A 128152-nucleotide genomic window follows, 5' to 3' on the forward strand; every position below is an offset into this window, starting at 1 on the left:
CTGTCGTTCTATCCGTCTGTCTGTCTGTCTATCCATCTGTCTGTCCATCTGTCTGTCTGTCTCTTTCTCTCTCTCTGTCTGTCTGTCTGACTATCTGTTGATCTGTCTGCCTGTTTGTCTGTCTGTCGTTCTGTTTATCTGTCTGTCTGTCTATTTCTCTCTGTCTGTCTGTTTATCTGTCTGCCTGTTTATCTGTCGTTCTATCGGTCTGTATGTCTTTCTTTCTGTCTGTCGTTCTGTCTATGTGTTTATCTGTCTGCCTGCCTGTCTCTCTCTCTCTCTCTCTCTCTCTCTCTCTCTGTATCGTTTTGACTATCATTCTAATGTTCTGTCTACCTATTTGTCTGTCTGTCTGTCTGTCTTTCTATCTGTCTATAAATTTATTGTTCTGTCCATCTGTCTGGATAAAATGATTATAAATATAACAATGCAATTATGAATTTATGAAAATTATGAATTTTGATGTTTTGATCTGTACTTAATTTTGTGTTTTGATATATTAGAGTGCTTCAGAATTCTTATCAGGCAAGACTGAGAGGGGCTTTAAAGATTTGGTTTAATTATTTTTTCCCAGTTTTATTGAGTCACATGAAAGTTGGGGAATGTATTCTCAAGGGCAGCATTTGCTCAATACCATTCTCTTAAAAATCTATTGAAATTACTTTCCTGCCATTTGTTGCTCAACTCGCTGTGTTGTGGATAAGTTAGTCACTGTTGTGTCTGGGCCCCACAGTGGAGCTCTGGGCAGAGGGTCTGTGTTTGCTCACTCAGCCTGTGGGAGCCCATGAAATCCCTCCCCTCTGGAACACAGCCACAGTTGCCCAGCAACAACCTTACACAACAGGAAACAGACTTGGGGATTCCGTCACTGTGCCGAGTCAAAGAGAGCATTCACTGGAGACAGGAAGCCCCAAGGTACAGCAGGGGGCAGTTCTATAACCAAGGCCATGTCATGTAAATACCACCTCAAATTGCTGTTGCTGTTTCTACTTTAAGCACTTTATATGTTCATCAGCTTACTTTTAAATGTGGTCTGGATTTTATGACATGGACTCATAAGGCACATCATAAAAAGGCTAAAATAACACATTTGATTACAATCCCATTGTGAATCAAAAAACAACATGCTTTTCTTATTCTACATTATCGTCTTCACATAGTTTTAGCCTGTCTATAGCATGGTCACATTTAACACATGAGACATATTTTCAGTTACTCATTGAGCCCTAGTCATCTTAAATCCAACTTCTGCATCCAAACCTGGTTTGATCTGTTTTATCTATTAAGGGAAAAGGGGGAAAAAAAGAAAATCTGGAACCTTGAGGTCTTTTCCAGAAGACCACCATCAAATCAGCGTCATTCCCAGTATATTCACCCACAAGTATGATGATAAGCCCTGCCAGCCAGACATAGCAGTGACTTGTAAGAAGAGGTGAGTAGACCTATGACATCAATGACTCCCCCTTTCTTGACCAATCACGGCACAGACGGTTTGGGTGCACATGGGGATTGAATGTGGTTTTGGTTTATTTTAACAACTTTTAAACGCTGACACATCATTAGTGATGCACATGCATATTATGATTCATGCCATTGTTATGAGTGTGCCGTCTTTTTTTAAACATCTCCAAGACAGACGATTCAACATCTGTGGCATTAGTTATGGACTCCTGTTACATAGTCCCAAATGTCTTTGCTGTCTGTGGCGTGCCATGCGTTGATACATATATTGCGTTATAGCACATTGCCGCCCATGTATCCTGTTTGGAAACATAATTTGTCATTTGTGTATTCTTGAAAACCTTATAGAGTAAACAGCAGTGCATCATGCTGACACACGAGCCAAGCTAACTGCATTATCACTCATTGTATTATCATTATCATTAGCGTTAGTAGTTCTTGAAGTCATAAAGCTATACTGCCACTCCTGTACATAGCAGTTAATATGGCGTAGGAATATAAATGAGAAATTTATGACAAAATTGTATTGTCCCAGTGTTGTAGTGTGAGTTAACCGGCTGACCAGCCTTTGTGGGCGTCTAAGCAATTATTCATCTGCTGTCTGGAATACTCCATTCTGACTGGTCAATCTCACCATCCAGTGGTCTGATATTCACTGTCGCCATGGCAATGCTGTATCCCGCACACCTCTCATCCAGGTAACTCAAACTGGCAGTACTTTCAGCTTGATTCCTCAATCCTGGAGTGCAAAGCCGCCACGCTGCCGATTCTAAAGATTTCATTGGCCGTTATTCCTTTCTTAAACGCTAACCTTAACCTCAGTAAAAGAAATTACTGTTTTGATCTCTCATCTATGATTTTTCTGAGCTAAGCCTGTGAAATCTGAACTTTTCTTGACAGGTAACAGCATGAATTGACCAATGAAATCGGCTGGTGGGCGGGGTTTGCACCACGGGTTCTTGTATGCATCTGGAGGCATCTAAAGCCTTTGGCTGTGTCTGAAATCACTTCACACCCTAATATAATGCATTTTTTGAAGGCACAGCCATTTGTAGCAGTTTCCAAAATAATAGTGCACATTATTGAATGCACTCATTCGGTTCTATAATGCACCGCAATAACAAGTGTGCAACCCATGTACACTTGGCTAGTACCCAAGCACTGTGAACATTGTGCTGAATTGTCATTTCTTTTTGGAGGATGGCATTCAAATGACCTTGTATGACCTCAGAATGAATTTTAGTAAAATTGTTCCAGTGTTCATCTTTTGATTGGCCAATTGTTGAGAATTTTCTTATCAGACGCTTTAAGGTAATTCACGGGTACAGTGTAAAAATGTATTTTTCAAACTTGATTACTGGAGTACATTTTAAAAGAAAAAGCTATTTCAGTCTGTTTCAAAAAGCCACATTTAATTTAATGGTACTTACCATTTCTATGTAATTATTTGTGACATTTACCAGCAGTGTCTTAGTGAAAAATGGATTTCAAATTAAATCCTTCAGCCAAATTTTTACAGTGTAAAATTATAAAACGATTCAAAGCTTAAATCAATATTTCATGTCCATGTATTCATTTATTTATTTGCTGAGTGGCCATGAAATAAGAGGATTTAGCTACAGTTTAATAATGCTGATGTAAGTTAGATCTAAATCTAGTAACATAGACAACAAAAAGTCTTTGTAGAGACTATAAAATACACCAGCTTTTTGGCATATACTGCAAAGCTGAAGTGAACAAAATATCCGGAACTGTCCGGCTGGTGCTTAAAAACCCCTACCCTCAACAACGGGCAGACAGAGTGGAAAAACTACAGGCCAACTGACGTAGAACTAGGCGCACGTCAATCAGCACAGTTAGCGCTATTTATTACCTTCAGCCTGGAAGCTGTGTTTACTGCGGCACGCAGCTTGCTTTCACATAGCTGGGGAGGATAGGGAGGCCCTGCCCACATCCCCTCAAGCCCACTTAGGGCCCCTAACCAGTGGGTGAGAGCTTTCCATGAGGTCAAACAAATACATTTGACCCACAGAACAGCAGGAGAGAGAGGACTGTAAGAGAGGGTAATGGCACAATTACCATGTTCCCATGATGAAAGAAACAGCTAGTGTTTCATAAATGCACTAATTCCTGATGCAATTATATATCATCCTGTGCGTGTGGGGTGAAGGCTATTTGGCTCCCTTTTGTTACTCGACCTGGGTGAATTCTTAGTGGCGGCAAACACTATGCAGCTACTTCAAAACATGCCCATGTCATTAGAGAGCTTGCAAAATGCTCAGCCTCTTAAAAAAAGCCTAGACCATACTGTATTTGCAGATGCAATTATTTGTGCAAAGATTAAAACTACAGACTTTCATTAACATACATTAAACTTATATGACGTTTAGGGTTAGGGTTAATAGCATGTAAATCTTTTTCACGCATGAATACTGAAAAAATGCAAATAGTATGTATTACTATTATAGGATATGTTACTCTTTACAATGGGGTGCAAATTAAAAAGCATGTTTTAGTACAATAGTAAGTACAGGTAATATTGTGTAGTGCAGTATGAGAACCCTTTATGTTGATACAAACATTAGCCAACATTTCTTGGCTTTAAATAAGTCCTGCATGATTCCCGATGACGCAGCAAATCGCGCCCCATTGGAAAGATGTCAAAACCGAAATCATAGTTGCCCGAGCTGCCAACAGCATCTTGTGATTTTCAGATCCCATTTCCCTGCACTGTGATGTCCTAAAAAAACAACCAGAGCTGTTAGTCTGTTTATTCAATCACTATCAACGCACTGCTGTTGCTATGCGATGAGCCTCACAGAGACGCTGTTTGTGTCTATTGATGGGACAATAGAAATTATTAACATGATAATGGATTCTTTAACTGCCTTCATTTTCAAAACGGCCACATTGGTTTTCCCTCTATTTCCAGTAGACGCACATGTGCACACAGGATCTTTCACCTTGCTTTTTAGCTATAGATCTTAGTCAGGGTAACGCCATTCATTTTTGACAGGAATGAAAACTATGCTGTGAGGGATAGAATTACAATTAATTTCAATGGATTTTTGTTTAACAACATACCAATTGTTAAGCTGATGAAATGTCTTTCAGTAGACAAAACTCCATGAAACAGTTTTAAAAGTTGTGAAAATTACGTGATCTAGGACCTTTGTACTGTGTAAAGACTGCAAGTCTATCCCTTCACAGCCATTTTCATTCGTGTTAAATTCAATATGGCGTCTAACCTGACTAAGGTCTATACCTCATTAGCAATTCCTGATTTGTAAGTGAATCGTTCATTTTAATCGATTCTTCTAAATGAACCTGTTGAACATCTGCACAAAACTGGTCCAAAAACAATCGGACTGAATGAAAATAACGAATCAGACTGAATCGGTAATACGTGCGGAGCTACATCCAACTTGCAATAATTATTTGGTTAGCACTAACTTGTTAAACTGAGAGCTGTTTCTTTTGATGTAATGCACCTGAAAACCAATGAAAAAAAAGTAGGAAAAGTAGGTTTACTAAGAGAAATGTTGACAAAACCTTAAATATATGACTATAAAACACAATTGGTTTTAATGAATAAGTATTGTATTAGCCTAAAACATGCCCAAAACATTTTAGTATTATGTTTTTTTTATTGTAAATGCAAGTGACTTTTGATTCTAAATTAGCTAAATCATGGCTGCAACTGGGACATAGGTCTATGAAGTGGCAATAAACACCTTTTTTAATATAACCTAATAAACAAAAACATAATAAACAAACCGTAATATGTACCTGCACATGGCTCTACTGGAACGAATGGAATATCCAATGTCAGGATGTCAACCGCTGAATCATTATTTGAACCGGTTCTTTAAAACAAACTGTTCAAAAGAACCGATTCGCAGAAATGAGTTGGACTTCCCTTGACTAGCAGACGCGCATGCGCACACGCCGGCTCATTTGCCTTGCGTTTCAACGGCTCCACATCTGGAAATGTTGAGAGGAGAGAATCCCTCTCTTCATGTGCTGTTGAGCTTGAGACGTGGTGCCTGCGTCACTCCATAGAGGGGCGGGGCTTCTCGGAGGTGTTTCCCGGCTTTATATAGATACAGAGACCTTTCCATCGCAAAGCAGTGCGTCACCAGAACCCCTGGAAACTAACATGCAAGTCCAGAATAGAAAATATAACGAGTTAGATGAACTGATTTAAAATAACAGAATTCATTTTTGCGTTGTTATTGCATGCGCTTTTGAAGTGTTGTATCTTGAATCATTTGAGCTTTCAAATAATTTAGACCGTTTTCTCGTGACTGGAGTACACCTTTATTGCGGTAGAAGTGAACATTTTTATCACAGATATCTGGAGTCATCATTATATTGGGAAATAAAACGCTTATCGGACACTGTTGTGCGTTTTGGAAAAGTGCGTTGAACTTGGTGTGAGTTCACTCTACACTTCGCAAGCATGAAATCGGCAGAGGAAGGTAACGTATAAGAAGATCGAATGCATCTACTCACACTGTGTCATATTTCACTCGAACGTGTTTCTGTATCATTATTAGGCTTAATATTATTGAACCGTCATATTAATGGAGCACGTTTGCTTATGAGTTACCTGTCGAGATTGAACAAAAAAATCAATAACTGCTATCGTGCACTCACCATTAACTGTTACTAAGGGAGACTGGGGAGTGTTATAACACAGTTGGTCTCTAACGCGATGTCGTATTATGCCATATCTCTCAAACTTTGACATGACGTTCCTATATTTGTCTGCTACAAATTAAAGTAATTTGGAAATCTACAGCATGTCCCTAATGTCAAATACAAAGAGTGCTGTTGTAACCAACCTCACTAAAGAGGTGAGTTCTAATAGTAGGTGGGGTGGGTAAGACTGACAGAGAAAAGATTTAATTTCTCTGCATGGATTTATTGTGGTAATAAAATTTACTGCACTTCTTTTTTTCTCAAAATAATTGTTAGCATCTCGGATCACTACCCCTATCTAAATTATATTTAGAGCAAATAAATGAATAAAACAAGTATAAAAAATAGAATATCAATTCTCAACCTATATTGTCACAATCTTTGTGTGTCCATAATAGGACTTTTGGAAAGTTGTATTACAACCCTCCCCATGCATGATTTGATGTATCTCACCCCTCACTTCTGATTGGTTGTTGGTGGTTACAGCTCACCCTGTGCTACTGCTCTATTGTGTACAATTATTGTTAATGTTTATTCTTTTTTTATTTTTAGTCTAGTGAAATTGAAGTTATTTCTTATTTAATCAAAGGACTGAATGAGTTTTCCTGAGTTTAAGAGACTGCAGAAGGGAGTGGTGGGCCTGACGAAGATAAATAAGTAGAGACGTTATTTAGATTGTGGGTTTTTGCATCCCTCTCTTTGCAGCAAATGTGTATTTCACCAGATAACTTAGATTATAGTTCATAATGACAGCTCTACCAAAACAAAACCAGTTCTCATGTTTTCGAATATTTTCATTTAAGATGATTTCCTGGTCTTAACTTGTTTAAGATAGTATTCCAGTCTGGGCAAGGTTGTTTAGCTGGTCTACAAACTTGACCTGCTGAATATACCTAAAACCCCTTTAAATCCAGTCAACAGACCAGCATAACAAGGCTGAGAGACCAGCAAACCTGCTTAAGCTGATTTAAGGTGTTTTATTTCAGCAGGGTTACTAATGTTCTTTTAGTAATCAGTAATTTAGTACTTTTATTTATTTTTTAAGCTATCAGAATCACATAGTGTATACTTACGGCTTGCTTACAAAAATCTAATATGTAGTTGTTAACTTGATTCAAAAACGATACATACATTAGGGATACATTAGCATGCTATCAGTATCCAGGGTGCTTTGTTGCGCTGTGGTCACATTTTCAAGTATCCGTGTTTTTAATCGTCCTCTAAAGTAGCGAGAAATCGTTGCAAATTTTATTGCAAGCAGAGCCAGTAGTGACTGTGCGCCAGTTTGGGCTAACTTACATTACATATATTTCCACCAGGTTGGACTGACTGACTACAGTGACTCACTCAACTCAACTGCTTTTTTTTTCCCTTTTTGCACTGAGTACACCACACACACACACACACACAAAAAAAATAATTAAAAAAATTCTGTTATCAAAAAAAAATGTCTTAATGGGATAGTAGATGGACAGACTCAAAAACTTGAATAGGCCAGATGATGTATTACTACTGCTTTTTAAAATGTTTTAGAAGTCTTTGGATAAGCTACGGGTTCTAAAATTGCTAAAGTGGTCAATGATTCATCTTGTACTCTCCAGAAAGCATTCGATTTTTTAAAAAAATTATTATTTTCTAGTCAAGACATTTTGTATTAGTCATGTTGCACGTCAAATGTTGTGTTGTTCTCTAATCTCAATATATACATTGCATAGAAGCAAATGTTTGCCCCTGTTTTTCGACAGAGATTGCTTATGAGTATTGGTTTTCCATCTGGTTTTGTCCTCAGGAAGATATTTTTAACACTTTGTTATTTTTGGCCTGGTATTTGTGTATCACTCACCTTGCTTCCTCTGCAGAGGTTGTGGCTTTTAACCACTAATTTTTTTTTTTTTTTTTTGACTCACAGCTATTACTAATAAAGAGTAGAGTGTCTTTTTATAATGCCACTGTTTTATACCAATCAAATGGCAGTTCTTAAATAAAAAGAGCTATTTATTAGAGGTAGATGATTGTAAAAGCAGCAGTCTCTTCAAAATATTCACACAGCAGTCTAATGCATGTTCTTCAAGAAATATTTTCTGCACTTACTGTGTGCTCTTTTATCTCTATAGCTTATTTTTAGTTGCAGTACCTCATGAAAATCTGATTGCACCTTACAGATGCATATGGTTACGGCCAAAACACCAGCATTTCACTTCCTCTGAGCAACCCCTGCCCAGCCTCCCAGTACCACAACCTCCAGACCAGCCCTTCATTGTCAATATCTATCAGTCAGCCATCCTCGTTCTCCCCTCAAGATGACATGAGCTCAGTGGGCTACTTCCAAACATCTGGTCCCCGGTCCAATGGAGCTCCCACATTGGAGAGTCCACGCATTGAGATAACGGCTTACGGGCAGTTCCCCGAGGATGAAGTAGAGGAGAACAGCGTTCCCGTGGCCAAGCGAGTCAATTCCATAGTGACATTAACATTGCCAAGTGTCGACGGTTATCGTGATCCCACCTGTCTCAGCCCGGCAAGCAGCGTGTCCTCTCGTAGCTGCCATTCGGATGCGTCGTCATACGAATCTGGCTTCTCGTACAACTACGACAACTCACCGCAGAACTCGCCCTGGCAGTCTCCCTGCGTCTCCCCGAAAGGTTCCTCATCGCTGCAGTCCTGCACCCTCGGAGCTTCTCCGCGCCATTCACCATCCGGTTCCCCCCGTGCCAGTATCACAGACGACAGCTGGATGGGCACCAGAGGCTCGCGACCAAATTCCCCTTGTGGCGGTAAACGGAAGTACAGCTTTAATGGTGGCCAATCACACAAGTACCATCCATACTCGCCGAATCAATCCCCGGGGCCATCGCCACAAACTTCGCCCCGTCTCAGCGTGACTGAGGACACCTGGCTGCCCAATACCAATCAGTACACCAACTCTGCCATTGTCGCCGCCATTAATGCCCTCACCACAGATGGATTAACAGATCTTGGGGAGGGGATCCCTTTGAAGTCCCGCAAGACCAGTCTGGAGCACAGTGCCTCCATGAACCTGAAAGTAGAACCAGGTGGAGAGGAGACAGGATCCCTGGAGCTTTGCCAGGAGGACTTCTCAGCACGCTTGCCCTTCAAAAAAGAGACCTACTGTAGTGGCTTCTTGGATGTACCCCAACACCCATACTGGTCCAAGCCGAAGCCTTACATCAGGTTGGTTGCGCATAAAAATTTCTTTCATATTCATGGCCAAATAGTTTGCTATTTTGTCTGTGCTAACCAAAGTTCTCTCTTTCTCCTTGCCTCATTATTGGACTCTCTCTCTTATTCTCAAAGTCCATCGTTGCCTGCTCTTGATTGGCAGTTGCCTTCCAGTTCAGGGCCGTACAGCCTACAGATTGATGTCCAACCCAAGTCCCATCACCGTGCTCATTATGAGACTGAAGGCAGCAGAGGGGCCGTGAAAGCACTAGCGGGAGGGCATCCAATTGTCCAGGTATAAGTTCATAATCTCTCAAAAGCAGTAGGCTCTGTCAAAGGCATAGTTCACTCTGTCATGATTTACTCACCCTCATGTTGTTCCAAACCTGTACAACTTACTTTTTTCTCTGGAATGTTTCAGCTGGTTTTAGGTAGGAAGATGCAGGAACTGATTAGTTAGATTACAAAAGTCTTGAGGTTGATCTCTGCATGAAAAAAAAAAAACTGTGGTATAAAATGTATTATGTTATATACACTACATTTGAAAAGTTCGATATGTAAAACATTTTAGGGAAAGATTTTAACACTTTTGATAGAAGTTTCTTATGCTCACCATGGCTGCATTTATTTGAAAAAACAAACAAAATACAGTAAAAACAGTACTACTGTGAAATATTACAATTTAAATTTAAATGTATTCCTGTGATGGCAAAGCTGAATTATAAGCAGCCATTACTCCAGTCTTCAGTGCCATATGATCCTTTAGAAATCTTTCTAATATGCTGATTTGGTGCTCAAGAAATATTTCTTATTATTATCAATGTTGAAAACAGTTGTGCCACTTAATATGTTTTAATGAATTGAATGTTCAAAATATCAGCATTTATTTGAAATGGTAAATATGTTTATAATGTTACACAAGATTTCTGTTTAATCAATTAAAAAAATCTTGCTGACCCCAAACCTTGAACAGTAGTGTATGTATGCACTTTAAAACTATAGCTGCCATTCATTGTGTAAATTGTCAGAAAATCGTCTTATTTTTAACTATTTATTTATAGTCAACATCCTGCAACATCCTCTCCATGTGCTTTGGTGGTATATTTTTGCTCTCTCATTGTTTTTGTTTTTGTTCATGTAAGGGAACTTCCTTTTATTTGTTTTCTCTAAAGTCATAGTGACACACTGTGATTTAAACCCATGTATTGTTCGTTATGCTACCAGTTCAGGAAATGTCAGTGAAGTACTTCTGATATTTCACAAGACTGCAGTGTCTTGGTGTCAGTCCGTTCTGCCCGTCAGTGAGTCACACACCTCATTTGCCTTCGTAGCTGAATCATGGGTATTCACTGCACGAGTTGGTTGCAGATGCTCCCTAATGGATAACAGAATTCCTTAAGACGGGAGTCGTGGTTTTATCTGAAAAAACATCAGTGTGGTTGGACGTGACTCTTGGGGTATGCGAACCACAGTCTCCACGACCACTTTATTTACTAAAATCGCAGTTAAAGGTGAACTCAACATTTCAGAATACATCCGTGGCTGCTGGGTACTTCAATTCAAAATAACGAGGTGCTAATGATTGTGAACACGTGGCTCAGTGCGACTCCCGTCTGAAAAAACAAGGTCCTCTCACCCCTTGCGTTTTTTTCAGATTCATTGCCGTTTCCGGCCTAGTGCACAGACTGCCTTTTGTTTAGCTGAAGGTCCTCGTACTGCACTGACATCATGTGCAATAGCATCGTGTGGAGGCGTCCAGTCTTTGCTGCACACAGTTTTGGCAGGCAAGCGAAGGGGAGTGTTCGAAGGAGCCTCAAACAAGCTTGTCCCATTCTGTAAACCGTCAGATTAGAGAGTGCTCGCAGCTGCACAGGTTCTTCTTTTAGTGTACACCACCTCCCTTCATGCTCTGTCACCACTGTCGTCGTCCTCTGAGGATCTCACTCGGTGTGCAAGTTCTTTTGTGGCTTTCCTTCAAGTACTTTTGTCAGACTTTTGTATTTCAATTGGAAGTTCTTCTCACAAAAACCAAATTGACTAGTTTCTCTAACTTTCTTGTTCTTGTTATATGTAAATCTTTAATAAATCTTTCATTTTGTCATATATGGAGCTTGTGAGTGGAACCCACATATACATACTTTTAAGACCTCCAGTCTATTTTTAAGGCCTCCATTGTTTTGTTTTGATTGACTAGAGGGGTTCAAGCCTTAACTGGAGGGTCAGGCTTCCCAACCCCCAATAATTTGCACCCTGATCTCAGTGAATTAGTCATATTTTCAGTATTTTAAGCACCACCTTGTATGTGTTCCCTACTATGTGAGTCACTATATCCTCATATTTAGTCTTAGAGCTCCCTTCTTCCCTCTTTCTGTCTCTCCAGTTGGGGTTTGGTGGTTTCTGATGATCAGGATTTTTGTACCCAGGCTGCTAGAGCCCTGTCTCTCTTTTTCACTCTCCCCCTGCTTGGGTTCCTGGTGGTTTCTGTCAGATTTTTTGTATCCTGGATGCAGTTTGACCACATGTGCCGTCGGATTGACGGTAGATGTGAGTGTGTAGCCTCTGAAGTAAGCCTGCCGCACCACAGCTATGTGCTTCCACGTCTGCGCTTAAGTCTCTCGGGAAGTTAACTTCTCAAAGAACAGCTCTGTCAACAAAAATCACCGCCATAACTGGAAGAAGTGACGAAATCCCTAAATATAGGTTGGTTTGTAAGGGCAGTGCTTCCACATTTCTAATATTCAGACTGGTTTTATTTCGTAGGCCTACTGTGACTGTGATGATCTTTATGACTTTTTTGTTGAGTACTATTAGTAGAGTTTTTATCTGGTTAAGTCTTTTTATGACTTATTTTATCGTAATAATGGATCTCATTCACTAATAATTGTGTACTCAACTTGTGTTCTTACTTAAGTGTTCAAAAGGACATAAATTTGTTATTACCCTTAATTATACACTCTTTTTTGATAGACCCTGACTCCATCTAATTGGCTGCATTCATATTGCAATGCTAATGCATATATACACCAATGAGCCAAAACATTATGACCACCTGCCTAATATGCTGTTGGTTCTCTGCATGCTGCCAAAACAGCGCTGACCCACCGAGGCATGGACTCAACAAGACACCTAAAGGTGTCCTGTGGTATCTAACGTTAGCAGCAGATCCTTCAAGTCCTATAGTTAGCGACGAGGAGAAGCCATGGATCGATCTTTTTTGGTCCAGCACATCCCACAAATTCTTAATTGACCCTTCGCTACAGCAATCTGCCACGACTCATTAAAGAGCCACAAAACATTTTTTATTGTTCAAATTTCTTAAAAAATTACACAGTTTGAAAGCTGGGAGTTTGTTTAATATTATAAGTAACCTGCTCTGTCTTGTCTGTCGACGTGTTGTCAATGTCCTCTTTGTCCGCAATGTATTTTTCACTCTTTGTGGCGTGACAGTGCATTGGCTTGTCGGACAAAGCAACAGTAACTAAGGGGGGCAGGTCTTTGCGAAGGGTCAACTGGATTGAGATGGAATTTGTAAGCCAGGGCAACACCTTGATCTCTTCATCTTGTTCGTCAAACCATTCCTGAACAATGTGGGACAGGGTGCATTATCCTACCTGGTCTGCAACAATGTTTAGCTAGGTGCCAAATTTACATCCACATGAATGGCTAGACCCAGGGTTTCACAGTAGAACATTGTCCAGAGCATCATAGTCATCTTGAGTCATCCCACAGTGCATCCTGGTGCCATCACTTCCCCAGGAAAATGGCACACAAGTACATGGTCATCCATGTAATGGAAAAGAAAACGGGACTTAAAGGGATAGTTCACCCAAAAATGAAAATTTGATGTAGGTGTAGATGTAGGTGACTTTGTTTCTTCAGTAGAACACAAATGATGATTTTTAACTCCAACCGCTGCCGTCTGTCAGTCAAATAATGCTAGTGGATGTGAACTTCTACCATAAGAGTAAATAAAACTTGCATAGACAAGTCCAATTTAAACCCTGCGGTTCGTGACGACACATTGATGTCCTAAGACACGAAACGATCGGTTTGTGCGAGAAACCGAAAAGTATTTATATCATTTTTTACCTCTAATACACCACTATGTCCAACTGCGTTCAGCACTCATTTAGTAAGGTCTGACAGCGGAAGTGATGTCTTGCACTCGTTGAAGTATATGCGCGAGACATCACTTCCGTAGTCGGAGTGCGATCAGACCTCACTAACAGAGTGCTGAACGCAGTTCAGACATAGACATAGTGGTGTATTAGAGGTAAAAAAAATGATATAAATAATGTTCGGATTCTCGCAAAAAACGATCATTTCGTGTCTTAGGACATCGATGTGTCGTCACGAGCCGCAGGGTTTAATTTGGACTTGTCTATGCAAGTTTTATTTACTCTTATAGTAGAAGTTCCCATCCACTAGCATTATTTGACTGACAGACGGCAACAGTTGGAGTTAAAAATCATCATTTGTGTTCTACTGAAGAAACAAAGTCACCTACATCTTGGATGCGCTGGGGGTAAGCAGATAAACATCAAATTTTCATTTCTGGGTGAACTAACCCTATAACGCACCAGGCGTTTCTTCCCCTGCTCAAGGGTCCAGTTCTGACACGAGCGAGCCTATTGTAGGCACTTTTGATGGTGGTGGACAGGGGTCATCATATGCACTCTGATTGGTCTGTGGCTATGCAGCCTGATACGCAGCGATGCACTGTGTTGTGACGTATTCCTCCCATAACCATCATTAAACTTTTGAGTGACTTGTGCCACAGTATACCTTCTGTTGGCTCAGAACAAATGGAATGCCCTTCATTGCCCTCATGCATCGATGAGCCTTGGAGCCCAATACCCTGTTACTGGTTTGTGGTTTGTCTCTCCTCGGACCACTGTTGGTAAATTCTTACCACTGCTGTCGTTTCAGAGATACTCTGACCTAGTCGCCTTGCCATAACAATTTGGCCCTTGTATATGTATGTATGTATGTATGTATGTATGTATGTGTATATATATATATATATATATATATATATATATATATATATATATATATATATATATATATATATATATATATATATATATATATATATATATATATATATATATATATATATATATATTTATACTACTTTTATATCTTATCTTTTGCAGATTTGTGTAAATATGGCCACAGAAGTCTTTGAATTGTTTGGGCATATGTGGGTTTTAGATGGTTCTAGATTGTACCTTCAGTTTAGAAAAAGAAAAAAATCTGTGAACTTATATTTATGAATCAGGATTTCAATATTTTAAAGTGGCAAATGCATACATATGCTCTGTTAGTGAATAAGTCCAATGAGAAGAACAGTTGGTCTTGCTCAATATCACATGAGACATAACCTTTTCCAGTAAGAATTTGCTCACTGGACCTGGCCAGTAACTCCTCAACGGAGCCTGTGTTGTAGATCTACTATTTTTTTCTTAAACTGTTTCCCTCATCTGCCACAGATGTGCCACGGAGGTTGAGAGCTTGAGTGGGTGAGAACTGACCCACAGCACTTGGAGGTGCGGACATACGGCTCTGAACTCCGTGCCATGGGCGGAAAGAGTCTTGGCATTCCTCTAGTGGGTGATAATGTAATGAAGTGAGGGGAGGGTTCTGGGAGTGGGATCTCTCTGGCCTCTTTCTTTCTAGCCTGCATACTCCCAACTGCCTGAATAAACACAAATGCCAGGCTCAAACATATCTACTTAAATAAATATACAGACTGGTCCAGGACTTTCACCACAGATGCTGACCACCCTCTTTGAGGATCTCCATACATCAGCTGTTTAGACCCAATGTGCTTGAGCTTTGAATATGAACCGTCAAATTCAAAATCTTACTTTATATTTATGTCAGCGAATTATGATTTGTTTGAACTTTTTTGTGGTTTTTCTTGTAGAACTTTTTTTCAGCTTCTACAATCAGTCTCTCTTAGTCTACAGTATATTTGCTAAACAACATTCATTACCATTCAAAAGTTTGCGGTCTGTAAGATTTTTTTTATGTTTTTCAAAGAAATTTCTTATGCTCACTAAAGCTGCAATTATTTGATCAAAAATACAGTACAAACTGTGAAATATTATTACCATTCCAAGTAATTGTTTCTATTTTAATATATTTCAACATAGTCTTCGGTGTCAAGTGATCCCTCAGAAATGGTTCTAATATGCTGATTTGCTGCTCAAGAAACATTTCATATTATTACAAACAGTTGTGCTGCTTAACATTTTTGTGGAAACTGATACATTTTATTTATTACATTGGATTCTTTGAGGAATAAAGTTTAGAATAAGAGCATTGATTTGAAATAGAAACATTTTGTAACTTTATAAATGTCTGCTGTCACTTTTGATCAATTTATTGCATTTATGTTGAGTAAAAGTATTAATTTCTTTAAAAAACATTAACAAAAATCTTACTGACCCTAAACTGAATGGTAGTGTACATGAGGAGCAGGTTTTTGGTCCAATGAGATTTTAATGTGAGCGGGACTACCTGCCACAATGCCACAGAAATAAAAATAAAGTGACAAAATATAGCATCACATGTTAATTAGAACATGGAAGCAATTAAGCATTGTGTCCTAATCAAGTGTGACAAAAAAAGGTGTACAACAGGACATTTTGTCAATTATTTGGTTTGTATTTATGCAGGGGCATGCTGGGTAGCTCCACCCACTTTATCTCATTGGTCCAAAATCCCACTTTAGATTTAAACCTCATATATCTTGTAATTGCTTTTTTTTTTAGAAATGGGTTACCAATAAATTCATATTTGTATCTTTCAGCTTCACGGCTACATGGAGAGTGAGCCTTTGACCCTACAGCTGTTCATTGGGACGGCAGACGACCGTCTTCTCCGGCCTCACGCCTTCTACCAGGTCCACCGTATAACCGGGAAGACGGTGTCCACACCAAGCCACGAGGTCATGCAGTCCAACACCAAAGTTCTTGAGATTCCTCTACTGCCCGAGAGCAACATGAGGGCCATGTGAGTATGAGTGCATATCTCAGAAAGGCATTAAGAAAAAGAAAAAAATGCAGAGAAACATACAAGCCCGGTGGGGGAAATGTTTGTACCACATAATTCTGTGTATCCACATGCATCCTGTGCATATTTCCTGCAATAAACAACACTGAAAAAACTCCCTGTTGTGAAGGCAGTTGCTAAGGAGAAGTGTGTTTTTGTGTGCGCACGCTTTCTACAGAGTCCCGGTGCCGTGGGTTTCCCTTGTATGAGCTCAAGGGCTTGTGTTACAGGAGGCCTCTGGTCGCGTGGTGCCTGTAATGGTGCGCTGGGGTCTGTTCTGCATGCCAGGCGGTAGCGGTTTTACTAGCTCAGCATTTTCTCCTCACTCTATAATGGATGTAACACTTAACTTATACAAAAAAAACCACACACCCCTCTGGATCCTGTTTCAGAGCTTTCTGAGTAGTGTTCCCTTTTTGTCACGTTTCTGTAGTAAATCCAAAAAATGGTTATGCCCCTGTGTCAGTGCAGTTTAACCAATTTTAAACTCTTTAGTATTTCATTTCATATTTTCTTTTGATTGGAGAGAAAATTATATTTTTGCTTTGTATATAAAGTTCGGTTTGGACGCATAATGCTGAAAATGTGAGGCTGGAAACTCAAACACAGGCTTCACACTTTTTAAAGCAGTTTTTTCAAAAGGAATGACAAATGTAATTCAACAAAAAATCGGGATGACAACTAGAACAGAGTGTGCTCGTCCTCACCACGTACACATGGGAATGTTAATATCTGATGTTCCAGTATCTGTACTGCATTGACAGATCACTTATACTCAGTAATTGTTTCTCCAGTTTTTCAGACTTTCTGTTTTTGCCAAAAAGTAAGCTTTAAGGATATTTCACACAGATGAATCTTAAATAAAGGGCCCTACATGTTTCTTCAATGAGATGCAAAACTAAAAGGCTTTTAAAAAAGTATTTATACATGTTGGCTTTCTGGTCTAGTTGGAGAATTTGTACTTTTAATGGAGAAAGTAAACTTTTCATGGATTTTTAACAACATCCCTGCCATGTCAGGAGCAGAAATTGGAAGAGATGAGAGAGAGAGGGCATGTATTTACGCAGTGCAGAATAAGGGCCAGGCGTAATTTTGGCAGAAATTGTACAAAAAATTCAGGCAATAAATTAAACGTTTACTCTGTTCCGAGAAAATGTTTATTAAACAGCTGTCTAACGTTATTAACCACACATTTTTGTACTTCTGAAAGGATTTGTTGAGTCTATTCCTCAAACATTAACGTTCTTTTTGTGCCACAGAATCGACTGCGCTGGAATTCTTAAGCTGCGTAACTCAGACATCGAGCTGCGGAAGGGCGAGACAGACATCGGACGGAAGAACACGCGTGTGAGGATGGTGTTCCGTGTCCACATCAACCAACCTAATGGGAGGACGGTGTCCTTACAGGTGGCATCTAACCCCATTGAGTGCTGTGAGTCATGCCACTAAATCTCACTAATTATTTTTTTTTTTTTATTGCGCTTTTTTTTATCCAATGTGACTAACATTGCAATCAATCAAGGTATAATTTTTTCAGTTAAAGGGATAGTTCACCCAAAAATGAAAATTCTGTCATCATTTATTCACCCTCAAGTTGTTCCAAACCTGTATGAATTTCTTTCTCCATACTTTTTTCAATTTACTGTTTGGTTACCCATAATCTTCAAAATATCTTCTTTTGTGTTCAGAAGAAGAAAGAAATTTATACAGGTTTGGAACAACTTGAGGGTGAGTAAATGATGACAGAATTTTCATTTTTGGATGAACTATCCCTTTAATACATTCCCAGGGAATCAAACCCATGATCTTGCAAGCACTATTCTCTACTGACAAGAATGCTGTAATTAGATGGATTGAATCAATAAATCAAAGACAGATTTTGCTCATTATATAAATCATAAATTATGTTTTTTTTTTCTCCTAATAATTGCTAGGGCCGATCAATTGCTATGAGGTAAATGAGAAATATCACTTGAAAATGAGCACAGCTCATAAAATGTGATTTACAATTTCAGAATGTTTTAGAAAGTGCAGACTGAACTACAGTAGTGTAAATAGTTTGCAATGTTCATGTAAACATGGCATATATGATATGATATGATATGATATGATATATGATATGATATGATATGATATGATATATGATATATCATATCATATCATAATATATACACTACCATTTAACATTTTGAGTCAGTAATTTTTAAAGAAATTAATACTTTTATTTAGCAAGGATGCATTAAATTGATCAAAAGTGACAGTAAAGACATTTATAATATTTTGAAAGATTTATATTTCAAAAAAATGTTGTTCTTTTGAACTTGTTTAGGGAAATGATTTCTGAAGGATCATGTGAGAATGAAGACTGGAGTAATGATGCTAAAAAATCAGCTTTGCCACCACAGGAATAAATTATATTGTTTAATATATATTAAAATAGAAAATTTATTTTAAATGTAAATATTTCACAATATTATAGTTTTTACTGTGTTTTTGATCAAATTAATGCAACCCTGTTGAGCACAAGATATTTATATTTTATAGTTATACTGAGATGTAGCTCTTTACCCTACTGTTTTAAAAAGTACAGCTGTAAATATGTAGAGATTTGACTGGTTTTACACATTTACATCTCTTTCCTCATATTCTTTCTGTCTCTTTGTCCTTCTTGCAGCTCAGCGCTCAGCACAGGAGCTGCCCCTCGTGGATAAACAGAGCATGGAAAGCTGTGCCGCCTCAGGGGGGGAACAGATGCTTCTCAGCGGGCACAACTTCCAGCCTGACTCCAAGGTGGTGTTTGTGGAGAGAGCACAAGGTAGGGAACACACTTGGAGCTGTGATTTTGTGTGTGTGTGTGTGTGTGTGTGTGTGTGTGTGTGTGTGTGTGTGTGTGTGTGTGTGTGTGTGTGTGTGTGCGTGTGTGTGTGTGTGGGTGTGTTCCTGCGTGCATGTGTGTATGCACGCATGTGTGTGACCAATAGGAATTGTTTTGAAATGGCCTCTCTATTGGGAGGTTTTTGAAGATAAATCTGTAGGGACAAAGGCTGAATCCCAATCCGCATACTTCCCATAAGTACAAGGAAATACGTAAGGTGCTGACAATGGTAAATAACATAGTTTTAAGTATGATGTAAACCTGTACATGAGTATTGGTTTATAATTAGGCCCACAAGGAATCTAAGGAAGCAAATCTCCCACCCCTTGCATGTTAATTAAATATTTTTGCTTGTTGATTATGCTTTACTTACCAGTACATGTCTAGTACACTTATTTCCTGCCTAAAAACAAAACCAGATTCTATCTGGGCCTGGTTATAATATTATGTTTCAATTCATTGCAAGCCAGTCCTCTTGCTTAGTGCTAGAGGATCTGGACAATATTAGGCCAAAAAGCATGTGTGGGTGCCATCTGGCCACTTTTGGCTTACCTTTTTCAATGCACCAGGAATTGGGATGGATACTAATCATGCATGGCATACCAATCATTTTGTTGTTGGATATGCAAAGTCATTATTGCTCTTGTATAAAATATAATTTGATTTTAAGCAGGTGTGAAGGTGCACAAAATATGCCTAAATATGGTTCCACAAAAATATTATGATTTTAAAATACTGTTTTCAACAGTGATAATAAGAAGAAATGATTTTTGAGCACCAAATCAGCATAATAGAATGATTTCTGAAGGATCATGTGACACTGAAGACTGGAGTAAAAACTGGACTGAAAATTCAGCTTTGCCATCACAGGAAAGAATTACTTTTACATTTGAAAAGCAAATTGCAAAAACTTTCCAAAACCCGTTTGGATGAACACTTGATCCCCTCCCAGAAGTATCCCATTGGTTTGGCCAATATTGTGTTGTGCTGCTCAAACAAGCACATTTCAATTATTTTGATGCCACTAGTGGTGCAGAAATAGTCCAGTGGAAATAAAAGGATCCGATATGAATATCTACCTCCCTGGGTTTGATGCGGTAGTTTATCTCTCTGTTATACTCATGGGGGTCAATGTTTATTCATAAGAGCTTTTATGCTGTGACGGACCCCTTAGAAACAGTCCAGTATATGTGTAAAATTCCTGCTTTGTCCTTAAACTACTGTCTTCAGTAGTCTGTATGTGTGTGTATGCTTTCTCCAGATAGAAAAACCCTCCTACCACTCCCTCCATCCCTCCTTCTTCCCCTCTCTGCCGTCAAAATATCTCTCCCTATGCCAGAGTGCCACATGTGGAGCACATTAATGCGCTGTATTTTTAACCCAACAGATTTACATTTCCAGAACTTTCCATTGCCTGTGCTGCCCAGGAATGGAGCCCAAATAGAGAGAGTGTGCAGTCTGGGCTGTCCCTTGTGTCTGGGCGTTTGTTTTGATTTTTTTGTCTGTCTTTATTCAGGTCTCTCTCTCTGTTTTTCCATATGGAAAATAGAAGCAGTAGCCCTTGACTGTTGATACCTGAGATTTACAAACAGTCATTTCCTTGATGAGTTTGTCAAAAAAAAAAAAAAAAAATGAAAAAAAGACAGGAGGTACAGACAAGGCCAAGGCCGAGTAGTGTAAACACACTGGATATTTGGCGATCCGCAGCACAAAGCTGAAGGAAATGGCCTCATTGTTTTACCTGTGAAGAGGGGAACTCTGGGAAATGAAGCTGCTGAAATGTGTTATAGTAGAACAATATTAATCCTCTCTGTATTCTAATAGCCACTAATTTATAAATATATTTATTCTTAGATAATTGTATACATTAAATATTTAATATAATTATATTATGATTTTTATTTAATTTTTAGTAACACTTTACAATAAGGTTCCATTTGTTACAAAATTAATATGTTCTATCTGTTTACATTATTGTACAAATGTATTGCTCATTATTAGTTAACATTAGCTAATGGGACCTTATTGTAAATATATGCATATATATATGTATGCATGCTTTTATTTTTATTTATAGTTGGATGGATGGATGGATGGATGGATGGATGGATGGATGGATGGATGGATAAGGTATATATAAATTATTGCTCATTATTAGTTAACATATATATAATATATATATATATATATATATATATATATATATATATGCTTTTATTTTTATTTATAGTTGGATGGATGGATGGATGGATGGATGGATAAGGTATATATAAATTATTGCTCATTATTAGTTAACATATATATATATATATATATATATATATATATATATATATATATATATATATATATATATATATATATATGCTTTTATTTTTATTTGTAGATGGATGGAAAAGGTTGTTGTGGATTAACTAATGAATGAATATTTGTTTTAGTTACAGCCTCAATAACATGCTGTCAAACCAAGAGACATTTTTGGTTTGTGCACATATTTGCGTGGGTGTTTATGTAAAGGAGAGAGAGATAGAGAGGGCATGTGTGTGCTTGCCGACAGAAGGGTGTGTGCTCTTGTTTTTGAGAAGGGTTTCCCCGTGTCTGGCATCCACTGTGGATTCTTGGGCACTCCTCACATGGAAACACCCCTGAGCCAGCCCACCATTGGCATCAACAGCCCTTTCTCTCTCTCTCTCTCTCTCTCTCTCTCTCTCTCCATCTCTCTCCATCTCTCTTTATTTCTCTGTCCAGTTTGCTAAAGACAAATCTTTTCCACTATCATTTTTCATGAGCTCAGTCACATGCTCCTGCCTCATTGCCTTATAACTTATTCCCCTGTATTTGCATTTACCATCATCTATAAAACTGGGGAACATTCAGTTTTTAGGGAGGGAATGAGGTGGTTCAGGCTCTAGATTGATTTTTAGATAGGATTTCCTCATGTGTTAAGGCATTCATATTAGTGTTCTGGTATCATAATTTTTAAAGGGATAGTTCACCCATAAAATTTTGTCATTATTTACTAACCCTCATATTTTTCCAAACCTGACTTCTTACTTCAGACACAAAAGGCCATTTTTTCAGAAAAAATATCCATATAATACAAGTGTATTAGGATCCAAAATGAAATATAAACCATTGAAAAGGTCCAAAAAAATTGTGTAATATAAATTTGAAGCCATACAATAGCGACTCTGTGAGGGATGGACCAAAATCTAGAAGAGTGGCCAAGATATACTTCAACAATCCACCATTGTGTTCCTTGGAAGAAAGAAAGTCATACTTGTTGGGAAGGACATGAGGATAAATAAATTATAACAGAACATTGTTCCTTTAAAGCATATTAGATTAATATTTTTGTTGATCAACATCACAACTGTCAATGAAAAGGTGTTGAAATGAATCTGCGGTCTGTAGCGCTGTGCAGTCTCTCTCTGTGGGTTCAATCTCGAAGGGAAGGGTTGTTTTTGTTATGAGTGAAGAGGGGGCTCCCACAACGTGACTCACACACAGGGAATCCCTCTGTCTCTCTCTCCTTCTTTCTGACCATTGCTTCCTCTCAGCTGCAACGTGACTTCATGGACTCTTTTCCCATCTGTGCTTGGACCGTATCTTAAATGGAAAGATATAGACAGTAACTAATATGCTAAAGGAGAGGAAAAATGGAAACCGAGAGAAAGAAAGAAGTTTAGGGAAATCATCAAAACTGATTGGTAATACACTACTGAAGAAGTAAAACTGAATACTCGAATGGAGTTATTTCTGAATAGAATAGAATAGAATAGAATAGAATAGAATAGAATAGAATAGAATAGAATAGAATAGAATAGAATAGAAATGCTTTTCAGACTTTGAATGTCAGTTTGACAAAGGCTTCTCTGAAAGTTGAAGGCTATTTAGGATTTAACAGTATGTAATTTGATTACTGCAGATCGAAGAGAGATTTTAAGAATGTTAATGAAAGCTATGCAGGCCCGGTTCTATGCAAGCAAGAGCACCGTCAATTGATACTGTAATAATATATTGGTGAAACAATTTTGGCAAACGCTCATATTTGTGTTTGCGCTCTGGAGAACGTCAAATGTATCTATTTACAACGTGTTTTTGCAGTGGCGAGCAATGTAGCTAATCTCAGACATAAGCCGTTTTTTCACTGTCGGGCCGAACGGTTCTTTTTGCTTTTTGCGTTCCATTCCATGCTGATCCGGGCCAGCTGATACGGTTTCATTTTCCTCTGTGGGGCTGATAACAGCCGCTCTTTGAAATGTAATACAAAAGCGTCAGCCACTGCGTTATGGAGGATGATTAGATATTTCTTTTAATTTTATTATTCATTTGTGTTTACTTCGCTCAAATAGAGCGCTTAGCCAGCTACAGAGAAACTGGTGCAACCATGCTGAGAATTCCGGGTCGAGAATGGTTTGTAATCGTGCTGTGCCGTACCAGGCTCAAGTGGAAAAACAACTGGAACTGTTCCCTACCATTCTAAGAACCGTTCAACCTGACAGTGGAATGCGGCAATAGTTCTTGATCTCTTGAACGCAATGGCCAATCAGAGGTGTTTAAGTTAGTCAGAATCTACTCAATTCAAAACTCAGCACTGAGTTTTTATTCAGTGCTGAGTTATGCAGGTTCACGAAACCTCTCATTAACAAAGTGTAGACATGACGTAAGTAAGAGATTTTTTGTGCTTTGTTGGCAGCTTCATTGATTATAACGGAACTTTGTGAAATCTCTATGAACTGACGAAGTAACAGCATTTTAATGATTGTAAAGGGAGCAGTCTTGGCTCGCTTTTAAGGCTACAGCCTATATATTGGTAAAGCACTTGAATAAAACAATTGTTTTTCACACTGTTAAGAGGACCGATGTGCTGCAAAGTTTCAAAAGTGAGCACCCTCAATAATTAGAGAAGCACCCTCAGTGATTTGATTCTGGAACCGGGCCTGAAACTATGTGGTTGTTAAGGTGTTTTGTTTTAACTGCTTGGCAGTTGCTAAATTGCTTGCATGCTTGATGGATGGATGGATGGATGGATGGATGGATGGATGGATGGATGGATGGATGGATGGATGGATGGATGGATGGATGGATGGATGGGTGGGTGGGTGGGTGGGTAGATTAGACACATTGCTAAGGCGTTGTTAGGTAGCTGCTAAAGCACTTGCTAAATATTTACTAAGGTCAGTGTTGGGTTAGTTACTTCAAAAAAGTAATTACTAATTACATCATCAATGTTGTATTTAAAATACTTTTCTAATTTGTCTGAAAAGTACTTTAATTACTCAATAAGTAATTAGTAATCACTAATTAAATATGAGTCAAACATGGAATAGTTTAGCCTTTTATAGCTTTTTAAAACATTTTAGCTTTATTAAAACATACTAAATACTAAATACTTAAACATTTTTTTTTAGTTGCAAATAGGGATGTCACGATACCAAAAACACAATACTCGATACCAAAGTCTATACCACGGTAAAAATATTTAAAGATGCAAATAAAACAATGCTATATATTTATTGAGGTAATGTTGGGTCTAATAGTAAAAATACCACAGAAATTGAATAATCAAATGTAAAATAACTCTGCATAGTCATAACTGTATAAATTAAATATAGATTAATCCTTATTAAAGCTTTCTTTTGTTGTTTGATTATCATTTATAATACAGACAGCCAATAGTAGACAGTAGCATGTCTACGAAAATCTGACACTCGCGAGAGGCAGATATGCGTGTGCGCTTTGGTTGAGAGAGCACTGACTGAAGACCGTCTCTCAGAGAGCATGCGAGTAGTTTTTTTCTCCCTAAGACATAGCTTATGTTTTACCGTAATGTTCTTGCCTACCTGTGTCAAAAAAGTGAAGTAATTGGAATATTTCCATTTCCATCTTCATACAGCGACACAGCCAACTGGTGCGAAGTTGCAAACTCACACGCATCTGCACTACAGCTAACGATTTTAAAGTGGCAGTGTTCACTTTTACCTTTAGATTTTAAATTTTACAGTATGTAACGCAAGTACATTATAAGTAACTGTAATTAAATTACCTAAAAATGAACAGTAATCCCTTACTTTACTTTTTCAGTGGATAAGTAATTTAATTACAGTAACGCCTTACACCCGACACTGACAAAGGTGTTCTAGCTGGTTGCTATGGCATAATAGATAAATCAAACCAATAGAACCGAATAGAATAATAAGATTTAACAATTAATGAAGTCTTTAATGAAGTAGCTGCTTAGCTCATGATCGCTTGTCATTAAAACTTCTGTGCATAAGTGTGCTGCAAGTTGCTTTGTATAAATGTGTCTGCTGAAATGAACTGGGCACCATCCACATCAGAGTCATCTGTGATTAATATGTGTATGTTACTAATTTGAGTTCACTTGTCTAGTCTAGACATAATCAGACACCTCAGAGAAGACTTCGTTTTGGCACACACTGATGACTAAAGATAAGACATCTCCTTTTCTTTTTCTGTAGACGTGGACAGAGAGGAAGAGGGAGAGAGAAGAATTGCTCAACTTTAAGTTCTTTAAGTTGGCATCCTCAGATGCATATCAGGTTAATATTGTTGGAGAGCTCACGGTGTCAGTGGTGGAGCAGCTTGTTGACTTTGTATGCAAATTTGTAACAACAGAACTTAATGATGTTTTTGTTATCTTTATTTGACACTGGCCAGGGCTGTGATCTATGGTGGTTCCTCTTCGAATCGAAAATTTTTCCATTGACTGGAAAAGGGCAATGTGTTTGTGTATGAGTGCTTGGCCCAGATGTGTTACAGTTAATATGTGTGTGTGGGTGTGTTACGGAACAGTGGGGATTCCTAACAGAAGGGAAAATAGAGTGCAAAAAAAGAGCGAAAGAAAGAGGCAGACACAAAGAAACTCCCTCATGAGAGAGGAGCGTTTTCACATCTGGACTCACTGGACTTCACTGCCTGCTCAGCTGCAAAACCACTTAAAATTCTTTCCCCCCCTCTTTCTATGTGCATTGGTGTTTGAGTGCATATGATAATGCCTTCAGAGGTTGCATGGTCACATGCCAATGCTTTGACCTGGAGCATCTTATTCTTACCCGTTAGATTGAGTTATCCAGGTATAGACCTGTGTGTATGAGTCAGTTTTCATTAGAACAGTTCATTAAGGTAGATCTGTCTGCACTCATGGGTGGTTCCAGACAGCTCAGGTGAATATCTTTATTCTCGGCTTTAGTCCATAAAAATCTTAATTCTTGGTGCTTAATCATATGGTGAACAGACAGATGGTAGTTTATACACATTTTAAATGCATCACCCATTCTGTATGTGTTAAGACTTGGTTCTTAATAACTCCAGATTTCCACTAAAGCTGTCAAAACTGCAACAAAAGAAATTAAAATTTGCAAAAATCATTTAAAATCCACTTGCAGAATCTTTGTGTGTGTCCATATGTGGTATCATCAGATATCTTGTGCGCTGCATGTAACAGTCTGAGAAATGACATACTGTAATCTGGTGACTGATGGCATTGGTCGTGTCTGTTGGTTCTGTGTGAATTAGCCATAACTCACTCATGAGTTAGTGGTTTGAATTATCGTTCACTGCTCACCACTACTGAGTAACAACTGACTCCTTTACTGAACCCTGAATCAGTGATTTTGAATAAAACTGTTGAAGCAACAATTAACTGATTCACTCATTAAGGCAGCCATTCACCATTAATGGCATAACAATGTAACTTGCAGATATATATTATGATAATTAACTCAGCAAACTGCTATTTTTAAACAATCTTCTTAAACAAACCCTCTATGGTACGGTGTTGCCTCCAGGCAACATAGTCTATTTTAGTTTGTTTTTAATAAAATAAGACACCAATTTATTGATCAAACTTATCTCAGGGCAGAATAACTCAAATTCTACTCAATGAAAGTGCAAAAAAGACCACAGGGGTCCATTTTTGTGTCCTGTTTCAGCACTAGTGCATGTCACATGGCTCCATATTTTCTCCAATGAAAAGTATTTTTTACTTATTTGTATCCATTTAATCACCCACAAAAAATATGAATCACCTTCACTGACAAGTAAAGAAGTATTTTCAAGAACTTTACATTATATATCCTCAAATGTTTTAGAGAAAATAACAAAAAACTGTGTTGCCTCAAGGCAACATAATGGAATTGCAAAAGGCCACACAGGCATAATAGGTTTGAATACAAATGTATTATATTTGTAAGGAAAACAGTTAGAATTATCTAAATATATTTGCATTTTCACATGATTTTGTAATGTAATTATAGTATGTGAATTACTATTCTTATATCTACATATATTATGATCTGCACACTTTCTATAGCACTTCATAAAGGTATAAAACACAGGTAGTACTGCCAGTTGGTGAGGGTGAGGATGAGGGGTCATATTGTAATGAGGAAGATGAGGTCATAGTGACAATCCATCAGGGAGAGAGTGAGGGTGAGGGTGAGAGAGAAGATGGAGATGAGGATGAAGATGAATATGATAACTTGATATGATAACATAAAGATATGATGCTTTGGTAATACTTGTGTTCCACTATGGTACAATGTTGCCCGAGGGCAACAGCTGGATATAAAATGTTACTTTTTATTAAATATGAAACTTTTAATACATTAAAAACTGGTTAAATTTGTGTCTAGATAAAGAAATTGATGTTTTCAATAAATATATTTCTTTTTTCTATGTGAAAATTCCAAATGTTTCAATTTGTCCATTGTGGTTCAATGTTGCCTTGAGGCAACAAACTTTAAAAAAAAAAATTAAAAATGTATGAAAATGTTTATTGATATTGGTAAACTGTCCAATTTTAAGCAGGAAAAACAACACAAATAATTTTTTCCTCATTGATATCATATAGCGTACCATAGAGGGTTAATTCAAAAGGGCTTTCCACACTGTCATCGCCGTTCTAAACCGCATTTTCTAAACCCAAGTAAAGGAACATTTCACACTTATAATTTAAAAGCGGGGTTCGAAACTCTGAGGTTATGAAACCCTGCTCCAAACTATAAAGTTCATGTAACTTAAACCATCATAGTCATATACTCCTTTTCAAAGCACACAGTAAGAAATTTTAAAGAAATCATGTTGTTTTGTTTTGTTTTACCATCTTATCATCCTTCTGGCAAAAAACCTCTATATTAGCAATAGTAATAGTGCTGCTTACCCTCACAAACATCACTAATAATGTTGTTAGTTGCAAGTGGTTTCTATGGGTCTTCTGTGTGAGATGAGTTTGTTCTAGAGAAGCTTCGTGAATGAAAATCTCATGTGGGTGTCCGCCTTTCACACTTCAGAACAATAACCTCCGTGTGAAGGAGCCCTGAGGTTTGGCTCGTCCTCAACAACCCTCGGCAACAATGGCGCACTCTCACAAACAAACCAATCGTGGTCGCAAGCCTCAGGGAATCCCTGCATTGTCTCCTCATTAAGGAGCAACAAAAAAAATAATATTATACATTTATAAACAGACCATCCACAACAATGGCCTGGCAGAATTTGACAGCTTTTATTGTCTTTCATTTAAACGCAACGAAAATGGATATTTTTCAAGCACATTGTAGCGTTTTAACGTGGCATAGAAGAGCAGCGCTACTCGCTTGAAGACTCCACAGCTGCTGTTCATTAGCACGTTCTGGAAAACTGGCTCGCTTGAGCATCTGCAATTAGGGTCATCCCAGCCTGAGCTCCCCTTTCTCTCTCGTGCCATACTCTGATCCCTTTTGCCCAGAGGAGGAGGGGGAGTCGCTCTCCACTGCAGGAGGACAAGGGAGTCTATTCACAACGCTGTGGCGAGCAGGTCTGCATTGCCGCATCTGTGTGTGTTTACAGTACAAGAGTCTGAGGGAGGCTTTTGGACGTGCACTACCACCACCCAGATCCCTGACTGCCTACTACCCCGACCGCCTCGGGCACTAAGATTTCTTTTTTGTGGCCCTCCCTAATCAACAACACAACAGGGCTTTTGATTCTGAACTGGGCTTAGGGGGAGTTTGACAAGTGCAAGCTGATCCAGAAACTTGGCTTCTGAAGTTAGCTTTTGATTAGTATTCTGCTCTTTTAGAGGTACTTGCTAAGACCTAATACTTAAAAAGATAGTGCACCTAAAAATCATGATGTGCTCACCCTCATGTCGTTGCAAATCTGTATGAATGTCTTTCTTCTGTGAAACATAAAAGAAGATATTTCATACAGTGAAAGTCAGTGGTGTCCAGTGTTGTTTTAGAAGTTCATCATGGACCCAAACAGTGAAGCATTCTTCAAAATATCTATGAAGAAAGTCATACAGGATTGGAATGACATGAGGGTGAGTAAATGATGAAACAATTTTTATTTTTGTGTGAACTTTCCCTTTAAAGTCCCCCTGAAATTAAAATTTAATGTTAGCCTTAAGGTTATGAATGAGCTGGTGTGTTCCAAAACAATGTCAAAATTCGTTTTTAGGAGATATAAGCATTCAAAACGTACATGGATCATGTATTTTCATGACATCACTGCAGACTTCAGCATCTCATCAAATCTTGTGTCCAATCAAATGCTCTCTAGAATCTGAAGCCCCCCCCCACACTATAAACAAATGCTGAATTGGCTGAAATCGGTCATTAGTTCGAACATTTGTTAGTTTCTATATTGTGAATGGCACAGTTCACTATAAAGGATATGGAACGATTCAGACAAATTATGCTTTCCATTGACGCAATGAAGTCTGTTTTCGCGTTAGTGTCATGTGAGCCACCGCAGCGCGAGCACAGTCTCCTCCGGTCCAGAGACACGAGGGCAATCAGCCGCAATCAATCGTACATTCGAGTCGGCACAGACCACAAAACGTTTGGACACATTTGAATTCTACAATCAATGCTATATTTTAAAGCAGTATGGAGGAGAAACGGTTAGAGGTTAGCTGTGAACTAGGCAAAACGCTATTGACTATTTCGAAAAAGGGGAGGAGCTTCCGGATATATCCCACCCGGTCTTCCTGTTTCATTGGAAATTACGTCAACACAGTGAATAATGCCAAGGCACTTCAGTGGGCCTTTAAGTATTACATTTCGATGTGTAGATCATTGTGAATCCTGGGGGTTTCTAAGCGATCAGACATTTTTCACCTAGTGAGCAAAAAATTGTGTGATTGAAGGCTATACTAGTTACCAGAATATCTTGAGCTCCTTTCACACAGAGAATCCAGAATATACTCTGATAATGTGTCCCAGGATTTGTCCCGGGCACACTACCAGTGATTTTCTGGAATCACATCCCGTAAAGACACGTGACATCAGGATGTGACATGTAATGTCTCCACAGCGTCTTAAGTTTGCTTATGATCTACGATTTCTCTCTCTAGAAACCACGTTCGACCATTTTTTTCTGATTCGATCATAAACTAGCGCATCACGTTCTGTTCCACTAAGCTGGCGAATGATCTTAGCTTCAGCGCCATGACTACAATGCACCCCTTACGGCATTGGTCCTGACGTTTGTTCACACAGGGCGCGTTTCGGGACTAATCCCGGCAATGTTACTAGGTCCCCATCCTGGGATCAATCCCGGGATCAATCAATCCTGGGACGTGTTTGCTTTCACACAGCAATTTTATGGCAATTTTCTGGGATCAACACTCTGTGTGAAAGAGGCTATAGAGACATGGGGTGGGCTTGGATCAGTAATCAACCACATAGCAATGTGCTGAAAACCACTCAGAACACATGGGCAATTGCGTAGCAACACCCTGGCAAGCATCTGTTAAATCCTAGCACAACGTTTTATACATACAAACACCACATGTAAAATCTCGTTAAAGTTTGATATTTGAAATATGTCAGGTTGACCTTGGCTCCCAAGTAAAGTAGTTCAGGATTTTTATTAGTAATGGTCTTGTTTGCTTCTCTCTGAGCAAGTAGTCTGATATGGCGTGGTCAAGGCAAGGCTCAGTCTTAGGCAAGAGGACTTTCTGAGCACCTCATCAAGATGAAGTACACCGTGTCCTCATCAGTTCTTTGGCGTAGTGAGAGTGGGCAGGTATTCCACTCACATGACTCAATCAGAGTGGAGATGAGAGCTCTTATGACCACAGGCTCCACAGTCCTGCACTAGTACTTAAGGATGTCCCACAGGGGGAAAGGCTCAGAGAAAAGGTTTCACCTCTGCAGAGATGAGGAGAGTAAGAGAACAAAAGCACAAAATTTTAGTTTTCAGAAGTGTGCTCGCAAGTGCCCCCTTTGCTGCTGATATGCACCCTCGATGCACACTTTTGTCGAGCCCACACTGAAGAATGCTCCTCAGCAGACTTCTTCACGACAGTCAAAGCGGTGTTACGTCATGAAATTGCGGTCTTTTGGAAGATTGCGAGTGTTCAGGGTGCCATTTGGGACAGAGCCAATAAAGAGAGATAGAGAATGTTTTTTACAAAGAGCGAGGGCTGCAATGAATCAATAATAATTGTCATATATAATACAATAATAATCATGATCTTAACAAATATAAGGATGGATTATTATGGAAATGGCAGTGGAGTTTATTATTAATTAATTATATTTTTCACTGAGCTTATTGCAGTGCATTCTGGGATTGTTTTCTGTGTGAAAGCCATGGCATGCTGCCTTACTAATTGAATGAAATTGAAATTGATTAATCAGTTGATCTAATAATAAAAGTAAATATTAACATTGTAATATTTTTATACTTGTTTTTACAGTTATTTAAACCATTCTTTTGCTTTTTAGACAATTTCTTGCATACAGTATCTAGCACAAAATGATATAAACTTGAATTTGCACATACATAGACTTATTTTTCTAAAATAGTCATTTCTAGCAGACATACAAAAAACTGAGGTTGAGAGAAAAGTCTAGAGTAGATATCTGAAAAAAAAAAAATGACATTATGCTGGTGTACCGCAGATCTTGCTCTCTCCCCCATCCATTATTCAGGGCTCCATCCAAGTGGTGACGTCATATACAAGAGTTTGTATTAGGGATGAAATAGTATCACTGATGGAGACAGACAGTGATTTTGGTCACTTTGGCTCTCTCAAGTCATTTTCTGTTTATTTTTTTTGGAAACATAATTTCAGTTCATCTTTCTAGATTTATTTTGTTATTTCTTAAAAGTAGCGTATATGTCAATTAGGAAAAATGGAATTATAAAGTTTATGTGAACACTGTCTGTATATGTGCCACTTTGATGTGGAGTAAAATCACTGTAGATGGACGAATTTAACCATAATATAGTTAGTAACTTCATGAAACTGATCTGAGAAAGAGCAGAAACAAAAGAGAGAGCGAAGGAGACAGTGGCAATGGAGGTTCCCTCTAGCATCGCATTACCTTCCAGCAGTAATGACAGACCGTTCCACCACATCACAGACCGCAGCACGACTAGCCAGGGATGCCCTCACTGTCTGCCCATGAAAACTAGACCCCACTGTCTAAGCTTTCTTTTAAAATGCAATCAAAATAGTCTCAGCATTCCATCTTTAAAGTCTGAATAATATGTCTGGAATAGTTTGAGAACCTCCAATGGAAAATTTCCCCCGATGCCAGATTCATCGCAATCAGACGTTACTACAGTATTGTTAGCGCGCCTCTAAATCTGATGCTAGATCATCCATTCGTTGCATATGCTGTTGAGTAACGTTATGAGAACTTGACAAGTCATTTGTCTTAAAATTTGACAAGCAATTTGTCCGACTTGAAGCTCGAGACCTCATATAAATATTTCACCGAGGTGAGAACAATACATTTGATCTTTCTCAGTGGTATAAATAAAGCACTCAATGTCTAGGAATACAGTCTTCAGGGTCTACTGGAGCATATTTGTCATAGAAAATTATCATGGAAAACCAATACAGCCTTTTCCACCGCATTCTGTTTAAACCCTGGAGCATCATCAATGTGAAATGTATGATAGCAATATGCAATTATGTAAAAATATGGCAGCAGACAAGCCAATGGAATGTTTAAAAAGATGCGTTGTCTATTGTTCGAAATAATATTAGAAGAATTTCCTTTCTTCGGCTTTCTTTCTTTACTTTTATGCTTTCTTAGACACAATGATGCTTTGTTTTCATGTGTGCGTCTGTGGTTTGCCCTAGCGGGTCGCTGCTGTGACCAAACTACCCTGCGGTTTTCTCCTGCTTTTACGGTCTGAGTAAAAACGTCTTTTCAGTGATGTCTTAACTAAAAATAGCAAACGAGACCTTAATATGTCTTTTGTTCCCATACAATTGTGTGGGAAAGCCTGTTTGCGTTGACAAACCGGAGGCTGAAAATAGTTAAATAAAACTTTTTATAATGAGGAGAGATTGGAGATCGAGAGAAAGGACAGATGAGAGTCTATGACGCGTAAGCGCGCCTCACGCTCTTTAGCCAAACAGCCGCTGCTCATTATCTGAAGCAGAGTTTACCAGGCCTTTTATTGGACCCTTCAGACACTATTTGTCATGAGTTGCGAGATTCCACAAGGGGCTGATGTAAGCGACTGGTCCCCCCATAGCAAAAGCACGTCACACGCACACACTTCTTGGCTCTGCTAAGATCATTAGGATTGCATCAGCCCCCCATCTGCCCAAGCGGGTCAGAGGCAGACAGGACATGATGTAATCTCAAGGCTGACTGCAGTATAGCGATTGCTCTTGAAAGACTTTTGGGATTTCTGCCTCTTTAATGTTATACTGAGGTTGACTACGGCAGCGGGTCTCAACTGGTCTTGCCTCAGGACCCAGATGTCGAGTGGTGACTCAACACTCAACAGTACCAAAATCATATTTTCTTTATTAATATGAACAAGAACTACTTAAGCAAAAAAAAAAAAATGGTAACACTTTACCAAAAGCCTTTATGTATAATGCATTATAATGCATTTTATCCTTTCATAAATAATTGTAACCAAACTTAAAAGGCCATATAATATTTGTAGATTCCTTTGAAATTGGTTGGTTGTCATGTGTTTTAATGTGTTATACTTTCTAAAGGTGTGTTCAATTAATAGATAAGTTTTTTAATATATTATAATTGTGGTTACAGTTATTTGTGAGAAAATACAATGCATTATACGGTGCATTAAAAGGCATAAAAATACTTTTATAATGCATTATATATAAAAACTTTAAGTAAATTGTTAACAAATAGGTTATGAGAGACTGAAAAAATTCACAATAACAACTAAATAAATTTAATAAAAGCTTTTTTCCATCCCTCTAAAATCTGAAAAGTCTATTTATTTAACTATACTAAATGCATGGTTATATGGTTCATAATATAATATACTGTACAACCCTATGTTCATGGAAAAAGTTCAATTCAATCATCCTCTATAACGCAATAAATTCAATTTTTTGCTTTGATCAGACTTCCATCACAGTTTGATATGTTGATTTTAATATCAAAATTTCTCTTGTTTTCTGAATTGAAGCTCACTCTGTGGTGTATTTCTTCACATATGTGAGGTGAATGTTAATAATATGCTATAAATTTCAGCTCTTTTTAATTTATTTTTTGCAGATGGCCATCACATATGGGAAATGGAGGCCAAAGTCAACAGAGAATCCTCCAAATCTGTAAGTCTTTACACAACATTTTTAAACTTAAGCAGCAAGATGATCTCCTGAGAATTTTATACATAAAATGATACAAGTATATACATTATTATACAACAAAAAGAGTTTAAAACTAAGAAATGTTTGTTGTATCATTGTGTTTGAGGTAAACAGGTTGTTTTTTGTGTGTAAAGCGGATATAATGTATGTGTGGAGCCCTACTCTCTTCTCTCGGGAGGAAACACACACACACACACACACACGCAAACCTGCTCCTTGTTTTCTCTGTGGAAGATTCTTTCTGCGAGAGCTCAGGGACCACAGTTTAGACTCTGGGATTAGACTGTGTTTGTGTGTGAACCCTGCACCTGCTCCCCTCACCACACACACTTGTAAGGTAGCATATGTCTGTCCATAGAGCTCAGACTGTTGGATAAAACCCATTCTAAAACTCTTAACTGTCAGTATTTTATCCAGCTAAGAAACTCAGAGCTCTGGAATGTGATAGAATGTTTTAATCAAAGCTTTAAAGGAAAAACGCACCAGCTATTTACCATTTTATTTGTAGATTCTCATAAAGAGAATGTATAATTGTGTAGTGACTCTTTAATTGCTTCTCGGCAGAACTTTCAAGTGCGAGTTTGGGTTCCGCTATCAAAAAAATGAGCTAGCTAAAATTCCTTAATTTATGGCAAAATTTTAGTTGCTTCTGTCTGAGCTCATGTGTTCGTAATAAAATGAAGAGAGCTCTATGGCTGTCATATATTTTTTTAGGATGAATTAATGTTTGTTTCTTCCGTGCCTGAGCCAAAAGCTCCCTGAAAGCTAGTCTTTGTCTGGTGTCTCTTGGTTCATAACTTTATGAGAGCCTCCACGCCTGGTTTCAATGCTTAGAGAGTGAATGGAGACCATCTGTTTGAATGGAGCATTAATGTATTAGACAATTTTTTTACAAGGACGCCTTTGATTTCTGCCCCTCCCTGCCCGGCCGTGTGTGTATATGTATATTTATTTAATGTGAACCATTTTCTCACACAGTCTGAACCACATGGCTCTTTTAGTTTGGTAAGCTGGCTTGTGTCAGCTGTCTTTTTTTTTTTCCACATTTTTTGAGCTTTTTTTGGGTAGCTTTGTCTTTTCACAAATCGGCAAATCCAAAATATAAAGCATGGTTTCTTTAAAGGATTAGTCCACTTTTAAATAAACTTTTCCTGATAATTTACTCACCCCCATGTCATCCAAGATGTCCATGTCTTTCTTTCTTCAGTCGAAAAGAAATTAAAGTTTTTGATGAAAACATTCCAGGATTATTCTCCATATAGTGGACTTCAATGGGCACCAAACAGTTGAAGGTCAAAATTAGGTTCACTGCAGCTTCAAATTGTTCTACACTGTCCCAGATGAGAAATAAGGGTCTTATCTAGTGAAACCATCACTCATTTTCTGAAAAAAATGGAAAATTATATAAGTTTTAACCATAAATGCTCATCTTGAACTAGCTCTCTTCTTCTTCTCTATTAGAATTCCAGCAGTGTAGACACTTCTTAGTGTATTACTGCCCTCCACAGGTCAAAATTTGAACTAATTTTTATATGCAATATGCTAGTTCAATATTATATAACAATTAGTTCAAACTTTGACCTGTGGAGGGCAGTAATACGCTTAGCAGAGTCTACACCACCGGATTTCTAATAGAGAAGAAGAAGAGAGCTAGTTCAAGATGAGCATTTATGGTTAAAACTTATATAATTTTCCATTTTTTTTAAGAAAATGAGCGATGGTTTCACTAGATAAGACCCTTATTTCTCATCTGGGATCGTGTAGACCAATTTGAAGCTGCAGTGAACCTAATTTTGACCTTCATCTGTTTGGTGCCCATTGAAGTCCACTATATGGAGAATAATCCTGGAATGTTTTCATCAAAAACTTTAATTTCTTTTCAACTGAAGAAAGAAAGACATGGACATCTTGGATGACATGGGGGTGAGTAAATTATCAGGAAAAGTTTATTTAAAAGTGGACTAATCCTTTAATGTTACATTACTTCATCATATAAACACCAACATTTGAAATAGTTTCTAGAATAGGGTGTTTGTAAATAAGGGGCGGCGCTTGAATTCGACAAGCTTCGGAAAATTAAAGCGGAACTCAGTAAGATTTGTGAAGCTCCCCCTACAGGTTCCTTCAGTGAATCAGTCGCAAATACTCTAAGCGCAGCTCTGGACTACAACGACTACAGCGCTCACCAGCGCAGTAGTTTTGTAAATACAGTACAAGAAATCTCGATGGAAAATCTTCGAAATTGTCTTATAAAGTCATAATATATACATAGTTTTTGAATTACCGTAAAGCATTTTGTCACTCTCGCGTGAACGTGAACATGAGGCGAGATTGTGTCGGGTCGGCAAAGCTCAACTTGCAAGTGCTGTTTTCTGGCGTAGACGTGCCAGAGGGTGTTAGTGCTCGACTCAAACACACCACTACAAGTCAATTTAACAAACAATTAGAAAACTATTTATGAAGGTAAAAAAAAGTTACTTAGTTCTGCTTTAAATAGAGGAAAATTACATTATTGTTCATATTATTATTATTTATTATTTTCTCAGATCTCTTAAATAATAACACTGTACGTTCAATAAGGTCAACCAAATAACTATAGTATCTTATCATTCTTGCAAATTAGCATTCATTGTCTCAATTCTGATATATAATCACCAGTTTCCACCTTCCAATCCTTTTTGATAGTTTATTTCCTCAAAAATGTATACTAACAATCAAAAATTTAGGGTTGGTAAGATTTTTTTGTTTTTGAAAGTCTTTTATACTCATTTATTTGAGAAAAATAAAGTAAAAGCAATAATATTGCGAAATACCATTAAAGTTTAAAATAACTGTTTTATATTTTAATATATTTTACAATGTAATTTATTCCTATGATGGTAAAGCTGAATTTTCAACATCATTACTCCAGTCTTCAGTGTCACATGATCCTTCAGAAATCATTCTACTATGTTGCTGCTAATGAAACATTTCTTATTATTATCACAGTTGTGCTTTTTCAGGATTCTTTAATGAATAGAAAGAGTACAGCATTTATTTGAATGTATTTGCTGTCACTTTTGATCAATTTTGTGCTACCTTTCTCAATAAAGTTATTAATTTCTTTAAAAAAAAAAAAATCATACTGACCCCAAACTTTTGAACACTAGTGTACATGCCCATTAACTGGACCAGCTTTATTAAAGCATGATTTTAAGCTAAAGAAAGAAAATATATGATACAATTTTAAGATTTTATTACTGTTTTGATACATGTTATTGAAATTGATACATGTTATTGTCATCTCAACAAACAGTTTTGGAGATTTCAGTCTTTCTCAAGTACGAACTGAATGCCTTTTACCTTCATACAAGATTACTGCTTGGGGGAGTAACCAAGATTAGGCTGCCACGTGACCTGAATTGCCTTAATTTTTTTTTTTCAATGAAGAATATGTTTTTCACTCAGAAATACATCACATTACAAAAGTAAAATGGGTTGTCAATGACAATTCATGTTAAATTTATAGATAAATGGGTGTGTTGTTGGCGTTTTAACACTTTTAAGTACATTTTTACTGAAGTAAATCTGAATTTTTAGAGTTGGAGTTTGCTGTAGGCCAAGCAGCCCGAGCACAGCTGCAGATCAGACTAATAGATGAAATTCTCTCAAACACATTGTGCTTGGTCTGGCATTGCTCTGCAGCTAAGGCGATGTGCTAATATAAATAGTCTGGGAGCTCACCTGCACATGGTTCTAAAACCTGCAAGAAGACTGATGACTTCCTCTCTGGCTACTGTACAGCACTTCCATCAATTTCTTCTCAGCCACACAGGGTTCATCTCAGGGTGGAGGAAAAGAGGTTGGGGGGAGATAGACAGTTTGACACTCCCAGCACCTTTCTCATACTGTAGTTATAATCGCAGACGGCTCAGCGGTCAAAAGTTCAGTGGTGTCTGGAGACAGAGAGGGGAGACGCGCAGGGGAAATAAACTGTCTGGACGGAGTCCCCGGACACTCTCTCATTCAGGGTGAGAAGCGCAAAAAATAACACCGTCTGCTGCATGTAGTTTGGTTTGTCTGAACCTCATCTGCCCCGAGCTCACAAAGCCACAATCACTGTGCGGCTGTTGGACGCTGCTCATGGTGTGAGGTTGAATAACGGATATGGAGCTGTTAAGGTTTTTGGTATCTAGAAATCTAGTTTCTTTTCCATTAAAATGCCTGATGAAACTATTCCAAGTGATTATAGGTGAAGTGTTAAAATACTTTTTTTTTTTTTTCTCCACTTGTTATTCAACAGAGCTAGAAGTAACCCAGACAGTAGCTTTTTGGTGTTATAAAAACATGTTTTGTTGTTGTCGTTGTTGTTGTTGTTGAGGATCCTGACCAGCCCAACACTGCAACATCAATGGACTGAAATTGTTCATATTTTGAATTTCAGGTGGCTTTGCTTGTGGAAGTCCCATCATATCGGAACCAAAGAATATCCAACCCAGTTCAAGTGAATTTCTATGTGTGCAATGGCAAAAGGAAGAGAAGCCAGTACCAGCGTTTCACATACCTGCCCACAAACGGTAAAAAAAACAAAAAAAACAGCCTCTTTCCCCTTTAATTCACTCACACTTCTTTTTCCAATCTCTGACTGAATTAATTCAGAAGAAGTTCTGAAGCCTTTTTTAGTGGATGGAATTGTGGCTACTTTTTTTCTTTGTTAAAAGCATTTCCATAAAATTTGTTCTTTTCCATACCTGCTCCGGGAGCAGTGGAAGGGCAGTGGCAGGGTGGGGTCCAGTATGTGAATGCTATTATTCAAATCCAGACTGGTTGCCAGGTGAAATAGAAAAAATCACTTGACATCTGAAAAGTCCTAACCACCGCTAATTCCCTCAGGCCCAGTGTGCGTAACCAGTGGGTGGTTCAAAGGCTTGAGTCAGACCCAGCTTGTCCCAGCCCTGTCTCCTGAAGTGTGGGCACGGCAACTGCAGGCCGTCCCACTCACACTGCAGTACTGTCTTTTTTTAGACTGGATGCTGTAAAGATGTTGCACAGTCTGTCCAGCACATTTTATGAATAATTGTCTTTTAGAGCAGAGGTTTTCAGGCCAAAGACCCCAAAAATAATCATTATTTATTTTTTTTTTGGTAACACTTTACTTGAAGGGGTGTGCATAAGACTGACATGACACCTTCATAATCTTGACATGACACGTGTCATGAATATGAAGGAGTTTTTATGCATGTTTATGACAACTGTCATTAAGTGTCATTCGCTCAATTATGTCATTTTTAATGCAAAGATGACATTGTTTGAGATGTCTTTGTTACGACAACTTGACATAAACCAACACATCATAACCTGTCAGTGTCTTTGTCATGACAACTTGACATTAGCAAAACATCATAAGCTGTCATAAACATGACATAGCAGATTAATTATCAAACTTAAAAAAACTACTTAGCTTTATGGGTTAACATTACATTACATTATTTTGGTAACATTTCAGTATAGGGAACACATATATAAACGATTAACTATGACTTTTCCCTCAATAAACTCTTAATTTACTGCTTATTATAGTTAATTGTTAGGTTTAGGTATTGGGTAGGATTAAGAATGTAGAATAAGGTCATGCAGAATAAGGCATTAATATGTGCTTTATAAGTACTAATAAATAGCCAATATTTTAGCCATTTGAATGCTAATAGTAATAAGCAACTAGTTAAAAGACCCTAAAATAAAGTGTTACCATTATTTTATAACAGTGTCATCTTTTTTACGAAATTTGAAATAGTCTATTATCTGACCTTCTGTTGGAGGAAACTTAAAAAACAACAACAACAAAAAAAAAAAAAACATGAAATGAAAAATAGTCATGACACTGTTATAAAATTATTTTTCAGAGTTTTGTCACTTAATGACATTTTAATGACAAGTTCAATTTGTACCACTGTACTTGTGCTCAAGATACATATTTATGACACTATTATAATGGCCTCATGACAGCCAATGTCAAAACCAACGACATGACAGTTTAATGTAATGTTAACCCATAAAGCTAAATGATGTCAAGTTGTCATGACAAAGACACTGACAGGTTATGATGTATTGGTTTATGTCAAGTTGTCATAACTCGGACATCTCAAACAATGTAATCTTTGCATTTAAAATGACATAATTGAGCGAATGACACTTAATGACAGTTGTCATAAACATTCATGAAACCTCCTTCATATTCATGACATGTGTCATGTCATGATTAGGAAGGTGTCATGTCAGTCTTATGCACACCCCTTCAAGTAAAGTGTTACCATTTTTTTAACTATAATTGCATAATTTTTTTTAATTATTCTTGATGTGCAAGTCATATACTTGTACATTAAATATTAAATGCATTACTTAATGCATTTTAATGTGGGAGGAACAATGGAACATCTTTTTAGGGTCGAAGTCATCAGGCCAAGGGCAAGAACCCCTAAAATAATAGTTTGTTGTTATTTTTTTTAACTGTACCTAGAGGTGCATCTTTTTAAAACAACTGATGTGTAGATTCATATACTTGTACATACAATTTTAATTTATGTTCCTAAATTGTATTTTATGCATTTAATTGTGGGAGGAACAATGAAACATTTAGCTAAACTTTAGCTAAAGTGAACATTTTAACACAAAAATTTTACTATAATTGCTGGACCATTGCAGACTCCTGTTTGTTTATATATATATATATATATATATATATATATATATATATATATATATAATATTATAAAATTATAATATATAATTATAATATTATAATATATATATATATATATATATATATATATATATATATATATATATATATAATTCATTAAGTATTAAGATAACCCTGATGAGGAGGAGATTTTTTTAGACATCCATTTATCTAATTCTATTTTAAAGAAAAAATTACAACCCTGTGTTTGTGCATTTAATTTCATATTAATTAAGAATGACAAATGGCTCTTCACGAGTATAGCGAGTCTATAAGCTTCAGTGGGAAGTGGTAAAAATCTGAATCATCTGAGATGGCTTTTGGGGTTAAAAATGAGGCGGAGTGACAGATATCTGCCTGCCTGTATAGTCATGTGCTAGAAGCCTCATTTCCCCTTTCAGGGCTTAAAATAGGTGTCTAGGCTCTATTTTAAACCTGCGGTTGATCTGGGCGGCTTAGATAGTTCCCCTTTTCTCTGTATTGTTGATAGAATGCAAAATAAAACTTCAGGGCTTCTGTAGAGGCATGTTGGTGTGAGGGATGTCTCATCGCAGAAGAAAAATAAACTGCCGCTGACAGTCTGTTGAGAAATGCAGCCAGAAGTTAAAAGGTGAAATGTAACGTCATGAGGATGAAGAGTTTGACAACAGCAGATGAATTCTCCCCAGTAGCTCAACATCTGTTTGCCAGAATCAAATGCACCAAGTAATACCAATGAGGTAGTTTTTAGTTGTAGTCATTGTCAGGCTATTTAATGAAACACAAAGACATGGATGATTTTGTGAAACTGCACGAAAATGCATTTCCTTTTGAAACAGAAAGGCTCATATTTGCTAGTCAGATGAAGATGGTGTTGGGGAGGGACATTCTCATTCTAGAAATCATCTGATAAGGCAAAAATAGGTCATACATATTTTTGGGCTTTTTTCCTGGAAGAAAAAGAATAAAATTTGAAAATGAACTTGGTATAAGTCTGGTATAAGTTAATTTTGTCATAAGCATATAGATGGCCTCAGAAGCTAAACGACATGAACTGAAAGTATACTATACAGTACTCCATTTTTTTTCTTTAAAATGTTTTTAAAGGCACCTTTGCTACTGTGTATATGTTAAAAATGGGCAGCCTCACTGCTAGATTGAACTCCATGCACTCGATATGTAGGATCTGCTGATCTGTTTCTAATCCAGTCTCAGTCCAATTCTTAGCAATTTGGCTCTTTTAAACCTGAGATCCAATCTTAAAATGACACTGAAAAAAAAATGCTGGTTTTTTTTGTAAAGCAGTGAATGTGAAACTACTGTAGCAGTAAAATATTTCATAATGCACGCTTATATGGTATTAGCACTGGGTGCAGATCCAAAAAAAATAGCCCTTTTATTTTCGAAAGCAGCTGGAAGGCTCTTGTGGTGATGATTCATCCCTTTTTTCCCTCTTTCTTTAAATATTTTCAGTTGGGCGGGAGCGCGTAGCCTCAGACACATAGTCTCATTGATGAGAATGTTTGTTTCGCTGTGGGTATCCTAGCCACAAACCCACTCACTCGCGCTAGCTCGCATAAAGTCACATGAACCCGGAACGTGTGTTTATTCGTTTTTCTCCTTTCCCCCGTTTTCTTCATCTGATCTTTCTCTTTGCTCTCTTTTCCCCTTCGCCTCCCCAGTTCCAACCATAAAAACAGAGCCGCGCGACGACTACGACCTCCCCCAGGTATGTGCGCCACTCCATCCTGTTGGGTTGGCGCTGCATCCGAAGCCCTACTACAGCCCCCCGGCGATGACCCCTATGATGCCCTCAGAACTAAGGCCCTGTGTGGCAGGCTCATTCGCATCGAGCCCTCAGAGACTCGCGGCAAAGCCCACCTCCCTGTCCTGCTCGTCCTCCCCTAGCACCAGCCCCAAACTACAGGATCTTTCCCCACCTCACATCTCCACTAAGTGCCTATCAGCGGGATCGAACTTGGGCCCCCAGTCTCCTACGATCCCACACGTCTCCACCATCCAGCCCACACCCGGACGCTACCCACAGTCCATCCTCTACCCAACAGGCAGCGCCGCATCCTCTCCAGGGTCCCATCCTTCCACCCCAAACTCCGCACCAGAACTCCCCTTCACTCCCAGCCACAGTCTGACCCAATCACAGGCCACCAGTGAGGCCTCTGTGTTAGCGGCTCAGATAACCAAAGGACCGGTGAGGAGCGGGTCCTCCCCCCTCCTACAGGAGGAGGAAGACGCCCCCGCCATGCTAGCTGTCAGCATCAAGCAGGAACCACAGGAACTGGATCAAATGTACCTAGATGATGGTAAGTGACAGCACAATATTCAAGCGAAATTTAGTGACCGTATGCATCGTAGTCTGGTGATGTAATGCCCAACAGATGTTTCTAATTGCTTGATGTTTTTGCCTGAGTGCTCCCTCACAAAATTAAGACTGTTAAGATCCAGCGCTAACCGTACTGCCACAACGACAGCGGCCCTGTTCCATGATGTTTAATATATCGAGAAAGCAAGTTAAATTAACTGGAAAGTTAATGAATGACTTCATCGGTTTCCCTTCAACTTTTGTGTTAAATTTTAAGCATCTGTGGAAGAAACATTCAACAGATGGAAGAATTTTAATATTAGATCTGTCTATTAAATCATAAAAGCTAATAGATAATGGTTTTCTAGTCGTATAGCCAGACCTTTGACTAAATGGCGAAAGGTCTGATCTACATCAGAGCTTATTCTGGCCCAGAACTGCCAACTTAGACGGAAAGAGACTGTCTGAATGACATATAATACAACAAATCACAGTTTAACAATAATAGGCCGCTATGGAAAGAATAAATAAAACAACAGCCTCTGAGAACAGTTTTACCAAATTGGTGAAAAATGTGTATGGATTTTTTTTTTTTTTTTTTTCACAGACAAAAATCAAACAAATATAGAAAAGGAATACACTAACATTCAAAAGTTTGGGGTCAGTAAAAATTTTAAATGTTTTTGAAAAAGGCTTTATTCACACCAAAGCTGCATTTACTTTATTTGATCAAAAATACAGTAAAAACAGTAATATTGTGAAATATTACTACAATTTAAAATAATTTTTTTATAAAATATTTTAAAATGTAATTATGTCATGTAAATAGAGATAAAAATCTCTATTTCTATATCTCTATAATATTTTATCTGAATTTGTATCTCTATTGCCATGATCTAACAAAGACTTCTTACATTTAAATCCTACTTTGAGTGCATTGGACTACTATTTTTTTTAATAGAATATCCCTTATCCAAAATACACCAATAAGTACAACATGATACCCAAGTAGCACCCTTTGCATACTTTGCTTTTATTTATCCTGGCAAACTTTGGCAAATCCAGTGTACATTTCATTCTTATAAACACAACTTTTTTTTTTTCCAGGCCGTCTGATAAAAAAAAAACCCTTTGTGCCCTGACTCCGGAAAGTTGTGTAAAGTCAGCCAATCAGATTAGAGCTTGCCAGATTGAGAAAGTACCGTCCAGTTTTGTGTGTAATATGCATCAGGCGGTCTCTGGCCGTTCCATGGGTGTATAGACATTGAGACTAATGGCTCTCTAGTGTATTTGCAGAGACCCAAACCTTAGTGGTTATGAAAAGATCTGCTGAAACATCACATGGTGCTTCAAGCCTAACAGGAGGCCACTTTTCAGCACTGTCATTTAGTTTGTATCATGCTGATGCACAAATAGTCTGGACACCATCCACCCCGCAGCTTTTCAACACTATAGAACATGTGACAGGTCATCAGTATTTCTCAAACCCTGTGTTCTCCGAAGTCTTCCTATAGGGCTTCCTTACTTCTGTTCTAAGAACGCTAATGCATAAAACTCCTATATGCTAATTGAGTGAAGGAATTTGTCTTAAATCATTCTTTAGACAACAAACATCATGCTAGCAATCTAAGATCCTTCCTTGGAGTTTAAGATGTCGGATAGCGGATTACAGATGCCATAGTGGTTTCCTTAGGTTCCAGGCGAGGCTTAAGTCTTCATACATTCAAGCAGTTGAAATATAGTCCATACCACGCAAACTAAGCGGAAACATGAACAGTTATGCATGGAGTAAGAGCGGGATTTTTTATGGGTTTGCTTGTCAAAATTATTACCTGTCATTTCTCCCCTGGCAAAATATAACACGTTTTAGCGAGCACTAACACGGCTCCCTGTGTCATTATAAGTTCGGATTTCATTTCTTCTAGATTGCCGCTTTAATGGACTCTGTCAGGTGTGGCATTCAGGGAGCTTGTCAACTACTCTCATTAATTTGATTTGAAACAGAGGCACTTTTCTACAAGCACAAAGCCATTGTCCGTCATGCACGGCTGTCAACATATCTAGTATTGAGGTTTTCTGAGGCTTTAGTTGTCTTATTATCATTGAAGATGTTCTTCTTATTATATACAGTACTTTAATAGGTTGTCGGTGTGATGAAGGTACTTTTAAACTTCACAACCAACCACTTATCCAATACTTCAGTCTTCATTAACTGTTCACTCTTTCCTCTGATACGGTCCTTCTGTTGTTTTCCTTTGCTTCTTTGAGGAGGGGTTACAAAACCTTTTACTCATGGAAACTCTTACAAAAGCTGGCTGCGAGCCTGGCTCCTGGCCTTCACCAGCCGTAAGCTTTGAGGGGCCTCACTGCAATAAAGCACACTGACTTGGCCGCTGCCGACGCAAGCCTGTGGCTTGAGCGCTGCCAGGAAGAGTGATCCAGCTCGGCCCGAGCCAAAGCAGTAGATCCTGCCGTAAAGGAGGGGGTCACTACGGGAACCGCTCCATACCACGTGACCCACGAGCTGGGTTCCCCATAAGAAACCACAACAAACTTTCCAATTCAGCCTGTGGGGCTGTTAAGAAATGTATGTAGGAGTGGTGAGCAGTTTGAACATTCAAAGTGTTGAGCAAGTACAGTGAGGACTTGTGAAATATATATGCAAGATGGCGAATTTAGAATAACACAATTCACTGTTCATTTATGACTATAAATAATAGAAGTGTTTCCCATAAAGTGATAAGCATTATAAACTTTAGCCCTGTTTATGAGTTGTTAAGGAGTCTTGACCAGTTCTTGTGTAATAGTTCACCCAAAAAAAATGAAAACTCATCATCATGTTGTTCCAAACCTGTATGACTTATTTCTTTTGTGGAGCACAAAATAAGATGGTTTAAATAATGTTTGAACTTTACAATGACAGTCAATGTGGTCCAAAACAACACTGGACCAATTTGACTCAATGTATGGACCCGTCACCTGAGAAGTTTTTCCACAAAAGTAAATGACAGAATTTTCATTTTTGGGCAAACTATCACTTTAAAGAATGTAATTTGTTGGGTGCTTACATAAGAGTTTAAATAGAAGAGATTGGCTAGACATTGGTAGACACCTCCAAGTCGATGACTAATGGTATTGTAATTTTGCTAAAATTGTAGCAAAGGCCAAATACATCTTGTGGTCTGGTACGTGGTCAGGCTAACATAGTTTTTGAGGAAGATATACCCTCGTGAGTCAATTATAAGACCAGTTATTGCGTAGATGAAAAATCCCTGTGTGATTGTGATCCTGACCCGAGGTCTGTTTTTCTTGTCTTCTGCTGATTAAAACAATTAGGACTACTGGGAGTTTTGGCGCTTGTGGACCCCTTTAATGAGGCTAACAGTGCTGGTGGGATAATTGTTTGGTAGTTCCTTGTTCCCCCATTGTTTCCTGAAGGTAGAGAGCGGGCCAGGTCTCTGGGCTCTATCACACGGATCCAGCTGCTGCTTATCCTGGTCCAGCAGGAAGCAGGTTCTTGGATTACCTCACATCCACATATTCACTTCCCAGTCGTAGTCACAACAGCAGTCCCAGAGATACAAGACCTTTAAATTAGAGTTCAAGAGGTTTATATGTCAAAATAAATAGTACACATACAAATAAAATCTAAAGAATATATATATTTATTTGTTTATGATCTAATGGAAGTCCTTCATTTGTTAATTTAATCAGAAAGATATGTTGCTAATTGGTTGCTAAACAGGTCAATGGCTGTAATCGGGAAGAATTCTGAACCTTTTATTAAAATGTCGGAACCACTAAATGGAATGGAATGTGGAATGGACATCGGATGGATGGCTCATCATGACACACTTTCCTCAGTGGATCTGATTTGAATTGTTTAATTTTGAGTATATTTAGACATTTACATTTATGCACTTGGCAGACACTTTTATCTAAATCAAATTACATTGTTGAAGCTACATTTTATTAGTTCAGGCCAGTGTTATTTTACTATTGTCCAGGTATTATTATAGTTTTTATTAGTATTTTGAATTAGCTTTTATTTTTGTATTTTCAGTTTTCTATTAACTATTTTATTATTAACTATATAATTTAGTTTTTTTGGATCAGTTTATTTCCAGTTAGTAGTTTTCGTTCTTCAACTTATTGTCATTTAGCTTAAGTTTTTCATCTAATATTTGTTTTATTTTATTTCAGGTTTATTTCGACAAAGCATTCCCTGGTAATCAAATCCATGATCTTGGCATTGCTAGCACCTACTGTTTGAGCTATTGTTTTAAAAATACTCTACTGTTTTAGCATGTTATTGAACTGGAAATGGCATCTAACGCCCAGATTTCTTTTTCCGCATAGAGGGCTAATAAAAACCTGGCTGGCTAATGCATCGATTCATGAACACCCTCTCCGTCGCACTCTGTACTCTGTTCATGCATCATTTTCACTCTGATTCATTTATCACGTGCTGAAATACCTCTTGACTCATGCTAAGCTTATCGGGTTATGAGACTTAAGGGTAAGTCTTGGCTATTCTTTGCCAACTCAAACAGCACCAGGCTGAAATCAAAAACACTTGTTAGTTTGGTATGAAGCCCTAAGTAGCATCTCATATTGCAGCTTTATTATAGTGTATCCAGTCACTTATCACTTGCAGTCCTTTCATTAGACTCCTCATTCGAAATGTGGCAGCAAATTGAGATGTATCCTATGGCAACTGCCAACAGTTTTCTTTTCAAGCCAACAGTGTACAAAAGCAGCATCGCAGTACATGAGTCACTAGCTGCTATCCTTAGCCAAAACCCCAAACCAAAATTGTTGACCAACAGAGACTTGAAAACAATCAAAGTTTCCTTGGTCTTCTCAAAATGTTAGTGCATGTGTCAACACCTACTGAGGCCGTCTTTATTTACCGTGAGCACTCTGAACAAGATGAAACCTCTTCAAATGTAAGTTGTCATCTTGGCTCAAAATAACAGCATCCTTTGAGTCTCTCTGCACTCAACATAAATATCTTTTTTTTGTTTTGGATATGTTCACGTTTCTCTTTTGTACTGTCTTCTGTGGCTTGTTCTCCCAAGCATAAGTTCGTAAGAAATCTCTGTGTCCTGTTATTCACGCCAAGGAGTCACACAGTTCAAATGGATTTGGATGATCAGGTCAATGTAAGGTGAAACCTCAAGGGAGCTGTAAACAGGCAAAGTTATGCTGCTTGCACTGAATCTGGTGCAATTCGAACACGTGGCGAATGCCGAAAGTGTTTGTAGACGCTTCGTCGTCACAGAAAAGGTTTTTAGACCAAGACAAAATAGGTCATGGCTAGTTAGAACTCAAAGTAACGCTTTAGTTTAGGGTCCAATTCTCAATATTAACAGATTGCGTATTAGCATGCATATTACTAGGATATTGGCTGTTTATTAGTACTTACAAAGTGACCTTATTCTGCATGACCATATTCTACATCCCTTAATCCTACCCAATAAATAAATGTAACAACTGCCTTACAAACTATTAATAAGCAGTAATTAGGAGTTTGAGGCAAAAGTCATAATTAATAGCTAGTTAATAGTGAGAATTGGACCCTAATCTAAAGTGTGACTGAACTCGAATAGTTGTACTACCAGTAATATTACCAGAGAAGAACCTATTACCTTTTAGACGTTCCATTGATTTACTTATATATATATACTTCTGTTCAAAAGTTTGGGATCGGTAAGATTTTTTTATGTTTTTGAAAAAAGTCTTGTATGCTCACCATGGCTGCAAAAACAGTAATATTGTGAAATATTATTACAATTTAAAATGAGACCGCCTTTCGTATTTTACCTACGAAGAAAGCGTAAAATTCTAGCAGTTCAAAAAGCTTACGCTACATCCTATGCATTCCCTATTCAATTTACGGAACTGACGCAACACCAGTTCCGTTTTTTTTTTTTCGTAATTTGAATACGGAAGGCGGTCTGGCGGAAGTTAGATATTTTACTTCATAACTTGTTAAATATGGATATTTTTTTTGCACAAACGTATTGCTTCACTTCAGAAGGTCTTTAACTCCCTGGAGCTGTGTGGAGTATGTTTATGATGGATGGATGTGGATGGAGACACTTTCTTCAGCTCATACTCATTTAGTAATGCTTGCTGCCATTATAAAGCTCGGATGCATCAGGACATTTATTAATATTTCTCCGATTGTGTTTATCAGAAAGAATAAAGTCATATACATATAGGATGGCTTGAGGGTGAGTAAAGCTCGAGGCTCGTCCCGCTCACCATAAAACTTTATTGCACGTGTGCAGTTGTGCAGATATTTCTTCCCAACCTCCACTGTTTTGACAGTTGGGAACCTAGTGATTCAAGAGACCTGCGTTTTAATGTCCAAACTCCCATGGCAGTTGTCAGTGCTCGCCAAATTTTTCACAAAGATATATTGGCGTAATTTACTCCCAACTGTCAAAGGTCCCTAATTGTTTCAGTATGGAGTGGTGTTTGTGTGGCACATCCATGTGTGATTTTCTCCCCATAATTCAACCATCTCATTGATTCATATCCTGTTCACATATTAGTGCTATTCAATCAGAACGCTACTGGCAGTAGCATATCATATGGGCTTATGCCCAAGGGAATATGAAATCTTAAGGGATTTTAATATTTACAAGGCTGTGAAAAAATATTCCTCCAGCTTTAATGGCTTCAATTTCAGTATATCAGTATATCATTGGTTAGATATCTGATATTTTGAATATCAGGGGTGAATTTAAGTGTAGATTTTGGTGTTTTGTCAGCTGACTGTTCCCAATTTTTCTTTGGCATGTTGTTGATGGTGTAAGGTGTTTTCAAGGCATAGTTCTTTTAGTCTTTGGAGAATGATCCTATGTCAGTTTGGTGAAAAAGAGAAACCAGGAGCCTGGGAAGAGGCCGTGTCAGGCCAGGGTCAGGTAGGCTGGGTGCGCCGCACCTCATGAGGAGATGAAAGACAGATTCGGCTTCATTGTTTAGAGGGAACGTCAGCATTCCAGACTCCTCTCAGTCCCTTAGGCAGTTTTGCAATGGGAGCACGAAGGCCATGGTTCATTTGCAGGGAATTCCTCAGCAGGCTTCCTGGTCTTGGCCGGGAGCAACACTTGAGGGGAGGAAATCCACCGCCTTCAGCCACATGTGTCTTCTCAATCTCTCTCTCTCTCTCTATGTGTGTCACAGCCCTTAGGTTGTTGGGATTTTAAAGGCTTACATGATTTTTAAAGGTCGTATAAGGATGTGACTTTTACATTACCATTCAAAAGTGGCCATAAAGACATGTATGTTTCTATTTCAAATAAATGCTGATCTTTTGAACTTTCTGCTCATCAAAGAATCCTGAAAAAAAAAAGTATCATGGTTTCCAAACAATATTAACAATATAAATGTTTATTGAGAAGCAAATCAGCATATCAGAATGATTTCTGAAGGATCATGTGACGCTGAAGTCTGGAGTAATGGCTGCTGAAATTACATTTTTAAAATTGTAATAATTCTTCATAAAATTACTGTTTTTACTGTATTTTTGATCATATAAATGCAGCCTTGTTGAGCATAAGAAAAAAACTTTAAAAAATCTTATAGAACACCAGAATCTTTGAACAGCAGTGTAGAATCCAAATATCTAGAATACAGGATGCCAATAATGCTGATATGTTATAAATAATGCCATTTAGGAATAGCAAAGGAGGCATAAATGACATGTTTGAAATGAAAAACACTTATATGAATCAAAATACATAAAAAGCAAGCCTGAAAACAACAACAACAAAAAACGTTTATTGTTTTTGTAACTGACACAAGACTTTTTTCAAAGCTGATAATCTCAAAATGACCAAATATGTTATAATATAAATATTACATACACAGAACCGGGTTATATGTGTATAGATTGCTGTTTAATTTGTGGTTAAGGAAACTATGACTTTAAACATTTTTATGTCATTAGAAGGATGCAGATTTTGCTTTGAGGATGATATTCCTCACCACAAATGAGAAAAACACACACAGCTTGTCTAATAGTTATCAAATGCTTCCTGCAGGTGCTTACGTCCATGCTAAAGAATTCAAAGGCCAACTAAAGCGGTCTGTGCAGATCGTAAGGGAAGAGGAATGTGCTGTTTTGAAACAGATAGAGCAACTGATACAGTTGCCTATCTATGGCCCTCAGAGGTTTGAGAGCCGTTAGCAAAGAAATGTGAAAGCGAATTGCTTTTCTCAGAGCTAAAAGGCTCAAATGTTTTGCAATAAACCATTGAAGGCTTGAAAAGTGAAATACAGACATTTAGGGAAGGGTAATGTGCTGTGTGTTGGTCATACAATGCTCCCTACGGGCCTGAGTGTAAGATGATACGTCTACTGCTAATATGCTAACATGCTAACTCTAAGAGGCAGTCTCATCCGGTTTCCCCTGCTATCACACAGCGAGTGAGTGCCAGGCTGTTTGTGTAGCCCTGAAGCCATGCTAAGTCACTTCCCATGCTTGGGCCAAAGAACACAGCTGACAGAAGGAGCCAGGGTCCTAGTGTGTGGGAAAATGCAATGACAGATAGAGGGCAGGAAGATAGCAGACAGCTGGAGTTGCAGGGTCCTCCGTAAGAGGGCATGAGATCTTCTGATCTTTCTTTCTCTCTGTCTCAGGGAAGCCACTCAAAGAGATTTGATTTACTTTTTTATTTATGTTGTTTATATTGACTGTTGTTGCGTGTGGGACCTCAGATGCTATATATGTAGAAATTATAATAGGAGATTTGAAACTAAACTCATATTTTACCCATTAAATTATTTTACTGTGTTTCTCTGACCTAATTAAAATTGATCAAACTTACATTTAGTTTATAATAAGGTCTCAAAGGATTAGCAAAAGTATGTAAAATTATCATTCTTACACTTCAATTGGAAGTCAGTCAAAATCATTCAGCCTACTTTTGATCAATTTAATCCTTCCTTAATACATGTGTAAATTATTTCAAAGGAAATATTTCTGTCTTGGTTATCTTTTTCAATTCCCCATGGATAAAATCAAGTCCCACTCTCGTTAATTATTTATTTATTTATTTATTTATTTTAATTGAAAATGAGTCACATCACAGAAGCAAAATTATTTGCTGATTTAATTTGATGCTGACTCAACATTAATTAATTTTATGATGAGTGTACTGTACATAAACTACCCTTCAGAATTTTGGGGTCAGTAGGTTTTTTTTTTTTTTAAGAAATTGTGAAAAATGACAGTAAACACTTTTAATAATGTAACAAAAGATCTTTTGAATTTTATATTTATCAAGGAATCCTGAAAAAATGTATCACGGTTTCCACAAAACTATTAAGCAGCACAACTGTTTTCAACATTGATAACAATAAGAAATTTTTCTCGAACACCAAATCAGCATATTAGAATGATTTCTGAAGGATCATGTGACACTGAAGACTGTAGTAATAATGTAATGATGCTGAAAATTCAGCTTTGCAATCACAGAAATAATTTACATTTTAAAATATGTGACCCGTGCTGGCAAAATGAGTCAGAATGCGCAGGGCTAATTACGAGGTATAGGCAAAACAAGTAAAAAATAAAATAAAAAATATGTCGAATTTGAGGTTTTCACAAAAATGATTTCTAGTGATCCAAATGCTTCAAAAAGCAATTAAACATCTAAAAGTATCTTTATTTGTATGTTTTCTGAGAGGAGTACCTTTCCTTTGTCCATTTGAATGTCGTTTTTCTCTGTTCGAGTCACCACTCTTCTCCTCAACAACTTCCTCATTAGTCCAAGTTTGGTATTGTTTTAAAGCGCACCTTTCCAACTATGTAAATATTCATAGCGAATATTTGATGACATGATTCTAAACCAATGAAATGTTATTTTTGTTATATTTTCAAACGCAGATGTAAACAAACCGATCCTACTCGCGCTGACAGATCCGAAGCGCTCACACAAAGATGTCTCAGACAGCGTGCAACTCCGATATACACATATAAACAGAATTACAGTACTTCAAAATGTTGAAGTAAAATATTGAAAAAAAAGTTGAATGTATATACTTCAAACAAGTGTAGCTGTCATTTCTTGTCCGATTCCGACAAATCATACATCATACATGTATCATACAGGTCAAATCATACAGGTTTTTTAATAGAGATTGTGAAAATAACCCATTTTTGAAATTTTGCCAACACAGGTATATAAAAAAAATAAATATATATATATATATATATATATATATATATATATATATATATATATATATGTGTGTGTGTGTGTGTGTGTGTGTGTGTGTGTGTGTGTATATATATATATATATATATATATATATATATATATATATATATATGTATATAGAAAACATTTATTTTAAATTATAATAATATATTTTACAGTATTACTGTTACTATATTTTTGATCAAATAAATGCAGCCATGGTGAGCATAAGAGACTTCTTTCAAAACATTAAAAAAATCTTACTGACCCCAAACTTCTGAACTGATGAGAGTGTATATTGGTGAAAACAACTGTTTCTTAGACAGGGAACATTTCAGTGCTGTGTTACAAGCAATACATCATCCATATAAATTGTCCACATAAAATAGATGTCTGTGACATACATCTGCAATCAGGGCATGAAAAACATCTTAAGAATGTTTTCTAAAAGTGGTTTTAGCAATATTTTTCCGTGGTGATACAATTTCTACTGCAGATGAATTGTTTGTTTTGGGTGTATCCTAAAAGTAACATGATTTCCAATTGCTTTCACAGTAAATGAAATCATCAGGAACGATCTCTCCAGCATCTCCGTGCACAGCCATGCATAGCAGCTGAAGGTCCCTCTGAGAAGACCACGGCAATCATGAACTCTTCAGCATACCAGATTTCTTACAGAAGATCCGAATCTGCAAGACCTGACTCTGATAACACCGATTCAACAAACAAACCGTGTGCACTCAGAGTTCCACTTGATGTGAGGCCGTCAGAACTCACCGAACCTTGCTTGTTTTATTTCCACGGGGGGACTGAAAACCAGCCTAAAAGCACAGAAAAAAACAAGTGCACTTCACTTCAGAATTTATCAGCACATCCTGCCGAGACGGAGCCGTGTGCTGTTGCGGACCAAGTTGTCTCCCTTTTGCTTTCCTATTTACTCTCTTGTACTCGATGTAGCTTTTTAAATTATTACCGTAAGTGCAGTTTGACGTCTTTCTCCATCCACGGCCATGTATATTTCTAAAAAGAACATTTGTGAGATCATTTGAGTCTGGTCACAAATCAGAATAACTTTGCAGGCCAAAAGCCAGGCGTGCGGTTGACGCATGCACAAATCTAAATTATAACCTAAACTTTTTAGTTTTGTTTTGGATGCATGCATATGTGAATGCAGCTGTGCACGTCTGAACACTCACTTTGTCCTTGTGTTTTTGTTACATTTCATCATCCAGTGGCACAAATATGTGTGGTTAAATGAAGTATCTGTTCCTCATGAAGAAGAAAACATTGACGACTGATTGCCTTTATGGAGATGTTTGATCGAATATCATTTTGTAGCCTGACCTGTTTGTAATCCCGAGCGGCCTTGTTGATTTGCCTTAAGCTTATGCCAAATTGTCGTTTTGTTCATCATATGACAGCAGATGTCTGTGCTTATCTCTGAATAGCCATTCCAATGTTTATAGCTTTTTTAATATCAGGTATGATATGTACTTGTTAACTGGAATTTTTATGAATAGAATAGAATAGAATAGAATAGAATAGAATAGAATAGAATTATTTATTTGGAGTGAGCTGGAATTAATCAAACACAAGCCATAAGGGAAGTATAGTAACTCTATCCCCTCTATGGTCACATTGGTAGCAAATTTTGTGACCAGAGAATGACTGGACTGGCATATGTCAACCATCCAATATTATTCTAGCAATTTTTCAAGGCAATATTATGGTTTCACATTAGGCTAAGCTCTCTTAAACTGCCTCCGAACAGCAGAATATATGTTTCACTATAACTGCCTCTATGACCTGATGGTTTACTGCACTGTGCCTTAAAGTGTTTATTAAGCAGGAATACTTTTATATATATGTATTTGTCCTCTCTAATTATAAACGTAATGCATGTTTCTCAGCATATAATGAGATTTTCGTACAGGGGGTTTTACTTCCTGTACATTGTATCCTGTCTGTAGGTTGTTAGGTAATGTATGCACTTTAATTTGTATTTTTCTGTACTGGGATCTCAGAAATACCACATATTGTTTTGTTGTTGTTGTTGCTGTTGTTGTTCTTTCTTGACAATCAAACCGAACATGATATATTCTTCCACAAGGTATCAATGACAACAACAGATTGTTTTTCTTGCAACTATATGTATTCAAATACCCATGCTAGTTACATTTTTACGGAGCATTTACATTTCAGTACCAAAATATGCACAATAAATTCATGCTTTGTTGGCTCTTTTAGAGTTGTGTATAGTTGAATGGTGTAAAATATGCATACAAATATATAGAAAATAGTTGTCATAATGTCTGTTTAAACCCTTTTAAATTACGATATTTCTCTCTGAATTTAATCCTCCAAAACCAAAACATTGGTTTGATATTTTTATTACCTTTCACATTTTTTGGTGTTTCATGAATTGTGCTTCTATTTCATAAATCTTGTAATATACTGTTTAAATTTAGCTGAAAATCCCTTAATAGCCTATTTAATGGCAGGTTCCTGTGACAACTTTATCCATATATTGAACACTATTGGGGCATGTTGTCACAAAAGTATTTTTTTATTTTTCCCCCCTCTGGGCAACACTTTACATTTAAGGTTCCCTTTGTAAAGGGTTTATAAAGGTGTTTGTTAATGACTAATAACTTACTTACAAATGCATTATAAGTCATTGATAAGGAGTTATAACTGCATGAATAGAAAGGGTGACTTTAATGTAATACCTGCCAAATAGTGAGCCATTCTTAACTCGCGTGTTATAAATGCTTAATAAATGTATTTATTCACATATTTTACTCAGAACCACATTTTTGGTTATTTCATGATGCAGCAAAAATATACTGTTATGTTGAGAGTGAAGGGTGATTTATTTGTGGTTTTCTCAATAATATCTCATGGCTTATGTCACTTTTCTCAGTGCTCATCAGACTTTACTCTGTGCATTACCCATGATGCCTATTCAGAAGAATGTATAAAAACTGATTTCATGTTTATCAAGACGAAATGATCAAACTTTATTTTGAAAAAACAAACAAAAAAACATACGAGCACAACCATAACTTGAGATATTAATAATGAAAAATGTAATTATAAGTTGTGAACCCTACTGAAGGGTGAACCATTTATTCATGAGTTATAAACGTTAGTAACCTATGAAAGTGAATCTTAATGTAAAGTGGAAACACGTGAATCATGTCTTTATTTATAACGTTTATAAATCATGAATAAATGGTCCACAGGACTTCACTTTACATAAGGGTTCACTTTCACAAGTTACTATTATTATTGATATTATTATTATTGATATTATTGAGTCTGACCATAACAGTATATTTTTGCTGCATCACGAAATAACCAGAAATCTGGTTCTGAGTAAAATATGTGTGAATAAATACATTTATTAAGCATTTATAACATATTCATGCAGTTATAACTGTTTATCAACAAATTATAATGCATTTGTAAATGAGTTATTAGTCATTAACAAACACCTTTATGAACCCTTTACAAAGGGAACCTTAAAGTGTTTTTTTAGTTAAGACTTTAAGGCATGGGTGTCTAGTCCTGCTCCTTTTCGCAGAGATACACCTCATTGATCTCCAAAATGCTCCAACACTCAAACCTGAAGCTTCTTGTAATCCTAAAGACCGTGTTCGAAATCGCCCCATCTACCCTTAAATAGGGCACTATTTGAGGGAACAGCCATGGTGTCCGAAACCATAATGGACGTTATCAAGTACACTCATTCAATCCTATTATGCACTGCAATAACGAGTGTACAACTGATGTACACTAAAAAGCTAAAGAATATCTATAATGCACTGTGAGGGTCAGTGGGTACAGTGGGTATGTGGGTACAGTGTAATATCAAACAGGCATTCTTTTGTAAATGATTATTAAATTGTTTCATTAAGAATTAAACGTAGTTGTTTCCATGACAGAGTTCAAAGTAAAACATTTTTCATCTTACAACTGGAGTTGCCAGTATGATATAAGATATAAACATCATCATAATCATCAAGTGAACTATATTAGTGGACTAATGAAAGGAATAGTGAGCAATTTCGAACACAGACCTTGATTGGCTGGATCAGGTGTGTTTAGTTAGGGTTGGAGCTGAACTTTGCAATGGATAATAGCCTGAGAGCATTATTGGACACCATGTTTTATGTGTCTATCCACTTTGTTTTTAAAGGGTTAGTTCACCCAAAAATTAAAATTCTGTAATTTATTACTTACCCTCATGCCGTTCCACACCCATATAAGACCTTCGTTAATCTTCGGAACACTAATTAATATATTTTAGTTGAAATCCGATGGCTCCGCGAGGCCTTCATAGGGAACAATGACACTTCCTCTCTCAAGATCCATAAAGGTAACGTTAATTTACTAAAAAACATATTTAAATCGGTTCATGTGAGTACAGTGGTTCAATATTAATATTATAAAGCGACGAGAATATTTTTGGAGCGCCAAAATAAATAAATAAATAAATAATGACTTATTTAGTGATGGCCAATTTCAAAACACTGCTTCAAGAAGCATCGGAGCACAAATAAATCAGTGTGTCGAATCATGATTCAGATCGCGTGTCAAACTGCCAACGGCTGAAATCACGTGACCTTGGCGCTCCGAACAGCAGATTCGATACACTGATTCACTGCGCTCCGAAGCTTCCTGAAGCATTGTTTTGAAATCGGCCATCACTAAATAATTCGTTATTTTGTTATTTTGGCGCTCCAAAAATATTCTCGTCGCTTTATAATATTAATATTGAACCACTGTACTCACATGAACCGATTTAAATATGTTTTAGTACCTTTATGGATCTTGAGAGAGGAAATGTCATTGCTGGCTATGGAGGCCTCACGGAGCCATCGGATTTCAAATAAAAAGTCTTATTTTGTGTTCCGAAGATTAACGAAGGTCTTACGGGTGTGGAACTACATGAGGGTAAGTAATAAGGTATGTAATACTTACATGAGGGTAAGTAATAAATGACAGAATTTTCATTTTTGGGTGAACTAACCCTTTAAACATAAGATAATGCACAGCCATTTGCAACTTGAATGTGCGAGGCTTCCGGTAGCATCTGCTTCCAGTTATTTTTGCTGTAGGCCAAAACTGTATTTTGTTTTCAAATAATTTACTTTATTATTATAATAATAATCAAACATAGTGTAAAAAGTGTTACCGTTTACTACACTTTGTTATCTATACCTGTAGCGGCTATTTACAGAAAATTGCTTACTTCTGCATTGCAAAAGAAGGTGGATACAGAAACTGACCTTCAAAAATTAAACCCACTAAGAGAAATATTCACTGGAGTAAAACATGTGACTAGCCTCTATTATGACAGGAGACTGCTAGTAATTGATATTGAGTTTTACAACAAAATCAAATGACAAAAGACTTCAAGATGTTTCTTATTGGTCCTAAAAATCAGAGAGAATAAAAAACGGAGATGATTTATTTGAAAAAAGCTTTTGTCCAAACTTTAAAACACTGACCTAATGTTCCGTTTCACAGATCTAGTTTCAACCCTAGTCACAACGGCTCATTAAAAATGCGGCAGTGTCGTCTGAAAAGGAATCATGAAAAATGCGCAAGATGTCTTCCCCATGTGCGCAGGAGATCTGAACTTCCAGAGTAGTAACTAATGGATCAAAGTAGAAGCAGCTGTTGCATCCAGGCTTTGAGCCAAGCACCCTGTGACACCTGCCAGGCAGACAGGAATATTTTCCATGGGTTTGAATCCCCGGTCACACATAGCCATGGTGACAACGCACAGTCAGGGTGGGGTGGATCATCAAAGCCAGTGCCCAGAAATAGCCTCTCTATTAGTAGGCTGCCTGTGTGAGGATTGTTAGAGAGCCAAGAAGACGAGAGGCTTTGCTAACGGTCTCAGTTATCATTGTGTGAAAACTGTCCCGTTGAGTGAAGAGCTGAGTCTTAAAACTCACAGATGTGAGCTCCACATCCTAATACATATAACTGTCATCCTCCCATTATCTTCTCTCCCTTGATACTGTGATGGATCAAAGCAAGATGGTGGCTGTTCTGCCCAGACTGTTGTCATCTGTCTAGTGTATTAGGTATTCAAACTTTTTGATGCCACGGACCCTTTCTAAACCGTATATAAATCAATACAGTGAAAAAAAACTAGAAATATATACAATATTGTCTGGAAAATCCTTTCTTTTCTTACTTTCTATGAAGTTGACACTGAATCTTTTTTTTTTTTTTTTTATCCACCAGAGAGGTATAAACCTGAAGAGAAACATAAAATTTAATAAACTAAAGTGCCATCAATCTCATTATTAAAGACCAGTTGTTAGAAATCAGAATAAAACTGCAATAATGTCAAATTCAGTAACTTGGGGAAAGTTACTTTTAAAAGTAATTTAAAGCTTTACAATATTGCGTTACTCCCTAAAAAGTAACTAATTGCATTGCTTAGTTACTTTTTATGGAAAGTAATGTGTTGTGTTACATTTTTCACCAGGGCTGGGCTAGCTTGTTTGTTTGTTAATAACAAAAAAAAAAAAATTGAAATTTGGCAAATGTAAAGGCCATTTAACACCAAAAGTGAAATTAAAGAATTAGTTCACTTTTTAAATGAAAATTAGCCAAAGTTTTACTCACCCTCAAGCCATCCTAGGTGTATATGGTTTTCTTTCTGATGAACACAATTGGAGAAATATTAAAGCTTTATAATGGCAGTGAACAGGGATCATGAGTATGAGCTGAAGAAAGTGCCTCCATCCACATCAATCCATCATAAACATGCTCCACACGGCTCCGGGGGGGTTAATAAAGGCCTTCTGAAGCGAAGCGAAAAAAATATCCATATTTAACAAGTTATGAAGTAAAATATCTAGCTTCCTCTAGACCACCTTCTTTATTCAATGTACAGTCAATAAATGGGAAAACTTGTGTTAAATGTTTTGTTGTTAATTTAAAAGTAAATCGTTACTTTACTAGTTACTTGGAAAAAAGTAATCTGATTACGTAACTTGCCTTACTTGTAATGCGTTACCCCTAACACTGCTTATTTATTTTGGCATAATTTGGTTTCTGTTTTCCTGTTTTTAGGATGTATCGTAAGCGTTAAGAACTGTGAGAGGCTTTACACTATCTTCCTAAGTTGAATACAGAAGGCAGTCTGGTGGAAGCTAGATATTTTACTTTATAACTTGTTAAATATGGATTTTTTTCTTACACAAATGCATCGCTTCACTTCAGCAGGCCTTTATTAACCTCCCGGAGCCGTGTGGAGCATGTTTATGATGGATGGATGCACTTTTGTAAGCTTCAAACTCGTTGGTCCCATTCACTACCATTATAAGGCCTGGATGTGTCAGGATATTTATTAATATAACTCTGATTATATTCATCAGAAAGAAGAAACTCATACACCTATGGCTTGAGGATGTGTAAATCTTGGGTTAATTTTCATTTTAAAGTGAACTAATCCTTTAAAGGGATAGTTCACCCAAAAATGAAAATTATCCCTTGATTTACTCATCCTCAAGCTAGGTGTATATGACTATCTTCTTTCAGACAAATGAATTTTCATTTTTGGGTGAACTATCCCTTTAAGACTAAGTATTTTAAATTGTATATTGTAATATTGCAACACAATGAAATCTGTAACATTGCAGATTCTTAAGATCTGCTCAATTCAATGACTTTGCATACTGAAAAGAGACTAATATCAGTGCTTTAAGGCCACTCATTGTCAAAGTCAATATTCGAGGCCACTCAGCAAAGGCCGGTTTTCCTCTGCTGAAATTATGACAAAAATATAAGCTTGTTTTCCATTTTTATTAACAGAAACTATAGGGCTGTCAATACATTGAAGAATCATAAACAATTTTTACTGCCTAACAGGTTGTTCCTTTTCTGTAAAGGAAAGAAAAAATAAATGCTGTTGTTTTGATGCAGCAGAAATTCTTTAGATGCAGGATTTTTTTCCCCCTGACATTATTCATAACTTAAACTCAACTATAATATTTTAAAGGCAAGTAAATGTTTATATTGGGGAATTCATTAGAAACATTTTAGATCACTTTATACAAATGTTGAGGGGACAAATTAAAAACCTTCCTGATTTTTCTCCATATAAAAAATCCAATGCACGTTACGTTTTACTTATACTGTACATTATATCTAGTTTTACTGATAAAACATAAATACGAGGTGACTTAATTTTAATAATTAGGAATTCTAAGACATTCTGAAACTAGTTTACTGAGGTCCCCTAGTAACCTTCTGCTCATGGGTGAAAAATGATCTAAATGAACAATATTCACTGTAGACCGTTACCGCCTCCTAGTGGACATTTGATGATTCTGGCAAATCTGGCATTGAAAATATTCTTACTCCTATTCGTGATTAGGATGTTTAAAACAAATAAATGGACAAATAAGAAAATTTAATATAATAATAAAGAAGTCAGCATAAAAACACTTTACAAACATTGTTAATATAATAAAAACATCTAAAATAGACATTAAAAGCAAGCTTATTTTACATCATTTACATTGTTAAATGTACATAAAATATTTTAAATTAGTTTTAAGCAAATTACTTTTCTGATTAAAGGTCTAATATAAAATTGTAATACTTTACATATGCTCCACAATTAAGAATGAATTTTAGTAATATCATTAATATTATTTACAGATCCCATTTTTCATAGACAATTAGTGTTACATGGGTCACCCGAAACGAAAAAGTCATATATATTGACCAAGGGAAACATAGTCACTGCCCCCAACATTGAGCCCAATTGCACTACTGCTCCACACCACACGAGAGCGCTGTGACCTTCATCTCGCAAGATGACAGCAGCAATCACCTTTACGTAGGATAGGACGAAAATAAAAAAGAACCACGCCAACACCTGTAAATTAGGATTTACATAGGATTACTAAATATACAAAAATAAACAATAAAATAGATAAAGCAAAAACACTTCTTATATTAAAAAATAAATACAAATACTCACAATAATGACTGTTCCAGAAGTCTCATTAACAAGCAGTGGACAGGGACTCAACACAGCCATGCCCATAATGTAAACTCCAATAAGAGAACCAATAGAAGTGAGAACTCCCATCAGCACTAAAGACCTGTTCAGAATGTAACAAAGAGTTAAGTTATCTATTTATCAGTTTTTAGTGTCACATGATCCTTCAGAAATAATTTTAATATGTCAATGTTGAAAACATAATTATTTCATGTCCTCATATTTGTTTGGTAAGCAGGATATTGTAGAGTTTCATCATATATTGTTCAAATGAACAACAAAAAAAATCTAATTACTCCCCATGCAATCATTGTTTTATCATAATATAGCTCACCTTTGAGTGTAAAACATGGTGATGAAGCAAGCTATAGGATTGGCAACATTCGCCATAGTGGCTGACCAGTGATAGGCCTGGTTTCCATATGGTAAACATGAGTACGACTGGACTGATGGCAAACCAGTATTGGTCAGAGCGTTTACCCATGCTAGGATAATGTAGATGTACACTACTTGTATCCAAGTGTACGTCCCTGTCCCAAACATGCTCCTAGGTTTCGCCTTTTGAGAACGCATCATTGGTTTCTGTTCAGATTTCTTGTTTTTCCAGCGGGATTTATGGTTTCCACTTCCATTTGAGTTACTGGGGCGCTCTCGAGCCACAGCTGGATGGTAGTTCAAAAGTAAGAACGCCACTAAACAAACCACCATCATAGCAGCCAGGAAGAAAAAATAGGCTTCAACTGAAAAATTAGCTGGTTGGTAGTGAGGCACAAGGTAGTTAGCATCTATTTCAGACTTATTAAGATGCGTTTCATTGGATCTGAGGATTTGAGATGCATTGACGCATTCCATCACACCTACACCTTGAACCATCGCCACTAAAGCCGGGACAAGACCGCTCAGGCCTTCTCCTATATAATAAGTCATGAGATACTCCGCCTTGAGCTGCATCATGAAGGGAAGGAACGTCACCGAAGAAGTGCAGTCCACTATGGAGATGAAGAAGACGAGGAGCAGGAGAGGAACACTGCGCTCCACACCTTGCACCACTACCGTCTCACTCCAAAAGAAAGCCAGGAAGAGACTGGCCAGTATCCCGAAACCAACAATAAAATAGATAACCGCTGTTTCGTTGAGCGTTCCTGGGCGGAAGCGGTGCATTAGTGTGACAAACAAAGGTCCGATGTTGGCCATTTGGACAATAACAGAGAGGTAGGAGGGAAGATACCAGCCCTCAGGTACCTGTGGAACGATTAAGGGCAGCTCCACCCACAGACCACAGATGGTAACCCAGGAGCCCATGCCAAACAGAACGGCCAAAACATGGGTGAGGATGGACGTGGCCATGATGATTAAGATCAGTATTCCTCAGAATTCGTAACCTAAATGTCTTCAGAAAAGAAAAATGATACAGTTAGTAACCAACAGAATTTCATTCAATTAGGACAGCCATTATTTTTGCAACTCCACTTGGTGTCACTAGTGGAGTAGAAATTACCCACTTCATCTTTAAAGGGTTAGTTCACCCAAAAAAGAAAATAATGTCATTTATTACTCACCCTCATGTCGTAAGGCCTTCATTCACCTTCAGAACACAAATTGAGATATTTATGATTAAATCCGATGGCTCAGTGAGGCCTGCATAGCCAGCAAAGACATTTCCTCTCTCAAGATTTATAAAAGTACTAAAAAAATTTAAATCAGTTCATGTGAGTTCAGTGGTTCTATGTTAATATTATAAAGCGACGAGAATACTTTTTGTGCGCCAAAATAACGACTTTTCAACAATATAGTGATGGGCGATTTCAAAACACTGCTTTGGAGCTTTACAAATCAAATCAGTGACTCGGAGTGCCAAAGTCACGTGATTTCAGCAGTTTAGCCATTTAATAGGAGATCCAAATCACTGATTCGATTTGTTCCGAAGATGAATGAAGGCCTTACGACATGAGAGTGAGTAATAAATTACATTATTTTCATTTTTGGGTGAACTAACCCTTTAAATTCCAATTTTGGTGCAGTCAAGTTCTCAAAAATGGCTCATTCTAAGGTAATAAAAACATTATGTAAGGTCTTTATACACCACTGAAAACATAGTTATGCATGTTTTATTGCATTTCTGTCAATAGATCCTCCTAAAATTTACATATTTCACCTTTAAAGGTTTAGTTCACTCAAAAATGAAAATGAAGTACTCACCCTCATGTCGTTCCAAACCTGTAAGACCTTTGTTCATCTTTGGAACACAAATTAAGATATTTTGGATGAAATCCAAGAGTTTTTTTTTATCCTCAAGAGAAAGCTACAAAATTATCACAATCAAGGTCCAGAAAAGTAAGACATTGTTAAAATAGTCAACGTGACTATTTGAACCTTCAACCTTAATGAAGCGACAAGAATACTTTTTAAGACAAATTTGTTGAATAAAGTCGTTATTTTTGCTTTGGTTTTGTGCACAAAAAGTATTCTCGTCGCTTTATAACATTAAGTTTGAACCACTGTAGTCACGTTGACTATTTTAACAAATTAGTCATGTTTTTACTACTTTTCTGGACCTTGAATGTGGTCATTTTGTTGCTTTCTATTGAGGATAAAAAAAACTTACGGGTCTTAAGGGTGTGGATCGAATTGAGGGTGAGTATTTAATGACATAAATTTCATTTTTGGGTGAACTAACCCTTTAAGCAAAACATTTAATCCAAGGGCACTCCAGGCGATTGACCCTTAAGTCAGTGTCAGTGTATTTTCACTTTGGACAAGAATCATCTGCTAAAGTGAAGTTATTCAGTAACATCTGTAGTGAGTGGAGCATTGTCTAACTATTACTTTGATGTTGTGCCAATGTATTTTAAGAACAAAGTCAGGAAGATTGTGCTTATTTGCAGAAGGGCTATCAAAGTACAAATCAGAGTGCATTGATAACAGGGGGTTTGTAGGGGCTCTAGGTGAGATCTTGAAAACGGACATGTAATAACTGTCATAGCATTAAATCAATGTACACATATATACACAAACTTTAAAATGTACATTAATGTATAAGGAAATTTGTTCTTGCAATTTCATGTCAACTATATAACTATGAATAGGTCTACCTTTATTTAGTGCAACAAAATCAGTCTGCAAAAAGTGGGACAGAACTTTGTTCAAAAGTGAACATAAGTTAAAACAAATCAAAATTAGGCAGGCTACTAGTCTGGGTAAACCCAGCCTGATCTGCCGGCGATTTGATTTTGCTCGGAAACTCAGTCTGGAAACCCGTGCATTCATTTCTGCTGCGCTGTTACACTTTTGCGGGAACCAATCACAGACTGGCTTATCCACCTTGCTCGCTATTGGCGGGTATAACACGATGACAGAGAAGCGACGGCAAGCAGCTTTCAAACTCTATCTGATCTACCCGTCTCTCCAAAATAACAATGCACAATCACAGTGACGCCGATTGTGTAAAGCATTTACCTTATCTGAGAGAAATGTAGCAGAGCGTTGATCCGACAGTCTCTTCATAGGAAGATTACAAACAGCGATTAATGACACACGACGATTCTCTGCTGTTATTCTGGTGGTTTGCTTCACGATGTGAGTACAGGACTCTTTTACTTCAATGCCCCTTGATGGTAGACAATATTTTTATATTTGCTCTATGTTTCGTCTCCCTGCTTCTTGAATCTCGCGCCGCCTGAGCTGACTGAAATTCTTTTTGGTTGTCATGACAATGACGTAGTTTAGGGCGGCTATATTCCGCGTTCATTTACACTGAACCAGAACAGTATCAGAGTCGCCTTTTAAACTCTCGACGATGTTGAATGACTTCTTTAGTTAGCAAACAAATTGCTCGAGTGGGTGTAAATACCGATCACTTTCATGTTTTTTTTGCACAACCTGCAAAAATCGCTCGATGCCATTGCTGCTTCTGCAAACTGCGGATCAATGCTACAAACCAATACAAACTAACCCTGCGTCTCAATCAGCTCCCTAGCTCCCTAGGTCGTGAATCAGTATATCATGCAAGTGAATGTGGCTGATTCCCTGATCAGTGCCCTGACTACTGAACTAGGGAGCTGATTGAGACACACGGTAAACCTGCCTGGAGTTTTCGCATCGCTCTGCAAAGTACGTCACCCGGATCGTTGATCTGATTGGTTGAAGGACTATCCAATTGCGTGACTAATGCTCATTGATCACGCCTCTTGTGCAGTAGGAAATACATAGCAAACTCCCCAGACCAGTGTTCAATTTTAAATTGAGCTTGGTCTGGTGATAGCCAGACTAGCAGGCTACATCATTGTGGAAAAAAACTGAATATATTCTAAATACAATCAGTGTGCAAAAAACAACTTAAACACAGTAAGCATTTTTTAGCTATTTGTCATTTTGGAAAGCTCATCTTTATGCCGTTTGTGGTTGTCACTGTCATAGTGGTTTGAGTATTAGTCTGTGTGCAGCGAGTAGGTTCGGTCACTGGTGACATTTTTGTGCATGTGTGTTATAGTTGTAGCATGAACAGTTCATTTATAATGATTATACTGATCATAAACACTATATAGCATGCAACATTTGAAAAAAGCATTTCATTATTTAACAATAAATAATGTTATATTGACTTATGGTCATGTAAAATTAAATAACAGAAAGGAGTATTTAGCAATGAATAAAGTAAATTAGAAAAAAAAAGATTCCATAATAACATGTATGAGAAATCTGACAGGTACTCACATGATCCGAGGCTAATCAAATGGAGACAATGACCTGTACAACAAGAAAATTATCTTATATCCTGTGCATCAGTGGGTGTGCCCATTCTAGCCAACCATGACACCTGTCTGTTGATGTTAAGGAAAGGGATAACTGGATAATGTGTAATTTGTAGTAATTTATTATAATGCAAGCAAGTCAGACCAACTCAGCTTCAGTAAAAGTTTAACTGTGACCATCATGTTATGCAATAATGTGGTAAAAAAAAAAAAAAAAAAAACAATACAAGTGCTGATGATTGTAAAACAAACTGTGGTCTTTTCTATAGTTTATAGTTTTAAAATATTTAATTGTTTTAAATAATTGATTTAGTGGTGTCAACACTATTATTTACAACATTTTAAATAACCAGTTAGTATTGTATATATTTTATTAAGAATATAGACAAACCTTATTTTACTGCTGGCAATATGTTTAATCTGTCACATATTAAATCATTTCTTTTTATTTTCAGAACATATAGCCCCCTCACCCCCACCCCCATCCTTGACGCTGGATCTGACTTCTACAGCATTTAATATTCTTAGTTAATGTTAATTTCAATGTTTAATAGGCCTACATTATTAAAATCAAAAGTTGTATTTATTAACTTAGTTAATGCACTGTGAACTAACATACAAACAATGAATGACTGTATTTCTATTAACCAAAGATGAATAAATAGGCTGCTGTAACAAATGTACTGTTCATTGTTTCTTCATGTTAACAAATGAGACCTTGTTGTAAAGTGTTACAAAAAAAAAAAAAAAAAGAATATGCAAATTTGAGCAATTTTATTGTACTTTAAGTAGCCAATAAAGAGTAGAAAAAGTCTCGAAGGTCCCCTAGAAAGGCTTATTATTACTATGATTATCATTATTATTATTTAATTTGCCAATTTAATAATTAAAAAATTACATTTTCAGATAAAAATAGCATTATCGTTTTCTAAAGTAGCCTATATTGTGTGTGAAGCGCTCCACTAGAGGAAAAAAGTGTGATGAGGGCTTAACACAGCAAAAACGTTTTGCAGTGGGATGGAAAACGGTCTTGAATTGCTCCCGCATCATATTACCTAAAACTGCATTTATGACAAACAACTACACAGATGTATATGTCATGACAATCTATTACGAAATGTACACACCTTGTTCTCTGCTTCTGCCGCTGCGGATTGAAGTGCACGCTGAATAACGCAAAGGGTTGCTGCTGAATACGGAGTGGAGCCGAAGTCTGCCGCCGTTTTCATATGTTTTGAAGGGGATTTACGCGATCACGAGTTAGCATACAGATTACTGATTTAATCACACATTTTTATGGGGGCTGGGTGGAAATTTGGGGTGGCTAAAGTCCTCCTAAATTGGGCCTAGTAACGCCCTAGACTGATAAACTCCACAACTGGTTTTATATCAGTCACAACATTCCACTTTTGTTGAAAGAACCATTTATTACTTATAAAGCTGTGAGATCTTATAACAATGCACATTCAAAGGGCATAAGCACATGTAAACGCATTCAAAACAGCATATAACAGATCTATGATGCCATATAATATTTTCAGTCAATGAAGACTTGAGAGAAAATTATTTATAATTATATTTAGGCAAAGTATCCGCAGCATGAAACTGCTAAGCAATATTAATTAGATGTCAGGAATGCGATTAGTGCCCGCATTAAAATTTCCAGCTCTCATAAAGCTCCATTCTGCCCTGAATAATTAGTCAAAAAAAAAATAAAAACGACATTTCTGAATTCTTATTTCATGGATATTTGTCAAAAAAGAAAGAAAGAAAGAAAGAAAGAAAGAAAGAAAAGTGCATGATAACAGCAGCAGCTGAAGAATGCATGAGATTAATCTTAATTAAAATACTGGCCTCACATCTAAAATAATAAAAAAATAATCAAAATCAAAAAAGGTAAAACATGGCAGCATCACACATGGCAGATATTACAGGTCTGACATGTCAATAGTACATTTAGACTTATAAACATTAAAACTAAAATTTTACAGATATATTCAGCAGAGAAAAAGTTGTGTGTGTCTAGATCTAAATCCAGAAAACTGTAAAAAGTCATTCATATTGGAATGTGACGATACACATTTTTTGCTTGTGGTCAACAAAACATTAGAGTCATTAAAAAAGAAAGTTTTTCACCTAGGAATAATATCCACTTACCTGAATGATCAATTTGCTAATAAACAAAATGCTTTGTATAATACTACACAGATGAAACATATAGTACAAGTCTACTCATTGGCATAGTGTACATTGTGGCTATAGATCGCTGACTTTGATTTCTGGGTGAAACATTTTCTGGCACAGATGGCATCAAATATTGAGGTTTCTATTATGAAATCAGACCTGCTCTGATTTCCAACCAAAAATGTGTTAGTGCATGAAAACAATCTCACACTTAATATAGATTAAGGTGTTCACACACACTTTCAAAGTGACTCTTATGTATCAACCACATATTTTTCACATTCTCAATGTGCATCAGGTAACACAAAGATAGGCAATGTGATTAAGTACAGCTCTGTTTGCACTGACATTAACTTGAATTGTCTTGTGAAGGCATCGGTTTTACCATCCCTTTCCATTGTAGAGTCCCCCATGAAGTGATACCTGTTATATAAAGGCATGGGGTGAACTGAACGTAAAATCGAGTGCTGAAATATTAACTGCAGACATCAGTGCAGTCCTGGGCTCGCTGAAAGACCTGGTACACACTGACTAAAGGGAACATCGTAAAGGCTCCAATAAGAGAGCCAGCCTGGATGAAGACTCCACACCAAAGCAGAGCTGCATGTCCAGCTTCATGAAGCTGAGTCCCAATGACCACCTTCAGGTAAGAGAACAGGCCAGTGAAGATGATCCAGGATATGATCTAAATGGTGAAAGAATTATAGACTTCTATTAAAAAAATTATACAGTTTTATAGAATTACTTATATACTGTATTTACAGATACAGTGTGTATTATATATGATGAATGAATGGGTGACTGTGACAGGAATTGATTTTTTTCTGTGTAAATCAATAATGAAAGAAATTCAAGGAATGTTCTGGGATAAATAGAGCTATAGGTCGACAGCATCTGTGGCACACTGTCATTTGCCCTTAAAATCATTTAATTAGAAATAATATTAAATATTATAATATTATATTACAATGTTGGTATTATAAGTATAATTCATTCATTATATTATTTATTTTATTTAAAAATATATATATTTTTAAATGCTTTAACAATTACTTGCTTATAATGAAGTGTAAGAAGCAAGTATACAACAGTTGCCCCACAGTTGACTCCAACAGATAGTTTTTTTTCTTTCTTTAAAATCTGTTTGTACTATAAAGATAATTATTGTAAAATGGGTCGTAGAAATATTTTAAGGTTTAGGATTACTTTATCAGATCTTTACAGATGATAAAATAATCACCATGAACAGAGCGTGTCGAATTCACTAAAGAGTTGCGCCACTTTTGCATGTAGTATTTGCACGTGATATATCAGTGGTGCAGTAAAAAGCACTGGTAACACTTTATAATAACGTTCAGTTATAAGTCACTATTAGTTAATGATGAACTAATCATTTACAAAACATGATTATATGTTCATAAATGATTTATAAGTGATATGTTAATATTTTATGAATGTTTTATTAATTCAGTTATAGGTCATTTATAAATGATTAGATAATGTTCAACAAATTATTTACAAAACATGAATATACATTCATATATGATTAATAAGTGATATACTAACATTTTATGAATGTTTTATTAATTTGTCTATAAGTCATTTATAATTTATTAGTTAATGATCAGTGATTAGTTAATGATTATTAGTAAATTATCATTAGTAAATGATCAGTATATGATTTATTGATTAAGTTGTAAGCTGGTCTGTGTTCAAAAGCACAAACATGCAGGTATGCTAAAGCACTATTTTTAAGAAGAGTAATTTATTTGTTTTGAAGTGGATAAACATTTATAAATGCCTTACAGTCAGGTGATTCCAGTGGATTATATTAAATCATTTCACTCATCAGCACAGACTTGTGTTCTGTGTGGAGTGTGTGGGGTCTAGTGATGAAGTCATCCTCTGATCCGGATTTACCTTCCACTGAAGCTCACATCAGGTGCACAGAGTTAAACACTCCATGTGTGTCAAAGACAGCTGTCTATACCCTCACCAGTCAGCACATGAATAAATCATTTACAAAGCTTTCTGCATCCCCTATTCTAAAATGTAAACTATTCTTCACTTGTAAATGTGTTACATATCATTTGTAGACCTTTCTTTCCTGTTACAAATTATTTGTATATGTATACAAGTCATTTATAACACTTTCTGCATACCCTATTCTAAAGTGTAAACTATTCTTCACTTGTAAATGTGTTACACATCATTTGTAGACCTTTCTTTCCTGTTACAACTTATTTGTGTATGTATACAAGTCATTTATAACACTTTCTGCATACCCTAAAGTGTAAACTATTCATCACTCATAAATGTGTTACATATCATTTGCAGATCTTCTTTATAAATTATGTAGCTACAAACTGCAATTTGTAAATTTACCATTTATTTGCCATATGCAAATATATCTTTCAGTTACAGGATATAAAATCTATACAAATCCCGATATTTAAATTATATATTTTTATATAAAAATTATAATATTTTTATGCAAATATATTTTACTATTATATAGATATCTTTGAGCCCCTAACTCACCCCTTATACCTAAACATGACCACTTTTTAGCCACTTCACAAATATAAAAACGCAATATAGATATATTTACAGTGACCGTTATCTTAGTTGATATACTGTTGTATAAAAAATAATTTTAAGCTCCCTACTCCACCCTATAACCTTAAGCATAACCATTTTGACAATATACGTAGTGTAACAGGCAGATAAATGTACATTAGTCACAATAATTTATTTAAAACATTACAAAAACCAGTATACAGAACAGACAAAACGACGTGTGTGCTACATTACCAGCGAAATGACAGCAAATCATAATTTTGTGTGAGTAACAGAATGAAATTAAAGTGTTTAATCGCTGCAAACATTCCTCTGATCTGCATTTCCATCCTTTTAAGCGTCGCGCTGAATCTGACACGGCAACTCAAATTCGGCATGTCGCAAACACGTCAGTGTCGTATTGTTGGACGCGCCAATTTTAATTTGAAAGTTATGAAACGGCGGAGTGATACGATTATTAATGTATAATGGTAATATTACGTTATAAGAATCTTTTCCTCACACGATGGCATCGTACGACTTCTGAAGACTTGAAAATAATGCACGAAATAATGGACTATGTTTAACAGTTTATGGTGCGTTTTCATGTTATGGTGAGGAGCTGTTCCATGAAAAACAAAATAAAAATTAAATGATTAAGTGCTGGTTAAACGGTGGCAGAGTGTTGATTTATAACTTTATTTATTTATTTTTTTAAATAATGTAAATTTTAGGCTTGGGTAAAGTGATGGAGTGAGATTGATCATGTAACAGGAACATCTGGAAATGATGTGTAACACATTTATAAGTGATGAGTAGTTTACACTTTAGAATAGGGTATGCAGAAAGTGTTATAAATGACTTGTATACATATACAAATAATTTGTAACAGGAAAGAAAGGTCTAGAAATGATATGTAACACATTTACAAGTGAAGAATAGTTTACACTTTAGAATAGGGGATGCAGAAAGCTTTGTAAATGATTTATTCATGTGTTTACACATCATCTATAACAGGTGTTGAACACTTTGTAGTGTGTACTGCAGTGTAAGTGCTGACTGGTGAGGGTATAGACAGCTGTCTTTGACACACATGGAGTGTTTAACTCTGTGCACCTGATGTGAGCTTCAGTGGAAAGTAAATCCGGATCAGAGGATGACTTCATCACTAGACCCCACACACTCCACACAGAACACAAGTCTGTACTGAAGAGTGAAAGGATTTAATATAATCCACTGGAATCACCTGACTGTAAGGCGTTTATAAATGTTTATCCACTTCAAAACAAATAAATTATTCTTCTTAAAAATAGTGCTTTAGCATACCTGCATGTTTGTGCTTTTGAACACAGACCAGCTTACAACTTCATCAATAAATCATATACTGATCATTTACTTATGGTTTGTTCAACATTTGTTCATGATTAACAATTGTTTATTGAGATAATGATACTAAAACAATTTTGTCATAAATACTTCAGTTATTATAAGTGATAAATAATGTCTTAACTAATAACTTATAAACCATCTACTAATGATCTGTTTGATTTATTTAATTGAGATAACTTACAACACATTTGTAAATTGTTAGCATAATACGTATTAATCATTTATGAACGTATATTGTAATGTTTTGTAAATGATTCGTTCATCATTAACTAATAACTTATAACTGAACTAATAAAACATTCATAAAATGTTAACATATCACTTATTAATCATTTACGAATGTATAGCCATGTTTTGTAAATGATTTGTTCATAATTAACAAATAATTTATAAATGACTTATAACTGAATTTATAAAACATTCATAAAATATTAGATCACTTATCAATCATTTATAAATGTATATTCATGTTTTGTAAATGATTTGTTAATCATTAACTAATAATTCATAAATGAATTATAACTGAACATTATTATAAAGTGTTACCAAAGCACTTTCAACATTTTAAGAGATTCATTCTTAGTGAGTTCCTCTTCCACCCAGTAATGAGACAGTTACTAACCACTAGAGCGACTCCAGACTGACTTCCTAAAAGTGGTGGGCAGGGGCTCAGTGCTGCCAAGGCCATGAGATAGGCTGCAAAAATACAGCCTCCTAGTGACATCATACCGAGACCAACACTGGACCTGTAATGAAACCTTTATATCAATTTCAATTCTAAAATCTACTAAATTAACAACACATCACACAATTCAAAACAAATTGTACAGGAGCAGAATTTAAAGAACAGGAACACTAATATTTTTTTACAGTACTGTTATGCACACCAAAAAAACTCATCAAGAACTTACCTAAGTAGGACAAACATGGCCACAAAGCAGGCCAGAGGGTTTGCAATGTTGCCCAAGACGACAGAGAGGTGAAAGGTCATTGTGCCATAAGGCAGACAGGAGAAACTCTGCACTGACGGCAGCACACCGTTGGACAGAGCATTAGATATTCCCAGCAACAGGAGCAGATAGACATTGCGTGACGTCCAGAATGCCACAACAGGAGTCTGTTTTTCAACTTCAACTTGTTCCTCAGAAACTGGCGAACTTCCATTTTGTAAAGGGTGTGTCTCTTCCATTTTTGCTGTTTCCTGCTCAGTCTTCAGAACTTCTGCTACCTCAGTCTGGGTGACCACTCTGTACGTCAGAGCCAGGAAACAAAGGGCCGAAATCGCAAGCATCACAAACAAGAACCAGAAGAAGTTCTGAGCAGGGAAGTTTTCCTTGAGATAGTGGGGCTTTGTGCCATTGGACGTCTCAACACACTCTAGTTTCCCTACACCCTGCCCCAAAGCGACTACACAGGGAAAGAGTGCGCCAAGACCCTGTCCGACAAAGAACGTCCGGATGTATTGTGAAGGGTAACGAAACATGAAGGGTAAGAAGGTGACATTGGAAGTGCAGCAGACAAATGACAGTATAAAAGTAAGCAGCAGGAATGGGACAGATCTAGGCTCTCCAGCAACCGTGACCACCTGGGACCAAAAGAGAGCAAGAAATGCAGCTGCAACCACCGCTAGCACTTGTATGATGTGGATGACCACACGTTCATTTAGCTGTCCTGGAGCAAAGTGGTGGGTTAAAGTGACAGCCACTGGACCCAAATTCCCAAATGCAATCAGCACTGAAAGATAGGCTGGCAAGTTCCACCCTATAAAGAAAGGACATGTTTTAAGTTCTACTGTTGTCAGGATAATAAATACAGTATCTACTTGGTACAGCTGTAGGACACATTAAAGTTTTATTAAAATAAGTAATAATGGTTTAAGTTTTTTAAAACACTAATTACCTTCAGGTAGAACTTCTACAACAACCGGCAGCTCAACCCAAAATGAGTTCACAGAGATCCATGAGCCCATTCCAAACAGGGCCACCAAAATGTGTGTAATGATGGCATGATTCCACCATGTATCTGCCATTTATGTCTAGAAAAAAGGGCACGGGTAAGTTAGAGCATTGCACGTTTCTTACACCCATTTCTCTTGACTGTATTTGTAAGAATAGATTGGTCAATATAGCAACAGTTTTACTATTGAGTACATTCCTCATGCTAAACTGTTATTTGATGTAGATTTTATTTAAACTAATTAAAGTTAAAGACGTCTCACTTTCTGAGTCATGATCATCACTGAAATGCTTGTTCAGATGTCAGTGCTAAATTATTGCAATGAGATATAAAATATTCATTTAGTATTTTAATTTTAAAATAGATAAAAATCTGTTTAAAACAGTATATATAATGAATTGTTGCTTTGTGAAACGACCATTTCCTGTTTTTATGATTTAAAATTAAATTTGCTTAGCTTAAATGAACAGTAACCGCCAAACAGAGAAAAAAAAATGAGATGCCGGAGGGCTTTTAAAGAAAAATACACATGTAACTTTGATTAAAAAAGGTTGAAATGGAAAAAGAAATTAAATAGTGGATGGTAAATTATTTACTTTTTTTTTTTTTTTAAGTATTATAGATGGATGAGTCTAAGGTCTGTAAAACTTTCATTACTGCAAGTGGAAGATTCTTGAACAGAAAGATTTACAGACCATAATTTAAAAAAAAAAAAAAATTTAGATTATAAATTATTTTATTGCAACATCTTTTACGTAACATTTCTACTGTAACAGAACATGTTACTTTAACATATTTGTAAAATATCACAGTGATTCCAAAAATTTATATAATTATATACATGTATAGAATATGCAAATATTATATAAATACATACTATTGATATATAGAGCATACAATATTAATATAATAATATTGTACATTATCAATAATAATAAAATTATTATTATTGGTTGTAGTATTAATAGTTGTATTGTAGTTAAAAAAAACACAACAAATAGGTTTCTAAAAACTTTTTATTTTGTAATGAAACTTCTATAAAAACAAATGTCGAAAAACAGAGAATGAATTAACTATTTCAAAAGGTCTAGCAATCTCTTGGGTATAAGAGAACAAGCTTGTTAATAACAAAACATCTGAGAACAAAGATCTGATCCATATGGAGAAAAGCAAAATCAAGAAACTATTTAAAGTGAAGTAGCATATATTCAGTAGCATTAAAACAATCAAAGAAACTCAAAGTTCTGCCTGTAACAAGGGGCAAAAAGCTTTCTTTTCTTTATATCAATACTACTGTCAAAGCTTTGTTGAGTTTGCTGACTAGTGGATGTGCTTTGAGGGTCTGCGGATGTTGTTTGCGTCAGGGTCTCTTGAATCTCTGTGTGATCAAGCACATTTTCACCTAGTGATGTAATTATAACTCTCTCATTTGGCAGGATGTCCTTCAGTGTAGAAACCATGTCATTCAAAGAGAAACCAATGTGATTTAGCTTTTTGTCTCTGGAACCCAAGATGCTCTTTTGGTAGTTCAGCTCACAGCGAATTACCTCACGTGTATGTGCATGGCTTGCACCTTGTAGTTTTTTAAGCAATCGTTCCACATCTTGTTTGCTTTTACATGGCCCGCCGTATTTTGAAACCGCTCCAACAATCATTTTCTTATAAATGTGATCCTGAGCCTTTTGCTTTAGTCTAGACACCTTCATTTTTTTTGCGGCATTGAGATTTGCTCCTTCAAACATGGAGTGTTTTGACACTTGTTGCTGCTTTTGAATGGTTTTGGCAGGTGACAATGTGACCGATGGCGATGTAGGTTCATCTGTCGTCATTCGGGAAGCAGGTTCTTGTTCTGTCCCTACAGAAGCGCAACCTTTGGCTTGAGTTTTATCAGGTCTGGTCTTCTCATAAGGGTACCCATGACCGAAGGGGTACTCACCCATCAGCTGTGAAAATGTGCAGTTTGCCATTTGAACAGCTATATCACTAGGCTGATCTTTGCAGTACTCACCGCCAGGTAAGAAATCTTTGAGATTGTCCTCCAGTACAGCTGCAAGGGCTTTCATCATCCTCTGCAAACAAGCTCTCATGAGAGTACCGAACTGGTTTTCTGCATTAGCACGACAATATCTGAACACTCCTTCAAAAGTCCCCTCTTGCATTGGAACCTGTAAGAATGCATTCAGAAATGCTTCTGGTTGCAAAAGGCAACTGGCATCTTGCGACCATTCCAAGAGCTTTTCGTACAGGCAAAGGATGTACCTACTGAAAAGAGGATATTCTCCATCACTCTTCAGAAGCTGCCAAAAGGGTCCCAAGACTTTAAGGTAGACAATAGCAACAACACAGACTAGCGCCTGCAAAGCCTCATCGTTTGCATCAGCATTGACGCTCTCCAACAGGATATCTGAGTTGTCATTCAGAAGCTGCAGGTCAGATACAAAAAGAACAACATCTTCATGATGGTGAATGAGTCCGGCAGCTGCCTCAAAGTAGTTAATGACACGATTCGACCGATTTATAGGTAGTCTGGAAGGGTTTTTTCTCTCGAGGCAAAAAGCAAGCCAGTGCCTGCGGTAGTTTGGGTTGGTCTCCTCACTTGGACATAAAATTTCAGAAGCCATGTGAATGTAACGAGTCACGGCGCTCTCATCGAAGTTGACAAAACTCTGAAATCTGGGGTGCTTGTCACGTCCCAGTTTCTCGCCTGTGGTGTTCACGAGGTCTCTTCCAAATGATATCATTTGCTGCTCAGTTACATCAATAAGTTCGAAAAGGAATTGGCAGATGTAGCGCAGGAAATTCAAAGGTGGCACTATTGGATGGGTGCTTTCTTTGACTTTGTCATCGAGAGATCTCAGGTTTGCATCTTCCTTCAGCATTGCTGAGAAGTGATTCTGAAGTAGATCCATTGAAGCCACCTTAGCAGCTTCATTCTTTCCTCCATACACGTCAGCAATCTTCTGCCAAGACAGCACAGAGATATCAAGAAGAGTTACATTGTCGCCCGTGTCACTTCTTGGGTCTTCTTCTACATCTTCTAGTGACTGTATCAATGTTTGTTGGTTCTGTGATCTCTGTTCCCTTTTTACACCGATCACATGGGGCATTTGCTTTGGTTCATGCTGAAACGGAGTTTTCACAGTGGCATTTGTCTGCAAAATATCAAAGGGTTCATCTTCCTCCTTGACTGCAGAAGGCTTATGCACGGAAATGTGGCGTTTCTTCCTTAGATGTGCTTTGATCATTGCCACCCTTCTGTATTCAATATCATCAGCATCCCTTTCCGGAGCAAGATCAAATGGACTCTGAAGAAACTCATCCAGCAATCCACGGCTTCTCTTTCGGCTCCTCTGATTGTTGCGGTACTGTATTCTGAAATTCTTGAGGTTAGCTCGTAGGAGCCTGTAGGCTTTTTGGATCTTGCCATCACTACAAAATAAAGGCTCAAAGTTACGAATCCAGGACACTAAGACGACCGGGTCTAATTTCTCTCGTGAAATAAAATTAGTCAATTCGAGAACTAGGCCATTTGTGAGACCAGTTAATTTTGCACGATCAGAAAAATCAGACATTTCAAGTAAATCTCTTCTTCCGATTCCGATACTATCACATATAGGTCCAACAAATTCGAAGTTGACATCTGAATCAAGAAAATTTTGTCTGGCATCTCCAGTTAAGCTCAAAGCTGTCGTGGTGTTTCTCTCAATCAGGCTTCGAAAATCAGCAGACTGAAACATTGGGATAATCTTTTGGAGCCATTGTATCAAATCAACCCATGAAAGATCTTGCTCCTCTCTCATCAGCCCAATTTGGACCAACATGCGGTTTTTCCAGGGCTTTTCATCCAGCTCTAACAGCTCTCCGTAATGAGCACCAAGGAAGTCGTCAACAAGCTTGGAGTAAAAATCATCCTCTGCAAGACATGAAACAACAAAACTATTATATTACATGTTTGTTTGTGTGTGTGTGTATGTATATATAAGTAAACATGTGACGCATACATTATGTATAAAAAATAACTATATTGTATGAGTTATCAAAAGTAAGAAAGCAGATACTTAAAAAAGGTGTTTGTTTATGAGTGCAAGTCACTGAAAAACAAGACAAAAAGTGGTACTCACTGAGCTCAGCAGCAATGGTCTTAGCACTTGCACTAGAAGAACCAAAGACTTGCAGGTCCTCCATAGTTGAACATCAAAGTGGCTTGGCTTGATTTTTAAACCATCCGGTGAGCCCGCTTCCAAATAAAGGCCAGATAAATGTTTTAGTAATAACGACCAGAGCATGGTAGTCCACAGTTGATCTTAATCGTGCAACAAATATTATTTTATTTTTTAAATATTATTATTATTATTTAAAATCACATTACAACAGGTGTACCAGTCTGAGAGCTTAATTTTCCTATTGGTATTAAAGGGTTATAACAGTTTTAAACAGAAAAAAATTAAACTCTCATCTTCTGCCTTTTCAGTCCTTAGATTTACAAGACACATCCTTTGGCATACGATACATTATAAAGATACTATGGTAACATGGTAAGTTTATGTTATCTTGGTATTAGCCAATGCTATCAACAGAAAAAAGACACTGCATGTTAATTAATTCACCATTATTTTACAGTCGTTATAATGTTTATAGTAACTATAGTATCTGTGGTTTCCTGTGTAATATTGTAAAGGTTATGAAAATTACCAGTTGTGCATGTCACACAAAAAGAGAATAAACAGAATTCATAAGACAAAAATAGTACTGAAAGAATGGTGCAAAAGTTCAGTTGCATCACTGCTAGCTTTACTAGCGTCAATCAAGGTCACATAATCTGTCAACTGAGCGAGTTATTTGTTAGTTATCCTTGAATAATCAAGGAACAAAATGTTCACGCTCCATTTGCTTACGCGGCTACTTTTTTTAGGAAAGGGGACGTAAAATCGACTTCCTGCTATTATTGACTAAATATCGATTGTTTTGGTTTTACTATTTTTTAAAAAAGTGCAAGGACTGAAACTAGAATATGTTTTCACTATTCGTGGTTTGTTCTCTTTACCGCGCGAGAACACGACATGCACTGTATCGTGAAGTTTGAAAACATGCTGTCTGTGTTGAATTGGTATTTCTGTGGGAGATTACCATTGATAAGACGTTTAAGCAACGTTATTTAGTAAACATATTTAAAACTTTAATACGCATTCACAAAAATGTACCAAGGGCAATTAATGCATTTTCAACAACAACAGTAATACGTAAGTGTGCAATCTCTGTACTCACCAATGTATTGTGCTGCGACGGTATTATTTGCTTTGTAGTAGATGTAGGAATATTGTGTAGCGTTTTCTCCTTGGACACTTTGCAGCGTGTAGAGAAGCGTGGTTTTTCTCTTTGGACCCTTTGCAGTGTGTAGGGAGAGAGTTGGGGATTCCGTTTAGGTAATAATTTTCATGTAACTTAAACGGAGGAGGATCCACTCTACATCCTGGACTTCCCTGTTGAGTCACATGCGCATTTGAGGAGACTCTGATTGGATATACCCCTTCCATATACCAACTCCAAAGAGTTGGTTCTATCGACAGACTGTCCGAAGCGTCCTAATAACGTCATATGTAGGCACTTATTGTTGTTTATTAGGTTTCTTTTCGATTAAATTTTAATTAAAAAATGTGTTTTATTGAAATTTACGTGCCCCAGTTTCGTTGCAGCAGTGATTCAACACATACAACATTAAGTCCGTTATGATGTAAATAATTTTGAAATGTAAATATCAAAAAGAAAAGAAAAGAAAAAAGTAATTGGTTTAATGTTGTTGACTCGCGAAACTATCGAACCGGTTCAGCCCGAGGTGAACAAAAAGATTCAGACCGAATTTTACTAAATAAATAGTTTTGACCAGTAACAGAACAAACAAAACGTATATATTTAAAAACGACAACGTTTGTGTTATGTATGTCCACATTAGCATGCAGAAATATGTTGTGCTATCCTCATTTATTTAGCTATTTTATGACGAATTGTGAAGCATGTTCTGCAAAAAAAGTTATTCTCCAAACAGTGGACAGGCTAGTCAGAGCCTCTCACCGCTGGGCATGAAAGCGGATATGACGACATTCATTGACCAAACAACAAAGGAGCAAGACTTTACTTCGATTAAGCTTCAGTAATGGTGCTGTAAACGCTAAATTTTTTTGCACGGTTGTCCGAATTTGTTTAGCGAAGACCTCACAACTGCTGTTGAATCTATAATATGCAACAATGTACAAAGAGAATTTATCATAACGTTTAAATGAACTATCTGTAAGTTGTGCTCTTGCCAATTTTCTGTATTTTCTTCTTTGTGAAGTTTTTTTTTTTTTACTAGTATTATTTACTAAAGCGATTTTTAAGGACTAGCTGTAGAAAGAAATTGCTTTTTATTCTTCTTTTCTGTTTGGAAAGCAAAATAATGCAGGTTTCCAACTCAAGCACAGAGCCAGAGTCACTCCAGGCACCTTCTGCAAAAATGTCAACCAACAGAGCTGGGACATCCCAGAATGCACCTGCAAAAGGAAAAGGACTTTTGAAAAGGAAAGCTGGTTCTCTTAAAGATGACAAAAGCAAAAAGAAAAAGAGAAAAAATGTCAAACGAACTGTGAGACCAAATTACACCATCCAGGAGGGAGAGGACATGCTTTTGATTATATCAAATATAAGTAGTGGTGACCCTATATGGAAGCCCAAGCGGAAGGGATGTAAGAAAAAAAAGTTAAACAAAAAAGGGAAAAGTAAAACCTCTGCTAGCAAAACTAAAAAAGCTCCAGTAAAAGCTAAAATCCCCAAAGTCACAGAAGAAACTACTGATAAAAATGTTGATTTGGACAATGTGAATGCTGTTAGGTTTGACCACTGGGGTCAGAGTTTACCGATAGAGGTCCTGGTGAAAATCTTTCAGTTTGCAGTTCACCAGGATGGAGCAGTTCCTTTTCTGTGCAGGTGAGGTCTTACAACATATTTGTGCTCTTCAGTTTCTGTCCAGCCATTATAACTTGCTACAGATACTATATTAGCTTTATGTTTATAGCTACATTGGTTTGCTGTCTTTAAAAGGGTTGGCATAGTTTGCCGTCTATGGAATGGAGCTGCATCCTCTCCGGTCCTGTGGCGCAGTGTGTTAGTTGGCTACTGCTGGATTGAACCTGGTAAGAGTCAGTTACCTGGGACAGAACAGAAGATTATGAACACTATAGACTGGCTAGCTGAAAACAGGTCAGTGATTGAACCAAACAAAAGTATGTTTCGTTGTTTTTTTATTTTTAAACTGGAAGAACTTATTGAAGACGAGATTATGCATTGCAAAGCATTATTCATGCGAATTAGCTTAATTTTGTTGTGTCAATTTCCTGCAGATTGTCTCAGCTGAGGGAGTTTTCCCTTTGCCACTGGAAAAAACATGTTGACTATGTTATCCAGGTAATAATAATTCATCTGCTGTGGAATTTTGTTTCTGGTATCTAAATCTGTTTCTGATATTCAGGGTCTGTGCTCTGTTTTTCTAGAAAGTTTCACAATCATGCCCAAATCTTCATTCTCTCAAGCTGTCTTACTGCACGGGAATGACAGAAACAGCCTTCCAAATCCTTGGTGCTGACTGTCGTTCATTAGAGAATATAAATGTGCAACACTCAGAGGTTTGTATGTAATTGTATTATTGTTTACTTAGATTTAAATATGAATATTTTATTCTCTGTCATGTTATTCCAAACCTGAATGGCTTACTTTCTACTGTAAAACAGAAAAGAGGATATTTTTATAGACTACATATAATGTCATATGGACTACTTTGGTGGTTTTTTGCATCTTTGAAAGTTTCTGTCCAAGTTCACCATAGTTGCATGGAAAAGAGTGACCAGTATTCTCAGTATAGACCATATTTCTCTTTTTACACCTAGTATTAAGATCTGTCTCAGGTGATCCATTCACAAGTGGTCAGTCAAAACACATGGCTGTTTACACTTGGTAGTGATGTGTGCTTCATTGTGCCTCCTGTGACCACTCTGCATCGTTGTTATCAATTGCATGTTAATAAAATGAAAAAAGAAAAAAAAAACTTTTCTAAATCCCTTGTTTTAGCTTCATTTTTGATTGACAGGTTAGCAGTCAGTCATTTACTGCAGATGCATGAGTGCTTGTTACATGCACATTTTTTTCTAATCTAATGTGGTCAAAAGTGGCTTCAGCCTCTTCCATATGTGGTGGAATTGGACGAATCACAAAACAAACCAAGCGAAACAAATGCTAAAAACCATGGCCTAAATGAGACTACAGTCAAAGGGGTTTAGAATTGTCTATTTAATGTGAACTCTTTTTTTTAAGAAGGTGACTCCTGGAGTATTTTTCTCTATTATAGTAGTATGCCACAGCCATTTGTTCTTTTTACTTTACAGAGCATGTTTCACTGATCCACTACATGCTACCCCTTACTCCTATTTTGTGTCCTTGGTTTTAATATAGTTTAATGTTGATGGTCTGGTGTCCTTCCTTGAGGCGTACGGCAACCAAATAAAGAAAATTTACTTCACGCACAGCACCAAGAGTGACAAACTGCTCAGTGCTTTGTCTGTAAGTTAATATTACTCCTTTTCACTTAATGTGACCTAAGATGTTACTGTATGTCTGTTTGTTTCTGATGAGAAACAAATGTCTCTGAATTTAAAGAAAGGTTGCTGTCCTGAGCTCAGGCTGCTGGAGATCAATACTAAATTTGAAGGAGGATTCTGCGATCAACATTTCATCGGAATTCAGGCTTTGCAGATTGGATGCCCTAAACTTCAGGTATTAAACTAAAATGTGTTGTGATCTTTATGTACATGTACACAAAAGTAGTGCACAGGAGGTGATGTATAGCTGTTTTTTTTTTTTTTTCAATTAAGTGCACAGTTACTGTTTGACGTTCTAAAAAGCTTTTGCACATATTCCTCTACATCAGGGATGGGCAACTTCAGTCCTGAAGGGCCACTGTCCTACTGAGTTTAGCTCGAACCCTAAACAATCACAACTGAACAAGCTAATCAATGTCTTCAGGATTACTAGAAAGCTGCAGGCAGGTGAGTTTTTGTCAGGGTTGGAACTTAACTCTGCAGGACAGTGGCCCTCCAGGACCAAAGTTGCCCATCCCTGCTCTGTGTTATTAACGATGACATTGAGAATTTATAAAAATTGTACTACAAATATAAAATATTACAATCTTATTCTTTCTTCTCTTTTTAATTTTGTAATTTAGATTTTTAGATTGATGAATTTCACTCTACTTCCTAAAATGTTCTGCAACATGCCTAGTTCAACATCCAGTTTTCCTATGCTAGAGGAGCTGTGCATTGCCACTTCCTCTCACTCCTTCATGACAGACAGTGACCTGACCAATGTGCTGCATGGCTCCCCTCATCTGCGTGTGCTAGACCTGCGTGGTGCCTCCCGCATCACAGCCACTGCCCTCTACGCTCTGCCTTTTGAGAGTAAGTTTCCTTTTCAAAATAACAAGATGGTAAAAATTGATGTACCTCACACAGTAGTGAAAATGTAATATTTAAGCCACACACATCTATGAATAGCACATGGTTTGATGGACTTTCCCTAATTTTATTCTTATAGTTTACATTATGAAAGGATTTGTTCATACCTATGAATTTCAGGGATGCAATAATATTCTGCTTTTCCATTAATTTGCTGCCGTGTCTTGTGTAGAACTGGAGTGTCTATATTGGGGCCTGTACTTCAATAGCAATACCATGGTAGCATCCAAGAAAGGAATACACATGCTTGCCCAGAAATGGAGCAGCACCCTCAGGGAGCTTGATTTGGCCAACCAGCCATTTTCAGAGGAAGACATGGAGATTGCCATGGGACATCTTGCACATGGTGCTGGAGTTGATTTGTTTCGCTCCCTGAACCTCAGTGGTACAAATATCACTTCATCTGCACTCAGGTAATGATTACCTTTGTAGTTGCACACATGAATATAATGCCTGCCAGAAGACTCACCACCCATTAAAACTTGTAGACAAGAGTTTATAAATATAATTGAGAGTACAAGGCATTTCTTAATTTTCAGTAGATTGGTAAAGATGTTCTAGTTCCATTTATTAATGTTTTACAGGTTATTCATAACCCAGGCACCAGCTCTGAAGTACTTGAATCTGTCTTCTTGCCGGTATCTGCCCAGAGGGCTCAAACGAATATATCATGGTCAAGAAGACATTCAGCTTCTCCTGGACAAATTAGGCTGAACATGTGTGTAGCGCAGGAACATTGTTGTGATTTTGTATATAAAGATAAAGCCCTTTCCCAGTTAATGTTAGACTTGCCAGTAAAGTCCCCCCCCAATAAATATTTGTGTATCTTTACTGCCCTTCTCTGCTACTATTTTTCTCATATTCATGTGCTGGTAATGCAATAAATGTCTCATGTTGTGAGCTTATGATAATGTAAACAAGCATTGTTTAATAAAAGCACAATGTTTATAGTGAAAGAGTTTATTGACTTGAAAGTTATGAAACCAAGACCCTGTCCAACAAAGAACGTCATGAAACATGAAGGGTAAGAAGGTGACATTGAAAGTGCAGCAGACACATATATTTCCTATATTTCTTCACGCCCTGACGAAACTTAACAATTCGCTAAATTAACAGAATGTATAGCTGATATAAAAAACTGGATGACCAGTAATTTCCTACTACTAAATTCAGGAAAAACAGAGATTCTAATTTTTGGACCAAAAACTACTTCACGCAGTAACCTAGAATACTGTCTAACACTTGATGGCTGCTCTCTTAAGTCTTCGTCGTCAGTTAGGAACCTGGGTGTGCTCTTTGATACCAATCTTTCATTTGAAGGCCATGTTACTAGCATCTGCAAAACCGCATTCTTCCATCTTAAAAATATATCTAAACTACGACATATGCTCTCAATGAAAAATGCAGAACAGTTAGTTCATGCGTTCATGACCTCAAGGCTAGATTACTGTAACGCTCTACTGGGTGGTTATTCCTCCCACTTGATAAATAAACTACAACTCGTACAAAATGCAGCAGCTAGAGTTCTTACTAGAACTAGGAAGTATGACCATATTAGCCCAGTTCTGTCATCACTGCATTGGCTTCCTGTTAAACATCGTATAGATTTTAAAATCTTGCTAATTACTTACAAAGCACTAAATGGTTTAGCTCCCCAGTACCTGAGCGAGCTCTTAATGCATTATAGTCCTTCACGTTTATTGCGATCTCAGAATTCAGGCCAGCTGATAATACCTAGAATATCAAAATCAACCGCAGGCGGTAGATCCTTCTCCTATTTGGCACCCAAACTCTGGAACAATCTTCCTAGCATTGTTCGGGATGCAGACACACTCTGTCAGTATAAATCTAGACTAAAAACACATCTCTTTAACCTGGCATACACATAACACATTATCAATTTATATTTTCAAATCCGTTAAAGGATTATTAGGCTGCATAAATTAGGTCAGCCGGAACCGGGAACACTTCCTATAACACCAGATGTACTCATTACATCAGAAAAAGAATGGCATCTACGCTAATATTAGTCTTTCTGTTTATCCCGAGGTTTACCGTAGTCAACCGGATCCGGGCCGTATCCAGCTGAGACCAAGGACCTGCGCCTTGACACGACCACGACGCAGCCCTGAAGTATCAGCAGAGATCGAGTCGACTAGATCATCCATTGTGAAGACATCATCAACACGACAGCCAGTGCCACAGTTCCTCAACAAACCGACCATACCGGCGTGATGAATACGATCCTCAATTGGACACGACCACAACGCAGCCCTGAAGTATCAGCAGAGATCGAGTCGACTAGATCATCCACTGTGAAGGCCTCATCGACACGACAGCCAGTAGCACAGTTCCTCAACAAACCGTCCATACCGGCGTGATGAATACGATCCTCAACTGGATGAAACTGAAATAAATACTTTGAATGTTGCGATCCTATCAGATTTATGATAGCAACCTGATTCGTAACAAAGCACTGTTCGCCAGAGGAGAACTGGCCCCCCGACTAATCCTGGTTTCTCCCAAGGTTTTTTTTTTTCTCCATTTTAACACCTATTTGCCACTTGTTTGCCACCTGATGTCACCTGATGGAGTTTGGGTTCCTTGCCGCTGTCGCCTTTGGCTTGCTTAGTTGGGGACACTTGACATTTGACTTGACATTTGATATTCAGCAGTATTCTTGACATTTATTCAACAGTGCTTTGATCTGCCTGCATTGACACTATTCTTGAAGAGCTGCTGTGCAGCAAAAATTATGTACCAGTTATCAATGTAAAGCTGCTTTGATACAATCTGCATTGTAAAAAGTGCTATATAAATAAAGGTGACTTGACTTGACTTGACAAATGACAGTATAAAAGTAAGCCGCAGGAATGGGACAGATCTAGGCTCTCCAGCAACCGTGACCACCTGGGACCAAAAGAGAGCAAGAAATGCAGCTGCAACCACCGCTAGCACTTGTATGATGTGGATGACCACACGTTCATTTAGCTGTCCTGGAGCAAAGTGGTGGGTCAAAGTGACAGCCACTGGACCCAAATTCCCAAATGCAATCAGCACTGAAAGATAGGCTGGCAAGTTCCACCCTATAAAGAAAGGACATGTTTTAAGTTCTACTGTTGTCAGGATAATAAATACAGTATCTACTTGGTACAGCTGTAGGACACATTAACATTTTATTAAAATAAGTAATAATGGTTTAAGTTTTTTAAAACACTAATTACCTTCAGGTAGAACTTATACAACAACCGGCAGCTCAACCCAAAATGAGTTCACAGAGATCCATGAGCCCATTCCAAACAGGGCCACCAAAATGTGTGTAATGATGGCATGATTCCACCATGTATCTGCCATTTATGTCTAGAAAAAGGGCACGGGTAAGTTAGAGCTTTGCACTTTTCTTACACCCATTTCTCTTAACTGTATTTGAAAGAATAGATTGGTCAATATAGCAACAGTTTTACTATTAAGTACATTCCTCATGCTAAACTGTCATTTGATGTGGATTGTATTCAAACTAATTAAAGTTAAAGACGTCTCACTTTCTGAGTCATGATTATCACTGAAATGTTTGTTCAGTTGTCAGTGCTAAATTATTGCAATGAGATATAAAATATACATTTAGTATTTTAATTTTAAAATAGATAAAAATCTGTTTAAAACGTTATATATAATGAATTGTTGCTTTGTGAAACGACCATTTCCTGTTTTTATTATTAGGGGCCAAGCACCGAAGGTCTCTAACTCAATCCCTCTAGCGCCACCAGCTGTCCAAAGTTGCACTTATGTTTATGTTAATAACTTTTGAACCATAAGGGCTAGAAACAAAATTCTTTTTTCCTCTGATTCCTTGGGTCAAGACGAATCGATTTTTCCGCCATTTTGAATTTTCTGAAAAACGTACTTTTTCGAACTCCTCCTAGGCCGTTACTCCAATTTTCACGAAAATTGAACCAGATCATCTTCAGACCATGCCGACAAAAAGTTATGGAATTCAAGTTGATTTCTCAAACCATTTTCGAAAAACACGCAAACGAATTGTACGTAGTGCTTGCGAAAATAGACATAAGGCTGTATCTCCGCAACGCTTTATCGTATTCAGACCAAACTTGGTAACTGTCATCACAAGCATGACCTGAGGCAACATGCAGCGTTTCGGCGCAGCGCCACCTAGTGGTGCGGAGATATGAAAAATGGCTATTTTTACTTATAACTTCTGATGGGTTTGGCCAAAAATCATGAATTTGGATTCGGGGCATCATGCCGAGACGAATGATATCAAATTTTCCCATATCGGACATTTTGGCTGTCGGCCATTTTTAATTTTGTGCTAAAATGCTGTATTTTACGAACGCATTAGCGTATCGTTATGAAACTCGGTATGGGTCATCAGCACAATGTCCTGAAGGAGCCTGAGAAGTTTCGGACCAGCGCCACCTTGTGGTCAAAAGTTATAACAAAATTTACAAAAATGCTAATAACTTTTGACTATATTAACCGATTGTAATGAAACTGATCTCAGTAGATTCCTTGGGTCATGCTGAGAACATAGATATTAAATTTGCTATAGTCAGCTAAACTTCCTGTCCGCCATATTGTTTTTCTTTAAAAACCTACTTTTTTGAACTCCTCCTAGACCGTTGGTCCGATTTTCACCAAAATTGAACCGTGTCATTTTCAGACCATGCCGACAAAAAGTTATGGATTTCAAGTCGATATGTCTAACCGTTTTCGTATACCAGAGCAAAGAATTTGAGGCATGATGCAAAAACGACTCTTGAAGCTGTATCTCTGCAATGCTTTATCATATTCAGACCAAACTTGGTACGTGTCATCACAAGCATGACCTTAGGCATCATACAGTGTTTCGGCGCAGCACCACCTACTGGAGTGGAGATATGAAAAATGGCTATTTTTGCTTATAACTTCTGATGGGTTTGACCAAAATTCATAAATTTGGTATGGGTCATCAGGACAATGCCCTGAAAGAGCCCGAGAAGTTTTGGACCAGCACCACCTTGTGGTCAAAAGTTATAACAAACTTGACAAAAATTCTAATAACTTTATTTTTCTAATTGCTCACTGCTGCTGTTGGTCTGATGCTCCCAGCCATGTTGTCTGGCTTCTTGTGCCGTTTTTGTGCTTGGCCCCGTAATTGCTGCTTGCAGCTATATTTTAAAATTATATTTGCTCAGCTTAAATGAACAGTACTCGCCAAACAGAGAAAAATATGAGATGCCGGAGGGCTTTTGAACTGTTTTAAAGAAAAATACACATGTAACATTGGCTAAAAAAGGTTGAAATGGAAAATAAAAAAGAAAAGAAATTAAATTAAATATTGGATGGTAAATTGTTTACTTTCTTTAAGTAGGCTATTATAGATGGATGAGTCTAAGGTCTGAAAAACTTTCATTACTGCAAGTGGAAGATTCTTGAACAGAAAGATTTACAGACCATCATTTATTTTAAAAAGATTTAGATTATAAATTATTTTATTTCAGCATCTTTTACTTAACATTTTACTGTAACATTACATGTTACTTTAACATTTTTTATTTAAATGTTTGTAAAATTTCATAGTGATTCCAAACATTTATATAATTATATACATTTATAGAATATATAAATATTATATAAATATATACTACTTTGATATATAGAGCACACAATATATAATAATGTTGTACATTATCAATAATAATAAAAATAAATTAAAATTCTAGCAATCTCAACAAGCTTGTTAATAAAACATCTGAGAACAAAGATCTTAAAGAGTTCTATCGACAAACTGCCAGAATCGTCCTTATAATGTCATATGTAGGCACTTATTGTTTATTAGGTTTTCTTTTCGATTAACTTTTATTTAAAAAAAAAAAAAAATGTGTTTTATTGAAATTTACGTGCCCCAGTTCTGTTGCAGCAGTGATTCAACACATAAAACATGAAGTCCGTTATGATGTAAATAATTTTGAAATGTCAATATCAAAAAGAAAAGAAAAAAAGTAATTGGTTTAATGTTGTTGATTCGCGAAACCATCGGACCGAATTTGTAAACCTTTAGCCTTGATAGTAAATAAGTAGTTTTGACCAGTAATAAAACGTAAACATTTAAAAACAACAACGTTTGTGTTATGTATGTCCATATCAGAATGCAGAAATAGTGTGTGCTATCCTCATTTATTTATTTTATGTCGAATTGTGAAGCATGTTCTGCAAAAACAAGTTCTCCAAACAGCGGACAGACTAGTCAGTATGAAAGCGGATATGACGACATTCATTGACCAAAGTGCATCATGGGGCTCGGATAATAACAACAAAGGAGCAAGACTGTACTTCGATTATGCTTCAGTAATGGTGCTGTAAACGCTAAATTATTTTGCACAGTTGTCCGAATTTGTTTAGCGAAGACCTCACAACTGCTGTTGAATCTATAATATGCAACAATGTACAAAGAGAATCGATTATGAAGTTTAAATTAACTATCTGTAAGTTGTGCTCTTGCCAGTTTTCCGTATTTTCTTCTTCGTGTAGTTTTTTTACTATTATTATTTACTAAAGCGATTTTTAAGGACCAGTTGTTTAAAGAAATAGTTTTTTTTCTTCTTTTCTGTATGGAAAGCAAAATAATGCAGGTTTCCAACTCAAGCACAGAGCCAGAGTCACTCCAGGCACCTTCTGCAGAAATGTCAACCAGCAGAGCTGGGACATCCCAGAATGCACCTGCAAAAGGAAAAGGACTTTTGAAAAGGAAAGCTGGTTCTCTTAAGGATGACAAAAGCAAAAAGAAAAAGAGAAAAAATGTCAAACGAACTGTGAGACCAAATTACACCATCCAGGAGGGAGAGGACATGCTTTTGATTATATCAAATATAAGTAGTGGTGACAGTATATGGAAGCCCAAGCGGAAGGGATGTAAGAAAAAAAAGTTAAACAAAAAAGGGAAAAGTAAAATCTCTGCTAACAAAACTAAAAAAGCACCAGTAAAAGCTAAAATCCCCAAAGTCACAGAAGAAACTACTGATAAAAATGTTGATTTGGACAATGTGAATGCTGTTAGGTTTGACCACTGGGGTCAGAGTTTACCGATAGAGGTCCTGGTGAAAATCTTTCAGTTTGCAGTTCACCAGGATGGAGCAGTTCCTTTTCTGTGCAGGTGAGGCCTTACACCGTATTTTGTGTTCTTCAGTTTCTGTCCAGCCTTTATAACTTGCTGCAGATACTATATTAGCTTTATGTTTATAGCTACATTGGTTTGCTGTCTTTAAAAGGGTTGGCAGAGTTTGCCGTCTATGGAATGGAGCTGCATCCTCTCCGGTCCTGTGGCGCAGTGTGTCAGTTGGCTACTGCTGGATTGAACCTGGTAAGAGTCAGTTACCTGGGACAGAACAGAAGATTAGGAACACTATAGACTGGCTAGCTGAAAACAGGTCAGTGATTGAACCAAACAAAAGTATGTTTCGTTGTTTTTTTATTTTTAAACTGGAAGAACTTATTGAAGACGAGATTATGCATTGCAAAGCATTATTCATGTGAATTAGCTAAATTTTGTTGTGTCCATTTCCTGCAGATTGTCTCAGCTGAGGGAGTTTTCCCTTTGCCACTGGAAAAAACATGTTGACTATGTTATCCAGGTAATAATAATTCATCTGCTGTGGAATTTTGTTTCTGGTATCTAAATCTGTTTCTGATATTCAGGGTCTGTGCTCTGTTTTTCTAGAAAGTTTCACAATCATGCCCAAATCTTCATTCTCTCAAGCTGTCTTACTGCACGGGAATGACAGAAACAGCCTTCCAAATTCTTGGTGCTGACTGTCGTTCATTAGAGAATATAAATGTGCAACACTCAGAGGTTTGTATGTAATTGTATTATTGTTTACTTAGATGTGAATATTTTATTCCCTGTCATGTTATTCCAAACTTGAATGGCTTACTTTCTACTGTAAAACAGAAAAGAGGATATTTTTATGGACTACACATAATGTCATATGGACTACTTTGGTGGTTTTTTGCATCTTTGAAAAGCTTCTGTCCAAGTTCACCGTAGTTGCATGGAAAAGAGTGACCAGTATTCTCAGTATAGACCATATTTCTCTTTTTACACCTAGTATTAAGATCTGTCTCAGGTGATCCATTCACAAGTGGTCAATCAAAACACATGGCTGTTTACACCTGTTAGTGATGTGTGTTTCATTGTGCCTCCTATGACCACTCTGCATCGTTGTTATCAATTGCATGTTAATAATAATATCTTTTTATTTATAAAATGATACAATGCAAAAAAAAAAAAAAATAGTTCTCCTAAAGACCAGATTCTCCCAAAATATTCCTGAAGTCTTGTGCATTTATATGTATCTGTTTTTCTAAATCCCTTGTTTTAGCTTCATTTTTTATTGACAGGTTAGCAGTCAGGCATTTACTGCAACACCCAGATGCATGAGTGCTTGTTACATGCACAATTTTTTTTCTAATCTAATGTGGTCAAAAGTGCCTTCAACCTCCTCCAGATGTGGTGGAATTGGACGAATCACAAAACAAACCAAGCGAAACAAATGCTAAAAACCATGGCCTAAATGAGACTACAGTCAAAGGGGTTTAGAATTGTCTATTTAATGTGAACTCTTTTTTTTAAGAAGGTGACTCCTGGAGTATTTTTCTCTATTATAGTAGTATGCCACAGCCATTTGTTCTTTTTACTTTACAGAACATGTTTCACTGATCCACTACATGCTACCCCTTACTCCTGTTTTGTGTCCTTGGTTTTAATATAGTTTAATGTTGATGGTCTGGTGTCCTTCCTTGAGGCGTACGGCAACCAAATAAAGAAAATTTACTTCACGCACAGCACCAAGAGTGACAAACTGCTCAGTGCTTTGTCTGTAAGTTAATATTACTCCTTTTCACTTAATGTGACCTAAGATGTTACTGTATGTCTGTTTGTTTCTGATGAGAATCAAATGTCTCTGAATTTAAAGAAAGGTTGCTGTCCTGAGCTCAGGCTGCTGGAGATCAATACTAAATTAGATGGAGGATACTGCCAGCTTCCCATCTGCATTCAGGCTTTGCAGATTGGATGCCCTAAACTTCAGGTAATAAAGTAAAATGTGTTTTGATCTTTATGTACATGTACATAAACCAAATCGATATACAAGAAAAAGTAGTGCACAGGAGGTGATGTATAGATGTATTTTTTCAATTAAGTGCACAGTTACTTTATGACGTTCTAAAAAGCTTTTGCACATATTCCTCTACATCTTCAGTCCTGAAGGGCCACTGAGTTTAGCTTGAACCCTAAACAATCACAACTGAACAAGCTAATCAATGTCTTCAGGATTACTAGAAAGCTACAGGCAGGTGAGTTTTTAATCAGGGTTGGAACTTAACTCTGCAGGACAGTGGCCCTCCAGGACCAAAGTTGCCCATCCCTGCTCTGTGTTATTAAATATTACAATCTTATTTTTTCTTCTTTTAAATTTTGTAATTTAGACTTTTAGATTGATGAATGTCACTCCAGTTCCTAAAATGATCCGCAACACACCCAGTTCAACATCCGGTTTTCCTATGTTAGAGGAGCTGTGCATTGCCACTTCCTCTCACTCCTTCATGACAGACAGTGACCTGACCAATGTGCTGCATGGCTCCCCCCATCTGCGTGTGCTAGACCTGCGTGGTGCCTCCCGCATCACAGCCACAGGCCTCTACGCTCTGCCTTTTGAGAGTAAGTTTCTTTTTCAAAATAACAAGATGGTAAACATTGATGTACCTCACACAGCAGTGAAAATGTAATATTTAAGCCACACACATCTATGCTTTGATCATGGGGGTAGAATTGTTGCAATTTTCCAAATAAATAGATTATGATCCATAAATAAATATAAAGAGATTCACAAAAATAATCATATGCACAAATTAATAGAATGAGATCCACAAATATATGTTAGGAGTTTCAAAAAAATTAATTAAATTCACAAATAAATAAAATGAGATTTGCTCATTTTTAAAAAAAAAAAAACATTTTTTATATTTATTTTGGATGCTGTAAATAACTTTTACAATCAAAAATTATTAAGTCTTATTCATCTGAAATATTTGCGTGATCAAGTGTTTGACTGCTGGACATTTTACTTTTAAGTGAAATGAATAATCTATATGTAATTCAATAACCTGTCACACGTTTAAAAAGGCTATATCTTCTCTACAAACAATGGTAACGTTAAAAGGTTTAATTAATGTTTAAAATATTACTTAAGGGCCTCATATTTAATAGCTGGTTTGCTGCTGATATCCGTCAATGTTTGATTGATAAACTGGGAAATGCTGTTGGTTGTTGTTGTGTGATGACAGTTTAATCTATTTTGCAAACGTACATGTTTATCACAAGGTTAAATCCAGTTAGTTAAATTAATAGCTAATTATTGAGGCTTTCTGTTCTATCTTGAATAACGTGGCACTTCTGTTTCTCTGGCATTTTTAAATGGTGCATAAAAGATAATAGTTTGGATTGGCTTGACACAGTCTAATGGTCTAATGAAATCTAAATTTTAAACCTCTGTTCACTGTACCATTGTTTAAGAACCCTATACTTCCTTTCTAAGCCAATGCAGGATGAGACCGCCCCGATTGTAAAGCAAAACGTGATTCGTTGTAGCGAAAGTGTACTGCGGTTGGTCAGCGCAACGTGGCCGTTATCTGATTGGCTTGAGTAGTCGGAGGGTGGAGTCGACCTATTTGTGGATTTGTCCGCAGTCTTGATGCTAGAACTGTTTCAGAATCCACAAATGCATGAGGTGATTCACAAATGAATGCAGGCAGAGTTGTGCTTGCGACATAAAAACATATTTGTGAATGTTTTTTATTAGCTAATCTCATTTTATTTATTTGTGAATTGAATTAATTTTTGTGAAACTCCTAACATACAGTACTGTGCAAAAGTCTTAGGCATGTCAGTATTTTCACCCCCCAAAAAAGGTTTTAAGCCAGTTATTAATCACAGATGGATTCGATGATGGTGAGATCAGATCACTGTGTGGAGCACCGGCTGTTGTCAGACTCCTTGTGTATTCAAAAATCTCACTGGATTATTACAATTAATGGCAAAATGAATGTTTGGAAATGTGAATGGATATTTCCTATTGACACACTACAGCAAAAGATATAAATAACTGGCTTAAAACCTTTTTTGGGGGGTGAAAATACTGACGTGCCTAAGACTTTTGCACAGTACTGTATATTTGTGGATATCATTCTATTAATTTGTACATATGATAATTTTTTGTGAATATCTTTACATTTTTTTGTGGCTCATAATCTATTTATTTGTAAATTTGCAACAATTCTACCCCCATATTTGATGGACTTTCCCTATTTTTTTATTCTTATACTATAGTTTACAGTATGAAAGGATTTGGTCATACCTATGAATTTCAGGGATGCAATAATATTCTGCTTTTCCATTAATTTGCTGCCATGTCTTGTGTAGAACTGGAGTGTCTATATTGGGGCCTGTACTTCAATAGCAATACCATGGTAGCATCCAAGAAAGGAATACACATGCTTGCCCAGAAATGGAGCAGCACCCTCAGGGAGCTTGATTTGGCCAACCAGCCATTTTCAGAGGAAGACATGGAGATTGCCATGGGACATCTTGCACATGGTGCTGGAGTTGATTTGTTTCGCTCCCTGAACCTCAGTGGTACAAAAATCAGTTCATCTGCACTCAGGTAATGATTACCTTTGTAGTTGCACACATGAATATAATGCCTTTTTACATTACAATTTTACATTTCAGTAGATTGGTAAAGATGTTCTAGTTCCATTTATTAATGTTTTACAGGTTATTCATAACCCAGGCACCAGCTCTGAAGTACTTGAATCTATCTTCTTGCCGGTATCTGCCCAGAGGGCTCAAACGAATATATCATGGTCAAGAAGACATTCAGCTTCTCCTGGACAAATTAGGCTGAACATGTGTGTAGCGCAGGAATATTGTTGTGATTTTGTATATAAAGATAAAGCCATTTCCCAGTTAAAGGATTAGTTCACTTTCAAATAAAAATTTCCTGATAATTTACTCACCCCATGTTATCCAAGATGTTCATGTCTTTCTTTCTTCAGTCGAAAAGAAATGAAGTTTTTTGATGAAAACATTCCAGGATTTTTCTCCATATAGCGGACTTCAATGGTCTCCAAATGGTTGAAGGTCAAAATTAGTTTCATTGGAGCTTCAAAACATTTAACGTGATCCCAGACGAGAAATAAGGGTCTTGTATATAATTAATTTTTTAATGGTTTCTCTATATGTTTTAACCATAAATGCTCATTTTAAACTAGCTCTCTTCTTCTTCTTCTCTATTTGAATTCCAGCAGTGTAGATGCTGCTAAGTGTATTATTGCCCTCCACAGGTCAAAGTTTGAACTAAATTGTCATATACAATATGCTTGTGCAATTATAACAATTAGTTCAAACTTTGACCTGTGGAGGGCAGTAATGCACTTGGCAGTGTCTACACTGCTGGAATTCTAATAGAGAAGAAGAAGAGAGCTAGTTTAAAATGAGCATTTATGGTTAAAACGTATATAATTAATTTTTAATTTTTTTTTAGAAAATGAGCGATGCTTTCTATAGATGAGACCCTTATTCCTCGTCTGGGATCGTTTAAAGCCCTTTGAAGCGGCACTGAAACTGTAATTTTAACCTTCAACTGTTTGGAGGCCATTGAAGTCCACTATATGGAGAAAAATCCTGGTATGTTTTCCTCAAAAACCTTCATTTCTTTTCGACTGAAGAAAGAAGAACATGAAAATTTGAAAGTGAACTAATCCTCCCTCTCCCTCTCCCCTCCCCTCTCTCCCCTCCCCCTCTCCCCTCCCCTCCCCTCTCCCCTCTCCCTCTCCCTCTCCCTCTCCCCTCCCCTCTCCCTCTCCCCTCTCCCTCTCCCTCTCCCTCTCCCTCTCCCTCCCTCCCCCTCTCCCCTCCCCCTCCCCCTCCCCTCTCCCCTCCCCTCCCTCTCCCTCTCTCCCTCTCCCTCTCCCTCTCTCCCCTCCCCCTCTCCCTCTGCCTCTCCCTTATCTTTACTGCCCTTCTCTGCTACTATTTTTCTCATGTTCATGTGCTGGTAATGCAATAAATGTCACATGTTGTGAGCTTATGTTAATGTAAACAAGCCATGTTTAATAAAAGCAAAATGTTTATAATGAAAGAGTTTATTGACTTATGAAATAAAATGTTGCAGCTGTTTGTTTATTTGTATAGTTTTGAACATGTAGCCAGAAAGCATTAATACCTGTAACACACTAACTTTTTTAACTTCTAAATTGCAGTGTAAAAGTGTAAAATTGACTTAACCTTAAACTATAATGTATGCAATGCACATTGAAACTGAAATTATATACACTTACAGATTTGCAAATGGCAGTAGAAAGAGAAGAGTATTATTGTAGTTAATAAAGCATGAATAGCTTGCATGGCATGTTGCATCCAATCTTAAATCTACTTTTGTAAAGAAAGCAGACTCAGACCAGTCTTTGGGTCTCTAACACACCTCTCCACAAGTTGCAAGTATGTGAGGTTCTCCTGTGTGTTGGGATCAAAAAATCCCGTGGTGTCATCATCTGGATCAGAGAGGATCTTGTTCATCTCCTCATCAAAGTACCCTCTTTGGTAAGCCACCTCCACAGGGACACGATGGCTGTGCACAGGATCAATGATGCCCCCTGTAGCAATCTGAGCTTCTAGCAGACGAATACCATGGTCCTTGACAATCAGATCTTTTTTCAAGGCCTGGAACAAGGAGATTGTTTTTCCTGTGTAGGGGTCTGTGTAACCAGTAACTGCCCTCTCTGCAGACAGTAGTTTGCTTTTCCATTCTGTCCCAACAATCCCTTCAGCCACTGCCTGCTCTACTGGCAGTTTTTTGTTCTTCACTGGGTCAATCATAAAGCCAGTGGCAGCCTGGGCTTCAAGTAAAACCAAAGATGTTCCAGGTGTCAGAAGTCCCTTATTTTTGGCTTCAAATATGCTCATGGTCTGTTTGGTAGACTGCACAAATACACCAGCAATGCTGTTTGTTCCTTTCAGGTATTTTCGCACAGAGTCCATTTCACTTACATGATCAACTGTGACTTTTCCAGAAGTTAGGTCTTTGTACATTTTCTCATCAATGACTTTGGATTGCAGTAACTCATCAGCACTCACATCCTTTCTGATACCTTGGAAGTTGTGCTTCTGGGTTATCTCTGTTGTTGCTGTGGTTGTGGTAGTAATGGTTTGGGTGCTTGTTCCTGATTTCTGTGATACCAATGTCAGAACTATTTCTAAGAATTCTTCAATAGTTATTGTACCCGACTTAAACTGCTGCACCAGTTCTCTCCTCTTTTCCTCAGAAATGTAATTTGAATATAGCAGATCCCAAAGAGTCACTAGCTCTCCTCGGAATTTACCTCCTGCTTTCTGTGTGGTCATAGACTTGAGGATACTCTTTGTATGTTCATCAATGAAGAAGTAGTACTCGCCCTTTTTCGCAATCACAAGGAGGCTCAGGCCAGTGATGGGGTCTCTAACACACCTCTCCACAAGTTGCAGGTATGTGAGGTTCTCCTGTGTGTTGGGATCAAAGAATCCCTTGGTGTCATCATCTGGATCAGAGAGGATCTTGTTCATCTCCTCATCAAAGTACCCTCTTTGGTAAGCCACCTCCACAGGGACACGATGGCTGTGCACAGGATCAATGATTCCCCCTGTAGCAATCTGAGCTTCTAGCAGACGAATACCATGGTCCTTGACAATCAGATCTTTTTTCAAGGCCTGGAACAAGGAGATTATTTTTCCTGTGTTGGGGTCTGTGTAACCAGTAACTGCCCGCTCAGCAGACAGCAGTTTATTTTTCCATTCTGTCCCAACAATCCCTTCGGCCACCGCCTGCTCTACTGACAGTTTTTTGTTCTTCACTGGGTCAATCATAAAGCCAGTGGCAGCCTGGGCCTCAAGTAAAACCAGAGATGTTCCAGGTGTCAGAAGTCCCTTATTTTTGGCTTCAAATATGCTCATGGTCTGTTTGGTAGACTGCACAAATACACCAGCAATGCTGTTTGTTCCTTTCAGGTATTTTCGCACAGAGTCCATTTCACTTACATGATCAACTGTGACTTTTCCAGAAGTTAGGTCTTTGTACATTTTCTCATCAATGACTTTGGATTGCAGTAACTCATCAGCACTCACATCCTTTCTGATACCTTGGAAGTTGTGCTTCTGGGTTATCTCTGTTGTTGCTGTGGTGGTGGTAGTAATGGTTTGGGTGCTTGTTCCTGATTTCTGCGGTACCAATGTCAGCACTATTTCCAAGAATTCTTCAATAGTTATTGTACCCGACTTAAACTGCTGCACCAGTTCTCTCCTCTTTTCCTCAGAAATATAATTTGAATACAGCAGATCCCAAAGAGTCACCAGCTCTCCTTGGAATTTACCTCCTGCTTTCTTTGTGGTCGTAGACTTGAGGATACTCTTTGTATGTTCATCAACGAAGAAGTAGTACTCGCCCTTTTTCGCAATCACAAGGAGGCTCAGGCCAGTGTTGGGGTCTCTAACACACCTCTCCACAAGTTGCAGGTATGTGAGGTTCTCCTGTGTGTTGGGATCAAAGAATCCCTTGGTGTCATCATCTGGGTCAGAGAGGATATTGTTCATCTCCTCATCAAAGTACCCTCTTTGGTAAGCCACCTCCACAGGGACACGATGGCTGTGCACAGGATCAATGATGCCTCCAGTTGCAATCTGAGCTTCTAGCAGACGAATACCATGGTCCTTAACAATCAGATCTTTTTTCAAGGCCTGGAACAAAGAGATTGTTTTTCCTGTGTAGGGGTCTGTGTAACCAGTAACTGCCCTCTCTGCAGACAGTAATTTGCTTTTCCATTCTGTCCCAACAATCCCTTCAGCCACTGCCTGCTCTACTGAAAGCTTTTTGTTCTTCACTGGGTCAATCATAAAGCCAGTGGCAGCCTGGGCTTCAAGTAAAACCAGAGATGTTCCTGGTGTCAGAAGTCCCTTATTTTTGGCCTCAGATATGCTCATGGTCTGTTTGGTCGACTGGACATATACACCAGCGATGCAGTTTGTTCCTTTCAGGTATTTTCGCACAGAGTCCATTTCACTTACATGATCAACTGTGACTTTTCCAGAAGTTAGGTCTTTGTACATTTTCTCATCAATGACTTTGGATTGCAGTAACTCATCAGCACTCACATCCTTTCTGATACCTTGGAAGTTGTGCTTCTGGGTTATCTCTGTTGTTGCTGTGGTGGTGGTAGTAATGGTTTGGGTGCTTGTTCCTGATTTCTGCGATACCAATGTCAGCACTATTTCCAAGAATTCTTCAATAGTTATTGTACCCGACTTAAACTGCTGCACCAGTTCTCTCCTCTTTTCCTCAGAAATGTAATTTGAATATAGCAGATCCCAAAGAGTCACCAGCTCTCCTTGGAATTTGCCTCCTGCTTTCTGTGTGGTCATAGACTTGAGGATACTCTTTGTATGTTCATCAACGAAGAAGTAGTACTCGCCCTTTTTCGCAATCACAAGGAGGCTCAGGCCAGTGATGGGGTCTCTAACACACCTCTCCACAAGTTGCAGGTATGTGAGGTTCTCTTGTGTGTTGGGATCAAAGAATCCCTTGGTGTCATCACTTGGATCAGAGAGGATCTTGTTCATCTCCTCATCAAAGTACCCTCTTTGGTAAGCCACCTCCACAGGGACACGATGGCTGTGCACAGGATCTATGATGCCCCCTGTAGCAATCTGAGCTTCTAGCAGACGAATACCATGGTCCTTGACAATCAGATCTTTTTTCAAGGCCTGGAATAAGGAGATTATTTTTCCCGTGTTGGGGTCTGTGTAACCAGTAACTGCCCGCTCTGCAGACAGCAGTTTATTTTTCCATTCTGTCCCAACAATCCCTTCAGCCACCGCCTGCTCTACTGACAGTTTTTTGTTCTTCACTGGGTCAATCATAAAGCCAGTGGCAGCCTGGGCCTCAAGTAAAACCAGAGATGTTCCAGGTGTCAGAAGTCCCTTATTTTTGGCTTCAAATATGCTCATGGTCTGTTTGGTAGACTGCACAAATACACCAGCAATGCTGTTTGTTCCTTTCAGGTATTTTCGCACAGAGTCCATTTCGCTTACATGATCAACTGTGACTTTTCCAGAAGTTAGGTCTTTGTACATTTTCTCATCAATGACTTTGGATTGCAGTAACTCATCAGCACTCACATCCTTTCTGATACCTTGGAAGTTGTGCTTCTGGGTTATCTCTGTTGTTGCTGTGGTGGTGGTAGTAATGGTTTGGGTGCTTGTTCCTGATTTCTGCGGTACCAATGTCAGCACTATTTCCAAGAATTCTTCAATAGTTATTGTACCCGACTTAAACTGCTGCACCAGTTCTCTCCTCTTTTCCTCAGAAATATAATTTGAATACAGCAGATCCCAAAGAGTCACCAGCTCTCCTTGGAATTTACCTCCTGCTTTCTTTGTGGTCGTAGACTTGAGGATACTCTTTGTATGTTCATCAACGAAGAAGTAGTACTCGCCCTTTTTCGCAATCACAAGGAGGCTCAGGCCAGTGTTGGGGTCTCTAACACACCTCTCCACAAGTTGCAGGTATGTGAGGTTCTCCTGTGTGTTGGGATCAAAGAATCCCTTGGTGTCATCATCTGGGTCAGAGAGGATATTGTTCATCTCCTCATCAAAGTACCCTCTTTGGTAAGCCACCTCCACAGGGACACGATGGCTGTGCACAGGATCAATGATGCCTCCAGTTGCAATCTGAGCTTCTAGCAGACGAATACCATGGTCCTTAACAATCAGATCTTTTTTCAAGGCCTGGAACAAAGAGATTGTTTTTCCTGTGTAGGGGTCTGTGTAACCAGTAACTGCCCTCTCTGCAGACAGTAATTTGCTTTTCCATTCTGTCCCAACAATCCCTTCAGCCACTGCCTGCTCTACTGAAAGCTTTTTGTTCTTCACTGGGTCAATCATAAAGCCAGTGGCAGCCTGGGCTTCAAGTAAAACCAGAGATGTTCCTGGTGTCAGAAGTCCCTTATTTTTGGCCTCAGATATGCTCATGGTCTGTTTGGTCGACTGGACATATACACCAGCGATGCAGTTTGTTCCTTTCAGGTATTTTCGCACAGAGTCCATTTCACTTACATGATCAACTGTGACTTTTCCAGAAGTTAGGTCTTTGTACATTTTCTCATCAATGACTTTGGATTGCAGTAACTCATCAGCACTCACATCCTTTCTGATACCTTGGAAGTTGTGCTTCTGGGTTATCTCTGTTGTTGCTGTGGTGGTGGTAGTAATGGTTTGGGTGCTTGTTCCTGATTTCTGCGATACCAATGTCAGCACTATTTCCAAGAATTCTTCAATAGTTATTGTACCCGACTTAAACTGCTGCACCAGTTCTCTCCTCTTTTCCTCAGAAATGTAATTTGAATATAGCAGATCCCAAAGAGTCACCAGCTCTCCTTGGAATTTGCCTCCTGCTTTCTGTGTGGTCATAGACTTGAGGATACTCTTTGTATGTTCATCAACGAAGAAGTAGTACTCGCCCTTTTTCGCAATCACAAGGAGGCTCAGGCCAGTGATGGGGTCTCTAACACACCTCTCCACAAGTTGCAGGTATGTGAGGTTCTCTTGTGTGTTGGGATCAAAGAATCCCTTGGTGTCATCACTTGGATCAGAGAGGATCTTGTTCATCTCCTCATCAAAGTACCCTCTTTGGTAAGCCACCTCCACAGGGACACGATGGCTGTGCACAGGATCTATGATGCCCCCTGTAGCAATCTGAGCTTCTAGCAGACGAATACCATGGTCCTTGACAATCAGATCTTTTTTCAAGGCCTGGAATAAGGAGATTATTTTTCCCGTGTTGGGGTCTGTGTAACCAGTAACTGCCCGCTCTGCAGACAGCAGTTTATTTTTCCATTCTGTCCCAACAATCCCTTCAGCCACCGCCTGCTCTACTGACAGTTTTTTGTTCTTCACTGGGTCAATCATAAAGCCAGTGGCAGCCTGGGCCTCAAGTAAAACCAGAGATGTTCCAGGTGTCAGAAGTCCCTTATTTTTGGCTTCAAATATGCTCATGGTCTGTTTGGTAGACTGCACAAATACACCAGCAATGCTGTTTGTTCCTTTCAGGTATTTTCGCACAGAGTCCATTTCGCTTACATGATCAACTGTGACTTTTCCAGAAGTTAGGTCTTTGTACATTTTCTCATCAATGACTTTGGATTGCAGTAACTCATCAGCACTCACATCCTTTCTGATACCTTGGAAGTTGTGCTTCTGGTTTATCTCTGTTGTTGCTGTGGTGGTGGTAGTAATGATTTGTGTGCTTGTTCCTGATTTCTGTGATACCAATGTCAGAACTATTTCTAAGAATTCTTCAATAGTTATTGTACCCGACTTAAACTGCTGCACCAGTTCTCTCCTCTTTTCCTCAGAAATGTAATTTGAATACAGCAGATCCCAAAGAGTCACCAGCTCTCCTTGGAATTTACCTCCTGCTTTCTTTGTGGTTGTAGACTTGAGGATATTCTTTGTATGTTCATCAACGAAGAAGTAGTACTCACCCTTTTTCGCAATCACAAGGAGGCTCAGGCCAGTGTTGGGGTCTCTAACACACCTCTCCACAAGTTGCAGGTATGTGAGGTTCTCCTGTGTGTTGGGATCAAAGAATCCCTTGGTGTCATCATCTGGGTCAGAGAGGATATTGTTCATCTCCTCATCAAAGTACCCTCTTTGGTAAGCCACCTCCACAGGGACACGATGGCTGTGCACAGGATCAATGATGCCCCAGTTGCAATCTGAGCTTCTAGCAGACGAATACCATGGTCCTTGACAATCAGATCTTTTTTCAAGGCCTGGAACAAAGAGATTGTTTTTCCCGTGTAGGGGTCTGTGTAACCAGTAACTGCCCTCTCTGCAGACAGTAATTTGCTTTTCCATTCTGTCCCAACAATCCCTTCAGCCACTGCCTGCTCTACTGAAAGCTTTTTGTTCTTCACTGGGTCAATCATAAAGCCAGTGGCAGCCTGGGCTTCAAGTAAAACCAGAGATGTTCCTGGTGTCAGAAGTCCCTTATTTTTGGCCTCAGATATGCTCATGGTCTGTTTGGTCGACTGGACATATACACCAGCGATGCAGTTTGTTCCTTTCAGGTATTTTCGCACAGAGTCCATTTCACTTACATGATCAACTGTGACTTTTCCAGAAGTTAGGTCTTTGTACATTTTCTCATCAATGACTTTGGATTGCAGTAACTCATCAGCACTCACATCCTTTCTGATACCTTGGAAGTTGTGCTTCTGGGTTATCTCTGTTGTTGCTGTGGTGGTGGTGGTAGTAATGATTTGGGTGCTTGTTCCTGATTTCTGTGATACCAATGTCAGAACTATTTCTAAGAATTCTTCAATAGTTATTGTACCCAACTTAAACTGCTGCACCAATTCTCTTCTCTTTTCCTCAGAAATGTAATTTGAATATAGCAGATCCCAAAGAGTCACCAGCTCTCCTTGGAATTTGCCTCCTGCTTTCTGTGTGGTTGTAGACTTGAGGATATTCTTTGTATGTTCATCAACGAAGAAGTAGTACTCGCCCTTTTTCGCAATCACAAGGAGGCTCAGGCCAGTGTTGGGGTCTCTAACACACCTCTCCACAAGTTGCAGGTATGTGAGGTTCTCCTGTGTGTTGGGATCAAAGAATCCCTTGGTGTCATCATCTGGGTCAGAGAGGATATTGTTCATCTCCTCATCAAAGTACCCTCTTTGGTAAGCCACCTCCACAGGGACACGATGGCTGTGCACAGGATCAATGATGCCCCCAGTTGCAATCTGAGCTTCTAGCAGACGAATACCATGGTCCTTGACAATCAGATCTTTTTTCAAGGCCTGGAACAAAGAGATTGTTTTTCCCGTGTAGGGGTCTGTGTAACCAGTAACTGCCCTCTCTGCAGACAGTAATTTGCTTTTCCATTCTGTCCCAACAATCCCTTCAGCCACTGCCTGCTCTACTGAAAGCTTTTTGTTCTTCACTGGGTCAATCATAAAGCCAGTGGCAGCCTGGGCTTCAAGTAAAACCAGAGATGTTCCTGGTGTCAGAAGTCCCTTATTTTTGGCCTCAGATATGCTCATGGTCTGTTTGGTCGACTGGACATATACACCAGCGATGCAGTTTGTTCCTTTCAGGTATTTTCGCACAGAGTCCATTTCACTTACATGATCAACTGTGACTTTTCCAGAAGTTAGGTCTTTGTACATTTTCTCATCAATGACTTTGGATTGCAGTAACTCATCAGCACTCACATCCTTTCTGATACCTTGGAAGTTGTGCTTCTGGGTTATCTCTGTTGTTGCTGTGGTGGTGGTAGTAATAATTTGTGTGCTTGTTCCTGATTTCTGTGATACCAATGTCAGAACTATTTCTAAGAATTCTTCAATTGTTATTGTACCCGACTTAAACTGCTGCACCAGTTCTCTCCTCTTTTCCTCAGAAATGTAATTTGAATACAGCAGATCCCAAAGAGTCACCAGCTCTCCTTGGAATTTACCTCCTGCTTTCTTTGTGGTTGTAGACTTGAGGATATTCTTTGTATGTTCATCAACAAAGAAGTAGTACTCGCCCTTTTTCGCAATCACAAGGAGGCTCAGGCCAGTGTTGGGGTCTCTAACACACCTCTCCACAAGTTGCAGGTATGTGAGGTTCTCCTGTGTGTTGGGATCAAAGAATCCCTTGGTGTCATCATCTGGGTCAGAGAGGATCTTGTTCATCTCCTCATCAAAGTACCCTCTTTGGTAAGCCACCTCCACAGGGACACGATGGCTGTGCACAGGATCAATGATGCCCCCAGTTGCAATCTGAGCTTCTAGCAGACGAATACCATGGTCCTTGACAATCAGATCTTTTTTCAAGGCCTGGAACAAAGAGATTGTTTTTCCCGTGTAGGGGTCTGTGTAACCAGTAACTGCCCTCTCTGCAGACAGTAATTTGCTTTTCCATTCTGTCCCAACAATCCCTTCAGCCACTGCCTGCTCTACTGAAAGCTTTTTGTTCTTCACTGGGTCAATCATAAAGCCAGTGGCAGCCTGGGCTTCAAGTAAAACCAGAGATGTTCCTGGTGTCAGAAGTCCCTTATTTTTGGCCTCAGATATGCTCATGGTCTGTTTGGTCGACTGGACATATACACCAGCGATGCAGTTTGTTCCTTTCAGGTATTTTCGCACAGAGTCCATTTCACTTACATGATCAACTGTGACTTTTCCAGAAGTTAGGTCTTTGTACATTTTCTCATCAATGACTTTGGATTGCAGTAACTCATCAGCACTCACATCCTTTCTGATACCTTGGAAGTTGTGCTTCTGGGTTATCTCTGTTGTTGCTGTGGTGGTGGTAGTAATGATTTGGGTGCTTGTTCCTGATTTCTGTGATACCAATGTCAGAACTATTTCTAAGAATTCTTCAATAGTTATTGTACCCGACTTAAACTGCTGCACCAGTTCTCTCCTCTTTTCCTCAGAAATATAATTTGAATACAGCAGATCCCAAAGAGTCACCAGCTCTCCTTGGAATTTACCTCCTGCTTTCTTTGTGGTCGTAGACTTGAGGATATTCTTTGTATGTTCATCAACGAAGAAGTAGTACTCGCCCTTTTTCGCAATCACAAGGAGGCTCAGGCCAGTGTTGGGGTCTCTAACACACCTCTCCACAAGTTGCAGGTATGTGAGGTTCTCCTGTGTGTTGGGATCAAAGAATCCCTTGGTGTCATCATCTGGGTCAGAGAGGATATTGTTCATCTCCTCATCAAAGTACCCTCTTTGGTAAGCCACCTCCACAGGGACACGATGGCTGTGCACAGGATCAATGATGCCCCCAGTTGCAATCTGAGCTTCTAGCAGACGAATACCATGGTCCTTGACAATCAGATCTTTTTTCAAGGCCTGGAACAAAGAGATTGTTTTTCCTGTGTAGGGGTCTGTGTAACCAGTAACTGCCCTCTCTGCAGACAGTAATTTGCTTTTCCATTCTGTCCCAACAATCCCTTCAGCCACTGCCTGCTCTACTGAAAGCTTTTTGTTCTTCACTGGGTCAATCATAAAGCCAGTGGCAGCCTGGGCTTCAAGTAAAACCAGAGATGTTCCAGGTGTAAGAAGTCCCTTATTTTTGGCTTCAGATATGCTCATGGTCTGTTTGGTTGACTGGACATATACACCAGCGATACAGTTTGTTGCCCCAAGGTATTTTTGAATAGATTCCATATTGTTTATATCTTCATCATCTACTTCTTCATTGATAAGCTTTCTCATCATTTCTTTTGAGATGATTTTAGCCTCAAATAGTTCACTTGCAGACACTTGTTTTCTCAGACCTTTAAAAGAATGCCTTTTTGTGGTTACCTCAATTATCATTGATGTCACCATTTCTGTTATCTCCTCAATTGATAGTTTCTTTTGTTTGTATTGGTCAAGTAGATCTTTTCTTTTTTCTGCAGATATATACTCTGAGTGTAGTACATCCCAAAGTGACACACGTTTGTCTGCAAACTTTCCAGCATTGATAATCACTGATTTTTCTTTGAAGACATTTATTATTTGCTTGTCATTGTAGGTTGAGCTTTCAGCACTCTTTTCAGTTATTGGGAGAAGCAGCAGGCCAGTTGTTGAATTCTTTTCACATTTCTTCATGAGCTGATGGTAGGTAAGAGGTTCTTTTGTTTGGGGGTCTGAAAACCCTTTTTCACTTTTACTAAGATTTGCCAGATAATCACTGGTCTCCTTATTCAAGCATCCTTTCATAATTGCTTTCTGAACAGGTACCCGATAGCTTCCAATTGGATCAATAATTCCCCCTGTGGCAAGCTGTGCATCTAAAAGGTTCAGTCCATGTTTCCGAGGGATGAGGCCTTTATTCATTGCTTCAAATAAGCATATCTGCTTATTTGTGTATGGGTCTGTGAAGCCAGTGACAGCACTTTCAGCCAATAGCAAGTGCTCCAATATCTCTGGTCCGATAATTTGAGCTCTGACAGCCTCCATGACTGAGTGATGTGTGTTTTTGATTGGATCGATAACATATCCAGTTGCTGCCTGAGCCTCAAGCAACAACAGTGCTGCATCGGAAGTGAGTAAGCCTTCAGATTTTGCCATGTATAAACTTAACACTTTTCCTGATGGATGAAGTTTTACTCCAGCAATACTTCCAGTGCCCTTCAAATACTGTTGTACAGATTCAAGTTTAACCACATTTTCAAGCATCTCCTTACCATGTTGCAGCTCTTTGTAAGTACTGGTGTCAATGATTCCAGAGTCATACAGCTGTTGCGCAGAAACAGGTTTTCTTAGGCCCATTGTTGTTTGAGGGGCTGCTTCTTTCTGTTCTAGTGTTTGAATATTTGTGATAACCATGGTGCCAACATCCTTGATATTTATCTTTCCCAAACAATATTGTTCAAAGAACTGCTGCCTCTGTTCATCTGTGAAGTATACAGAATGAATTATCTCCCAAAGAGACAGTGATTTCCCACAGAAACGGCCAACAGGAATGATAACTTTGTTTTTCTCAAATTCTTCCTTAATCTCAACATCTGAGATAATTTTTTGTGATTTTTCTTGTATTTTAACTTTTTCGGCAACTGGAAGAAGTAAAAGACCAGTATCGGGATCCTTGATGCATCGTGCCATCATCTCCATGTAGGTCAGATTTTCTTGTGTGGTGGGATCAAAAAATCCTTTAGTGTCATCACTTTGATCAGCAAGGATTTGATTTAAGTCAGAGTCAAAATAACCCTTCCGGAAAGCAACATCAAGTGGCAAATGTAAACATGTTAAGGGATCAATGATGCCACCTGTAGCAATCTGGGCTTCAAGCAGACGAATGCCATGCTGCTTTACAATAAGTTCTTTCTCGATTGCTTCAAAAAGTGATATTTTCTTGCCTGTGTATGGGTCTTCGTAACCAGTGACTGCTTTCTCAGCAGCAAGCAGCTTTTCATACAACTCTGGAACAATGATTTTCTGCTTCAGTGCCTCATCAACGGTGAGTTTCTTGTTTTGTATTGGATCAATAATAAACCCAGTGGCAGCCTGTGCTTCAAGAAGACACAATGCAGTGCCAGGGGTAAGATGGCCTTCTTTTTTGGCTTTGTAGATGCTCATTTTCTGATTAGACTTTTGTAATATTACACCTGCTATACAGCTTGTTCCCCTGAGGAAGTTTCTCACAGTGCCCATCTCAATGAGATCTTCGATTGTTAGCTTCCCCTGAATCACATTTTTGTATGTTTTTTCATCTATTATTCCCAAATTCAGCAGCTCCAAAATAGAGATTTTTCCCCTGAGACCATCTACACTGAGGTCAGCATTTCTTTGTACTTCTTTGCTCTCAATGATCTCTAAAATTATTGTAATGATTTCTTCAATTGTGATTGTTTTTGACTTGTAACATTTTAACAGATCCTGTCTTTTCTCCTCAGACAAATATTCAGAGTTGATGATATCCCAAAGTGTCACATTCTTGTTGCTGAATCTGCCATATCTCACAGAGACATATGTGGTTTGGAAGGCCTGTTTGGTGCTGTCCCCTATCTTGACTCTCTTGTCGTTCCCTTTGATTGTCAAAAGGCAAAGGCCTGTGCTTTGGTCAGTGACACATCTGGACATAAGCTGCATATAAGTAAGGTTTTCATGAGTGTTTGGGTCAAAGAATCCTTTTGTGTCATCTGTTGGATCACAAAGGATCTGATTCATTTCAGTATCAAAGAATCCTCGTTTATAAGCAATATGAACTGGAATGCGATGGCTATTTACAGGATCAATAATGCCCCCTGTGGCAATCTGGGCCTCTAGCAGACGTATACCATGATCTTTCACAATTAAATCTTTTTGCATTGCTTGGAACAATGAGATTTTCTTGCCAGTGTATGGATCGTGGTAACCTGTCACTGCCTTCTCTGCTGATGATAGTTTTGCATGAAGATCAGCCCCTACCACCCGTGCCTTCACTGCATCATCTACAGTAAACTTTCGATTAGCAATTGGGTCAATAATGAATCCTGTTGCAGCCTGGGCTTCAAGAAGAACAAGTGATGTTCCTGGCCTCAGAATTCCTTTTTGTCGGGCTTGGTAGATTGACATCACTTGTGAGTCAGGAAGCAGCACACCAGCAATGCTTGGTTTACCTTGTAGATATGTTTGCACAGATTCATTCTCCGTAACATCTTTGACAGTCTTTTTTCCTTCTCTGAGATCTTCTAGATCGTGCTCTGTGATGATATCAGCCTCGACAAGCTGGTTTGCACTTACTTTTTCCCTTATACCTTCAAAAACTGCATTCGATGTTTTCACTGAATGTTCAATGATCTCCAGGACTTTAGTGACTATAATTTCAATCGTGAGTGTTCTGTTTCTGTATTGCTGGATAAAGTCTTGCCTTTGCTGTTCAGTGAAGTATTCAGACATAAGTAATTCCCAGAGAGAAACAGTCATTCCCATGTATTTTCCACATGTCACTTTAACCATGACACCCTTGAAGACTTTTTTGATGTCATAGCCAATGAATGTGTAATTCAGACTACCAGATGGATCTTGAATGGGCAACAATGTGAGTCCTGTAGAAGGGTCGATGACACAACGATCCAGCAGTTGCAGATATGTCAGATTATCCTTTGTGTTTGGGTCAAAGAATCCTTTAGTGTCATCTTCAGGATCCTTAAGGACGGTGTTCATTTCCTCATTAAAGAAGCCACGATTGTATGCTACATCCACAGGAACTCTGTGACTGTTTATGGGATCAATAATTCCACCAGTTGCAATTTGTGCTTCAAGCAAGCGGATTCCATGCTCCTTCACAATCAGTTCCTTCTTCAGAGCTTGAAAAAGAGAAATGGTTTCACCAGTGTATGGGTCCTTGTAACCAGTAACTGCACGTTCTGCTGCAAGCAATTTTGCATGGTATTCTGGTCCTACAAGTTTTTGTTTAATGGCTTCATCTACAGTGAATGTCTTGTTTTCAACAGGGTCAATCATGAATCCAGTTGCAGCCTGTGCTTCTAGCAGAATCAAAGCAGAACCCGGCATGATTATTCCTTGTCTCATTGCCTGGTATATGCTCATTTTCTTATTCGTTGCGAGCACAGCTACACCCCCAATGCTCTGTTTACCTTCTAGATATTCTTTCACTGTTTCCATTAACATCACATCCTGGGTGGTGGTTTTACCATCATGTAGATTTTCAAATGTCTGTTGGTCAATTATTTTTGATGCCAGCAGCTCAGCAGACGTCACACCTCTGCGGAGGCCTTTAAATGTGATGTAGATCGGGAAAAGCAGTAAACCTGTTTCTGGGGCTGTAGTGCATTTCTTTATCAGGGATGGATAAGTGAGGTTTTCCTGAGAGTTTGGGTCATAGAATACTTTTAGAGCATCCATCTGGTCTCTGAAAAGATCTCTGTCATACAGACCTCGCCCATAGGCTTGTTCTTCTGTTAGGTAGCATTTTTCAATAGGGTCATAGATCCCTTTGCCAGAGATCTGTGCCTCAAGTAACCTAATGGCATATTCTTTTGGAATTACATCTTTCTGCATGGCCTGGAAGAGTGAGATTTGTTGGTTGGTATAGGGATCTATGTAGCCCATGATGGCCCTCTCTGCTAATTGAAGTTTCTCTTTCATTTCACGTCCAACAATGCCTTCTTTTACTGCATCTTCAACAGAGCATGTCCTGTTTTTGACAGGGTCGATGATTCCTCCTGTTGCAGCTTGGGCCTCTAACAGTGCCAGACATGTTCCTGGATTCAACAAGCGTTTCTTGTAGGCTTGATATATTGTAATGGTTTCTTTTGAATGTTCAAGAAACACTCCAGCTACTGGCCCATGAGAAATGCCGTTTTCCTGAGCTGACATCTTTTTTGTGGGCATTTTTCTTGCACCAGGTTCTGTGGATTACATAAGAATAATTATTAGTCATGCATTTAAAATATATATATATATATATATATATATATATATATATATATATATATAACAAAGAAAAATGTTTTTGCAATTGTTTTTGTGTGTTACCCTAATGGTGCTTTGTCTTTGTTTGTGCTAAAGTGGAACTATTCCAAGTATACTTAAATACAAGAGTATACTTAAAGTATACTTAAGTTTTGAAATGCAGAATTCACTCAGCATAATCTTCAAATGTATTTTGGAGACATTAGAATTGCAATTCAATTACACTGTAAGAGTGTTGAACATACATTAATATTATACTGATAACAAAGATTTAGTGATTTTAACACACATTGCAATGGCATTCCAAATAAACTTGAAGTGTGCTAATGGCATCATTATAGTGTGCTTCAAATAGGCTACAATAATACAATAATCTTTATAAATAAAGTCACAGCTTAAGCATTTGCCTTTTACAGACACCCCCGGTATACCAGTAACTTACTAATCCAGTGAACATCAGTGAGACAATGGGAACATGACAATGGCAATGAGTCATGCTCAAAAGTTTACATATCCCTTGCAGAATCTGCAAAATGTTAATTATTTTAACAAAATAAGAGGGATCATGAAATTACATGTTATTCTTTATTTAGCATTGTGCTGAATAAGATATTTTGCATAAAAGATGTTTACATATAGTCAAAAAATAGCTGAATTTATAAAAATGACCCGTTCAAAAATGTACATACCCTTGATTCTTAATACTGTGTGTGATTACCTGGATAATCCACAACTGTTTTTATGTTTTGTGATGGTTGTTCATGAGTCTCTTGTTTGTCCTGAACAGTTAAACTGCCCAACGTTCTTCAGAAAAATCCTTCAGGTCCTGCAAATTCTTCAATTTTCAGCATCTTTTGCATATTTGAACCCCTTCCAGCAATGACTATGATTTTGAGATGCATCTTTTCACACTGAGGACGACTGAGGGACTCAAACACAAATATTAAAAAAGGTTCAAACATTCACTGAAGCTTCAGAAGGAAACTCGATGCATTAAGACCTCTGGGGGGGGGGGGGGGGTGAAAACTTTAATTTGAACATCAAGATGAATTTTATTTAATTTGTCTTCCGGGAAACATGTGAGTATCTTCTGTAACTTCCGATGGGCAGTACTAAATTAAATAATTTGATATTTAAACAAAAGACAAATTTGGACATCTTCATCTTGTTCAAATGTTTTCACCCCCCAGTTCTTAATGCATCGTGTTTCCTTCTGGAGCATCAGTGAATGTTTGAACCTTTTTTAATAGTTGTGTTTGAGTCCCTCAGTTGTCCTCAGTGTGAAAGGACAGATCTCAAAATCAGTCACTGCTGGAAAGGGTTCAAATATGCAAAACATCCTGGAAAACTGAAGAATTTGCAGGACCTGAAGGATTTTTCTGAAGAATATTGGGCAGTTTAACTGCTCAGGACAAACAAGAGAATCATGAACAACCATCACAAAACATAAAAACAGCCGCATTCAGGGTATGTAAATTTTTGAACGGGTCATTTTTATAAATTCAGCTATTTTTTGACTATATGTAAACATCTTTTATGCAAAATATCTTATACAGCACAGTGCTAATAACACACATTTTGCATGATCCCTCTTATTTTGTTAAAATAATTAACATTTTGCAGATTCTGCAAGGGGTATGTAAACTTTTGAGCACAACTGTATATGTATATTGAATGTAGAAACCAGTACGGGCTGGATTCACACTCGGGTCACTGTTGCACAAGAGCACTCGGTTTACCTGTTGTGCCACCATGCAGATATGGACAAAGCAAAACTGGGGTTACTTTGTTTTCTCTCTATTGTCTCTCTGTACAGCTATAGGTGAAGCAAAAATATTTTTTTCCATTAATGATAGCACAAATCATATGGATTAAAAGACTGAATTGCTGAGAAATGTCTCAATATCAGTACAGTAGGTGGTGCATGAAAATAAACGTGAAACGGCCTATAGCTATATAACACGAAAGTGCATTAAACTTTAAGCTATTGAAGAAATAAAACCAGCAGACTCAACATTAAATATCAAGAATGTTTTGCTTCCCTTTTCCCATGACCTGTCATTAAAGGTGCTCTAAGTGATGTCACACGTTTTTAGGCCAAAACATTTTTTGTCACATACAGCAAACATCTCCTCACTATCTGCTAGCTGCCTGTCCCCTGAACACACTGTAAAAAAAACGCGGTCTCTGTAGTCGCCACAAGCTCCGAAAACGGCAACAAAAACAAACTGGTGCAGCCTGGACCACGAATCATAATAAACACGCTCCAGCCAATAAACGACAAGAACGATTTTAATTGCGCGTTCATGACTGTTTCAGGAAGTGCGAAGGGGAGGGGGAGGAGGAGAGGAGGGAGGGTCTAGTTAGCCTCTGTTTTGTTTGACAACACTTCGAACGTCAACAGGAAGTTACTCCGCCCAGGATCGCTTAGAGAACCTTTAACGCAACATGAAGCAATTGCATAAACTGGCATAACATTAGTTTTAGTGCGTGCACAAGAGTAAAAAAACAGATAGTTCCATTCGTTGGTGGAAAAAAAGTGAACGTGCAGAACTGCTTGTGTTTCAGTGTGTGCGGATGGAATAACACAATACGTAACATTAAATTAAAATAATTTACTTTTCATGCAGTTAACGTTTCTGAATTTATTTGACATTTTAACTTTTTGTGTAATTTTTGAGGACTGGTCAGGATCATTTTGATAATTTGTGCTATAGAAATACATTTGAATTGAATTAAACAATAGCCTACCCGATATTCAAAGTGTGGGCAAATTATTGAAAAGGTAAAGGTAATTATAAAACTTACTTTATGATTATTTTTTTGCAACTCAAAACATATTTCTTGTAAACATTAATTTAGGTCAATACTAATTTATACTCAAGTAGAATTCAGTTCAAAGAAACTACAGAAACAAACTAGATGTTTCAGGAGTTGCATTTTTTTCAAGTCATGTCGGAAAGATTGTATTTATGAGTTAAAATGCACATGAACATTAGCACAACTCATAATTTTTGGTAACTTTGGATTTTCTTAAAGGGTTAGTTCACCCAAAAATGAAAATTCTGTCATTAATTACTCACCCTCATGCCGTTCCACTCCCGTAAGACCTTCGTTCATCTTCAGAACACAAATTAAGATATTTTAGTTGAAATCCGACAGCTCAGTGAGGCCTCCATAGCCAGCAATGACATTTCCTCTCTCAAGATCCATAAAGGTACTAAAAACACATCTAAATCAGTTCATTTGAGTACAGTGGTTCAATATTAATATTATAAAGCGACGAGAATATTTTTGGAGCGCCAAAAAAAAACAAAATAACGACTTATTTAGTGATGGCCGATTTCAAAACACTGCTTCAGGAAGCATCGGAGCATTATGAATCAGCGTGTCGAATCATCTGTTTGGAGCACCAAAGTCACGTGATTTCAGCAGTTTGACACGCGTTCTGAATCATGATTCTAAACGCTGATTCATAACGCTCCAAGGCTTCCTGAAGCAGGGTTTTGAAATCGGCCATCACTAAATAAGTCGTTATTTTGTTTTTTTGGCGCACCAAAAATATTCTTGTCACTTTATAATATTAATATTGAATCACTGTACTCACATGAACTAATTTAGAATTGTAGTACCTTTATGGATCTTGAGAGAGGAAGTGTCATTGCTAGCTATGAAGGTCGCATGGAGCCATCGGATTTCAACTAAAATATCTTAATTTGTGTTCCGAAGATTAACAAATGTCTTACGGGTGTGGAACGGCATGAGGGTGAGTAATAAATGACAGAATTTTCATTTTTTGGTGAACTAACCCGTTAAGAGTTTCCGAGTTAGGTGAGTGATGGTGAGAAAACATGTCAGAGGCAATGCATGCAGAGTCTGCCCTAGTGAAAAAAAAAAAACTACCAAAATGTATTTAAAATAGGCCTACATTAATTTCATACAAACCCATTAATATATTTACTGACTTAAATATTCTAATTAAACTTTATTTGGAAATATGCACAATGCATATTTCTTAATAGTAAGCCTAAAATGTGTTTAATATCACTATTAGTAAGGATAGTATGATCACTGTATAATTTGAATGCAAGATATTTAAAGTGTACCTTAAGTGTACTACTTGCAATAGTTCCACTTTAGCACAATCAAAAATACTTGTAATAGTTGGGTGTCAACACAAAAATACTTCAAATTCCAGTTTAGCAGACTATACCAATTTAGCATACTAAAAGTACAATTGCAGGGTATTTATATTAAGTACATAAATATGTAAATGCATTTGTAGTATACTTAGCATAAAATAAATGTATTTCAAATACATTTTAGTATATTTATTTTTCACTAGGTCATGGGTTAACAATGAAAGCAAACCATCTTTATCATGTCCTGACAAGAAAAACATCTTGAGCATTGCATCATTTGGAAAAGTGTTTTGCATCAACACTGTAAGCAATGGAAAACTGGAAATACAGGATGCTGGTGTACTTTAAGAATGTCAGAATTAATGAATCATTGACCCAGACAAGCTTTTCACTTGTCAGTTACACAATCATGCACATAAGTATTTGAGGTGCATTTTCCTACATAAAGCAGTAAAATTGAGCTTACATATGCATTGGTCCCAGATACGAATTTCTGCATAACTATTGCGAAGAAAATTTTCTATGAAAATGTATTTTTTATATTTTTCACAAAACAGTCAAGTCATATATTACAAGAAAGCTCAAGGAATTTGCCCATGTAGTTTATTTCATTGTGTGACAATCATAGATCAAAGAATTGCGCAGTGAAATACGATCACAAGCGTCACATTCCAACTCTGATAACTGCTTCAATCAGCCACAAACAGCTACAACTACACAACATGTACTATAATATTTATCACTTTCAGCAGTGTTTTATGTATTTTCAAAGGGTTTTCTGTAATATTGCATTTATACCACTGTATATGGGTATGGAAAGACTTTACATTTGGGTAGGCGGAAATTACATAAAAAAGTAATATTCTTCCTTTCAGGTGCATTTGAATAACTCTTGCATACAACACGATAGAGACACAACTCTTTTTTTCCAGTGTTTGCTGACATCTAGAGGAAACAGAACTGTCTGCAGGGTGCTACTGCACTCAGGGTCTGAGTTATACACTTTCAAAAAAAGAATTTATAAGGAAAAAAAAGAGCCTCTTTTTTATTACAGGGGTTATTACAGCACAGACAACATGTACTATAATTTTTATCACTTTCAGCAGTGTTTTATGACACTTCCATTCTTCCTTAATAAAGGACAATTAATGACACATGTTTTGAATGAATGAATTCCCTAATTAAACTCCACACTGCCATTATTTTGAACACACCCCTCTCAAAGAATGAGTCAGTTACTCAGAACAAGTAGCACGGATGTCATGATAGTAAGGTCTGTTTCTATTACACTACAAGTAAATTATTTGCAATGTATAATGTCACTTGCATGTCACTGAGACATAAAACATGGATAACATCTAGAAAAATACTTATAAAAGGAAAATGACAACTATACACTGTGGCAACTATAGTTGCCGGTGGGCTTATTTGGCTGTACTGCTATTTTTTTAACACAACTGTACATCACCATTTTAATGACTTTATAACAAGGATGTGACATCCTTATGTAAACAGTGAATGTTTGTGCAAATTCTTCTGCAAGTGATGTTTGCTTTAAATGATATCTTAGTTATAAAGTTTCACTGCTGCGGTCAGCCATGAATAGCTTTCTTCTAGCAAGGAGCAAGTAGGGGGCTTTAAACCCTTGCACAATGAAAATGGCTGATAATGGCTTCTTCCTGTCCAAATTCCTTGGATGCAGTCAGTGTTAGGCATAAAAAAAAGATTTTTGAAACCAAATTGACTTAAAAGAACACTCAAATGAACACTAGTTTAAATACTTTCTGTGAAGCTGTATATACAATGCATTATGTTTATTGTATTGAATCATAAAGGAATTCTAATGCACATTGTAATGCCCCCCCCCCCCCCATTTTTAAAAAAAATCAAAACTATGCATTATTACCATAGTGAAATAGTGTAATGCAGAGTAACAAGTGTTTTAATGCATTGTACTATTTTTTTATTCATTTAGAATAACTGAGAATATATACCTTATTAGGTGACACTGCATTATATATACACAGAAAACCTTAGCCTACTTTCGAAATTTAGTGCCCAGGCAAAATTATTTACTTTCATGTGTTTAGCCTTTGAAAGTTACTTTTGATAAAGTGTCTAAATTCATAAAGTAAATGTTTAACCAGTCCTCTAACCATCTAAAAAGTACATTACATTATGCATTACATTATAGTGTGCATTGTCTGCAAATATTTGCCCATTCGCAAAGCATTTTGGCTCTTTATTGCTAAGAGGTGTGGTCGAATAAGTGAACATGTGTTGAACATGACATTCTTGAGGATTATGAATTATGGCACCACATTCAGTTGCCTGAAAGTCCTTGCTTTACATGAAGTTATCACTGCTAGTTTTTTAAAGCAAACAACAATGCAATTACAAGAACAATCTTTAGCTTGTTATCCAAGACCAAAAAAAAAAAAAAAAAGTTTCATAGCTACTTGAACTCGTTCTTACCTCTTTCAGTGTTTTTGCTAGAAGCTAGGTTTCACTTAGGATCCAGTCAGAGTCCAGTTGAGGGTGTTTCTTTCTGGTCACTTGATGTGGTCAAGCACACTGTGGACACTCAGTGAAAAGCTGAGTATGCTTCCTTCCTTCCTTTCCTCTGTTTAATATACTGATCAGTCAGGGCCAAAACCCACCCCCATGAACACTCCCACTCTTGCCTCAGAGAAAACAAATACCTTGCAGCTCAGTGAAGGAATTGCCCTCTGCTTTTTCATTAATTTGTGTATGTTACTTAAAATGGGGTTACTGGGGACAAACTGACTGCCAGTTTTTTTTTTATTGTTATTATTATTATTATTCCCTCCAGCCTCAGTGCACTCATAATTGTGTTCAGAATGTGTCAAGCTCATGTTCAAACTGGCAATGAAAACCAGTTCTCATGAATGATTTTATCAGTGCATTTCACTAGTATTCTCTCAAGTTTGCGCACAGTTTCTGTTAATCATTTCAAATTATGTAAATAATTAAATGATGTTTTATCTCTGCTACAGAAAACATGGTCATTAAACAAGAACCGGCTCGACTTGCAGCTTTTGGTTTTGTGGTACAAATATCATTAACTAATGTTAACAAGAGTTTAATAATGTATTAGTAAATGTTGAAATTAACATTACATACATAAATACTGTATAAGTGCAGTTCATTATTAGTTCATGGTAACTAATGAACCTTATTGTAGTGTTCCCATTATATCTTATTGAACTGAACTGAATCGAGCTGAATAATGACACCATATCTTGCAACAGCATCATATTTGGTTTGCGTCATTTCTGTTACTTTGCTGTTTATTGTTGTGAAGCTGCTTTGAAACTATTTCTATTGTATAAACCTCTATAAAATCAGAGTTGACTTTACTTGACCATCATATACTTTTTATTCAATACTATCCTCTACTATAAAGAAGGATTTAAATTTGGGTCAATAAGATATTTTAATGTTTTTAAAGCAGTCTCTTATGCTTATCCAGGCTGCATTTATTTTATCAACAATACAGTAAAAACAGTAATATTTTAATATATTTTCAAACTTTCTTTCTTTTTTTTCCTTTTATTTGTGAGGACGAAGCTGATTTTTTTAGCTTCAGAAATCATTCTAATATGCTAAAGAATAAATGTTCGAAAACAGTTGTGCTGCTCAATGGAAACTGTGATATGTTTTCTTTGCTCAATAAAAATTAAAGAATTTATTTGAAATAGGAATCTTTTGTAACATTATAAATGTATTTACTGTCACTTCTTAATACATTGAATGTGTCCTTTCTAATTAAAAGAATCAATTTCTTAACAAAATCTGACCCCAAACTTTTGAACAGTATTATAGTACCTCGGTTTTTTTCTTTTTACTATCAATCATAGTTAATGCCTTATTTAAGATATGATCAACAGACACTTTATATATGTAGTCATTCATTTATTTTTTTAAACTTAGTTCCTTATAGAAGAACTTTAATAATTCCAATTATCCTCCTATTCTATTGTTTTGTCTAAACCTCACAGGCAGATACAAGCAGGAATAAACTGTATTCCTGTAACCCTCCTATGTGTTTCGCAATACATGTTGATGCGATGCACGAGAAATTAATAACATAGCATTATCTTGCCCCATTTTTTTCTAAATCATGTAATGTGCAAAATATTTGCATATTGGAGAGAGGATCAAGTTGCTGATTTGACAGAACAGGCTGCAGAAATCTTCCAGGGCAAAAGCTTGCCAAAACCACACCTCCCCTCCTTCCACACCCCCCACTTTCTGTTGTTGAAGCTGCTACAGGAAACAAGTTTCAGCTATTCTAGACTTCTCAGGTATTTTGAATTCCTCATCTTTCAGTGAAAATGGGTTGGTATGTTGACACCCAAACTGCTGCAAATAGAAGTGGCTTAAGATCTACATAAGACTGCACTGGATTACATGCAATGTCTTATCTCTGTCTAATCTCGGTTTCTTGGTGGAGACACTTCTTTCACTTGAATGAGATCCTGCTCTACCTGCTGCTCTTGGTTTGTGGATAAATATACCTGAAAGAAAGCTAAGATACCAGGTTAAGATAGACCATTAACCCTCTGGTGTTGTTCCGAAAATTTAGACTCCACATTAACTCCGAAGCTCTGAATTTAGGCCGAAAAAAAAAAAAAGGTTTTAATTTGTAAAAATAGCTACTTCATCACAATGGTGTGAAACTCTGTGACTTTTGTGGCAGTCGCTATGTGACCACAAAAAAAGAAGAAAAAAATGTTCTTGATTTGAAAAAGTTAAACTGTAAGAAAAAAATGTCACACTTGTGTTGTTCGCAGTTAGAAATAGGAAATGAATGGGAACTACGACACATTAAAAAAGAGCAAATTTGGGGGGTACAATTGACAAATCATCTACAATGCAGGAAAAAAACAGCAACGAAGTGCAAAATAGACACACTCCACCCAATATTAACAACAATATTGCAACAACAATATTGCGAAATTGAGCAAGAAGACTCACATAGGTTGAAATCAGATCAGACCCAGATTGATTAAGCTCTTATAAAGAATTCCTTTTCAAGTTTGATGTTATATGCAATAAAATGTCTTTCTCTGTGTTCAGGTTTGACTGTAGTAACATTAATGGAAAAAAACTGACACTTCAAATCAATATTAAAAAAAAAAAAAAATCTAAACCTTGACAAAAAGTTTTTATATCTAAAAACAACTATCATTTACAAGCTTCTTTATGTAGAGCTATATATAAAGTGGTTGGTTACATCATGCCATTACAGATGTTTTTCTTCTTTTTTTTTTCTTTTTCCACACCAGATGGCACTAATCTGCCTTCAAAAATGGGATTTTAAAGGAGTATTCACAAAACATTTTATCTTACCACTAAGAGTTTCTTTTAAAACCTATTCACAAAGCTGCTGAGACCAACTTTTACTAAGGAATAGAGAGAAGTCTTAAGCTAAGAGTAAGGGTGGGGTTGACCTCGTTGCTATGGAGTAAACACACAGTGATTGGCTGATGGGGGAGGAGTCAGCGATTTAATCATAGAAATATTGTAGAATGAGGTGTCATGTTTCCATATTAAAATAAAGGTTTTAAAATACAAATGTTGCCCTATTCAAATAAATATTTTTTAATAAAAATGTTGCCATAGTCAAAATAAAATGTTACCATATTGTTGCCATAAAGGTTTTAAAATGTAGACTAAGTGTCACTAATTAAACTAGTATACACAGTTAATTGTCCACCTCTTGGGTGTCTGCATCTCAACAGAATGCAGAATTCAAGCGACAAATTATGTTTTATAAACAAAGCTTAGGAGAAAAACTGTGTGGCATCCCCTCTTCTTTTTATAACAGTCTGCAAACGTCTGGGGACTGAGGAGACAAGTTGCTCAAGTTTAGGAATAGGAATGTTATCCCATTCTTGTCTAACACAGGCTTCTAGTTGCTCAACTGTCTTGGGTCTTCTTTGTCGCATCTTCTTCTTTATGATGCGGCAAATGTTTTCTATGGGTGAAAGATCTGGGCTGCGTTCCAGTTCGGTTTTTAAATGCCCTTCCCTCGGTCTCGTTGACTCGGATGTACGTCATTGCTTACGTTGCACGAGTGCCCACTTCTGGCGGAACCTTTGCAATGGGCTGAACTGGAACGTCCTAAGCCCTTGATCACTTGGAATCCGAATTAATTATTTTTAAAAAAAATAATTAATATATCTTAGAATTGTTTGTGGTAGGGTAAATTAAACGCGATATGCGATGACGTCATAATCGTGTTGCATTGTGGGTTATGGAGCTGCCTGAAGTGTACATGTGAAGTAGACTCGCTCCCTCGGTTAAAATCAAGGGAGCGAGGGTCTGTCCATGTAAACTTCCCTCGTCCACTTCACGAAGTGGAACGCACTTCAAAATGGCGGCAGGGATTCCCCCGAGGGGAAGTGTGTAGGGAAGTTCGCGAGTGTGTGTCTAAAACTGGGCTGCGTTTCAGTTCGTTTTTTAAATGCCCTTCCCTCGCTAACTTCCCTCAGTCTCGTTGACTCGGATGTACGTCATTGCTTACGTTGCACGAGTGCCCACTACTGGCGGAACCCTTGCAATGGGCTGAACTGGAACATCCTAAGCCCTTGATCACTTGGAATCCGCAATGGAGCTGATTTATTATTTATTTTTTTCCCTTACAAATTTGTTTAATACAGCATTCTATATGTATATATGTGTGTTTTAAATGTTAAAAAAATTAATTAATATATCATAGAGTTGTTTGTGGTGGGGTAAATTAAACGCAATATGCGGTGACGTCATAATCGTGTTGCATTGTGGGTTATGGAGCTGCCTGAAGTGTACATGTGAAGTAGACTCCCTCGGTCAAAATCGAGGGAGCGAGGGTCTGTCCATGTAAACTTCTCTCGTCCACATCACGAAGTGGAACGCACTTCAATATGGCGGCAGGGATCCCCCCGAGGGGAAGTGCTTAGGGAAGTTTCGCGAGTGCGTGTCTAAAACTGGAGTGGAACACAGCCCTGGACTGCAGGCTGGCCATTTCAGTACCCGGATCCTTCTATGCAGCCATGATGTTGTAATTGATGTAGTATGTGGTCTGGCATTGTCATTTTGGAAAATGTAAGGTCTTCCCTGAAAGAGACGATGTCTGGATGGGAGCATATGTTGTTCTAGAACTTGGATATACCTTTCAGCATTGATGGTGCCTTTCCAGATGTGTAAGCTGCCCATGCCACACGCACTCATGCAACCCCATACCATCAGAAATGCAGGCTTCTGAACTGAGCGCTGATAACAACTTGGGTTGTCCTTGTCCTCTTTAGTCCGGATGACATGGCATCCCAGTTTTCCAAAAAGAACTTCAAATTTCGTCTGACCACAGAACAGTTTTCCACTTTGCCACAGTCCAGTCCATTTTAAATGAGCCTTGGCCCAGAGAAAACGCCTGCGCTTCTGGATCATGTTTAGATATGGCTTCTTTTTCGACCTATAGAGTTTTAGCCGGCAACGGCGAATGGCACGGTGGATTGTGTTCACCGACAATGTTTTCTGGAAGTATTCCTGAGCCCATGTTGTGATTTCCATTACAGTAGCATTCCTGTATTTGGATGCAGTGCCGTCTAAGGACCCGAAGATCACGGGCATCCAGTATGCTTGACCCTTACGCACAGAGATCGTTCCAGATTCTCTGAATCTTTGGATGATATTATGCACTGTAGATGATGATAACTTCAAACTCTTTGCAATTTTTTTCTCTGAGAAACTCCTTTCTGATATTGCTTCACTATTTTTCGCCGCAGCATTGGGGGAATTGGTGATCCTCTGTCCATCTTGACTTGAGAGAGACACTGCCAGTCTGAGAGGCTCTTTTTATACCCAATCATGTTGCCAATTGACCTAATAAGTTGCAAATTGGTCCTCCAGCTGTTCCTTATATGTACATTTAACTTTTCCGGCCTCTTATTGCTACCTGTCCCAACTTTTTTGGAATGTGTAGCTCTCATGAAATCCAAAATGAGCCAATATTTGGCATGACATTTCAAAATGTCTCACTTTCAACATTTGATATGTTATCTATATTCTATTGTGAATAAAATATGAGTTTATGAGATTTGTAAATTATTGCATTCCTTTTTTATTCACAATTTGTACAGTGTCCCAACTTTTTTGGAATCGGGTTTGTATATTACATTGATTTTACTGAAAATAAAAAAAGTTTCATTTCAGGTGTTCGGACATTTGACTGCGAACAACACAATTGTGACTCCCAAATGAACAATACCAGAGGGTTAATTAATATTGTCACACATTACTGATCAAACCTATAATTGATAACACAGGACTGCAAGTTTAAAGAGAATGATTGGCAAAATGTGGAACAGAGCTGTTTATACTTGTTAGGTTGGTGATAAAATGTAACCATCATGTTTTTGTTTCTTATAAACACCACATTAACTACAACATTTTTCAAACTATCAGTCTTGACTAAGAATATCTGCACAGATCTATTGAGGATTGTGTGGCATTTATGGAAATTAATAAGTGAATTCATTCCACATTGTAATTCATGTTGAACTAATCCAAACCCTGTGGGCAAATCAAATCTTTTCAGCTATCTTGCCATTATCTTAATTTGCATGCGACAGAATGACATGAGCAGGGCTCTGCCAAAGTTTTGGGGTGGTTGTTAATGTCTATGTGTGATTTGCATGTGCATTCGTGTTGCGAGGCTTGTATTCAGGTGTTAAAACCAATTTCACTCTGTGCCAGTTTGTTTTTTTTGTTAGAGATGTTCACATTCATCACATTCATGTTCAAACAGCTCTAGAATTCTTATGATGTCTCGTTTGCCTTTCTGCTCACTTTTCACAATGTCTCCTCCCACACTTGTAATGGGGATGCAACATAAAGGAACTGACAGAACAACTATGCAAGACTTGGCCAGAAGAAAAAAGGTGTGGCAGTTTACAGTCTGAAGTAGTTTTATTTCCTGGGAAAAATCTTGATAAGGGTTAGGTCTCTCATTTTGTCATTTTCCACAGGGTGTGTTAAAAAGTTTCTCTTCTTTTTTTAAACAATGCTAATTTTGCAGAAGCCAGAAGAATAACAATAAAAATAATTAAAAAGATTAAATAATTACAAAAGTAAAAGTAAAAAAAAAACAACTATGCAAGAAGAGGTAGATTTAACCTTAAACTCTCCCTTAGTAAAAGCTAGTTATTTTGGGAATAACTGAGATAATGGAATGTTTTCATTTAATTGTCTTTAAGTCAAGGAAAATATGTTGTTCTACAATTAACTGAATATCAGATTATGCCAAAGTTATGTGATTTTATTTGCTGTATTCAGTTGAGGTTAAAACCTCTGAGGTGAGCCAGGCCACAAACACTATTTATATTTTGATCCTACTTTCTTTTAAGTGTCTTTCACTATTATGTACCATCATTTAAATTAAGTGCATTGAATCCCTGATACAATGCCCTTATTGTGTACATACAGTACATTTGTTTACATTGTACTATTTTACAGCGTCCTTTAAATTATGCATAATTACATGCAACTTACCCGGGCCTAAACCAAACTCTAACCCTATAGTAAGTACATGTAGTTAATTAATATTACTCAAAACCTAAAATGTAGAATAACACTGTAACAAGGAAACATTAAAATAAAGTGTAACCAAAAAATACTTGCATGTAATTACAACTGTATTGAATACACCCAGAGTCATGTTAATGCACCACACTTTGACTATAACTGAATATTGGCATGTATGTCGTCAGGCCAGGACTCTTATCACACATGTGAATTTTGTGGCAGGTTGGACACTGTATGCCTGAGTTACAACAGCTTTCTCTTTCATGATGAAACACCAGACTTTGTCAGGCCGACACAGACACACCCTCCAATGAAAACTCAAGATCTTCACAATGAAACTCGGTAATGCCTTAGGATTAGACTGACCAAATATGATGTTGTTCAAGTTAAATCTCTACAAGGAGTTAAAGGTGCTAAAGAGGATCTTTTCGTCGACTGAGAAACCAAAGACTGTTAGTCAGTTTTTGAAATGAGCGCATGCGTAAGAACAACCCCCCTCCTTCACAGCTCATTTCAAGGGAACGCCTCCCAAAACTCGTGCACGAGTATTGGAACACGAGTGTTTACCACCGGCATTCGCTGTGTCGTGTTAGTAGATTCATTATGTCGGACTGACCGCAGGTAACTCATAATCTGGAGTTGTTACTCCTGTCTCCTGACAAAAACATTGCATGCGGCGCCTGTAGAGTGTGGAAAGTTACTGGAGCGCGCAGCCGCACACGTCTCTCACAAAGAATGTCACGCTAGTGATTGACAAGCCAGAGGGCCAATCCGCGCACGTCTTTCACAAGGAACGTAATGGCAGTGATTGACAAGCCAGAGGGCCAATCGTTT

The 128152-nt window shown here is 37.6% G+C and overlaps 7 protein-coding genes across 10 annotated transcripts; 3 read left to right on the plus strand and 4 right to left on the minus strand.

Moving 5' to 3' along the window:
* The first annotated feature begins 5551 nt into the window (after nt 1–5551).
* nfatc1 (nuclear factor of activated T cells 1) lies at nt 5552–56377 on the plus strand. 2 transcript variants are annotated; one of them, XM_048202376.1, is made up of 10 exons: nt 5552–5942; nt 8280–9357; nt 9481–9640; nt 16166–16368; nt 17667–17839; nt 19082–19222; nt 34801–34856; nt 39319–39451; nt 43275–43913; nt 54685–56377. In XM_048202376.1, the coding sequence occupies exons 2-10, from the start codon at nt 8471–8473 to the stop codon at nt 54738–54740; spliced, it is 2448 nt and encodes an 815-aa protein (XP_048058333.1). In that variant the 5' UTR covers nt 5552–5942; nt 8280–8470; the 3' UTR covers nt 54741–56377. The 2 variants fall into 2 exon arrangements, with proteins under 2 accessions (XP_048058333.1, XP_048058332.1); XM_048202375.1 differs by having other exon boundaries at nt 5553–5942; nt 8328–9357.
* A 6117-nt stretch (nt 56378–62494) lies between these two features.
* On the minus strand, nt 62495–64532 carry si:ch73-196l6.5 (riboflavin transporter 2). Its single transcript, XM_048202378.1, has 3 exons — nt 63504–64532; nt 63149–63272; nt 62495–63043 (listed from the first exon to the last, which is right to left on the minus strand). The coding sequence occupies exons 1-3, from the start codon at nt 64514–64516 to the stop codon at nt 62834–62836; spliced, it is 1347 nt and encodes a 448-aa protein (XP_048058335.1). The 5' UTR covers nt 64517–64532; the 3' UTR covers nt 62495–62833.
* A 6047-nt stretch (nt 64533–70579) lies between these two features.
* Nucleotides 70580–76081, minus strand: LOC125276233 (solute carrier family 52, riboflavin transporter, member 2-like). Its single transcript, XM_048203742.1, has 4 exons — nt 75952–76081; nt 74964–75813; nt 74675–74798; nt 70580–70789 (listed from the first exon to the last, which is right to left on the minus strand). The coding sequence occupies exons 1-4, from the start codon at nt 76079–76081 to the stop codon at nt 70580–70582; spliced, it is 1314 nt and encodes a 437-aa protein (XP_048059699.1).
* Nucleotides 76082–77006: 925 nt separating this feature from the next.
* On the minus strand, nt 77007–81415 carry LOC125275444. Its single transcript, XM_048202379.1, has 3 exons — nt 81274–81415; nt 80130–80245; nt 77007–79921 (listed from the first exon to the last, which is right to left on the minus strand). The coding sequence occupies exons 2-3, from the start codon at nt 80191–80193 to the stop codon at nt 77235–77237; spliced, it is 2751 nt and encodes a 916-aa protein (XP_048058336.1). The 5' UTR covers nt 80194–80245; nt 81274–81415; the 3' UTR covers nt 77007–77234.
* On the plus strand, nt 81140–86718 carry LOC125275445 (F-box/LRR-repeat protein 6-like). 2 transcript variants are annotated; one of them, XM_048202381.1, is made up of 10 exons: nt 81140–81248; nt 82435–82968; nt 83083–83241; nt 83382–83445; nt 83532–83663; nt 84487–84594; nt 84691–84807; nt 85256–85487; nt 85717–85957; nt 86129–86718. In XM_048202381.1, the coding sequence occupies exons 2-10, from the start codon at nt 82442–82444 to the stop codon at nt 86256–86258; spliced, it is 1710 nt and encodes a 569-aa protein (XP_048058338.1). In that variant the 5' UTR covers nt 81140–81248; nt 82435–82441; the 3' UTR covers nt 86259–86718. The 2 variants fall into 2 exon arrangements, with proteins under 2 accessions (XP_048058338.1, XP_048058337.1); XM_048202380.1 differs by lacking the exon at nt 81140–81248 and adding an exon at nt 81672–82293 and having other exon boundaries at nt 86129–86717.
* Nucleotides 86719–91815: 5097 nt separating this feature from the next.
* On the plus strand, nt 91816–97623 carry LOC125275446 (F-box/LRR-repeat protein 6-like). 2 transcript variants are annotated; one of them, XM_048202383.1, is made up of 10 exons: nt 91816–92029; nt 92164–92697; nt 92813–92971; nt 93112–93175; nt 93262–93393; nt 94313–94420; nt 94517–94630; nt 95028–95259; nt 97021–97261; nt 97375–97623. In XM_048202383.1, exons 2-10 carry the CDS (start codon nt 92171–92173, stop codon nt 97502–97504), a joined length of 1707 nt encoding a protein of 568 aa, XP_048058340.1. In that variant the 5' UTR covers nt 91816–92029; nt 92164–92170; the 3' UTR covers nt 97505–97623. The 2 variants fall into 2 exon arrangements, with proteins under 2 accessions (XP_048058340.1, XP_048058339.1); XM_048202382.1 differs by having other exon boundaries at nt 91816–92697.
* Nucleotides 97624–98728: 1105 nt separating this feature from the next.
* Nucleotides 98729–120356, minus strand: eppk1 (epiplakin 1). The gene is given in 3 exon segments (XM_048202384.1): nt 98729–105392; nt 105395–113521; nt 120203–120356. Coding segments are annotated over 2 exon segments (14472 nt in total). The 5' UTR covers nt 113505–113521; nt 120203–120356; the 3' UTR covers nt 98729–99030.
* Between the last annotated feature and the right edge of the window lie 7796 nt (nt 120357–128152).

The sequence above is a fragment of the Megalobrama amblycephala genome, linkage group LG9, assembly GCF_018812025.1.
Source record: "Megalobrama amblycephala isolate DHTTF-2021 linkage group LG9, ASM1881202v1, whole genome shotgun sequence".
Taxonomy (NCBI): Eukaryota; Metazoa; Chordata; class Actinopteri; order Cypriniformes; family Xenocyprididae; genus Megalobrama; species Megalobrama amblycephala.

Excerpts from the sequence above, each read along its gene's own strand:
- nfatc1 (XM_048202375.1), top strand. Across the intron at positions 9,358-9,480 it reads AAGCCGAAGCCTTACATCAG|TCCATCGTTGCCTGCTCTTG; the intron begins GTTGGTTGCGCA and ends TTATTCTCAAAG. Across the intron at positions 34,857-39,318 it reads ACAGAGAATCCTCCAAATCT|GTGGCTTTGCTTGTGGAAGT; the intron begins GTAAGTCTTTAC and ends TTTGAATTTCAG.
- si:ch73-196l6.5 (XM_048202378.1), bottom strand. The coding sequence starts at position 64,516 with ATGGCCACGTCCATCCTCACCCATGTTTTGGCCGTTCTGTTTGGCATG. Across the intron at positions 63,273-63,503 it reads ACCATGTTTTACACTCAAAG|GTCTTTAGTGCTGATGGGAG; the intron begins GTGAGCTATATT and ends CATTCTGAACAG. Across the intron at positions 63,044-63,148 it reads CTTCTGGAACAGTCATTATT|GTGTTGGCGTGGTTCTTTTT; the intron begins GTGAGTATTTGT and ends CCTAATTTACAG.
- LOC125276233 (XM_048203742.1), bottom strand. The coding sequence starts at position 76,081 with ATGGCAGATACATGGTGGAATCATGCCATCATTACACACATTTTGGTG. Across the intron at positions 75,814-75,951 it reads TGTAGAAGTTCTACCTGAAG|GGTGGAACTTGCCAGCCTAT; the intron begins GTAATTAGTGTT and ends CTTTCTTTATAG. Across the intron at positions 74,799-74,963 it reads GCCATGTTTGTCCTACTTAG|GTCCAGTGTTGGTCTCGGTA; the intron begins GTAAGTTCTTGA and ends GTTTCATTACAG.
- LOC125275444 (XM_048202379.1), bottom strand. The coding sequence starts at position 80,193 with ATGGAGGACCTGCAAGTCTTTGGTTCTTCTAGTGCAAGTGCTAAGACC. Across the intron at positions 79,922-80,129 it reads GACCATTGCTGCTGAGCTCA|AGGATGATTTTTACTCCAAG; the intron begins GTGAGTACCACT and ends CATGTCTTGCAG.
- LOC125275445 (XM_048202380.1), top strand. Across the intron at positions 84,808-85,255 it reads TTGGATGCCCTAAACTTCAG|ATTTTTAGATTGATGAATTT; the intron begins GTATTAAACTAA and ends TTTGTAATTTAG. Across the intron at positions 85,488-85,716 it reads CTACGCTCTGCCTTTTGAGA|AACTGGAGTGTCTATATTGG; the intron begins GTAAGTTTCCTT and ends TGTCTTGTGTAG.
- LOC125275446 (XM_048202382.1), top strand. The coding sequence starts at position 92,156 with ATGGAAAGCAAAATAATGCAGGTTTCCAACTCAAGCACAGAGCCAGAG. Across the intron at positions 92,698-92,812 it reads GCAGTTCCTTTTCTGTGCAG|GGTTGGCAGAGTTTGCCGTC; the intron begins GTGAGGCCTTAC and ends TGTCTTTAAAAG. Across the intron at positions 95,260-97,020 it reads CTACGCTCTGCCTTTTGAGA|AACTGGAGTGTCTATATTGG; the intron begins GTAAGTTTCTTT and ends TGTCTTGTGTAG.